General features: G+C 38.2%; 2 protein-coding genes across 3 annotated transcripts in view; one reads left to right on the top strand and one right to left on the bottom strand.

Annotated features, from left to right (window-relative positions):
- The window catches only part of rxfp2l (relaxin family peptide receptor 2, like), a 319,695-nt gene extending 308,575 nt beyond the window's left edge, over positions 1–11,120 (top strand). For both annotated transcript variants that reach the window (XM_022685114.2, XM_022685107.2), the window contains one exon: positions 10,947–11,120. In XM_022685114.2, the coding sequence (XP_022540835.2) occupies positions 10,947–11,086 (140 nt within the window). In that variant the 3' untranslated portion in view covers positions 11,087–11,120. The remainder of the gene's footprint in view (positions 1–10,946) is intronic.
- A 32,773-nt stretch (positions 11,121–43,893) lies between these two features.
- On the bottom strand, positions 43,894–143,172 carry stard8 (StAR-related lipid transfer (START) domain containing 8). Its single transcript, XM_022685101.2, has 14 exons — positions 142,778–143,172; positions 116,752–116,823; positions 98,098–98,179; positions 77,023–77,086; positions 75,351–76,639; positions 71,380–71,553; positions 64,814–64,973; positions 64,495–64,693; positions 63,520–63,730; positions 60,796–60,907; positions 59,420–59,641; positions 53,370–53,587; positions 52,183–52,359; positions 43,894–50,048 (listed from the first exon to the last, which is right to left on the bottom strand). Exons 1-14 carry the CDS (start codon positions 142,875–142,877, stop codon positions 49,931–49,933), a joined length of 3,198 nt encoding a protein of 1,065 aa, XP_022540822.2. The 5' UTR covers positions 142,878–143,172; the 3' UTR covers positions 43,894–49,930.
- Positions 143,173–144,179: the final 1,007 nt, after the last annotated feature.

Raw genomic sequence — 144,179 nt, 5'->3', positions numbered from 1 at the left:
GGAAATGCAATAATAAAAATGTTCATTCTTGGCTCAGAGGGAGGACTCGCAGTGTTAACACATATTGCCTAAGAATGGAGTTGAGCAGAATGTCCTTCACTGAAAAATATAGTTTGATCGGCTGTTGGTTTTCTATACAGCTTTGGAAAAAAATTAAGAGACCACTTCAGTTTCTGAATCAGTTTCTCTGATTTTGCTATTTATAGGTATATATTTCAGTAAAATGAACATTGTAGTTTTATTCTATAAACTACGGACAACATTTCTCCCAAATTCCAAATAAAAATATTGTAATTCTGAGCATTTATTTGCAGAAAATCAGAACTGACTGAAATAACAAAAAAGATGCAGAGCTTTCAGACCTCAAATAATGCAAAGAAAACAAGTTCATATTCGTGAAGTTTTCAGAGTTCAGAAATCAGTATCTGGTGGAATAACCCTGTTTTTAATCACAGTTTTCATGGATCTTGGCATGTTCTCCTCCACCAGTCTTACACACTGCTTTTAGATAACTTTATGCCACACCTGGTGCAAAAACTCAAGCAGTTCAGCTTGGTTTGATGGCTTGTGATCATCCATCTTCCTCTTGATTATATTCAAAAGGTTTTCAATTTGGTAAAATCAAAGAAACTCATCATTTTTTATTTTTTTCTATTATATATATATATATATATATATATATATATATATATATGTATGATATATGATGTATGCAAGGGCGTAGGAGCGGGCTTGATATTGGGGGGGGACACATTTGCCAATATGAACCCAAGCCCACCCAATAGTTTCCTAGAACAACATTTGTGGAAATTACTTTTAATTAAAAGTAAATTATTATTATAAGGTGATTTTACAACCTAAACATGTTACTCCACATTACAGTTACTGTTGTTAGAAAAATTATGCAAGCAATGTCTGAGTTATCACCTAATATTTAAAATAATATAACAGATTATTATTATTGTTATTATTATTATTATTATTATTATTATGTATTGGCATGTCAATTCTGTTGTATATTAACATTTTCTCCTGCACTTTTATTTTTTTCTACTGAGAGCTCTTCTTAAGATGGTGTCCTTTTATGTAAATGAATGTAACTTTACGTTTCATAGAGACTTTTATAAACGTCAGGATATGTGGTCTTACTGTGAAATACAAATGAACAGAAGTCACGTTACAGCAGTGTTTCTCAACCCAGTTCTTATATATTCTACTGCATATTAAAACTGTTCTGCATATTCTAGAGCTTCCTCTGGTGGATATACATGATTCATTTAGGCTCCATAGGGGGCTAAAGGATTTTAACAGGTAAACTCAGTAAATGACTGTTTATTAGCTGATCAGGTGGAAAACACTAGTTTAGGGCAGTGGGTTAAGTAACTGCTTTAAACTACCAACTTAAAGTACTGTACGAAATTCTGGCGATCATCTACATCCAGCTTCTAGATAACTAGTTAGTTAAATCAATTTTCGTTCATTATAGCTCACAGTAAGTCCTGTAATCCTAAATGAATAAACAGTTTGAAAATTAAAGTGATTAGCTGATCAGGTACAGGGAAACATTACATATATATTTTATTTTTTCCTTTAACCCTGACTCCCAATCTAGCTAATTCCAAAGATAAGCTTACACACTAACACAGCTGCAGTTTATTAATCACAGTGGGTTTAAACTGTGTGCTGATTCAGAGACGTGTATTTTTAACCAGCTATCAGAAACATATCATCACAGTTTGCGTGGTTAGCCTATCGTTACCTTTTCTTTTAGAAAAATCTCCGTATATCCAGATCTGTTTTAAAATCAGCTGAAACTGCTGCGTCCCGATCCCGCTGCTAAATCTCACAGCGAGGGGGCGGGGCTTCCCCAACAGCAAACTGCCTCTGCTCCGCGCGCCGCAAAACCAGCAAACTGATTGGCTGTTTCTACTGAGAGGCGTGACTTAATACCTGAACCGGCTCCGTGATTGGTCCGGTCTGTCTCCTCATTAATAGTACAGCTGACCTGAGCGAACTGATATCATTTTTGGGGGGGACAAATCCACCTGTTTCTAATATTGGGTGGGACATGTCCCACCCATCCCCCCCGGTTCCTACGCCTATGGATGTATGATATCTACTGGTCATTTTGGTTGTTATTAAATGAAATGTTGCCAGACTTCAGTGTTGTAGGCTGTAAGAGTAAGTTGCTGTAACACTTTCTCTTCTTTTAAGAGATCCTTAATAACCTTATCATACACCCTGCACAAGGCATGTTGCAATGCTCATTGCTATCTTACACCCCATCGTCAGTCTATTTTTATGCCTTGCGCTCACGTTGTCGAAATATACAGTAATAAAGCTACATTGATGGGCTTGGTGGTCTAGGAATTTCTGGTGTGTTTCTGTTTGACTGAAGTAAACCACCGCTCTTTAAACACACACACACACACACACACACACACAAAGCGTAAATCCAACTTTTTACTCAACAATTAACAGCATAAAGAATAATATAACTTGCTGTTCCCTTAAATGAGCTGCTGGCGTACCTTCACAGCGTGAACACACAGGTCAGTATCCTCTGCTGAGATGCTCAAAACGCTGTGCTGTTAAGATACAAATGTGCCAAAGTCAGAGCTCACCTGCCTCTTAAAGAGAAAGACAACTTGCACAGTGATTGGTTTAATTCTTTTTTGCTTATTACACCCAAAACACACCCATGATACCAAATATCACAATGCCATGATACGCCCTAAATCCAGCTGCACGATCCACAATTGACTAGTGTGCTATAGATCACTGAAAAAGGGCTCTAAGGGATTTTTTTCAGAGAGTGACACAACAGATGCAACAGTTTCCCATTGCATCCTATAGAAAGAGGGCAGGATTAGCATGTGCAAAAAGTGAAGGTGAAAAAACTCAAAAGCTCACAAGTGGACTGTAATGAAGCGAAATCCTGGAACATAAAACTACAAATTGCTCAGAATATGTCGACACACTGTATGTATTCAGTCAACTGACTGTATTTAGAGGCTAAAATGACTGATGCAGATTTCTTAGTTTACAAAATCTCACATATATTATAATGCAGCCTCGTATGTGATGATCTGTGATGTTTTCACTTTTTTTTTTAATCTGTGTACTTCTGAAAACCTTGTTCCTCCAGTCATGTGACACCAATGATATTGAACTAGACTCCCAATGGATGTAGTTTCCTCACGTACAAATGAATAATCCATGTAGGTTATTGTAGTCTCCGCATGATGTTACATCGGACAGTCTTTATAAAAAAAAAATAAAAAAAAATTTTTCATTGATCTGAACCGTTCCATAACCACAGCAGCCCTCCTAGACTGAGCAGTGTAAAAGAAGAACCCACACTGGGGTGAGGAAATGGTGTGGTTTATTAAATAAATGCTCTTTGGACTTGATGTTTCCTTGTGATGGAGAAGCAGAATGAGAAACTGAGAAAACGAAACAAGCAAAACGAGGATATTGCTGTATTACAGATATAAATTAGGAGTAGGAAATGTTGTGTGGAGGAGCTGAGAGGGAAATTGGATTTGTTTAACAACAGATATAATAGAAAAATAGCAGAGGAATACTTTGGAAGTGCAATAATAATAGTAAAATGTATTTCTGACTGAATTGGAGAATCTGCGGTGTGAAGAAAGAATCTGAGCACTATGTCCTCTGAAGAAATGAATCCTGATCCTGAGTCATCTTCTTTATGCTTTATAAGACCAATACTACAGTGTCCCTTTACATCTCGCAAACTGGAGGCAGGATTAGCATGTGCAAAATGAGTAGGGATAAAGGCGGCTCACGAGTACAATCAAATGAACATCTCCCAGAAGAAGATAAGTGGTGATTAATTTCCCAGAATAAGCTTACAGAAGTTCTTTAGAGCTGTGTGATTAAGATCTTTCTCAGCTAAGAATGTGACTAGGGATCAGTCTGCGAGATTAAATGATGAGGCACATCAATTTTCATCTAGTATTAAGAACAAATTTCAGCCAAACAAAAACATGTTTGGCTCTATCTTACACCCTTTACAAGGCACGTTGTGATGCTTATTGCTCTCATACACCTCGTCAAGAGTCTATTTTCTCACCTTTTGCTTGTGCTGTTTAAATAGCAACAGAGTTTAGGAATAAATCTACACTGATGGGTGTGGTGGTGTTTTCAGGTAAATTTCTGGTGTATTGCTATCTTGGCAATGGAAAACACAGGTTTCACCACTGACTGAAATGAACCTAGACAACAGTCAAGTGTCTGATAGAAGTTCATTGCTATCTCGGCACCACAGGCATCAGTCATCCCTCAAATTCACTCACAAGCCGTTCCCTGTGGTAACATATTGTGATCAGTTGGCAGGATGGTATCACATTCATTTTTGCATGTCAGCGTCTTTTATTCTAATTTCCTGGCCTCTAAAACACCTGATGTCTCATTGTTATTAAACCTCAGACAGTTTTGTTTCATTTTGGTCCAAGAAAAAAAATAGCACATGTTTGAGAAATAGAGAGACAGCTCAGAAATGAATTTATATACTTCACTGCCATCTGATCCCACTGTACCAAAGATTATATCTTTTTTTTATGTCTGAGGGATGCAATTATTTTTTAAATGAGAGGGTATATTTTGTGCCAGTCTTATCAAGTTAAACTGTATATATATATATATATATATATATATATATATATATATATATATATAACTTAAAATATATATATTTTGTAGCATCCTCCTCCTCAATTGTCCTGTGGTTTCTAGCATTCAGCCTCTCTTGCAGTTTGTTAATTATCATATAAAGATACTAGTTTATGAATTACTTTCTTTCCTTAATAATAATAAAAAAAAACAATCTGACAAAACTGTATGCTGTGGGGCGGGTCGGCAGAATAATTTACATAATTCACTATGTGTTATAAGGATTGTGTATATACACTGCTCAAAAAAATAAAGGGAACACTCAAATAACACATCCTAGATCTGAATGAATGAAATATTCTCATTGAATACTTTGTTCTGTACAAAGTTGAATGTGCTGACAACAAAATCACACAAAAATCATCAATGGAAATGAAATTTATTAACCAATGGAGGCCTGGATTTGGAGCCACACACAAAATTAAAGTGAAAAAACACACTACAGGCTGATCCAACTTTAATGTAATGTCCTTAAAACAAGTCAAAATGAGGATCAGTATTGTGTGTGGCCTCCACGTGCCTGTATGACCTCCCTACAACGCCTGGGCATGCTCCTGATGAGGTGGCGGATGGTCTCCTGAGGGATCTCCTCCCAGACCTGGACTAAAGCATCCGCCAACTCCTGGACAGTCTGTGGTGCAACGTGACGTTGGTGGATGGAGCGAGACATGATGTCCCAGATGTGCTCAATCGGATTCAGGTCTGGGGAACGGGCGGGCCAGTCCATAGCTTCAATGCCTTCATCTTGCAGGAACTGCTGACACACTCCAGCCACATGAGGTCTAGCATTGTCCTGCATTAGGAGGAACCCAGGGCCAACCGCACCAGCATATGGTCTCACAAGGGGTCTGAGGATCTCATCTCGGTACCTAATGGCAGTCAGGCTACCTCTGGTGAGCACATGGAGGGCTGTGTGGCCCTCCAAAGAAATGCCACCCCACACCATTACTGACCCACTGCCAAACCGGTCATGCTGAAGGATGTTGCAGGCAGCAGACCGCTCTCCACGGCGTCTCCAGACTCTGTCACGTCTGTCATGTGCTCAGTGTGAACCTGCTTTCATCTGTGAAGAGCACAAGGCGCCAGTGGCGAATTTGCCAATCCTGGTGTTCTCTGGCAAATGCCAAGCGTCCTGCACGGTGTTGGGCTGTGAGCACAACCCCCATCTGTGGACGTCGGGCCCTCATACCATCCTCATGGAGTCGGTTTCTAATCGTTTGTGCAGACACATGCACATTTGTGGCCTGCTGGAGGTCATTTTGCAGGGCTCTGGCAGTGCTCCTCCTGTTCCTTCTTGCACAAAGGCGGAGGTAGCGGTCCTGCTGCTGGGTTGTTGCCCTCCTACGGCCTCCTCCACGTCTCCTGGTGTACTGGCCTGTCCCCTGGTAGCGCCTCCAGCCTCTGGACACTACGCTGACAGACACAGCAAACCTTCTTGCCACAGCTCGCATTGATGTGCCATCCTGGATGAGCTGCACTACCTGAGCCACTTGTGTGGGTTGTAGAGTCCGTCTCATGCTACCACGAGTGTGAAAGCACCACCAACATTCAAAACTGACCAAAACATCAGCCAGACAGCATAGGTTCTGAGAAGTGGTAACCTAGCAACAGCGCAGCGCTTACAAGCCAAACAGAGCAGCTACAAACAGAGCAGCAATGGAACTATTTAAACTTGTGGAGTTTTTATAACCAAAAAGATCATATTTTCTCCTCCTCTTTAACTCTAAATCTTTCAATAAACAGCGATAATGGAACTGTGGTATAATCGTAATAATACACTTTAGGTTCTTGCTATAACGTGTAATTTTTCACTGTTACACATTATAGCACAAACCTCGAGTGTATCATTGCTTAATTATCAGCCATGGGTGCAGGTTTGGTGCTTTGTAGTATTTTTTTTTTTTTTGCAACACAGAATAAATTACAGCATTCTAATGAGATTTTGTAATGACACACATGCAATCATTTCAAGAGATTCAAAACAACTTTTATTTACCAATTCAAGGCACAGCTATGGGCTCTCCAGTTGCACCCAATTATGCAAATCTTTTTATGTGGAAATTTGAACAGGATTTACACAGTTGGGTCCATATGTATTTGGGCAATGACACACATTTATAAGACATTTTTACAGCCCCACAGTTTCACCGGCTCAGAAGTAATTGAACAAACCTTTATTATTATAAATATAAGAATTGTTTTCACGTCTTTGAAGCAAATCTAATTGCACTGACTGTCTGAAGTCTGGAGCTCATGAGCATCATCAAACGTTTCTTCTTTAAGATACTTTGCAAGGAATTTAATGCATCTGCTTTCAGTAACTTCCTGTCTTATATCTTGCCTCCAGTAAGTGCAGAGCTGCTCATTTTGGGATTTGGGATTTTTTTGCAATTCTGTAGTTCCTTCCTTCATTTTGTAGTATTTGACATTTGAATCTGATCGCAAGTGTCTTCTTTTGACACACCTTAGAAGTAATTCTGCTTCTTCTCTTGGCAGTTACATCACCTTAAAAAAAATCACAAATCACTCTGTTTCACTGTCCATGCCATGATACAGCCTCCACCATGTTTAACAGATGATGCGATATGTCTTAGTATACTTGGGTCAAACATAATGCCTATGGGCCACATCGGACACGCGGCAAGATCCAGTCTGGCCTGCAACATTATTTTGGTATTCTATTAAAATGTACCTGGTTCACAATCTGCTGCACTGCAACCCCAATGATTCCCTCCCCCAAATACAAATTATAGAACAGTGAACAGAATCATTTTGTTAGTTTTGTGTGTTAGTTGTTGGTTAGTTTTGTGTGGTGTTCATATTTTTGTTACTCGTTTACTTTGTTACTTGTATTTAATTCAGCAAAATTAAGCAATTTTACATTAAAATGCTTTACACATGCTTGCTTCACCTAAATTGTAAGCAATATAAACAGCTTGCATGGTTAATCTTTGCCCTTTACCGTTCTTATGTTACATTAGTTTTTTAATAAAATGTAAAAGAAAATTAAATGAATTCAAGATATGAGTAGAAATTTTGTTTAGTTTCAAATTTACAAATGAAGCAATGTTTATTAGCCCTTGGCCAAACATACTGTATGTAATATAAATGTGTAGGGGGGGGGGGGGGGGGGGGTGTACAGTGTGTGTTTATCGAAAATGTGTTTTGATATATGTTTTTCACAAAAAATGAGCCAATGCCAATGAGTTTGAGTTAGAAAAAATATTCTTTTAGTATTATTGGATGAAAAATGAAAACGGGTCCCACAGACCCGAACACCACACAAGGGTTAAAATGTTTGGTTACTTTAAAACAAGAAAGGAATTGTATTATACTTTATATTAGATTATATATAGTTTTATATGTTCTTCTAAATATTTTAGTGTTACTGAGTTCACCAGCACATTTTAGAGAATGCAACAAACTGTTCATTTGTCCACTCCTAAAGTTTCTGCTATCAGGTGTTCTTTCTCTTCCTCTCGTATCGATATTTTGTGTGTGGTCTGGTCTGGATAGAAGATCTATCTTTCCTGATTACATTAACTCTCGTCCATCCATCAAATTCTCATTAACGTTTAGATCAGACTCTATTGGCAAAGCTATATTGGTTTAGATGGAAGTCCTGGACATTCACACAGAGATCTGAGGATTTCAGAAAGAGACGGATTGGGATGCTTTTTATTACTTTTTCTTTTTGTGAAGCACAGTTACCATACAGTCAGCTGCTCGGAGAGCAAAGTATTTGTAATAATAATAATAATAATAATAATAATAATAATAATAATAGTAATGAGGCATTTAATAGGCATGCAGCAGAATTCTAATGCAGATTTTGTCCTGGGGGCCAAAGTGGCACTTTGTAGGATACCTGGTTGGAGCAGGGTGCAGGATATTAAATATGAGGATTTATTTGCATTCCATTTAAATTTAACCGTGTATTTGTACTATAGAATGTCTGTGAAATTTAGAACCGATTCATACAGGATGAGAAATATCAGTATAAATGACAGAAATGGGAGTGGCTACTTGATTTATGAACTGCTGTCACCTCAAACAATACTTGATGATAACACATATTACAGTGTCTCATATAGGCACATTAATATATGCACATTTCATAGGGTAAAGTAATGATTATTGGAGATCCTTAGTTATTTTAATCCTGTCTGAATGCGCAATTATGGTGATTTTTTTCTGAACTTTGCACTATTGTGTCAGGAAAGATTCTGAAATAGTTTATCTTCAGTCAAATAAGATGTTTAAATTTACTTTAGGTTATTTTAATCTCGTTTGATTGAACATGTGTGTAGTAATTTAATCATTTAATTTTGAAAAAAAAGTGTTTTTGCAGCATTTCTGAAGTACAGATGTCTGAAGGCAAAGTAGTCAGTGTACAATTTGTGTAACAGGATAATTTGATGTGCTCTCATAATTACTCAACACACAGCCATTAATGTCTAAACTGCTGGCAACAAAAGTGAGAACACCATTTATGTGATCACTGCATTAACCCTCTTGGGTATGGAGTTCACTAAAGCTTCACAAGTTGCCACTGGAATCGACTTCCTGAGCTGGTGGATGTTAGAGTTGCTCAATAAGGTTTATTTCAAAAGACATGCTTGGTCACCTTTATCTTCAGCTTTTTCAGCAAGCAATTGCCATCTTAAAGGTGTGTTTGAGGTCGTCATCGTGTTGGACAACTGCCATGCAGCCCAGTTTCCAGAGGTAGTAGATCATGCTCAACTTCAGAATATCATAGTACATGTTGGAATTCAGCTCACTAATGCTGGCAGCTCTAATACAGCCCCAGATCATGATGCTACCACCACCATGCTTGACTGTAGACAGGGGTCAGTTTTCTTGGAACTAACAAGGATGCAGCCACACATGCTGGACAACATCTGAGCCAAACCAGTTTATTTTGGTCTTGTCAGACCACAGGACATGGTACCAGTAATCCTTGCCCTTGGACTGTCTGTCTTCAGCAAACAGTTTGCAGGCTTTTTTGTGCATCAGTTTCAGAAGAGGCTTCCCTCTAGGACAGTGCCATGCAGATTTTTGAGTAGCAGAAGGAGAAACACCAAATTTAATAATTGTATAATTGTGTATTGTGTCTGTAGGTTTGTAATGAGATGATACAAACTACAAATTCCACACAGACTCACAGTGATAAGCTGTTTTGAATGTAGGGCAGGATCTCTAGCTTGTTGATGTTTGTGGTTTAATCTCTTATTAAATCTGAAGCTTGGCCTTTCGTACATTTTCTGTTATGGAGTTGAACAGATGTAGCATTTCTCCGTGGTGCTGCTTGCAGGCATGACATGGTTGAGTTGAAGCTGTCCAGCAGAGTGTGACCCTCTGCTCATAGCTGACAGACGTGCAGTGTGAGTCAAAAATCTCTGATATGTATTCAGAGTTCTTAAAGGAGACAGACTGATTCATTGGCTTAAAAAAAAAATACTTTCCACACCTATTCATGACACAAGACAATAATGTTTTATACATGCACTCTAACATACTAAAGTTAGGGTGCCTCAAATTGTTCTTTTTGTATCCTTTACCCATATGGTCTCTTGGCTTTACACATAAATAGAAATAAATTATACATGTCAAAGTGCTCAAGGTGCAGTACCCACAAAAATAATAGGGTTAGTGCAAATACTCAGCACCAAAATGGGGTAAAGATAAGATACCGAGGGGGTGGTGTTACAAACAAGACACAAGGTGACAACACTAATGGCTAGGGCGGGGCTAGGGTGGAGATAGAACACTAACAAAACAAAGCCATGTGCTCTAGTAGCACATGGGGGAGTAAACACAACACGAGAACAAAGAACAGCAGCAGAAGACAGATACAGGCTAAGGTGTGACAACTTGGGTTGTCTGACTAATATTTAAATTAGTTTGATGTTCTGAAACATTTTTAACAGTGACCAGCAAAAAAAATAAATAATCATGAAAGGGCAAACACTTTTTCACCATGTTTTAAGTTAAAATATTAAAAATGTAAATGTGAAAACTACTAATGTGCCTGATGTATTAATGTCAGTCTAAAAATGTATTTCCTGTGTATACACTGCAGATTACAGTGTCATTGCGCATAATGTTGCAACATTAAAATTCTGATCACTGTCTTTTTGTTTATTTGAGTTTATTCTAATGTTATATAGTGCTTTACAGGTAACACACCCAGATTTATGTTTATTTGTGTGTGTGTGTGTGTGTGTGTATGTATGTGTGTCTATCTGTAGGTACTATAATCCTGTGGGTGGTGATCTTCATTTTGCCTATAAACAGCGCCTTGAACCCCATCCTCTACACCATCACCACCAGCACCTTCCAGGAGAAGATCAAAATGTGCCTGCGCTTCCGATGCACAGAAAACAACTGACACACAAACACCAAATTCACAATGTTACACATACAGTATATATATATATATATATATATATATATATATATATATATATATATATATATATATATATGCACACATATATTCATGCACTGAGGGCTTTTTTTGGGTACACTTACACTGTAGCTACACTGAAAAGTCACTTTATCGGAAACACATACCACACGGGTACAGTTATCAGCCCCAGTGTTCCCTACTCATCAGTCTGAAAGGACTACCGGTGGAGCACCGCTGACGGGATGTTGTCTGGATGGTAGTGTGTGTGCAGGACTGGTAATGAGTGTATGTTTGTGCACTGTGTGTACTTATAACCTAAAACACCACAAGTGGGTGGGCTTCCTAACCTGGACACTCCCTATACCATCACATTTTACACTATGCTACTATATTATAATACCACATCAGTGACCAAAACTACACACACCTACATCAAACAAGCATCACATTATGACCACTTCCTTGTTTCTACACCATTTATAAATTTTTAGTTTTAGTTTCATTAATCATATAGAATTACTGTAGTCCTGCATCTGTTTCTCTGCATACTTTATTATGCTCCTGTCTCCATGATCTTTAATGGTCAAGACTCAGGACACTGTGAGTGAGTGTGTTTATTATGCGAGTACGAGTGGATCAGACACAGCAGTGCTGCTGGAGTTTTTAAACATCTTAGTGTCACTGCTGGACTGAGAATAGTCAACCAACAATGTCCTGTGGGCAGCATCCTGTAGGCAGCGTCCTGTAGGCGGCATCCAGTAGGCAGCCTCCAGTAGGCAGCCTCCTGTAGGCAGCATCCTGAAGGCAGCATCCTGAAGGCAGCATCCAGTTAGCAGCATCCTGTAGGGAACATTTAGTAGTCAGTGCCTATTAGGCGGCATCCAGTAGGCAGCATCAGGTAGACAGCATTCAGTAGGCAGCGTCTTGTAGTCAGTATCCAGTAGGCAGCATCCTGTTGGCAGCATCCTGTAGAAAGTGTCCAGTAGGCAGCATGCTGTTGGCAGTATCCAGTAGGCAACATCTGGTAGGCAGTGTCTTGTAGGCAGCATCCTGTCACCAGCGTCCACTAGGCAACACCCTGTTGGCAGCATCCTGTTGATAGCATTCAGTTGGCAGCATCCTGTAGACAGCGTCTAATAGGCAACATTTTGTAGGCAGCGTCCTGTTGGCAGCAGCTAGTAGATAGCATTCAGTTAGTAGCATCCTGTAGACAGCATCTGGTAGGCAGCATCCATAGGCAGCATCCACTAGGAAGTGTCCACCAGAAGTGTCCACTAGGCAGCATCCAGTAGGTAGGGTCCTGTTGGCAGTGTCCTGTAGGCAGCGTCCTGTAGGCAGCATCCAGTTGGCAGCGTCCAGTTGGCAGCATCCAGTAGACAGCATCCAGTTGAAAGCATCCACTAGACAGCGTCCTGTAGGCAGCATCCAGTAATCAGCATCCGATAGGAAGCTTCCTGTAGGCAGTGTCTAGTAGGCAGCATCCAGTTGGAAGCATCCATCAGGGAAGCATCCAGTAGGCAGCGTCCAGTTGGCAGCATCCAGTAGGCAGCATCCAGTAGGCAGCGTCCAGTTGGCAGCATCCAGTAGGCAGCATCCAGTAGGCAGCGTCCTGTAAGCAGCGTCCTGTAGGTAGCGTCCTGTAGGTAGCGTCCTGTTGGCAGCATCCTATAGGCAGCGTCCACTAGGCACCATCCAGTTAGGCAGCGTTCTGTAGGCCGCATCCAGTTGGAAGCATCCAATAGGCAGCATACTGTATGCAGCCTCTTTTTGGCAGCATCCTGTAGGCAGCATCCTGTAGGCAGTGTCATGTGACCACTGATGAAGGACTAGAGAAATATCCACACAAACTGCTGTACAGAAACCGATTCAGAGCTTCTGTCTCTCACTTAACTTCTATATATTAAAACAGCCAGATAGGAGTGTCTAATAGAGTGGAGAACAATGAGTGTTTAAAAACTCCAGCAGCACTGCTGTGTCCGATCCACCAGTACCAGCACAACACACACTAACACACCATCCAAATAATAAGAGAATGACCCACCACCCAAATAATAGCTGCTCTGTGGTGGTCTCACCTGTAGAGTCATGCCCATTGAAGAAGAGTGTAAAAGGAGAGAAAACAAAGGATTACAGGTGGTTATTGTAGAACTACCAAGTAAAAACAAATAATAGGCAAGAATCAAGAAGGTGGTCATAATGTTATGCCTGATCAGTGTACACCCTAATACACATTGTGACTTATTTATATCTGGAGGTAAACACTCAAGTGCTCCCCACAACCATGTCACCTGCACATACACACAGTGTGATTAACACAAAAAAGCACCATGATGGCCAAACATATACTTAATAACCAAGAACACACACACACACACACACACACACACACACACACGAGCAGCTAAAGTGTATTGTTCGCTTATGCAGTCACATTGTTATTATGCCTTAAGTGAAAAAAAACAAACAAACAAACAAACAAAGCACACACACACACACAGCAAGAACAATGCATCATTATGTTGAAGGGGTTTGCATCAAGCGAATGATGGTGAAGAAAAGCAATGACCAGCTTAAACACACACACACACACACACACACACACACACCAATCTTAGCCATAAACACGATAAACTCAGAAGAATACAGAGAGTGTGTGTTTTTGTGACTGAGAGAATGTTTTATTTAATATTAATATAAACCAAAAAAAAATAAATAATTTTCCTCAGAACAAAAAAAAGAACAGTCCTCACAAATTGACCAAATCCCAAATAAGCAAACATCAGTAAATGTCAAATCTTTAAAAAAAAATTGTGTAAGTGGGTTTTGAGAACAAAAAAAAAAAAAAACATATTAAAACCGACTTGAAACCAATTTAAAACAGAAGTCAATGAGCTGTTCACTTTCAGCTCCTGCTCATTATCCTCTATTATAAGTGACACTGGACTATTCCTTTAATGAATATGTTGTATGACGCTGTATTACTTTGAACATAAAAGAGACACCACAGACAGCTTGGATGTGGAAGTATGATCACTAATTTATGGATTTTGATGTTCTCATGCTGTTCCTTTTTGTCAGTTGTGAATATGCAATATGAATGTAAAAAATGTACATGATCCATGTAATTAAAGTGTAATTATTATTTCATTAAAAGCCGTGCCATGTGTTTGATATGTCTCCTGGCAGCGTGGCCGAGAAAAAACCTAAAGTGGTTTCTCTGCGGCTCGGTTTAAAATTCACTTTGAGGAGGGATGAGCTGCAGGTCAGATCTCATGCTTTTAGAGCATGAGAATTTATGTATGTAGCAGAAAGAAGGTACCAGTGAGGAATTCGCTGAAATCAGCTCCTAAAATAGAATTCCAAAAAGCTGCATCACTGGAAAATCCGCGAAAGGACGGATTCATTCAGTCCAATTCTCCAAAGGTCTGCTTTATTCAAAGGCGTTCCAGAGGACTGCTTCTTTCTACAGTCCTCCACACCAAAAGACTATTTACAGTGGGGAAAATAAATATTTGATAAACTGCTAATTTTGCAACTTTTCCCACCCATACAGAATGGAGAGGTCTGTGATTTATATAGTAGGTACACTTTAAAATCCAGGAAATCATGTTGTATGATTTTTAAAAATAATTATTGTGCATTTTATGCAGTTTATCCAACCAGCAAGAATTATGTCTCTCACAGACCTGTTAGTTTGCTAGTTTATCTTTGCGAAGCCATCCTATTCTCCTACACCTGTCCACACACTTAATCCATCAACCACACTCCAACCTCTTCTCAACCTCCAGGGGAAAAAACTGTAGACCTGCACAAGGCGAGGATGAGCTACAGGACAATAGGCAAGTAGCTTGGTGAGAAGGCAAAACCTGTTGGTGCAGATATTAGAAAATATAAGAAACACATTAAGACTGTAAATCCTCCTCGGTCTGGGGGTCTGTATGCAAGATGTCACCTCTTGGGGTAAGCATGATTATGAGAAAGATCAAACGACTGCACTTTATTGGAGGAAGGATGGATGGGGTAATATATTGTCAGATTTTGGCCAAAAACCTCCTTCCCTCAGTAAGATCATTGAAGATTGGTAGTGGCTGGGTCTTCCAGCATGACAATGACCCAAACACCTACAGCTCTAGCAACTAAGAAGTGGCTTGGTAAGAAGCATTTTAAGGTTCTGGAGTGGCCTAATAGAAAATCGTTGGAGGGAGCAGAAACCCAATGTTACCCAGCACCAGCTCCAAAACCTGAAAGATCTGGAGAAGATCTTTATTGAGGAGTGGGTTAAAATCCTTGCTGCAGTGTGTGCAAACCTGGACAAGAACTACAAGAAATGTCTAACCTGTGTAATTGCAAACAAAACATTTCTTTACCAAATATTAAGTTGTGTTTTTATATTTTAGCAAATATATCATTTTTTATGTAGTAAATTTCAAATTAATTATTTAAAAATGATAGATTTGATTTTCTGTCTCTCACAATTGAAGTGTACCTCTGATAAAATTACACCTACAAAATTGCTTCACTCTAGAGCCCCTCTCTGCAAAGACTGCTTTATTCTAGAGCCCTACTCCACAAATGTCTGCTTTATTTTAGAGCCCTCCTGCACAAACGTCTGCTTTATTCTAGAGCCCTCCTCCACTAAGGACTGTTTCATTCTAGAGTTCTCCACACCAACAGGCTGCTTCATTCTAGAGTCCTCCACACCAACAGGCTGCTTCATTCTAGAGTCCTTCACACCAACAGACTGCTTCATTCTAGAGTCCTCCACACCAACAGGCTGCTTCATTCTAGAGTCCTCCACACCAACAGGCTGCTTTATACTAGAACCCTTCTAGAGCTCTCCTCTGCAAAGGTCTGCTTCATTCTAGAGTCCTCCACTCCAACAGGCTGCTTCATTCTAGATTTCTCCACACCAACAGGCTGCTTAATTCTAGATTCCTCGACAGCAAGAGGCTGCTTAATTCTAGATTCCTCGACAGCAAGAGGCTGCTTAATTCTAGATTTCTCCACAGTAACAGGCTGCTTCATTCTAGAGTCTTGCTCCACAAAGGACTGCTTCATGCTAGATTCCTCCACACCAACAGGCTGCTTTATACTAGAACCCTTCTAGAGCTCTCCTCTGCAAACGTCTGCTTCATTCTAGAGCTCTCTTCCACAAACGTCTGCTTCGTTCTAGATCCCTCCACTCCAGCAGGCTGCTTAGTTCTAGATTCCTCCAAACCAACAGGCTGCTTCATTCTAGATTCCTCCACAGCAAAAGGCTTCTTCATTCTAAATGTCCTCCACACCAACAGGCGGCTTCATACTAGAACCCTCTTTGCAGTGGATAGATTCATTTTAGAGCTCTACTCTGCAAAGGTCTGCTTTATTCTAGAGCCCTCCTCAGCAAAATACTGTTTTTTAGCACCTGCATTATTCTAAAGTCATCCACTGTGCCATTAAAAAAAAAACTCTTTTTATTTTAAAGTCCTCCACAAAGGATTCCTTCAATCTTAAGACCTCCACTACAGTCAACTGCTTAATTCTAGAGCTTTCCACTACAAAATACTGCTTTATTATGCTACCATCATCTGCAAAGCAATGCTTAATTCTAGAGCCTTCCACTACAAAAAAAATGCTTTTTTCAAGAGCCCACCACAAAGATTCTTTATTAACTCTTTTATTAATCCCACAGCAGAGAAATTTGCAAAGCATTCCACACCAAAGGACTTCTTTCTAGAGTCATCCTCTGTAAAAGATTGATTCATTCTATAACTCCCGCACTTCCTCCACACAAAAAGACTGATTCATTCTAGAGTGTTTCTCAACAAACCTCTACTTCATTCTAGAGTCCTTCTCCAAAAATGACTACTTAATTTTAGAGTACTCCACCCAAAAAACCCTTTTAAACCCTCCCCAACAAAAGACAGCCCAATCATTTTAGAGTTTTCCACTATAATAGACTTCATTCTGGAGGCCTTCACCCTAAAATCCTACTTCATTACAGAGCCCTTCACTCCAGGAGACAAAAGGACTGTTTTACTCTATAACCCCCAAAAGGCCTGCTTTCTTATAGAAATCCCCATCCAATAGATTCATTCTAAAACATTATTCCCAAAGAAAATGCTGCTTTATTATTGTGCCTCCACCAAAAATACCTGCTTATTCAAGAGCTCTTCACCACAAAGAACCAGCAAACATTGTAGCGCCATTCACCAAAGACACTGATTAATTCTAGCATCTGTGATATCTGTAAAAAAAAAAAAAAAACATATTTACTGTATTTACTGTAACTTTCCCTACCAAGGGATAGATAAACCACAAATGCATTTGTTTCCTGATGTTGGATTTGATTTTCTTCTACATTCCATCCATTTTTCTCACACAAATCTGCTTTCCAGAAGCCCCATCAAAAGACCTCCAAAGAGTCTTCAGTTTCCTGCAGTGAACTGCCCAAAGGACCACTTTATATTTGAACCCTCACTCCATAGTGTTCTATAACTCTAAAAGCTGACTTAAAAATCCACAGGGTGCCCCAATTAATGAGCCCTCACACAAAAGTCATGTATTCTCAGGAGTTAAAAAAGGCCAACTGTATTTTCAGCATGCAGGAAACATTTTATTTTACTTAAATTAGAGCTACTTTTTTGTGTTCAGCTTTGTACACTTGTGTCAGGGCATTTCCTGCTACAGTACGTAGCTGTGCAATAATTAGCCATATCAGATTTTAAATACATCCCTCATTTCTTTTCTATCAAAGAAATGACATTTTGACACAATGTAAAGTAGTCAGTGTACAGCTTGAATAACATTGTAAATTCTCAATAACTCAACACACAACCATTATTATCTTAACCGCTGGGAATAAAAGTAAGTACACCACTAAGTGAAAATGATGGCCAAATTAAGGCCAAACTGTCAATATTTTTTGTGTCCACCATTATTATCTAGCTTTATAACTCTCTTATATATATACAGAGAAATTCACAAGAGCTGCACAGGTTTCTACTAAATTCCTTTAACACTCCTCCATGATGACATCAAAGAGCTGGGGGATGTGAGACACCTTCCACTTGAGGATGCCCCACAAGTGCTCAGTTGGGTTTAGGTCTGTAGACATACTTGGCCAGTTCATCACCTTTACCACCTTTACAATGAAGCTACCACCACCATGCTTGACTGTAAACAAGGAACAGCTGTCTTGGTACTCTTCAACCGGAATGCTGCTACACATACTGGACACATCTGAGCCAAACACGTTTATCTTGGTCTTTTCAGACCACAGGACATGGTTCCAGTAATCCATGCTCTGGGATTGCTTCTTGTCTTCAGCAAAATGTTTGCAGGCTTTCTTGTTTATTAGATTCAGAAGAGGCTCCCTTCTAGGACAGTGTCATGCAGACACAGTTGATGCAGTGGGTGGTGTATGGTCAGAGCTCTGCAGCAATGCTGGCAGTTCTTACTCATCCATCTATATTTTAAATTCAACCTCTGGATGTTACATTCAAAACGTGAACTCAACGTCTTTGGTCAGCTCTGGCAAGACCAAATGGGTTCACAGTAGAACACATTCTGGAAAACTGCTGTATGGTCTTGGCCATCATACTTTATCTTAGTTGTAGGGTGTTAGTAAACTTCTTATAGCCTAGGCCATCTTTGTAGAGAGGAACAATTCTGTTTTTTCACATCCTTAGAGAGTTTTCTTGACATGCGTTAGCTTAATTTAGTCCTTTTCATACTTTCCGGGACATAAGGTCACTATCAACTGCCTCCACTTGTTTCTGTAATTGGCTACATGTTGTGCTTCACCACAGGTAAGCCTCATCCTTTTCTACATTGTTCTCTGCCTTTCTTTTGCTTGGGTTTCCTTTCACTAGGTGGTCTCTATCACAATGCTGGAGTGCATTGCCAAACCATTTGAGACAACAGGGTTTTATCTCTACCCTCAAACTGTTGCAAAAACTGTTCTTCTGGTGCCATGAAGTGCTATGTTGACTATCCAGTGGCCTATATGAGAGAATTGCACCCAATACACCAAAGTAACAGACCTGTTCTCAATTTACACTTGTGAGCTTGTAACACTAATGAATAACAATAACATCGGGAGGGAAAATGGCTAATTGGGCACACTTTTGGTGTACTCACTTTTGTTGCCAACAGTTTAGACACTAATGCAAAGGGTTGGCAATAGGCACCCCAAGGGGTTAGATGTGGCTCACAAGCATGAAACATCTGGCCCGTGAGGTTGTTTGAACTATAATGAACTATGATTAAATAAATAAATAAAATGCTTCTCTGGTGAGCTTTTGTTTACATCCCTCCCTTGTCTCTCTGTTGCACTTGGCGTGACTTTAGTTTCCGCCCGTTCTCGTTTTTCCGCCCGTTCTTGGGCTCCACGTCTCCTTATAAGGGCGTTTTTTTTCTGGCTGTGTCCCAATTCTCTAGCTGGGGCAGCGACCCTGACGACACGGGTTCGCTCCTGCGTAAGGAGCGGTGTGTTTCTTTATTAATTTTTTCCTTTCTTCTTGGGTTTACCTGCTTTGAATTCAACTGTTCTATGATGGGCAGTGCTGCACCACTGGCCACCAGCAGGGGAGCTGGGCAACGGAGGGGAAAAATAAATGGAGTTGGGTCCTGAAACTCCAATTCCCAGAATCCCCAGTGGTGATCGGTGGCAACCAGCCACGCCTCTTCAGCACTCTATATAAAGCCCAGTCAAACCACTAATTTTTGTTGCATCTTTAAAGAGTGGCGACCGGTAACAGAGATGTAAGACAAGACACAACATAAGAAAATAAAAGATAAGAAAGCCACACAAAAAAAGAAAAGATCTCAAAAGAAGCCAAAGGCTCACAAAATAAAGCAAAGAGATTTAAAAAAAGAAAGCCATAAAAAAAGATATAAAATATCTCAAAAAGAAAGCAAAAAGTAGAGGACTAAGCTTTGATCAGTCCATTTTGAGTTAGATTGTGTTTTGGTTTGGTTTATTTGAAACTAAAATCTGGCTTTCATTTGCACATGACATTTTGTGGCATTTCTTTTGTTCTGTTTCTTGCTTTTTGTGCACCTCTTCAGGGTTTTGTTTTCCACCCAATAAAAAAATTGAATTGAATTGAATTGAATTTTCCAGTCTCCTCTGTGGAAAACCAAACCAAGTTCCACAAGCAGACCCTTTTTGATACAAACACTATTAAAACATATTTATAAATAGCCCAAACAATCGAATAATCAAATGATTATAAATATACCTGAGTAAACATATACAATAAATAAATAAATACATATATAAATACAAAAATAAAGAAACATTTTGCTCTGCACTTGGATTGAACACCGCCCTCTCCTGTAACATGTTCTGCAATTGGGTTCAACAACCCTCTGGGCTGGGGAGCTTTTAGTCTGTAGCACTCCATCTCATTAAACTTTATTTTCCAAAACAGAGGTTTTTTTTGTGGCCCGCCACATAATGGCTTGGAAAATATCTGGTCCGCGCCAAACTTAATTGCAGACCCCTGCCCTAATGACTGTGTGTTGAGTTATTTTGAGGTCACAGCAAACTTGCACTGTTATTCAAGCTGTATACTGATTACTTTACACTGTATCAAAGTGTCACATCTTCAATGTTGTCCCATAAATAGATATTATGAAATATTTACAAAAATGGGAGGGGTGTACTCATTTCTGTGAGATACTGTATATTTATTTTAGCTGTTTCAGTTGAGCCTTGGATCTCTGAGCCTGCAGGTGGTCAGTGTGAGCTGAATTAGGGCAGAATAATATGTTCTCTAATGGAATTAACCCACCTGGGGAAGAAGAAGAAGAACAGAAAGAACAGAAAAACTGCTCCCACTGACCTGTGAGACACCAGGACAAGCACTCAAGTACTAATTACCTGAAGACTTTCTCCTTCCCTCAATTTCTCTCCCAATGTAATTATTATTTCACACATAATTCGCCAATATCGCTATCACACTAAGGGCCCTTGCACTGCTGGAGGGTCTAAGCCAACATTATCTTGCACTGTGGCAGATGGAGGCGGCCTGTAATAGATTTTATCCTCCTGGAACAAAAAGGATGCGTAGTGTCTACAGCATTACCTCTGACAGCTTCGTTCTATAGCCCTATGTTACCATGTCCATGGGTGGCTTTGACTTCTCTGGGCTTAGAGGCATCTGGGATGGACCACTGTACACACTGTAAGCCCGGATAAGTTGAATTTACTTAAAAATAGAGAAAACCGGTTGCCTTAAAAAACTGTAGTAATGAGTAATAAAAACATAAGTTAGCATAAATTAGAACATCAAGTTATTACAACTAAAAGGGGAAGTTGATTTAACTTTTTTTATTTTTGTTATACTGTAAGACCGGATAAACTGAGTTTACTTTTTTCAAGGCAGCCAGTTTACTCAATTTTTTTAAGTAATGGGGAATGAAATCTTTAGTTAGCATAAATTAAAACATGAAGTTATAACCTCTAAAAAGGGACTTTTATTTCTAAGGTAGCCCAGGGTGAATCACTACACACTGATGGTGAGTGTTAGTCAGAAACTGTTGGACACACCCAGTATGCAAATAGATTGTGACAGAAGCCAATTGAAAAGAAGCTGTTAATGGCAACAGACTAAACTCAGTTATTATAAGTTGGATCAACTCAAATATCTCAGTTTAAATGTTTATGTGCCCACAAATGTTCAACTAACTCAAAATAGTTTAGTATTATTTAGAAATATCAAATTTTATGTAAAACAGACTTAAATCATTTAAGATCAAACAACTTATGGGTTTTTAGTCTAAATGCCAAAGTAAATTTCAAAAACGTTTTTGTATTTGTTTGTGTGTTTGTAAGAAGCAACACTAAAAACTGCAAGTAAAAATGTCTTTTAGAGGATCAGGTCAGATTTTATCCAAGTAAATTTTTTTCTCACAGAATGCAGCAGAGATTTTCACCCCATATTCAGCAGTTGAAATGACTCTAAATCTATATTTTTTTCTGCTCTATTTAGCATGATTTTCTAAGTGTTTTTAAGTCCTGTACAAAATTGCAAAGCATTTATAATTTTATTTCCATTATAATATACAAGCAAACTTTGTCAGAGGATCTCCATTTTATAGAATATCATGTGGTGCGACCATCAACAAAACTACTACTTTGGGACTTTTATGTTGAAACCAATTTAAAGACAGGAAGTTGCATCATTTACCAGTTTGCCAAGGACCCATGGAAGCAGCAGGCGGGTTTGTAACTCTCTCTCAAATTTGTGGTCTTTTATTTAAGTTGGGATTTGTAAACATTTATTTATATGTTTACCCTTTGCAAAGAAAACTCTATATTCTTTTCCACACACAATAACACATTGATATTTTAAATAGATATATTTTTTGTTTGTTTGTTTCCAGGAACAGCAAGTAAGTTAGTAACAAGTTTGAATATTTGGTTAAAAGATCGATCTCTCTTGTTTTGTCCTTGATCTCTTATCTTGTTAATTGGACTGTGCTATTTTTTTTTTTACTGATAAACGCAGATGAATTACTTTATTGGGGCAAAACAATAAAACATTAAAAAAAATTTTGAAAAACTTGTAAAGTATGTTACTACAAATCTGTGATTTTTTTTTTTTTTTTGGAAATTATATGACATGTTTTAACACCAACACTCTAAGTCAGAAGAACTAATGTTATCAAGTTGAGTGAATTTATCAGTCAGTACTGACTGATAATGACTGAACTCAATAATCTGTGTTCAGAGATCTTCAACCTGAAAACTTAAAATTTGCTTGTTGAGACAATTAAAAAATGTGATTTCAACCAACTTTTAGTTATACACATTAGTAAAATCTAATTGAGTAAACAAGTTGCAAAGTAACATTTACTGAAAAATGTGTCGTTGAATACACTGAGAATTATGGGCAAATAAAGTTTTTACACTTTTCCTAAGTTGTTTTAGGTAAATCCTAGTCCACATTTTTACAAAGGCATAGCTGGCACACCTTAAGATGTGTTTGCAGGAAACAATACACAAAAAACACCTGAAACACTTCATTGCTTGGTATCCTCTGTGTCAAAGATTGGCAACATTTTACAAAGTGAACAATGCTTTAACTTCCCAACATTGTCTTGAATGTGTTGCTTACTAAAATAGAATAGATATACACTCTAAAAAAGAAAGTCTTGGGTCACCAAAAAAAATAAAATAACGCAACAGTTTGCAGCAGACTTTCTGAGTTGTGTCAACTTCTTGTAGAATTACATTGACCCAAAAAAGTATTTAAAGTATGGTGAATTAATTTTTCATTTATAGTAGAAAACATTTTAAATAGCATGAACTTAATAACTGTCACCATTAAAAGAAATTTTGCAAAAAATCAAGTTGCCTTTATTTATATTATTAAATACAATGTATTATAATAATGTTTAACTGTATTGTATATTGTAAATCTGTACAATGTAAAAATTAAAAAGTTGAGAAAACTCAACATTTTAACTGCACTAGATTTGAGTTTTGAAGCAAAAAAAAAGACAGACATTTATGCTAACTTGAAATCTTTAGTCCAGATAATTAATTTTTCATATGCATAAACTTTAAATATTAAGTCTGACCAACATAAAAAATCACTTTGCGCTGTTAGTTGTACTCATTCAGGTTCTATGAAATGTGTTTTAACAAGTTCTGCTCAATATCCTTTAAGATCAACTAAATCAATTAACTTGTGTCAATTACATGTTTTACATAAATCAAGCTGACATAATGAGCACAACTCTACATTTTTCAATAATTTAAGGTAATAGTATCTAATACAGTATTATTGTTAACAATGTAAGCATTGCAATAATGCATATAGTCACATGGATCAACACAGAACACCGTAACTTGCTCTTATAGCCTTCAACACTGAGGCCAGGCAGTTATTGTATAACATATATTTGAATCCCAAAAGAAGCAGCCTGTGGGGAATGACTACACACTGATGGTGAGTGACAGGTAGGAAGACACGCCCAATATGCAAATAGCGTGACCAACATCAGGTAAAAACCCCTGCAGAATTGCTCAGTAGACCCTGTTTGTCTAAAGAGTAAAACTGAGCATGTGTAGTAGTGCAGTAGTTAAGGAGTTGGCTTGGCCTCAACTAGAGGTCAACTACAGTTTGTAAATTTGGAACACAAATGATGTAGTTAATCCAACTTTTAACAAGAAATTTAATAATGTTAGTTGAGACACATTGTTTGCTGTAGTTTATGGTGCAATTTAATATTTCATGTTCAGCTGATTTAAAAATCACCTTAAGGAGAACAATTTTAAGTTTTTGTTTTTTAATGCAGCCTATCATTAGTAAATATTGATTTATTAATCTTTTTTATTTGTTCATATTATATATTTTCTTAACCTTCTCTATTGCCCCTATAATCTCAGTTTAGCTAAGGTTGTCTTGATAAAAAAGTCAAACAATGTCAATATTTAACAGTATGATCAACTTTATTCAGTACACACAGCTCATCCCTCACATACTTAAAATTGTGTTTGGTGGAGCCTCTCTGCTTCTCCAGAGTGATATCTAACATGTCCAGAGGGTGGAGAATTCAGATGCATGAGAAAATTAAGTTTTTCAATACAGATAATTAAGTTGCCAGGAAATGGCTTTTGTATTTTAGTGCTTATTGGAATATATTTAGTCTGGGTTCGTCAATGCTCTTTCTACAGTGTTGGTTCATGCAGCTTTCCCATAGGCTCCTGGCACCATATATTTGCACATTGGGTGTGGCCTCTTCCTCACTTACCATCTTTGTGATTTCTGCACTGAATGAAATATATATTATTTGACTCAAATTAACTCAGGTCAAGTCGTCATTTTGCTTTGACTCAGTTAAGTTGTAAATATATAGAATGTTACGTTTATTCAACTGAGTTTTGTTCACAGAACAATAGTTTACTGTAACTCAACAGTTTTTTTAAGTAATGTGGGCTTAAATAATTTATATTATTTAAAAATAATAGTACACACACACACACACACACACACACACACACACACACACACACACACACACACACACACACACACTCTCAGCATAAATAAGATATTTAAACAAAAACTGCTAATATTGACGGCCTAATATTTAAGCTCCAAGCCAACATAATGTGATCATGAGAAACAGAGAACAAAGTTAACTTGCTCTTACAACTTACAAGGCAAACAACCTGTATATTTCCCTAATACATGCCTAGGATAAGGTAGCTTTGGGCAACAGACAACACAAAGATGGTAAATAATGGAGAGGCCACACCCAATATGCAAATATATGGTGGCAGGAGCCTATAGGAAAGCTGTATGAACCAACACTGTAAAAAGAGCTTTGACACGTGTAGTATAACTAAAAGTTGTTAAAAAAAAGTGTTAAACTGTATGAGTTTATTCTCCAAGACTACAAGTTGAGTTAAGGGGAACTCTTTGGCGGTGTAGTGTTTCAGAGTTAATTCCAAGGTATTGAGGAGTGTGACTGAGCATCATTTATTTGCATAATGGGCATGTCTCCCAATCCTAGGTTACCATCTGTGTGAAGTCTTGTCCACCAGGGCTACTCTCTATGGGGTATTATTGTATTTTATAGAATGGTTGTTTGCTTAGCTGGTGTGTTTTTGGCTATAAGAGCAAATTACCATTTTCTGCACTGTAAAGTGTGATAAAGTGCAGGCAGTGCATTGAGAACGGCAATAAAAAAAACATACACTGGCAAGAACTTGTCTAGTATGAAATCATTATTGTGATTAGTAATGATGCTTTTGTTGTCATTTTTATTCCTAAATGTTCAAGGATTATAAAATATTAAAAAAAATTTAAATAACATTAGTTTAATGACAATTTTTCGTGCATTATTTGTTAACTCTGTGAATGAGTTCATGGTTAAATGAACTCCAGCTGAGAGCTGTATTTTACTCTAGATGGGATAAATATTTTAACTCCCACAACAGTTCAGATTTAACTCCTTAACAGAGTTAAAAAGCCAACTTCCAGAAAAACATTACTTTACCTCTGTCATAGAGGGTATTCAATGGTCACGCATTTACACTTAAATTAGTTTATATTAACTCTCAGGGAGTTTATTCCAAAAATTTAAATTTGCTGTGTGGCTGGATGGATGGATGGATGGATGGATGGTTAAAATCACCTTTTATTATTTGGCTCCACAAGCAGTTTTCAGGTTGAAGTTCTTGGAACACAAAACACAAAATCACTTTTTCGAGTGGAAGGTTATTCTAGAGTTGGGGCGCTTTATAAGAGAAAGCTCTTCCTCCTGCAGAGCTTCTCTGAATTTTGGGAACTAGTAGGAAACCAGCACCCTGTGATCTAACTTTTTCCTCATTTAGGGTTGTAGAGTTGTCAAAAGTTGATGAAGATCATGGCTGACTGGAGCTTCCTCTCCAAACCATTAGTTTTTAAGGGCAGAAAAGCCTTAAATGATTCAGCAGCCCAGAGCTAGACCCCTGGAAGTCTCTGGAGATTTGAAATAAAGACCCTTAACTTGTCCGCCATGTCTGCTTTCACATGAATCTACAGTAATAAAGTATATGAGATTTGAGCAGATTCAGGACGGGCCTGAGGATATCAGCCTGCAGGTGCTTCACTATAGCCTCTATAGAGGGTGCAGTAAGATGACCTGTGATGCACTTTACACACCTGGGGAAAGAGAGAGCTGGAAAATGAACTGACTTCCCAAAGACCTGCGAGGAACCGAACAAGTGCTTGAGCTTTAATTGCTTGAGTGCTTGAGCTTTAAGTGCTCCACGCGCACACTCCAAGGCCAAGGTCAGGCAGGCTGGGTGAAACCGCACAGATGTAATCCATCAAATCCTCAACTATACACTCTGCTGCTCACCTCTGTGAACTGTGCACCAGCACACACCTAAAACCTTAACACATAGCCTCCTGTACCGGAGTTCAGGGGAAACTATATCTATGCAGGTGAACAGTTATAAACTGCACTTTCTTTTTGACATATTGAATCTATTGCTGTAAATTATTACTATAAACACACAGCAAACAATTGAGCCCTTCCACTGAATAGCCATGTAGCAACTATTTTTCACTTTTGGTAGAAATCAGTTATTCTTTCTATTTTTAAAAGCCAAAACTTCTTTTTGGCTTTTTTCTCTTTATTCAGGGATGATAACTTATAGTAATAAAGAAAGTAACTAAAAGTAAGACAAAGTAGATTTATAGTTGTTCATCGATGTCTGTAACCTAATGTAACCTAATGTAATATATTTCATTTTATATCTCTTCTATGATTTCTATAAAAAACAGTAATTATTAGACTAGTGACTGGAGTACCTGTCAGGTTCCTAGAGTTTTTACTGAACTGGGATAATCTGCTTTTAGCTACAGTGCAGCACCAGTGAGCTGGATTTCTCTACAGGAAACTCTAAAACTTTAAAGCTCACTGGTGTCACTAAATCCTTTTAAACTTTTAGTTTCTAACCACCTTCAGACAGCATATAATTGTTTTAATGGAGTTTTTCTTTTACCTTTTATTTGATTTATTTCGTATTTTTATTCATCAATTTTTCTGTTTTGCCTTTTATTTATTTTACTATTTTTTTATTACCTGTTTTACTTTTGGCATTTTACCTTTTTATTTAATTTATTTTATCCTTTTATTTATTTTATCTTCCATTTTTAGCCTTCTATTTCTTTATTTGTTTTTATATTTTATTATTCTAATTATTCATCTCTTGATTGTATTGCTTCACATTTTAGCCTGTCCACTTATGCTTTTATTCTGAATTGTTTTATTTCTTCTTAATTAAATCTTTTGTATATATTGTTTGTTTGTTTTTCTAACACTCTTATCATAAAAAATGTTTCTACCTGATTAAATACTTGATTTTACTTTTAATTCATTTTTAAAAATAAGGGTTACCCCTCAATGTATTACCGAGTGAAAGTAAAGGTTGATTGATTTATTGATTTAGTGAATCTAATGTAAATCAGAGTGCCACCAAATAAACTCCCATGTCAAAACTCATGGGACAGGAACTAGTGTTGTATCCCAAGATTTTTGACATGTCCCACGGAAGATAAGGAACATGGTACTGATCTGCAGGATAGGCTTGGTGGGTCTCCTGTATTACATGTTGATGTTTGTCAGTTCAAACAGACAATTCTAGACAGACATCATCACACATGCAATGTTAATATAACGAGTTATTGAAAATATTAGTTGACTACCTATTTTTCATGAGGACCTAAATAAAAATGAATATTAAAAGACTAAGTAAAAACTATGATGAAAGGTTTTACACTTTTCCACAACGAATAACGAACGCTAACACTTTATCTCATTGTGGAAGCACCTTTAATCCACGGGCCTGCACCTAACTTCATCATGTTTTCTCACCCGTAGGAGAACACTATGCAGCGCTGCATCCCATTTTCTCTACTGAATAAGACACCATTTAGCACACTTTCTAAAATATTATGGGCAGAAGAGCACTCATTAAGACACTTTATCAAATTTTCCTGATCTAAAGGCACATCATCATAATTTAATGCACTAAGGGGCACTTTAGAGAGCACTCAATCATGATTTTCCACAAAAGAAGTGCAACCACTCTAGAGGGCACTTTATAAACGTTTATATTTTAAACTATATGGCTCTGAAGGAGGGCAGTTGCCCCCCCTGCCTCTATCCTTGAGTCTGCAGGTGCATGTTGTGCCACTTAAAAATCAAGAGTTTCTTTGATTTTACCCAATTGAAAACCTCTGGAACCAAGAGGTGACTTGCTGGAACCAAGCTGAACTGCTTGAATTTTTGCACCAGGAGTAAAGGCATTAAGTTATCCAAAAGCAGGGTGTAAGACTGGTGGAGGAGAACATGCCAAGATGAATTAAAACTGTGATTAAAAAACAGGGTTTTATATATATGTGCAGATATAGATACTTACAAAAAGTTATGCTATGTCACTGATGTTGAACCAAATGCTTGCACTGAATTAGCTGAGTGTCCAACAGGTCAGAACAGTGTTAAGGCAAAATACACTCAAAATAGAAATGCTTTAGTAAACTAAAAAGTTACACTAAATATTTTAGTGCAGTGGAAATTTACATTGGCTTTGTTACTGTTCCACTGCTGCTGATTTGTTGTGCAATGATGAGAATAGCTTTCTCAGCAGCATCATTTATGCATCATCTGGAAAAAATGAAGAGACAACTACAGTTTCTGAATCAGTTTCTCTATATATAGGTATGTGTTTGAGTAAAATGAACATTGTTGTTTTATTCTATAATCTACAGACAACATTTCTCCCAAATTCCAAACAAAAGTATTGTCATTTAGAGCATTTATTTGCAGAAAATGAGAAATGGCTGAAATAACAAAAAACTAAAAAGATGCAAAACTTTCAGACTCAAATAATGCAAAGAAAACAAGTTCATATTTAAAATCAATATTTTGTGGAATTATCCTGTTTTTTAATTACAGTTTTCATGCATCTTGGCATGTTCTTCTCCACTAGTCTTATACACTGCTTTTGGATAACTTTATGTCACTCCTGGTTTTATTGTTTTATTTGGATCCTCATTAGCAGCTATTGCAATAGCAGCTATTTTTCCTGAGGTCCGTCTTACATCTCCTACATACATATAAATCACACGTCATAGTTAAATGTACCTAACAAAATTCAAGCAGTTGATCATCCATCTTCCTCTTGATTCTATTCCAGAGGTTTTCAATTTGGTAAAATCAAAGAAACTCAAGTGGACTAATTTTTTCCAGAGCTGTATGTGATTTTAAAGCAGCAGTCCCTTTTTTAATTAAAACCATTACTATTCCTCAGTTGGGTGGAGATAAAATACTGTAATTAATAATATCAAGTATTGTTACACAATAAAATAAACACAATACACTCAAAAACTGTTTGCACAGCGATCTGATTACCGGTAGTAATTTCCATTTACCTGTATTAAAAGTACTCTTCTCCATGCTCTGTGTAAATACACATTCTCACCAGAGAGGTCTCTAAACCCCCACAATATTACAGACTCTCTTTAAACCAACACAAACTTTAACGTGGTGGTAGGTGTTTCTAATAAAGTGGCCAGAGAGTGAGGGGAAGCCAGTGGTGAGCAGTGAGGCCCTTCTAACCCTTCACAGTAGGGGTGACAATAAATTCATGTAAATAATTACATAATTTTTAATCAGGAAATATATATTATAGTTATTGTAAGTGTATGGACTTATTTTATAAATTAACTAAAATAAAAAGCAGCAACTAATTCAAAGCATTAGTCTGTGTTTTTCAGTTGCTACAGGACTCTTATCTGACTGACAGCGGTAATAACCAATCAAAGCTTTTAAAAATGGCTTCTGCCCCCTTGTGTTTGCTCGTGGACCCTTCTCCTGATTTTGAGAAGGGTGTAGTAATGAGTCTGTTAGCAGAGTTGTAAGACAATCTAACCAATCAGATTCATCAGATTCAAGGTGGAAGGTGTTTCTAATTAAGTGGCCAGAGAGTGGGTGGAAGCACAGTGCAGTTGGTGTTTCTAATAAAGTGGCCAGAGAGTGAGAGGAAGCACAATGCAGTAGGTGTTTCTAATAAAGTGGCCAGAGAGTGAGTGGAAGCACAGGGCTGTAGGTGTTTCTATTAAAGCGGCCAGAGTGGGAGTGGAAGCACATTGCGGTTGGTACAAAATGTTCAAAACTCTTTATTTGCAGAAATGTGAACAATGTGTTCTTGTGTTTAATAATCAAACTCTCTATTGAAGTGAAGGACAGGACATGAACAGGAACGATTATAGTTTCATAATTAAAATGTACAATTTCTTCTGAGAGAATTCAGCGCTGAATAAAATTGAACAGTGATATTTAGAGGATTTAATTTAGGGATGATGTATTCAGTACAGGCTCTCTGAAATTGAGAGTGATCTCGGAACGATAAAAATAGTGCTATTCTCTCGCTCTGGCCTCATTTTCCAGCAGCGACTGTCCTCAAGAGAAAGGAAGAGGTTTTCAAACTGAAATAAATCCTCAAAGCCCAAAGCCATTTTCTCAGCTCTTTCAGGAATTGAAATGCGATCAGGTGGTCAAAGGGCCCGACAATAACTTTGTGAAAAAGCCGGCCTGCAGTCAATTCACCTCTGAACACGGGTCAGCGAGGTCTGTAGAGCCAAGCACTTAGCTACAGGCTGCTCAGTCACTTCAGCTTATTTTTAAATTCACTTCAAAAGTGCGTTTAGATCTTGAACGCAATATTTAACCGGAGCTCAATATTGCAGTAATGCAACACTCCTCCATCGGGCAAAGACATCCAACAGTTTAAACATTATTAATCACGATAACAGTTCAACATAAAAACACCATATGTGCACTGTGTAGTGGATTAACCAGAGGATTTCTTCATTGCTTGGACACAAACACACACTACCCCCACTTTACGGCCTATAAGGAAACTTCGAACCCAGAACACTCTAAAAAAACCTTGGAGTAATCTTTTTTTCAAACAACCTTAAATTTCAAAATGACATTTACTGACTATTTCTTCACTCAGCCTCGCTCAAGAGCCCTAAATGCGAGTTTAGGGTAAAATTCTGTTTACATTCCTCCAAGTCATAAACCTCGGAGTTAATGTAAACATTTGGAACATTTGCAACACATTTGCAACACCATCACTAGGACGGGACTGCGGATTTAAGAGAGTGTCAAAACTTAATTAATGCCTTGGAAATTGTTAATTCACCAAATATTTTACCAATTTAGGGGTTTGTGCCTAGTTATTTCTGCAATCACTTAGAAATAAGATTAATGAAATTAAGAGAAATGTTCTAAGCTTGGAAATTCCATTGACCGTTTGTAAGTGAGACTCTCTGCTCTCTGTTCACCAACCTCCCCCACCGTCGTAAATTCCGATGCCAGCCGCTTATCTACACTCAGCAGAGAAGAGGAATTTCTCACTGAGAAGATTTTGCTTAAAATACATATATATTGACTATATAAAAAAGGTGTTTTATAGAATGTTTACTAGATAATGGTATATGTGTCTGGTATATGGTATATGTGTTTGGATGTGTCCTGATTAAATTCTCCTACACATTCAAGTCTGAATCAACAAGGTTTAACTAGCATTTGATAATTTAGCTTTATTTGGTTATCAGTGGTTTAACCATGTATTATCTTTTAAGTGATTTAATTGGGTTTAAATAATAACATGACTCTTGATCTCTTTCTGACAGAGTACCATCCATCATTGTATTCCTAAGATTATCTTGAGTATTACAAAACTGTTTGTGGGCAAAATATATATATATTACATTTATTGTGATTCAATTGTAAGATTGTTTCCTGAATTTATCCTCACAAACTGGTATGCTGAAGAATGTATTTTGATCCACTGTTTAGTTGAGTTTTCTTTTGGTTTGGTCTATTAGAAAAATAGACCTCTAGCTGAAGCATGTTGACCATGTGAGGAGGGGGGGTTTATGGCCCTTTGTGAATCCCCACCAAAGTTTGAAATTGCTCCTAGACCAATCAAAACACAGACATTTGGGCCACAGGGCCAATCATAGCTCAGGGGCCAAACAGGCCACAGAGACTAATAGTTAAACTGGGCAGACACAGTTCAGTTGCCAGTTTAGAGTTTCCAGTTCAGTTCGGAGGAGTTGGAGGAGAAGCAGTTTGGAGTTGAGGAGAGGAGAAGAAGATGTAGTTGAGATGGAAAAAGGATAGACTGTTAGTGTAGTCATCTTAAGTTAGTTTTCTTAGACTAGTGCATTTAATCTTCAAGTATATTAATATTAGCTATCCTAGGTTAAATAACTAGGCTATTTTCTGATCTACGGAGTTCTCCTGCTTGCCAAGATAGTTAATATAGTTCAGTAAACCAACTAGACCAACCGACGGATCACCGAGAGGGTACGCCAGCCGAGCCAGCTCCAGGGAAGGCCTTCCCTGTGCAGAGACTAGAAGCGGGTGTCGTCCAGGTGCGCCGCTGGCCCACAGAGCACCATCTTTACCCTGCGGATGGGTCCACACCGGACCTTCTAGGGGTGCAGGATGTCAGCCGAACAAGAGGTTTAAACAGCGGACCGAACCGATGGGGACCCCCCTTTGTAGACGTCTCAGAGTAAGGCAGTTTGGGTATTTCTCTCAGTAATTGGTGTTTTGGTTGGTCAAGTCTAGTTTGGTTATTGTTCTTAACTCTCTTCTTAGTATAGATTAATTTTTAGTTATTTGGCGAAAGGGATGATCTTTGTAGGCCGTAAAATATCTTACTTATCTACTTATTTTAGTGTTCTCATTTGATTAGTTTGACCTCATTACATTTAGACCCTTATTTAGAAATATTCACTTAATAGTTCTATTAATCTTTATTCCTTTCATACCAGTATTATAACATGTTTGTTCTTTTATTTCTCATTTATTATTCTACACTATGATTTGATATCTAATGGCTACATTTTTGACTTTTTAATGAATTATTTACTCATATCTGTGTGATTTAATAAATACTTTTATTTTACAAAACCTGTCATTTCAGTGTGTTTTTCTGGATAACTTGGTTATGAAAATTTCTGTCACCTGTAGAAACCACACCCTGAGATGTCTTGTGTTATTAATTAATTTGATTAATTAATTAATTAATTAATTAATCTAATTAAATTAATTTAATAACTGGCGCCCAATAAAAAAATATTTCAACATCTCAATTAGCACCAGGTATTAAACCACTGAGCCGCTACATAATTGGCTCGCCAACGTGGGGCAGGATTATATTCTTATTGGTTCTCCGCCGCGGGACCAGAGTATACACATTTCATAACCAGTTCCAGAAAATAGCGCTGTAAGTTGCAGAATAAAGTGTATTTTGTTGTTATTATTAAATGCGTTAGCTGCTGGCTAGCTGGCCTAGCTGGAGTTAACTGCATAAACCCAGCGTGTTAGAAACACACGCACATGTGCTACACGTGTTTTTGTTTACAATTCAGGACTGGCCAGTCCCCCGCTGTGTGTGCGCGTCGCGCGCACAGTCCCCTGTGTGTCTGTATAACGTGTACAGTTGTGTGTGTGGTATGCGAGCGCTCTTGAAAACATTACGCTTATTTGTAAAATAAGCTTGGTTGACACACCGCCGTGTGTGGGTAACCTTAAACCCGGGTGTATATACGTGTATATACGTGTGTACTTACATAAAGTTCGAACTGTTTCCGGTAAAATAGACATATTTTGCCAGTGTTGATCTGATAAGGCCTTCGCGCAGGTCTGAGTCGCGGATCTCCGGCTCATCGACTCCGCGCTCCAGTTAAAACTGCCGGTTTTTGCGCGAAATCCGTAAAATCCTGCAGTACTGGACACTTCCACGTGCGTAAAAGAGTAGCTAACTTTTACGTAACACCACCCTGAGTGGCAGGAAGTTTATTGTGTGCGTGATTAAACTAACCACGCCAGGATGTAAATCCTCTTTGCTCATCTTGTGAAGTCAGTGTGTTGCTGCTGTGTTAAACTTTCGGACAGCCGTGTCCTTCTCCTCTGCTATTCACAGTCGACTGAGTCAGTCAAATCTGCTGACCAGGTCCCAGACCCAAGGGGCGGTCCTTAACGTGGCATCATCAGTGGGCGTGACCACTCCCACCAGTCGGCCTCTGCCACCATCTGGTGGACAGCCAGACTATTTACACTCAAACTCAAAGGGTGTTTTACTACCCCTCACCACTAGGGGGGGTACACTGCCACATCGCCATCTGGTGTTTGATTTGGGTAACTGCATACAGTGCAGAAAGGTGCATCTCATTTGTTTGACCACCAGAGGGAGCCACTTAGCCACATAGCTGTGTCGCCACCTGGTGTTGTACTTGTGTAATTGCTATCATCCTGTAGAGTGCATTTAGAGTTTCTGTCGCCAGAGGGTGCCAATTTCAAACAAACTTTTCGTTAAGTTAATAAAGGGAATTTGCATTGTGGTTGGGTTAAATGGTTTGTAAATAAGTAAACAAATAACTGCATTCATTTAATCGGTTAATATTAAATAGTTAAATTTAAGTTTCAGGTCTGCTCTCTCAAACATTACTCTTTATGTTACATTGAACCAAGCTAAATAGCTATCTCCATTGAGTAACTAATCACAACATAAAATAATTAACTGGTCATTTTAATCAATTTGATTAAGTAAAGTTAATTACATTTTTGTTAATTAATTATTTTCAATTTAATTAAACCATCTTCAAATAAATTAAGATTAATTATTGATCGATTAAGATCAATTATTAATAACTAATTGAAATTAATTAATTAATTAACCATTAAAAAAAAAAAAAAAAAAAACCTATCCAGTTATCAGTTACTCAACCATATACCCAGCACACCTGTGCTTAATACATAGTTAAATTCTCCCATCCTGTACATAGTTAATAACTATACCCATATTTAGATTTAGACATTGTGTATAGTGCCCTACAGTTATTAAACTGTTCACTAGCATCACTGACAACAAATCTAACTATTCTTTTAAAATTAATCTACTAATTGTAACCTTAGGTCGCCCACTTTTAACAGATTTTCTTCTTAGAAAAGGCACAATGCTAATTGACTCGAACATAAAATAAACTTGTTTGTCATCAAAATTGTTTGATTCCACGTGCTTTACGTAAATCACAATGTGTGCCACCGAAAAAGCTCTTTTAGAGCTTACAGCTGGTCTACCCCCAGGACTTACCATCCCAGTCCAACAAATGGACAGTGGGGGTCTCCATGCACTAATTGCCAAAAGCCTCAATGAGTGTGTATCTAAAATCCTTGAGGGCAAGCAACAAGTGGATCCGATTTCCCTAATACTGTGGAAACAACTGCTGTTGTCACAGGATCAACTTGCTGCTTCCTCCAAAACCATTCAAAATCTCCAAGCAGAGATTGTGACTTTAAATGATAGAGTTGCAGACCTAGAGAACAAAACTGTACAGTCTGAAATGAACCAAAGAGACCTCAAAACCGAAGTGCAGCTGCTTCAAAAGGAAGCCAACATAGCTACCCAACTTGCAGCTCAGTCACAGGAAAAACTAAAACATGCTATTGCAAAACAGGTTGAGCTACAAACTGAATTAGCACATGCTAACAATGCAGTCAAATTAACTCGAGACCAAACAGAGTTAACATTTGAGCTGATGATGGAGGGAGACTCCCCCATCAATCCAGCTGGTAAATCAGGAACCCCTGGGGTTCCGGATCCTAAGCAACAACCATCCACAAATACATTCCCTCTAGTCTCCCTTAAAGGTGCTGAAGCGCCAGTAGAACCAAGGTTCACTCAGCGTTCCCAGCCACATGGGACCTCTGTGCAACCTCAAGCACCCTCTGATAGAGATTTGGACAAAATTGCGCGTAACATCCCACGCTTTGAACCAGAACCGGACGGTTCTAATGATGTCCACCAGTATCTTCGCGACATTGACTTCTTCTTACGCCGTTTCCCCAAGGCCACGGTAGATGATAAAATCTACCTCATTAAGGTGTCCTCTAGTCGGGAAGTTGGACGTTTCATTGAGCGCCAACCACCCCAGGTTAAGAGAGATTATCCTGCTCTTTGCAAGGCTTTGGAGAATGAGTTCTCCAACCACCTTGTTCAAACCGGCCTTGCTGCAGCTCTTGCAATTAAGCAGAGCCGCCAGGAAACACCCCTACAGTACTATCACCGCCTCAGGCTAGCTTATTTCGGCTATAGAAATGAGCCTGGAATGGAGGAAGAGGAAGTTTTCAAAACATTGTTCGTGAGAAACCTCCATCCCTCCACCAGTCACTCTTTTGGAGTCGCAGCCTGCCCTCGTACGCTAACAAGCCGGCAGCTGCGTGATTTGGCTCTCAGAGGATTTGCTAAGTTCCAACAAAACATTAATAAAAAATCAGAGTCAAATGACGTCCTGATAATTAATGAGCAGTCCTCCCACGTCAAGCAAAAAGGGGCACACAAGGCTCCAATGCCACCTAAGACCCAGTTAAACCACAAAAACCAGAGAGTGTTCCACTCTTGGCGTCGCTCGTCCCTACATTGGGCCAAGCAAAGTGACCAAAAGCCCTCCTATCGAAGGAAAGGTAGGATAAAACGCAGTTGGAATGGCAAACATTCACAGCACCATGCTCGAGCACAGAGCTCCAGCAAACTTCAATCTCCGCTCAGGAGAAAGAGCCCAAAGCACCACAAACGTTGGTGTCCACCTAAAGGGCACAAGCATGAGACATATTCAACTAACCTGAGCACTAAAGACGGCAGTCTGCTCAGACAATTTCGTGACGAAATACGCAAGCAGGACAATGCTGAATCTGAATTCTTGCCAATTGTCCAAGCTCCAGATCAACCTGCTTGGGGGGGTGCGAAATCCATCCACCCCAATGCAGCCTTGGTTGTACAGCCAGACGCTGAAAACAACCACACTGAGGAAGCTTCTTCCCTCAGCCTGGAGGATCCACCACCTAAACAATTCTTGGGTTTCTTAACCAAGAAAGGTTCAACACCAAAATTCTACCTAGCCACCTGGCTGGAAGATGTGTTCGGGTATGAAGCTCTTTTGGACACGGGGTCAGACATTTCTTTAATGTCAAATTCACTTTTTGACCAGGTGAGGGCGACAGCCCGCCGAAACAACAAAGAGATACCTCTGAAAAAGTGTGCTCTTCACCTTCAACCATATTCGCACACTGGTATCACTCTGCATTCTGCAGTCCTGGTGCACGTTGACATCGGTCCAATGAGCCTCACCCATCCAATTCACATTTCTCCATTGGAGAACGTCCCATTGCTCTTTGGCAAAGACCTCCTTGACCGGTTCAAACCATTGATTGACTTTCAGCATCGTAGAATCTGGGCACAGGTTTGCGAACCCCTGCCCTGTCCTAAGGCACAGGATAGAGTTCAATGCTATCATGTTGCTAGCAACATTGAGCCACACAAGCTCATTGAGCCTTCAAATTCCACGGAAATCAATGAGAAGCTCACAGTCAGGATTCTGAAACCACCATCTTCAGAGTCCCCTAGCATGACTCTAAAACAAAACACCTGTTCATGGGCATTGACTCCCTCTACGGCTGTAGATGAGTACAACCCAAAAGCTGGAAAGTCATTCACTCTTAACACAACGGTCAACGGTGAAATCTTTGTTCCATGGGCTGACAAGTCAGCTGTTCACAGACCACCTGCAGGTTCCTTGCCACGGACTAACTGTGATCCTCTGTTCGTGCACCAAAAGGATTGTTCTCTTCGTGTTCCTGCACCAGTGGTTCCAGACAAACACAGTCCCTTGGATTCTTATGAATGTAAAAACATTCCCACCATCTACACAGATGGATGTGCTTTTCGGAATGCTCAAATCAAATGGAAAGTTAACATGACAATTGGTGCATGTGACAACACTTCTTTCAGAACACTGGCATTTCACCTTGATCCACTTGCCACTTACTGTGCGTCTTTCAGGATGCTCAAGGGCCTGATTGTTTATGCCCCAGATACACACGCTTCATCTTCATTCGTGGTGCCTCAGCGCCATGGGGGGGAGAGCCTAGCCCAGGCCCTCGATCACCCATGGGTGGACCACAAAATGATGGGGAAGACACACCGAGCATTCCCACAATTGACATATCTGCCACTTGTTGGAAAAAGGCTAGTGTGTTTTCAGCCCCAATCTTCAGAAGATCTGTGTGGTGTATGGCCAATTCCACAAATGGATTGGGTCGAAAGACTCATGAAATTTGTTCGAAGGAACAAACATCTCATCACTGTGGCAGGTGCATTTGCCAGATGGGGGGGACGTCCCCCAGACCCTATTGAAATGGCTCAGGCCACAACTTTTTCGCTGAACCACACTTTCTCAGGTGTTGGTATATCTCACCGTTCTGGTGGTGAACTGCGGAAACACCCAAAACTGGGAAAAAGCACGCTTGGCTACCAACCATTTTGCTACACTGCTGACAAGCTACTGGTGAGGTCCCAGCACAGCACTGGCAAAACAATTTGCGAGCTCAGGTCTTATTGGTTTGGTCCTTATGCAGAGGCAGACAAACTGCCTCGCATCTGGAACCAGATCCCGCATCGTCAGTGTTTTATTAAACCGATTCACAAACAAGTTCACTGTAACCCAATTAAACTATGCAAAAGCCCCATGGGACAAGTCGGGACCAATAATGCCCTAGGTTAAATCATAATACTGGGCTAAATACCTAGACACACTGAGTGTTCATTGTCCACCATAATCTGACCTGACGCAATTGTTAAATTGAGAACGTACCACACATTCATTGTCTGGAACTCACCTATCCGAGTAGCATAACCCACAACAAATTGGATATTTTGTTAAACCTAGTGTTTGAATCACCATTTCAAACCATTAGCATAGCAGTATAATAAATACATGGAGAAGGGGGGGTGCCAAATTTTTTTTCTCTTCTCTTCAGGTGCCCAAAACATATTTTGTTTCCCTTCTGACTACGTTTGCTCCGCTATATTGTTCTCAATTGTTGACTAAGTAGTGGCTAATTATTGAAGCATACCTTATGGGTAGGTTGTCTTGATAAAGTTATAAAGGAACAAATAGCTAGCAAACTATTTGTGACCCTTTCATATGCTTGTTGCCACACTATCACATTAAATTAACTATTTTATTTAGAACCAAAAGCCAATAGCTACAACAAAAAACTGATCATCAGAGAAATTGTATATCCCTTAGACCAAAAACTCTGTCAGCGACCTTGTAGTAGATTGTCTTAAGAAAGCATGACCAACAGGACACCAATTGCATGAAAGATGTACCCTAACGTGCTCTGTCTACAGAAATCCACGTTGACATCGACCGATGACCCAACGTCCAGTGGCCCATCGATCGATGGGGGGGGGAATGTAGTGGATTAACCAGAGGATTTCTTCATTGCTTGGACACAAACACACACTACCCCCACTTTACGGCCTATAAGGAAACTTCGAACCCAGAACACTCTAAAAAAACCTTGGAGTAATCTTTTTTTCAAACAACCTTAAATTTCAAAATGACATTTACTGACTATTTCTTCACTCAGCCTCGCTCAAGAGCCCTAAATGCGAGTTTAGGGTAAAATTCTGTTTACATTCCTCCAAGTCATAAACCTCGGAGTTAATGTAAACATTTGGAACATTTGCAACACATTTGCAACACCATCACTAGGACGGGACTGCGGATTTAAGAGAGTGTCAAAACTTAATTAATGCCTTGGAAATTGTTAATTCACCAAATATTATACCAATTTAGGGGTTTGTGCCTAGTTATTTCTGCAATCACTTAGAAATAAGATTAATGAAATTAAGAGAAATGTTCTAAGCTTGGAAATTCCATTGACCGTTTGTAAGTGAGACTCTCTGCTCTCTGTTCACCAACCTCCCCCACCGTCGTAAATTCCGATGCCAGCCGCTTATCTACACTCAGCAGAGAAGAGGAATTTCTCACTGAGAAGATTTTGCTTAAAATACATATATATTGACTATATAAAAAAGGTGTTTTATAGAATGTTTACTAGATAATGGTATATGTGTCTGGTATATGGTATATGTGTTTGGATGTGTCCTGATTAAATTCTCCTACACATTCAAGTCTGAATCAACAAGGTTTAACTAGCATTTGATAATTTAGCTTTATTTGGTTATCAGTGGTTTAACCATGTATTATCTTTTAAGTGATTTAATTGGGTTTAAATAATAACATGACTCTTGATCTCTTTCTGACAGAGTACCATCCATCATTGTATTCCTAAGATTATCTTGAGTATTACAAAACTGTTTGTGGGCAAAATATATATATATTACATTTATTGTGATTCAATTGTAAGATTGTTTCCTGAATTTATCCTCACAAACTGGTATGCTGAAGAATGTATTTTGATCCACTGTTTAGTTGAGTTTTCTTTTGGTTTGGTCTATTAGAAAAATAGACCTCTAGCTGAAGCATGTTGACCATGTGAGGAGGGGGGGTTTATGGCCCTTTGTGAATCCCCACCAAAGTTTGAAATTGCTCCTAGACCAATCAAAACACAGACATTTGGGCCACAGGGCCAATCATAGCTCAGGGGCCAAACAGGCCACAGAGACTAATAGTTAAACTGGGCAGACACAGTTCAGTTGCCAGTTTAGAGTTTCCAGTTCAGTTCGGAGGAGTTGGAGGAGAAGCAGTTTGGAGTTGAGGAGAGGAGAAGAAGATGTAGTTGAGATGGAAAAAGGATAGACTGTTAGTGTAGTCATCTTAAGTTAGTTTTCTTAGACTAGTGCATTTAATCTTCAAGTATATTAATATTAGCTATCCTAGGTTAAATAACTAGGCTATTTTCTGATCTACGGAGTTCTCCTGCTTGCCAAGATAGTTAATATAGTTCAGTAAACCAACTAGACCAACCGACGGATCACCGAGAGGGTACGCCAGCCGAGCCAGCTCCAGGGAAGGCCTTCCCTGTGCAGAGACTAGAAGCGGGTGTCGTCCAGGTGCGCCGCTGGCCCACAGAGCACCATCTTTACCCTGCGGATGGGTCCACACCGGACCTTCTAGGGGTGCAGGATGTCAGCCGAACAAGAGGTTTAAACAGCGGACCGAACCGATGGGGACCCCCCTTTGTAGACGTCTCAGAGTAAGGCAGTTTGGGTATTTCTCTCAGTAATTGGTGTTTTGGTTGGTCAAGTCTAGTTTGGTTATTGTTCTTAACTCTCTTCTTAGTATAGATTAATTTTTAGTTATTTGGCGAAAGGGATGATCTTTGTAGGCCGTAAAATATCTTACTTATCTACTTATTTTAGTGTTCTCATTTGATTAGTTTGACCTCATTACATTTAGACCCTTATTTAGAAATATTCACTTAATAGTTCTATTAATCTTTATTCCTTTCATACCAGTATTATAACATGTTTGTTCTTTTATTTCTCATTTATTATTCTACACTATGATTTGATATCTAATGGCTACATTTTTGACTTTTTAATGAATTATTTACTCATATCTGTGTGATTTAATAAATACTTTTATTTTACAAAACCTGTCATTTCAGTGTGTTTTTCTGGATAACTTGGTTATGAAAATTTCTGTCACCTGTAGAAACCACACCCTGAGATGTCTTGTGTTATTAATTAATTTGATTAATTAATTAATTAATTAATTAATCTAATTAAATTAATTTAATAACTGGCGCCCAATAAAAAAATATTTCAACATCTCAATTAGCACCAGGTATTAAACCACTGAGCCGCTACAACTGCATTATGGGTTTAACGTAAAGAAAGTTAGGGGTTTCTAATAAAGTGCCAGTAAGTGAAAGCACAAAGGGGGTAGCTGTTTTTACAACCCAAAACTCCCTAAAAAGTTGGGACACAATTAAAAAAAAAAAAACTTTCCACAATTTGGATATCCCAGCATCTATAGAAAATTTGACCATTAAAAGATTCAGATAGGCTGGAGAAACACGTGTACACAAGGGACAAGGCAACCAACCAATATTACTGGTGACACTGGTGATCACTGGGCCCTCAGGTGGTACCGCATTTAAGCATTTAAACAGGTTTGATGGATTCTGTACTGGAAGACACTTTATTTACACTTTCAGAAAGCACTCTAAGAACACACTGAGAGATTGTGGAATTAAACCAATGAAAGTTGTAAAGCTGTATGATACAACAAACACGACATATCATGATCAACACCATTCAAAAATGCTCCCACTTTCTCTGGAGCAAGGATCAGTCTGTTTTAAATGAGCTTTGGCCCAGAGAGGATGGTGGTGTTTCAAAACATACTAGTGCATCTCCAAAAATCTGATTTTAATATAATTTTTAGTAATTCAGTTCAAAATGAGATTCATATATTATATAGATGTATTACACACAGAGTGGTCTATTTTATGCGTTTATTTCTTTTATTGTTGATGATCATGGTTTACAGCCAGTGAAAACCCAAAAATCAGTGTCTCAGAATGGCAGTGTGCCAAGTCCTGCTGGAAAATGAAATCTGCACCCCAGCAGAGGGAAGCATGAAGTGCTCTGCACTGACTTTAGACTTGATAAAACACAGATCAACACCAGCAGATGACATGTCTCTCAAAACCATCACTCATCATCAGTAAATTTGACATTTTATCCAGAAATCAAGGGAGCAGAGTCTGGAGGAAGAGTGGAGAGACACACGGTTCAAGCTGCTCGAGGTTTAGTGTGAAGTTTCTACAATCAGGGATGGTTTGGGAGACATGTGATCTGCTGGTGTTGATTCACTGTGTTCTATTAAGTCTAAAGTCAGTGCAGTTTTGTTTTCCCACAAAATCTTACAGCACTTCATGCTTCCCTCTGCTGACAACTTTTATGGAGATGCGGATTTCATTTTCCAGCAGGACTTGGCACACTGCCCACACTGCCAAAAGTACCAATTGGTCTATTCTAACTCTATGAGACACTGATTTTTGAGTTTTCATTAGCTGTAAGCCATAATCATCAACTGAATTACTAAAATAAAGTAACTGAAATAAATTCATATTCAATCATATTCTATTTTTTGAGATGCACTAGTATGTATGTATATATATATATATATATATATATGGATCATACGTGTACACTGAATGGAGGCACAAGATAGTAGGCCTTTCTAATTTAGAGACCAGTGTGTGGAGGCACAAGTTTGGAAGCTTAATATTATTTAACCATAGCCAATTTGTTTGGAAACCTGGACGCAGAGCAACACTGAATTTGGTTTAAAAAAAAAAAAAAAAAAAGGTTTCTCGGTGGAGGAGGCAGTAAACAACAAACATTCTGTAAACATATAAAAAAAACACAAGAAAAAACAACAGTGTTACATTTGCTGAAAAAAAAGGATTTATTCATTTCCTCAGTGCTCTCATCACTGAGATCATACATTACAAAACATAAAAACTGAATAGGATACAAAAACAGACATACGTTTAATTCTGCAACACAAACAAAACTTCACAACAGTTAAACTGTTCAGCAGGGATTAAACACACACATTAGGCAGTTTTACCAACTCAAAATTCCTTGCTAGTTCACAAGCAACATTGTATAGATTTATAGCATTAAGTATTTATTACTTTATTGCATTTGGATAATGATATCTGGAAGATGTAATGAAAGAAATAAATTAAAGTAAGACATGAGGGCTGGAGGACAGAGGGGGGAGGAGCGGTGTTTCTGAGCTGAGATCAGTTTAGAGTTTTAGTGAGTTTGGTTTGGACATAAGATCTGATCTCAGATCAGCACAGAAACACAAACTGCATATAGATTCAGTTTATCAGTTCAAGGCTTGTAAAGAGAACAAGATAATAAAAAAGCTACATGTGTGCGCATACATACACACACGACACAAATATATATATATAAGCATACATACATACATACATACACACATATTTAATGATGAAGGCACACAAGTGAAAGATTGTATCACACTTAAAACAACTTCAGTTAAAGCTTTTCCGTATTTTACACATAATATATAATACAAAACACTGATCAGACATAATGCCCAGATACAATACTGCTCACACACACACACACACACACACACACACACACACACACACACTTTAATTTCTGAAGAGAACACAGAGAGTCAATGATGTCACTTGAGTAGAGCTGAGTGAGACATTAAACAAAGAGTACAAATGAATCAAGAAGAATAAAGAAGAACAGACTACAGAGAAACAGGACAAAGAATAGAAAAAAAAGACATGAGACAAGAAAAAGGAGAGTGAAAAACAAAAGAAGCCATGAAAAAGAAATCAGAAAGAAAAGAAACAAAGAGAGAGGCAAAGCGAGAGAGAGATGAAAGGAGAGAAAATGGAAAAAGGAGAACAGAAAAATTGAAAAAAAAAAAAAGAGAAAGAGGAGAAAGAAGACGGGGGAAAGAAAAAAAAAGAAGTGAAAAGAGAATTGAAAAAAAAATTATATATATATATATATGATACAAGAGAAATAATTAAAAAGAAGATAAGCAAGAAAAATAAAAGTAAGAGAACGGTAATCAGTCTGTCAATAAGGCTGTAAATTCAGACCTGCAGGTACAGGTGAACAAATCCGATTTTTGGGCTAAACTACATTGTATCCAGATTGATTTTTGGTAGTGCCGGGGTCCAAGAAGAGCGCCAAACCTCGTTACCACAGCAACCCATGCAGATACGCGAATCAGATCTGATCCCAGTGATTTTAACAGATCTGATTTAAGAAACAAATTCAAATTCAATTTGTCTGCAGTCTGAACACAGCCTTAATGAGAAGAATGAGCTGTACTGATATTGATGTTGATATTGTGCTTCTCTTTACAAAAAACGTTTAAAACTGTACACATCACAAAACAGATAAATACAAAACAAAAAAAAACAGATGAGGATTCATAAAACAATAATTACTGTGATTAAACAACGTTTAACAAGCTTTAAAAAGAGTTTGCATAGTTCACAATTGAGCATGTTTTCATTTGTATAAAACACTAAAAAACTGAAACACTAGATCTTCCTTTGATGCTGTTACTACAAGCTTTACAGAACACTGATAAAATATACCCATTCAGTTCTAATGAGAGACTAAAATCTATAAATCATTGGTTGTTCAAATCAGCAATTTCAGTTAAATATATCATATAGCAGATGAACAGATTGATATTTGAGAAGTGAAATGAAGTTTATAGGATTTACAAAAAAGTGAGCAATAATTCTTTAAACAAAATGAAATGGGGTCACTGTGCATCGTTCATCTATTCAGTGCACTTTACACAAGGAGAGGCTGTATGAGAGTAATTAATGCAGAAGAAGTCTTTTCTGAGCACACGCCACAAACAGAGCCGCTTAAGGTATGCTAAAGCTAAAGCACATTTAGATGAGTCAGCTTCATTTTGGAATAAGCTTCTGAGGACTGATGAAACTAAAATTGAGTTATTTGGAAGGCGGTCTGTATCACATCACAGCATTCCAAGACAAACACTTTAATGCTCCCCACAGTAAAATCTGGTGGTGGTCCATCATGCTGTGGGGCTGTGTGTTTAATGCAGGGACTGGGAATCTTGTTAAAGTTGAGGATTATTGCATGGATTTTTGTTTTATAAAGAAGAATGATCCAAAATACCTTCAACCAGAAGCCAGACTCTCATTAGAAGCTATAGAAGAGTTTAGAGGCTGTTATTTCTGCAAAATGAGGATCTACTTAATATTGATGTCATTTTTCTGTTGGAGTGCACAAATTTATGCACCTGCCTAATTTAGTTTAAAGAATGATTGCACACTTTCTGTAAATTCTATAAACTTAATTTCACTTCTCAAATATCACTGTGTTCATCTGCTATATGATATATTTAACTGAAATTGCTGATCTGAACAACCAATGACTTATAAACGAAAATCATGAAATTTACCAGGGGTGCCAAAACTTTTTAATACCACTGTAAATCACAATACCTACATTTAGAGTGTGTTATAGTCTCTTATTAGGACTGAACTGGATTTTTTTTTTTACCATGGCTCTGTAAAGCTTGGAACAGCAGCTCTGGAAGAACACATTCATCGGCAGGGCCTCGATAGATTTGAGTTTAGATAGATGAACTATTAACATAGCACCTAGCGCCTGAGTTTAAAGATCAAATGGCAACACACACACATACGCAGACCTACACAGAGGAGAGTGCATAGAGAGTAGGGCTGCACGATATATCGTTTAAGCATCGGCATCGCGATGTGTGCATGCGCAATAGTCACATTAAGGTGAATAAATTAAACGTCATGTTGCAATGTTTTGATTCTTGACACAAGAAGTAGATGCACAGCGCTGTCTCTGTGTCTGTGTGAGTGACAGGCTGCTGCTGCCTGAGAAGCATCAAGGGGTGGGGGAGCGTGATTGCAGGAGTAAATACGAGGTAACCACATGGCCTCCATCCACATGGTTGGGTGCATGTGCTTGTGAATGCAGGTGTTGAAAGCTGAGCACCTCAGATCAGCACAGTTTTGCTCAGATATTTCCAGTTACAGCTGAATTCACGCTTTTTATTCCAGAAAATGTTTTAAAAAGCCATTTAAATGCCTGATTAAAGGGCCGATTACTGTTGCTTTGCTGTTTTCCTCGGGTTTTGAGTGCTTGGCGCTGATTCTAAAACAGCGTGCAGGTGGGAAAGGGGCTGGTGAAGTCATGGGCCCGTTTAATATTTTGCTATATATATCGTCGAAAAAAAGAACATTTGCAATGTCAATGTGTTTTTTGCAATATTGTGCAGCCCTAATGGAGAGGGATCCTATGGGATTTACCAAAATTATCTGGAACTTTCTTGACTTAAGCCTGCCAAAGTTGCTGATAATGAATGGAAGTTAATTGGTGGATAATACCATATATATTCCCTGTCAGCAAAATCAGCATGTGTTTGAGCTATCCTGTAATCTAAACACTCTGTTTAAACAAATACACACACACACACACACCTCCTCAGAGAGCATCTGCTGCAGGTACAATGCTGAAGCAGGTAAGTGTGTTGTGTGTGTGTGTGTGTATGAATGAACCTGCTGCAATCTCAGCACATTTCCTCTCTGCAGATAAAGCCTGGATCACTGCATCCATCCGTCCTCAAACACACAGACAGCCGTCTGAGGCTTTTACCAGCTCTTTTAATGCCGATGTTATTCTGGATGATTCACCATCACCGCTGGACTCCAGACAAAACACACACACACACAGCCAGTGTCCTTATGCAAGAGAGTGTGTGCCATTTGAATTCTTATTTACAACGATAAAGCATAATTAATCAAGCATCACAACCTCCTTCTTGTTTCTACACCCATTATCCACTTTTTCAGCTCCACTGATCATATTAGAGCACTTTGTAGTTCTAAAATTACAGACTGTAGTCCTGTATCTGTTTCTCGGCATAATTCTTTTATTTTATTATACTCCTTTTTACTCTGTTCTACAGCACCACCACAGAGCAGCTATTGTTTGGGAGGTGGTGGATCATGCTCAGCACTGCAGTAACACTGACATAATAGTGATGTAATAATCCAGTCCAATCCAATCCAATCCCATTTCCTCTACCCTTTGAGGTTTTTTGACTGTAGCCCTTCTCTTAGGAACAGTCACATAGAAAAGGGGTAAAATCATCCCCTAAAGAATTGGGACAACCCTTAAAGAACCTGATATAGTTATACAGCTCTGGAAAAAAATAAATAATAAGAGACCACTTCAGTTTCTGAATCAGTTTCTCTCATTTTGCTATTTATAGATATATGCTTGAATGAAATGAACTTTGTTGTTTTATTCTATAAACTACAGACAACCTTTCTCCAAAATTCCAAATAAAAATATTGTCATTTAGAGCATTTATTTGCAGAAAATGAGAAATGGCTTAAATAACAAAAAAGATGGAGAGCTTTCAGTTTTTAGTTTTTAGTTTTAAGAGTTCAGAAATCATTATTTGGTGTAATAACTCTGTTTTTTTAAATCACAATTTTCATGCATCTTGGCATGTTCTCCTCCACCAGTCTTACACACTGCTTTTGAATAACGTTATGCCACTCCTGGTTCAAAAATTCAAGCAGTTCAGTTTGGTTTGATGGCTTGTGATCATCCATCTTCCTCTTGATTATATTCCACAGGTTTTCAATTTGGTAAAATCAAAGAAACTCATCATTTTTAAGTGCGCTCTCTTTTTTATTTCCAGAGCTATTGGTAGCAATAGCAGTGGAGCGCTAAAGTTCAGCAACCTAGCTGCAGCTGGTAGTTAACTTTAAGGCATTGTATGTCTTCAGAAAGGGGGCAGGTGGGGTGCAGCAATTAATTATTACAACTGACAATTCCTCAATTCCTCTGTGATAGGGAGCTGAAATTAGCTTTTAATTTGTAAAATTTTCTTAAATGCTGCAGCCTCTACTACCTCTTGCACCATTTAAGGTGGAACGGGAAAGCTGAGACCAACTAAGACAAACTTCTAGTGATTTTTTTTATGCTTGTTATGAAGAAAATGGCTATAAAGCATTGAAACTACACATTAAACAATGGTAATATATTGGTTCTTGTAATTTTTAACAAGGAAAATACTAAAATGTGTGGGTTTATTTGGCTGCTTGTGCACAACCTGCCAGTGATTCTCATAACCCTCTGTTTGGAGTGTGCCTGTTTTGAAGGGTCATGTAGCCCTAACACTCCCCCTCCCCCTCCAGCCTAATAAAAACCGTCCTACACCCTAAAGTTTTTAAATACCTCTGCTGCGACACTGCTGAAAAAAAAAAAGATAATGGGTTTCAGAAACAAAGAGATGGTCATAATGTTATGCTTGATCGGATTATGTTTTTGAGGTTTTAAGCATTTATTGGACGTATTCACGCATACATTAATTAAAGGAGCATGCTGAGTGGCTGGCTGTAACAGGAATCTTTGTCCCAACTGAATAAACTGCGTCAACAACTGCAAGTGCAACAGAATTTCCTCAATTGTGAAACCCTAGACTTGATGAGCATTAAATGCACAATAGTGCAGATCATAAAAGATATAAAAGATGTGTGTGCAGCCAGGCAGTGAGGTAATGATAAACTGTCACTGAGTTTGCGGATTGTGTTGATTTTGTAAATCAGTGACAGTAAGAATAATGAACGAGGTCACCACAGAGTCCACATTAACGCTTCATTAAAAGAAGAGTTCAGCAAATAAAAAAAAAAATAATAAAAAATATTAAAAATAATAATAAAGCATTTTGCCTCTTAGGCAAAATGAAACGGATCATTAAGTACAATTTGTCAACTATGGCTTTAAAAGTGGTGCACATTGATTTCAGATGGGTAATACTGCTGTATAACATTTACTCCAGTTGTAGACTGACTGCAGTTTCTCTCATTTTCCTCGTCTCAGATCTTTGTCTCTGGTCCTCGGGCTGACAGTACAGGAAATGATCCACGTATCCGAGCGACCTCCGCAGCACACAGATGACCAAACACTTTATTATACCAATCAGGAGAGCGCCCCCTGTAGGACACAAACACAACAAACAGAGGAAAAGCTTAGTAAATAACAGCATAAGTTTTTAATTGCGACACGATAATGTCCCATGACTTTTGCCATGGTCAATGAAAGATATAGAACCCTGCCATAAACTTGCAAGATATGCATGTGAGGTCTCCTGTGAGGTTCCTGCACAAGTGTACATACAGATGTAATTTCTTCCAGAGCCTTTTGTCTGTTTGCACGGACAATCTTAGACAGATGCTGCCAGCCACAATCATTGCCACACAATGCACTGCTGACCACTGTGGTTAGTAATGCCTACTGTGGTGTATTCCTGGTACAAGGAAATGGATTGTTTCATCTCTCCGACACTCATTAGCTTGTTGGCCAGTGCTCGAACTTACTCACAAGAAAACAACTCAAAACTTATACACGTGTGAGAATTTTCAAGCAGTCCCCTGTAAAACTGTATGATCAATTTACACACTGCCATTCCCACGACTTTTTAAGACTGAATTTAAACCAATAATATAATATACTGTATATACATAGCTTTGGAAAAAAATAAGAGACCACTTAAAAATAATGAGTTTCTTTGATTTTACCAAATTGAAAACCTCTGGAATATAATCAAGAGTAAGATGGATGATCTAAAAGCAGTGTGTAAGACTGGTGGAGAAGAACATGCCAAGATGCATGAAAACTGTGCTTAAAAACAGGGTTGTTCCACTCAATATTGATTTTTGATCTCTTAAAACTTTATGAAAATGAACTTGCTTTTTGATTTGAGGTCTGAGATTTTTTTTTTTCTTCTTCTACCGGCATTGTGATCAACCTGCTTTGAGTTCTGCAACTGGGTTCAACAACCCTCTGGGCTGGAGAGCTACTAGTCTGTAACATTTCATCCCACTACACTTTATTTTCTAAAACATATATATTTTTTAATGGCTTGGAAAATATCTGCTACAAACGTAATTGCCGACCACTGCTTTAGATAAACCCCTAGATAACAGTTTTACTCTGTCATTAGATCCCACTGTTCTGAGTGCATTAAAAAGCAGCTTTTCTTTTGCTCAGATTTTATAAGTAGGTGGTGTTTAGTGCAGTGCAGCAAGACTGTCTAAGAAATGGTGGCAAAAATCCCCTTTTGCTACAAAAAGTGGTTATAAGCTGTGATGCTTTCCAAAGGGTGTTATTAAGCACCGAACAGGAAGAGAGAACACAGTGTAGCTTTTGGACATTTTCCTTTCATGTTATTCTGAAGCTTGAAAAAGGTTTAAATAAATCTTATCTTAAAATATTAAAGAAATCTTTGTGTTCAGTTCTAGAGGGGCAGAAACCTTTGCATGCAGTTGTAGATATACAGACAGATAGACAGACTGAAAGATGGACAGATTTTCCTTGAACTTCTATGTCCTCTATTGAGAATGTACATCATTACTGTAAGTCGGTTTGGATAAAAAAAGTGTCTGCTAAACGCTATGTAAAGTAAAGTAATGTAATATAATGTAAGGTAAGGTAATGAGGGATATATAGATAAAAAAAAACACAGACAGATCAACAGACAGAAAGACTGGAAGATAGACAGAGAGACATATAGACTTAAAAAGCAGACAGAGAGACTGAAAGATAGACAGAGAGACACAGACTTAAAAGCATACAAATCAACAGAGAGAGACTGAAAGATAGACAGAGAGACATGTGGATTTAAAAAGACGGACAGAGAAACTGGAAGATGGACAGACAGACATATAGACTTAAAAAAACAGAGAGAGACTGGAAGATAGACAGAGAGACATATAAACTTAAAAAGCACAGGCAGATCAACAGACAGAGAGACTGGAAGATAGACAGACAGACATATAGACTTAAAAAACAGAGAGAGACTGGAAGATAGACAGAGAGACATATAAACTTAAAAAGCACAGGCAGATCAACAGACAGAGAGACTGGAAGATAGACATATATACTTAAAAAACAGAGAGACTAAAAGATAGACATATATATTTAAAAAACAGACAGAGAGACTGAAAGATAGACAGAGACATATATATTTAAAAAACAGACTGAGAGACAGGAAGATTGAAACAGCTGGACACACAGACAGAAAGACAGAGAGACATCTGTAGATCTGTCTTTCATTAGTCTGTTTTACCGTAGGTCTGCTCGGCAGTAGTGTATTAGCCGGCTCCGCCCCATTCCACAAGGTTCAATCAGAATGCGCGATGTGAGAAGCACTGCCCTTAGACCCGCCTCCAGCTGCACGTTGTCATGTTCAACCGAAGAGGACACGAGAATACACGCACCTCGCTGCAGATCACTGCTCCAGCGCCTGAAACACACACACACACACACACACACACACACACACACACACACACACACACACACACGCACAACATTTGATATACGTCAATTAACTGTAAAGAATTTTCGGTAAATTGTGTTTCATTTAAAAAAAAAAAAAGACAAAAACTGTAATGCTACATTTATTTCTCTCCAACACCACAGACAAGCATCATATACAGTATACGAGATTTCTTTTTGGGGTGTGTGTGTGTGTGTGTGTGTGTGTTCACTCACAAAAAAGACAAACTACAGACATTGTGCTGTCCACGCTGAGTGTTTTTCATCATCTCAGAGATCAGACGTTTTCTCCAATAAACCCAATACACCTGCATCCGCTTCTTTATATGAGAATCAAAGGAAAGCTTTGATATAGAACTGGATGAGTTTTTGATTTGTACGTGGATCAAACACACACTTCAGAAACTCGGGAACAGATGCTGCTGTTATTAATTTATATGTAAATATGCATTGAAATACTATGTTTATCAGGGCTACATAAATCCATTATTAATCATTGTTTTACAATAAATACAAAATCATTTCTGAAGGAACACCAGTATTCTTACTTTCCAAACATCTTTAGGAAATCCATTCTGTATATCCTTTAAAAAAATCTGATGAACTGCTTAGGAACTGAACAAATGCACACTTAAAGGAGAACTCCGGTGTGAAATGTCTTTATTGTGACAAATTTAAGATAGCGATAAGATTTACCTACGCTATGGGAGGTAAACAGTGACTTTTAATAAACTTCTTGTACAGTTTTAAGGTTCTAGATGCCTCGTTTTAAATATCAGGGCTCTCCGGATTCTACCAATGAGTTGTGAGGCTAATTTGAGCCTGAATAACAGTAAAAAATAAAAAAATAAAAAAATAAATAAAAAAAGCGATTTATCTGCAGGGGAAAACTTATAACTTATGAGCAACACTCACTGATCACTGACTTTACGTTTATTTGGGTTTAAAAGTGAAGTAAAGTACATATATTTATACCGCAGCACTACGAAGTCTCTGCGTGGATGAGGCGCCATGCTGTCGGTAATGTAGTGAAAAACTTCAGTGTTGTTCTCCAGGGTCTCGATCACACGACTGTGAAGTAAATCCTCATCCCACAGGTGGCGCTCCCGCAGCACACGCTGCAGGACCACCGGGGGCGGAGCCTCCATCTCGGCAGAAATGCGCCACAGGCGAATCGGGTGTCCATCCCCAACCTGCAAAACAATGGGTGCATATTTATTTCGATGTTTGAATTGATTCCCTTTTAGACAGAAAATATCAAGCTTAAGTTTATTTACCAACATAACTTTCCTACACAGTCCAAACAAGTTCACAAGACAGCAGCAGGCAGTGTGTGGATTAGCATTGTCCTGTTGGAATAGAACCCCATAGGGTGTGTTCAGGAAAGCTAAGATCACTGGTTGCAGGACTTCATTAAAGTAACATTGGGCTTACAAAAGCATTTAATGAGGATTAAAAAAAATTATCTGGCATCGTATGAAACTCAAACTTACACTGTGACACCAGGCCTTCTGAATGTGTGATGCATGGCAACAAACCAAAATTTATCTTGGCACTGACTACAGTGCCTCAAAACACTCTCACTCTCACACACACAATCCCAGACCTAAAAAACACTAGACTATTACTGTTCCCCTCTAAAAATACACAGAGTAATACCAGCATAAAACAATATGGCGGTGATCAATACAATTCATTTTTAATGATTGACACCACTAATATAAATATAATCAAAATACTGCTGCTGCAGTTCAGCCAATCAGCTCTCTAAACCCATACATCACCCAGTGCCCTGACTAAACTACCCATCACATTTTTGGGTGGGTGGAATCAGCAAAAAAAACAGGGGATTTAGTGGCCCTTTAAGAAAATCTGATAGATCACATGGTTTACATGTACATGGGGTGATTTGTAATCTTGTGTATTTTAAAGTCAATTAGAAATTGCTTTACCTTCTAAAACCTAGAACTATTGTTTCTCTTTGCTATTTGGGCTAATAATTTGGCACCTGATTAGTGTAAAAACAAATAATTATCTGTTGTATCTTTTTTCTGAAAAAATTATGACCACATATGAGGACTTTAGCTTTAGCTAAAGCTTTAGCTTTATATTTAGCTTTAGCTTTATGTCGATAGAACACAATGATGTTTAAAACATTATTTTGCGCCTCAAGACAGCAGCATTTTTTGTATTAGTGCAAAACAAAATTAGACAAAACATTAATAATTGTGCACCTTTGAGCAATTAGGCTCATTTGAAGTGCTGCTTCAACACAAAGCCATAAAAAAGTAAACAACAAACATTTCTGTATTTAATGTTGATTTGAATTCCAGAACCAAATCGAAACTGTAATGTGTTAAACTCTTCCGCCAACTGTATAATGGCCACATAAGAGGACACCAGGCCTTTGTAGAGCAAAATTTAGTGTTGTGCTCTAGAGAACCCTAAATGTGATGTCCACACATGTGGACGCCAGGACCTAGGAGGTTAAATATAAATATATTGTTTTGATTACTATATTTAGCAATCCATTATTAACCTTTAAAACAGGCAGGCTAGTACAATAAAGACTTTTACAAACACATTTTGTGATTAAATGGTACGTTTTGATCTTTCCAAGAATAATTAAAAAATAATTAAACCTTCCCTGAGGGACAGCTTGTGTGTTATTTATTCATTTATTTATTTTATTAAATTTTTTACTGCATTACCACCGTATTGGATTTGAGACTCGGTTTTGGCATTTAAGTCAGCATGTTGTGGATTCATGAACCGAATCTTTAGAAAGCACACTGACAGCATGCTGTCACTCACCACACTCACAATAACACCACTGACTGTGCTTAACACCACTGACTGTCTGTTTTTTTTTTTTTTCTTTTTTTTTTTTAACACACTCAGCATCAGGAGTTCTGCAAGAAGATGTACACAGAACATCTGATATTTATTTTATACTTAATTCTTTTAATACTTGAACATAATTATCAGGACTGTGGCATGCCGTTAAAACAAAAACTGCTGTTGGTGTGTTTATTCACTTATGTGGAATGGATTTGATTGGCAGCACTCTGTAACTCTAACTCTGTAACTGTTAAAAGTATAAGTCAGGGCTCCAAGTGCTCTAGTGGGCTAAGCGCTGCCACTAAGATCAGGAGATCGCCAGTTCGAATCCTGTTTATGCAGCTTGCCATCGGCTACCGGAGCCCTGAAAGAGCACAACTGTCCTTGCTCTCTCTCTGGGTGGGTAGATGGTGTACTCTCCCCACATCACTACAAAGGGTGATGTCGATTAGCACAAGGCGTCTGTGAGCTGATGTATCAGAACAGAGTCGCTGTGCTTTCCTCCGAGTGCGCTGTGATGTTACACTGCAATGCTGCATCAGCAGCAGATGGAAGAGAGAAAAACAAAGTCTCAGTTTCAGCAGTAAAGAGAAGAATTAGAGGTCTGACAGGAGAAATGCAGTAATATAGTCAAGGACATTCAGCACTGCTACTGAACAATGTAAAAATATGGGTGTTCTAAAACCTTTTCAGTAGTGTATATAAACCTATTAACCTGTTATTACATTACATTACTTTTACATTACATTACATTTGGCAGACACTTTTGTCCAAAGCGACTTACAATAAAGAAGTACAAAAGTAATAGAAGGTAAAAACATCTTTAGATAGGGCCTAAAGGAGGGCAAAGGGAAATATGTGAGAAATGAGGTTAGTAAGTAGTTAGTTTGTTAGAGGTGTTAAGAGAGTAAGTGCTCTTTGAAGAGCTCTGTCTTCAGGAGTTTCTTGAAGATAGCGAGAGATTCTCCTGATCTGGTAGTGGAGGGTAGTTTGTTCCACCATTGGGGAACTCTGTATGAGAACAGTCTGGATTGCTTTGTGTGAATGTTTGGCAAAGCGAGGCGACGTTCATTGGAGGAGAGCAGCGGCCGGGAGGTAGCGTAAGCCTTCAGGAGCGAGTGCAGGCAGGAAGGAGCTGTTCTGTCATCACCTTGTAGGCGATTGTAAGAGCTTTGAATTGGATGCGTGCATCAACTGGTAGCCAATGGAGCTCAATGAGCAGCGGGGTGACATGTGCCCGTTTTGGCTGGCTGAAGACCAGACGTGCTGCTGCATTCTGGATCATTTGGAGTGGTTTTACTACGCAGGCCGGGAGGCCAGTTAGTAGGTAATTGCAGTAGTCGAGGCGTGAGATGACGACTGCTTGTACCAGGAGTTGAGTGGCCTGTTGCGTCAAAAACTCTAAAATTTTTCTGATGTTATATAGCGCAAAGCGGCAGGATCAAGTAACTGAGGCCACATGGTATTATGGTAGGTTAATAGAGGCTTATTTATATGGAATGTCCTGTGCTTTTACTTTTAATAGGAATAAAATGTGACAATTTTCTATAATTCATATTGCCTACAAGAGAAAAGCAAAAAAAAAAGAAAAGAAAATCAGAAGTAAAAAGCTTTACAGATAAGCTTGTCATGTAGCACTGTCTGTACGTCTTGTATTAACGCAGCACACACTTCACTACCTGCTACTTTTGTCTAATGGCTTCAGTGCAAAACTAAAGACCCAGACCTTTCTCTGTTAAATCAGACCTTGATATTTCAAGACTTGCTGAATGAGACACCGACTACAGCTTCCATTAACCGTAAGGTCATTTACCTTGAAGCCTTTCTAAAAGCAAGCCAGTGTCTCACAGTTTAGTCTTACAATTCAGTCTATAACTGAAGAACGATGGGTGATGCACCCCAGGGCTCAGTGCAAGGGCCTTTGATATTTACTGCAAATCCAATAACAGGGTGAATATGTACTAATGTATCTTAAAAAAAGTTTCTTTATTTTAGCAATTCAGTTCAAAATGTACTTATATATTGACTTATACTTAATACTTAAACTTATATATTATAATAGATGTATTACACACAGAGTGATCTATTTTTTAAGCGTTTATTTATTTTAGTGTTGATGATTATGGCTTACAGCCAATAAAAACTCAAAAATCAGTGTCTCACAAAATTAGAATATTATATAAGACCAATTGGTACTTTTTCCAGCCAAGTCCTGCTGGAAAATGAAATCCGCATCTCTATAAAAGTTGTCAGCAGAGGGAAGCATGAAGTGCTGTAGGATTTTCTGGAGAGCACTACACTGACTATTGACTTTTTTTTTTACAAAGTACAAATTGGTTAGTACACTGATTTTTGTTTTTTTTTTTATTGTCTGTAAGCCATAATTATCTACAATAAAAGAAATAAATGCTTAAAAAAAGATCTCGCTGTGTGTAATACATCTATATAACATATGAGTTTCACATTTTTAACCAAATTACTATAAATAAAGGAACTTTTCAATGATATTCAATTTTTTTGAGATGCAATAGTACGTCTGTCTCTGTGTTTTACAGCATTACACTAAAGCATACAAGACGGTTTTATTTAAATCCCAAACGTTAAAATCCTGCATACAGAATTCCCCCAAAACCATTCCAGTAAAGCTTCAGTAAAGAGCCAGTACATTTCACTTAATGGAATGTAGGACTCCATTGGTTTTCAGATACCAAAGATGTCCTGCCTAATCGACTACAGTTCGACAGTTCGGTTGTGTAAATTGGATTTCTGGCTGAACTTTTGCTTTAATTTACATGCTAAGCTTCAGGAGCGCAGGCACTTCTGCTGCAGGCTGTTTTCGCAGTGCCTCATGGTGACTCGCTGAAGCTTCACAAAATCAGACCCAATCTGTGCCATGACCCAGCTAGCACTGGAAAATTGGCACCCCACCGGTCCCGCCCTCCTTTTCCCCAACAGGTTTTGGCGGTTTGCCAACAGCACGCAGTCACCTGTTAGTGGTCAGAAACGCCACCTGCTGCAGATACTGGCAGGTGGATGCAGGGCTGAGCCGTTCGGGCTGGGTCAATTCGGGAGAAAGATACAGCAGGATTTTAAAGTAGGGTAATAACTCAACATAAAACAGAATTATTACTAAACACGAGTTACTTTAGGTAAGAGATGTCTTTAGAGATATTTAGGGATCTGTAATTAGTGTAAAATGCCAGAAAAAAAAAAAAAAAACATTTTCTGGTCCGTGATGAGGTCTTACATAAGAAGAGAAAAAAAAACATTAGTTTTGTAAGTGAAAACACAGCACTACTTATAAATTAACTCTATTTTCTGTATGTGATGATCAGAAATCACCTGCTATGAATATCTGGATTAATTTAAGATGCTGTAATTGCATTGTATATACACACACACTGTTTTATATATACTTATATATACTATAAAAAGAGAGCACTTAAAAATGATGAGTTTCTTTGATTTTACCAAATTAAAAACCTCTGGAATATAATCAAGATGAAGATGGATGATCACAAGTCGTCAAAACAAGCTGAACTGCATGAATTTTTGCACCAGAAGTGCAGGCATAAAGTTATCCAAAAGCAGTGTGTAAGACTGGTGGGGGAAAACATGCCAAGATGCATGAAAACTGTGATTACAAGCCAGGATTATTCCACCAAATATTGATTTCTGAACTCTTAAAACTTTATGAATATGAACTTATTTTTTTTGCATTATTTGAGGTCTGAAAGCTCTGCCGCTACTTTTTTTTTATTTCAGTCATCTCTTTTTCTGCAAATAAATGCTCTAAATGACAATATTTTTAATATTATTTCAATTTTATTTGGAATTTGGGAGAAATGTTGTCTGTAGTTTTTAGAATAAATCAACAATGTTCATTTTATTCAAACATTAACCTAAAAATAGGAAAATCAGAGAATCTGATTCAGAAACTGAAGTGCTCTATTCAGAGCTGTATATTAAGTGGCCTCTGTCAGTGCTTTTCTATGGATAATATAGCAGCTGTGTGTAACAAAAATTAGCTACATTTAATCATTAGCTGGGTCACCAGAAGGAATTTCTGGACAGGAAGTGCATAGTTAAAACAAGGCCAGGTTAATACATTCAGGGCACACAGGTGTGCGTGTGTGTATTTGTGTGTATCTGTGAGCTTGCAGGGTTCAATAGCGTGTGTTTACCTTTTTATAAGAAAGCTCAGTGTTATCTGGGCCGTTCACACTGTGCCAGCCTTTGCTCTTCTCTGCAGCCTCTCTGAGTAAACACTGAACGTTATCCTGCAGATACGCCCGATAATCCACTCGCTCGCCCCGAGCGTTCACCCCAAACCCGTGCAGGGGGAGGGGCTGCGCGTCCGCCGCAACGTACGAGTTACGCGACTGCAGCATCATCTCATGAGGAATCTGGAGACAGTAGGAGAGAGACAGAGAGTTTGCCATTATACAGCTTTTTAGCCCTACCTATCTTACAAACAGAGATAAAAATAGACTGTATTTCATTATATACACACACAACACATCCAACAATATACATATCTTTACTATAAATTCATTTTAGAATATTACATGCACAAAATATAACCAACATACACATTTTCACTATATGGGCCATTCCACTGAATGGGTGCCATTTCTGTCCCCAGAAAAATTCCATAAATATAAATGTGCACACAAAATAACTCTAAAATACATTTTATATTATTAAGCCTATTGTCTTGCACATTGACCTGATTGCAAAAGTAAGATTAATAAATAAAAACATTAATAAAAACTTACACTAACACTAAAAAAATAGCATTTGTTACCTGTTCCCACTCTCTTATTATAAACTTTACCATAAAAAATAATTATTTAAAAAATTATGTTTTTTTTTTTTTGCTTTGTTGTGACTCTCCAAATCTCATCTATACTTTAATATATATATTTTCCATAATAAATCCATAATATTTAAGTTAAAATACACATTTTATAGTTGTGTCCCTGGGTTTCACTCAGTCCTGTTACTGTAAAACTAGAACATCTAGAACATTCTACAAGTTACACCTACAACAGAAAGTGACATCATCAGCTGGTTCTTCTGAAGATTATAGGAAGACCAAAATTAAGTTCCCCTTTATTGTAACTATGACTGAGGATGTCAATCTCAACACTCTGTCCTGTTACCTAAATTTTTAGATCTTATTTTTAAAACACACTTATTTTCAAAAATCTAGAAAAAAACTAGAACGTGCATAGTGTCCTTATGCTATTAGCATAGCCATTTAGCTATTTTTCATGTGTTTGCTAATTCTACGCTAAAAACGTATTCCTGTTTAAGTCCTGTTACTCAAAACATAAAAAAGTAACAGGAATGAGTGCCAGTAACAGGAGTGAGTGCCAGTAACAGGAATGAGTGCCAGTAACAGGAGTGAGTGCCAGTAACAGGAGTGAGTGCCAGAAACAGGAGTGAGTGCCAGAAACAGGAGTGAGTGCCAGAAACAAAAAGTTACCTAAACATTTTCATTATGAATTTACTATGAATGGGTTTAATTACTAAGTTTGAGGTTTTATGTGTCTACCTGAAAGAGTTTCTTGCACTCTGTGATCATGTGACAGAGGCACTGTGTGGCAGCCATGTTCTCACTCAGGTCCTTGTGGTCAGGCTTGGCTCCTCCCTTCCGGCTGATTAACCTAAGAGCATAAACAATATAAGCTTTCAAGCAAATAAACAACAAAAACAGCTTGAGGGAGGAAAAAAAAAAGATTATTTGAATGGGAGAAATACAAGATGAAGGAACAACCACTCTGCATGTTCAATTTTTCAATGTCAATTAAGGAATAATACACCAGAGGTTTGTGCTATAACGTGTAATATTGGCACTGCTAGGCTAAGTGCCGTAGATCAGCACAGCAGTGCCAATATTACACGTTATAGCACGAACCTTGAATGTATTACTGAGATTATACCACAGTTTCCCAATTTACATGGCCAATTACCCAACCCGCTCATTAGGACTATCACTAGTGATGCCCCAACACACCAGGAGGGTGAAGACTAACACATGCTTCCTCCGATACATGTGAAGTCAGCCACCGCTTCTTTTCGAGCTGCTGCTGATGCAGCATTACCGAGCAGCCAAAGTGCTCGGAGGAAAGCGCAGAGGCTCGGCTCCGGTACATCAGCTCACAGACGCCCTGTACTGCAGACAGGAGTGATGTGTGGGAGAGAGCGCCATCTACCCACCTGGAGGGAGCAGGGCCAATTGTGCTCCATCTGAGCGTCGGCAGCTTGATGGCAAAGCTGCATGAGTGGGGGTTTGAACCTGCAACCTCCCGCTCACAGTGGCAACGCTTTAGATCGCTGGACCACTCGGCGCCCCCTACTTTAAGTAATTTCTTGATTTTAGAGGTCTGACAACTCCAAGCTTTCCAAAAAGTGTGATTAATTACCATTAACTTATTTTAAAACATCTTTTCACTAAGTGGTTAGGATTGAATTTTTTCCCTTAATAAATGAGATCATCATTTATCATCATTTAATAAGAGCTTTTTGTATTCGTCTTAATAATAAAGTTTGTGTGCAAATCGGAAAAATGTAAGTAAGACAAAAATGCGAAAAAAAGAAAAGAAATCTGTAAGGGGGCAAACACTTTTTCACTCCACTGTTTCAATAAGTATACAAATACACACGTATAGCAAACTTATAAACTCATTTTCGACTAAAAAAATGCACAATCATTGTTCCAGAGTCTGCCAACAAGTATTATTCAAATTCGACTTGGATTAGGTGGAGTTACTCATCAAACAAATGTCTCTCTCCATGCCCCTGAACAAAACAGTCAACAAGTAAACAACTGTTTACATGCATAAGTATGTGTGTGTGTGTGTGTGTGTGTGTGTGTGTGTGTGTGTGTGTGTGTGTGTGTGTGTGTCTGCAAATACAGATGGATGGCCTCGTGGGTAAACTGTAAGCTAATGAATACAGACGACCTCTGAGCCAGAGAGACATCGCCTCACACTGCATCGCACTCACTTCTTCACTCTCTCTCTCTCTCTCTCTCTCTCTCTTTTTCTCTCAATCTCCCCTCTCTGCCATTCCCTTAATACTGCGCAACTTTTTTTTCTTTATACATTCATGCATACAGAAGACCCCCTACTCCCTCTGCAATAGCCCCCCATACTTAAAGCATTGCTGTTTTATTTAATTGCATTAAGTCGCATTAAGAGCTTCAGTAATGTCAGACTGAATCATCATCCCAACTAACAGAATAACTCCCAAAGTTATTCTATAAGTATAGGATGATGAACACAGTTCTACTGCTCCACTGCTCAGTACTGGATGGCTTTTACATGCCTCTAGACCAAGTGTGGCATCATGCAAACATGACGCCAACAGCATCACATGTATACCTGCTCCAGATAGGTCCATTATATTAGCAATAATTTTGTACAGGAACTAGACATGCTGTTTGTTTTTGTGTCAGCAATGGGTTTACCTTAAAGGTGTCATTCTATCATTGTTTTTAACAACAGAAATGTTTTATTATTGTTAATGTTATTATTTCATGTTACTTTACAACATGTGTGATGCCCTGCTGACTGCAGTTCAGCCACTGACCTAGTCATAGAGTCCCTGTAAAACGCAAAATCCACCGGAGATCCTATGTAAACCTAGTTACTTAAACACAGAGGTAGGTAATCCAGGTCCAGAAAGAAAAATCCACGGGTGGATTCTTACTTTTAACTAGTGTAAACAGAACTGTTCTAAAAATACAACTACTTATCTAAATTGCACTTCGCTGGTGGTGTTCCATAGACAAATTCAAATCATTTGTTCCTTAGCTTTGAATTACTGGGCAAAGCATATAACACTGATGTGTTATTTGCACAAATAACACAGGAACAAACTGCCATGCTGTTCCTAGCGCTGTGGGCGGTCGCGAGCCAAGGTGGGCGAGGCCATGAATACTAATTCACAGGTTGACATAGACACAAGTGCTTTTCCTGATCGACTCCTTTTTCTGAATACTACTGCAGACAATAGAAGATTGAGGAACAGTTTCATAGGCAGCATAAATATACACCTCAGAGAGACCTATTTCCACTTATAAGAAAAAGTGGAAAATTGCATAGAATTCCACTTAAACCCCAGATATTTTGTAAAAGTGCTGAGATGAGTTTAGACCACATAGTTTAATAAAGAAACAAAACAAAAAAATTTGCAACATTCCCAAGAGGAGAAAATAATAAATATGCAAAATGAAGAAACTATTACTAGCACACACACACACACACACACACACCTGGGTGAGGTTCCGTCTCGTTTGGATGTGTTTAGGTGCAGTATTGATGGGGCGAGACACACGGCCAGATTTTCTGCAGTCATCTGGTTCTCCTGCGCAGACGCAATGTCACTGAGGAAATACAGCAGAGTCTGCAGAACCTCTCGGTTCTCATCAGGAAGGAGAACCACCGCCGCCTGTACTGCCTGTAGCCTCTGACACTCAGGGACAACTGGAGAGAGAGAGAGAGAGAGAGAGAGAGAATTTGAAAGAATGAGAGAGCGAGACATTTCATTAAGCAATGCAACATACTTGCAATTGCGTACAGCTCTTGAAAAAATATGAGACCATCTAAAAATGATGAAAACCTCTGGAATATAATCAAGCGGAAGGAGGATGATCACAAGTCATCAAGCCAAGCAGAACTGCTTGAATTTTTGCACCAGGAGTGGCGTAAAGTTATCCAAAAGCAGCGTGTAAGACTGGTGGAGGAGAACATGCCAAGTTGCATGAAAATATTGATGAAAAAAGGATTATACCACCAAATATTGATCTCTGAACTCTTAAAACTTTCTGAATATGAACTTCTTTTCTTTGCATCTTTTCTTTGCATCTGTTAATTCAATCATTTTACATTTTCTGCAAATAAATGCTATAAATGACAATTGTGTTTGGAATTTGGGAGAAATGTTGTCTGTAGTTTATAGAATTAAAAATCAATGTTCATTTAACTTAAACACTTATCTATAAATAGCAAAATCAGAGAAACTGAAGTGGTCCCAGACTAACACCGTCCCACCGTCCCAGGGACAACAAAAATAGCACATGGGACAGGATTAAATATCTTTTGGGAGCATTCCTTAAATATAACAAAAAACGTTTTTCAGTTTGGGTTTTGCTGACGGTTGTGAAACAATTGCGTAGAATGTACATGACCATTATTGTCAGCCATGTATGTGTGTGTGTGTGTGTGTGTGTGTGTGTGTGTGTACTCACACTGGTAAATATGCAGAAAGGTCTCGGTGAGTTTGGAGGTCAGAACAGGTTCAGGTAAGTCTCTGAAATACTGCTTTAACAGATCTGCAACGTCATAGGCTGACTGGCCCTGGTAGGTCACGTGATCAGGAGAATTCTCATTGAGCTGCCTGAGAGCCTGGATACGGGATTTAACTCCAGATTTCCGGAATATTCCCACCTAAAGATAGAGACGGAGAAAAAGAGTAAAGAGTAACCTGTGTTATCCAGAGCTCACTGTGACAGAGTGTGTGCATGTGCATGTGTGTGTGTGTGTGTGTATATGCGTATGTATACATACCTTCTCCAAACACTGGCTGCGCAGGTACCTCATGGCCTGCTGGATGCTCTGTGGGAGGGGCTGGCCAGTGCACTGGACGTTTATAAACGGTGGGACCCCAAACACATGCTTGTCTTTATAGTCTGGACTTTTGGAACGCTTCATGAACTTTGGCACAGCCCTGTCCAATCACAAAGCAGGAGTACAGTAATTGATATTGACAGTTTTGTCCAAACTCCTAGCATATAGCATAGCAATTACTGACTTGTCTTTTTATTCAAAGACCTAAAGACGAATCTTCTACTTCCAATAAGTAGCCTTTTGAAATGTTCCTGACTTAACAATCTGAAATAAGCTTGAAATTCTGTTGGTTTTGTACATTTCTATTACCTGTCTGGCTCAATATACCATTCAATATCACTTTTCATCCCAGCATCCTGTTGTCTGTGATTAAAACTTTGACTTTAAGGACTCATTTATATCTGTGCAATGAAATGTTTTTTTAGGTGTTCAACACTTTACCCTTATCAGCCATCAACCATCCAACAATCGCACCCACCAACAAAACCACCCACAAACCACAACAATCAACCCCCAACAAAAACACCTACCCAAAAAACACATAGCCTTAATTTTTGCTGATGTAATGAACAAAAGCTCAAAATTGCTTTGGAATATAATTAGTTGGTAGAAGCCACACGGAATCCAACTTAGAAACTACCACACACCAGACCAGTATAAAGTACTAGAGATCCAGACTTGAGTAAAAGTACAAGTATTCTTTAAAAAAAGTGACTTTGAAGTGTTTCTTTAAGTGGAGAGCCTCCGGATTCTAGCAAGGAGATGTAGAGCTACTTTGAGCTGGATAACTGGGTGTCACCCAGTCTAAACAGTGTTTGGACAAACCGGTAAAATTTCTGGATCTTTGAACGCTGTGGGAGAACGGAGGTGTGCTATTCATCAAAGATAAGTACTATTTATCATGTTTTATTACACCAAAAGTCCATTCTCCTTTAAGTAGAAGTACTAAAGTATTCATTTTTTTGTACTTAAGCACTGCAAGTAGTTTATTTTAAAATGTTCTACTCAAGTACTGAAAGTAAAATTACAAGTATTGCATTGTGTAGTTTTTACAGAAAGAAGTCAGAAGTTTGAATGTCATATTGTTTATATTATTTCAGATGTTTAGGCTAAAGGGTGCTCACATTTTTTGCACAACAAAAATTCAGCATAAAAGGTCACTAGTTGCTTTGTCTATCACTACTGTAAAATCAACTAAAGATATCAAAGTCCAAGAGATTAGAGCAGCTTCATCAAACCCAGTAACAGTGCAGATCACCTACCGCTCTGGCTTTAGTGATAATGTGGGTTTGGAATGATTTCGAACATTTTTATAATTTTAATCAACAGGAGGGGTTCTAGGATCAGAGTTTTAGGGGTGTTGAGCACATGTCCAATCAAATCACACACACAAACTATGATGCACAGGGGGCAGGTTTGGTGTGTTACTTTTTAAACAGATTAGGAGATAAAACATTTTATAATATTTCTATCAGAAAATACCTCCTGAAGTGTCGTTATCTGGTCTAATTTAAATGGCTAAAGATCAATATTGAAAAACTCAGTATGGGTTTTCAGGGCATCTGCTCACACTGAGCAATAAAATATATATATATTTTTCACTTAAATCTAATCATGGGCCTTTATTTAAAAAAAAAAAAACATACACGCACACGCACGACGTATCAGGAGTGGGAAAGAGCAGAATAAAGAGCACTGTTGTTTAATATTGTGTGTGCACGCAAGTGTGCGTGCTCAGTGGAGAGAACGTAGATCATCATTCCCGTTTCCTGAGCTCCTAAAAAGAACTGGCGACGCCCCTGGTAACAAGTAACGAAGCAGCACGTACAAAACTGTATCAGAGTAAAAGTATTACACTATATGTAGTGAAATAATACTTCAGTAAAGTACAGATACAATATTTTACTACTTTAATACAGTAGTGAAATAGTTCTAGTCGTTACTATACATCTCTGCTACACACACACGCATGCACACACACTCTCTGATGTTGTTAGGAACAGGAAGTGAGCAAACCTGACCTGGTCACTAAGAAACAAAAGCTATCAGTGCAGAAATAATGGAGATCTGGCAGCAGAGGAATATCTGATGTTTGTTGTGGGTAAAACAGGACAGCTACTTCCTGCTGTCAGTTCTGGGTCAATCTGGGTGAAATCAACAAAAGTCAACTTTCTGACCCTCTGAGTTTCACTGCACTTTTCCAATAAATAACAACACTGTGCTAAAAACAAAGTGTGAAGAGCTTTAGAGCTGAATCTTCTCTAGCTTATGATACAGTCTTTAGTAACTGGATGTAGGAAGTGGATTACCAATCATTCTTTCTTAGGATCTTACAGAATTTCTCATTTTTGGTTTTCATCAATAGTTGATTTTCATGATCTTGGGGAGTTTCTCGTTCTTGCATTTTCTAAATGGTTCTTTCTTATGATCTCTGAAAGTTTTTTTTACACTGTGGTCTGCTGGAGACTCAAAGCCTTAGCCTTAGAAAATGTAATTAATCACAGTTCATTTATGGGGGCAAACACTTCTTGGTTCCCATCAATGGTTCTTTCTCATGATCTTGGAGAGTTTTTTTTTGTTCTAGCATTTTCTCAATGGTTTTCTCTCATGTGCTTAGAGAGTTTCTCATTCTTGGTTTTTGTCTGTCTTTTACAAATTTTCCTAGAAAGCTTTTGAATCTTTTTTTCTTTTCAGTGGTTTTTCCTCATGTTCTTTGAGAGATTCTCATATTTGGTTATTCTCAGTGGTTCTTCCTAATGCTCTAGATACAATTCCGATAGTTAGTCCCTTTAAGTTGTTGTATCTTCAGTTCTTTTGGACTTTCTTGATGGGTTTCAGAGCCCAAGTTTTTCCTCTTTTTGATAACCTCGCATTATCACATGCAGTCTTTGAGTCTTGGCTTTTTTCCATTATTTGCCCCACTTTTGATCTCTGTTTTTCTTCATAAATCAGTGAAATGCCCAGGTTTAGATACTAGTAAATCACTGTCTATGTCAGTAGTGTTGTAGCTTTTTCACTACGCAACTTGTCTTGTAATCTTGAATATTTTAGTGGTTGTGGATTGCAGCTTATACAACTGATCAACAACACTGGGTCACAAATGTGAAGATTTCTCACCAAGAGGAACGCGTACTAAGTTTAAGTTAAGTGTCTACTGTCCAAAATCTTGTTTTGTCATGAAAATACATACAAGAACTGATGGCATGCCATGTGTAAGACATGTTTTAACTTCATCCAAAATGGATGTTTGTGCACTGATTTGCAATGGTAGCTCAAAAAAGAGCATGTATATGAGAGACAACCATACCCTCACCCAACTTTCAGTCACAACACTTTTCACACTACCAGATTAAGAGTCTCTGACAGGTCCAGTTATTAAACCTGGCAGAAATTTGTCGGGGGCTTGAGACACATCAGCAATCACTCTCTGAGCTCTCAAATAGCATCTTTCAGCAGTTCACACACAGCAACCCATCCAGCTCAGAGTGAAAGATAATTTGCCTCAAAAAAATCAAAGCTAAAACTGATTAGTGCAAAACAAGTACTGTCCAAATGTCCTGATGTGTTCCTGCTCTAACTGTGTTGTTGAAGGATGAAAATGCATTTTGTACAAAACAAATATTACCTCAAAAAAGCTTTTAAAAAACTAGCAAGATTGTTTACAATGGTGGGGAATGGAATTCGACTAAGAAAGATTAATGATTACAAGACATATTTTTTAAAAAATGGAAGGGTCAAAGAAAAAAGTATTATTTTTTTTTCATGCTTATAAATGTATGCTGATCATATTAGACAAAGGCTGCTTGAAAATATGTTATAAAATTGGTGCTTCTTCCAAATTTTTGTCTATATAGTAGCATAAAAAAGCTCTTTGGTTTTTGCTTTTTGTCATACTAATATTTTTCCAATTATCAAACAAACTTTAATATCAGACAAAAATAACCTGCTTAAATATAAAAGGCACTTTTTGATTAATAATTTTATTTATTAAAAGAAAAAACCTATCCAAACAAATATTGCCCTGTGTGAAAAAGTGTTTGCCCCTAACCCATATAACCCAGACCATCATACTACCACCACCATGTTTTACACTCAGTATGATGTTCTTTTTCTGAAATGATGTGTTCATTTAATGACATATTTAACATGACCTACACTTTCCAAAAAGTTCCACTTTTATCTTGTCAGTCCAAAGAATATGTACTCAAAAAGATGTTTTTTGGTAAATGTGAGATGGGCTGTTGTGTTTTTTTGTTTAGCAGTTGTTCTTTGCTTTGGAACTCTCCCAAAGATTCCATTTTGACCTTTTCTTTTTATTGAATCATTAACACTGACCTTAACTGAGGCAAGTGAGACCTGCAGTTCTTTAAATGTTGTTTTAGGTTCTTTTGTGACCTCCTGGATGAGTTGTTCATGCCCTTTTGCAATAATTTCGGTCAGTCAACAGCGCCTGGGAAGATTCGCCAATGTTTGTGTTTTCTTCATTGGTGAATAATAATAGCTCTCACTGTGGTTCACAGTGGTTAGAAATGACTTGATTGATGATTTTATTTCTGTTTTTGAATTTCTTCAGATCGTAACAATGTTTTGGATTTTTAAGATCTTTTAGCTGCCTTATGTTGTCAAACAAGTTCTATTTAAGTGATTTCTTGATTCTACAGGTCTAGCAGTAATCAGGCCTAGTTGTGGTTAGTAGTGTAATTGAACTCAGCTTTCCAAAAAGTGTGATTAATCACAGTTCATTTATGGAGGGGGGCAAACACTTTCTCAATAGGCTAGATTAGTTTGACTAGTTTTTTCCCTTAATAAATTAAATCATCATTTAAAAAGTGATTTTTTATATTTACTCAGGTAATATATGTCTGATATTAAAGTTTATTTGATAATCTAAAAAATATAAGTATGATAAAAAGCAAAAACCAAAGAATCTGTAAGGGAACAAATACTTTTTCATGCCACTGTATTTCAAGAACAGGTAAGAGAAGAGGAGAAAAACAAACTCAAACAAACAAACTACTACAAATTGTGTTTTATATCAGAGAGTTGGGAAAAACAGCTCTTTTCATTTGTAATTGAACAAAAGCCTTAAAATTGGCGTCAAGTGAAGTGAAACAAAATGTGCAGTTTACAGCAGCAGGAGCGAATCAGGTACGAGAGAAGGAGAACACAGCGGGCAGAGAGAGATAAGAGGAGGAGGCGGAAGAGGAGGAAAAAAGAGAAGAAAGGAAAGCAGGCGGTTAAAAATGGAAATTGAATCTATTTTCTGTCAAGACACATTTGATGTGATCCTTTTGAGTGCGAGTATGTGTGTGTGTGTGTGTGTGTGCATACGGGTGTGGGAACATGAGGATGTGTGTGTGTGTACATGCGTGTGTGTGTGCGTATAGGGACTGACAGAAAAGATAATGGATTCTTTGTGAGTGATACTGAATGAAATGAAACTATTACATTACTGGCAACCACACACGAACACACACGCACAGACACGCACGAACACGCACGGACACGCACGGACACACACACACGGACACGCACGGACACACACACACGGACACACACACACACGGACACACACGGACATTAACATGATAGCGTATTTCAAACATGATTTTGCAATAAAGTTTCGGGACAAAAGTATTGGGACACCTGCTTGTACACTGGCGTTTTACTAGAAAGTCCTAGTGAAAAATGAAATCCGCATCTTCATAAAAGTTGTCAGCAGAGGAAAGCATGAAGTGCTGTAAGATTTTAGACTTGATAAAACACAGTGGATCAACACCAGCAGATGACATGTCTCTCCAAACCATCACTGATTGTGGAAACTGCACACTAGACCTCAAACAGCTTAAAATGTGTGTCTCTCCACTCTTCCTCCAGACTCTGCTCCCTTAATTTACAAATGAAATGTGAAATTTACTGCTAGTCAGTGATGGTTCGGAGAGACATGTCATCTCCTGGTGTTGATCCACTGTGTTGTATCAAGTCTAAAATCAGTGCTGTTTTGTTTTCCCACAAAATATTACAGCACTTCATGCTTCCCTCTGCTGACAACTTTTATGGGGATGTGGATTTCATTTTTCAGCAGGACTTGGCACACTGCCCACACTGCCAAAAGTACCAACTGGTCTTATATAATGTTCTAACTTTCTGAGACACTGATTTTTGGATTTTCATTGGCTGTAAGTCATAATCAACAACAATAAAATAAATAAATAAACTTAAAATAGATCACTCTATGTGTAATACATCTATATAATATACGAGTTTCATATTTTAAACTAAATTACTGATATAATGTAACTTTTCAATGATATTCTAACTTTTTTTTAAATGCACCAGTATATCAGTGTCAGCAATGGGAGCAACCAAGCAGGTAAATAAATAAAATAGCTGAATGCATTTATTAGAATTGGTGTAAATAAACATCTGGACATCAAGAGTACATATTTTCTGCACACCCTGCTGTGGTTCCCGGGGTGTGTGTGTGTGTGTGTGTTTGTGCTCACCAGCTCCAGCCGTGTTTGCCCATGTCGCAGTGTTTCTCTAGTATGGCTGTCAGTCTCAGCAGGCTGTACTTCTGCAGCAGATTCAGCTGAGCTGCAGACTGACGGTTAATCTCCTGAGATGCTGAGGAAACACTCGGACGGTGGGAGTTCTGAAAACTGTGCCATCGCAACTTCCTGACAGTGTGAGAGAGAGAGAGAGAGAGAGAGAGAGAGAAAGAGAGAGCTTCAATTTAGTATAAATGGATAAATAGACAGCAGCACTACTAATAAACACTACTAATATCCTATCTATAGAGTATTTATATATTATATATCTTATATATATAGCATGTTTATGATGCTATATATCTTATTTGTTTAGCATGCTTTAGATGAATTACCTGTATATCAAAAAAAGAGATTCACCTAGAATTAGATGTTTGATTTCGATGATATTTGTAAAATATTTGATTAAAAATATTAATATTAATATTTATTAAGCTGCATATGCATAAGTGGTGTGTAACACAAGTGTAACACACGTGTAACACAAGTGTAACACAAGTGTAACACAACAAGCCAGATGTCTCAGCATGGAGTTGTAGAGGTTCCTAATGCTGTCCTGTGATAGGGGAAAGACTACACACTGACATTGACCTATACCTAGACTCCTTCAGCTCAGCCATTCAAGACCTTCCTAAACAAGAAACACCCTGAGGTTTTCAGGAGGAGCAAGCACCACTTCTTTTTCAAGCCCTTTTCAAAGCTCGGTAGCACCATAGAGTTGCTTTTAATTGAAAAACAAATGGGTGGTGGATCCCAGGGCTCACTATTAGGTCTATTAGGCAAACTGGGGCTATTGGAGCTCAGCTTTCCAATAAGTGCTACAACGTTAACATTTGCAAAGTAGGGGTGGGGCGATATGCCCTAAAATTGTATCACAATATTTCATGGTCTTTTCTCGATAATGATACTCTTGACAATTTGACAAAATATTGAATAAGAAAAAAGATTAAAAAAATACACTACTGTATCAAAATGAAAACTACATTTTATTACTGCATACAATATAATATTGCACACCTGTAACTGAGATATAAAAAAAAATACGAGAATTTTATCAGATTATAACTGAAGTCAATGATCCAGAATGTCATGATACTGATAACGCACTCAATATATTCAGGATTAAAGTAAAATAAATGATTACTGGACAGATATATGATTTGTGATTTGTCTTTGATGGATATATAACAGGAAAAGAGAACAGGGTGAATTTTATTGCGTACGATAAGAAATGGCACACCCCTAGTGTAAAGTACTTTAATAAATTATAATTACATTTACCAAAAGCACCGTTTTATCATTTGATTACTCTGAAATTATGATATTGCTAAATACACAACATTAAGGGAATGTATGTTTAATGAAAAAAAGTGGATGTTAAAAGTAAAACATTCTTACTGATATGTGATAAGAATTAATTTTTCAGAATTGAATGAATTCAATTCCAAATTCTGTCATTCCAATTCCATTTCATTCATTTAAATGCATTCTGAAATTCTGAATTTTGCACAGCCCTGGTTGCCACTAAACACAACAATAAATTAGGAGTAGTGCTGTAATACTGCAGAGTTAAAATAATATTTTTTTTTCTACTGGAATATCAATTTAAATAAAAAAAAAATCAATTTTGAATTAGACATTTTTTACATTTACAGAAATAATTAGATATTTTTTAAATACCTAGACAATACCTGAATGGTGCACACTGACCAAACTTGACCACAGAACTCCCTTAAGCATCGGTACAGTAAGAGCGGAGTTAATTTGATTCAGTGTAGTTTATTCACTCGTGCATTAAACTCCATACAGTTTGCTAATTGAGGCTAAATGGTCTCTCAGCGATAAGCTGACTTCTGCTCTTTCACAAATGGAAAAACACGCTTTTAGACTGAATTTTGCCTGCTGCAATATTGCTGTTTGTCCTGGATTAATGCTAAACCTAATGCTAATCGCCATTCCTGAAAACAAAGATACACAAAAGAAAACAATTAATTAAAAAATTCAATTATCATTTCTAGCCATTTGGTGGTGTTCAAGTGGAGGCTGAATCACAGCAGGATAAGCGGCTATTAAAAAAAAAAAAGCTACAGGAGCATTCTTCTGTCCTTTTCTTCTAGCACGAAGAAAAAACTCTCAAATATCTGCTTCAGCCTTGGGTCTCACAATGACAAATGTTTTATATAAAAAACAAAAAATTAAATAAATAAAAAAGTATTATTTTCACACAAAGCTTTAACAGAATTAAAGCATTAACCCTCAAAAGCAGAGCATAAATGTATACAAATTAAATATATACCTTAAACAAGAGTAATGATAATTTATTAGTATAATAAGGAATATTAGTATAAATATATAGAATTAATAAATCAATAAATAGTACATACATATTTAAGTAAGGACATCTTTTCTGTTAAAGAAGTGATTTGTGGAGGATTGTAAATGCTTTAAAGCGCTCATGCTTAAAGTGTTCACGTAACAAGGTTGAGTTAAAAGGCATTAATCATACCTTACAATAAATGATTCACTTAAAATAATATTTCAAGCACGGAGTAAAAAATTAAAGTAGGCTGACACAGTAAAGGGCCATATCTGATATCTGATTTTTGCTTTTGTGTGGTTTTGTGTGGATTTATCATGTCTGTAGAACTGTTTTTCATCTTCTCTCTTTATCCATTACGCTTAAACATGCAGTTATTGATCCACTGCCTTGAAGACTGATGTATGTAAATAAGTGATTCTGGGGTATTCTAAAAAGTTAAAGGTATGAACGAGTTGCTTTTGAAAACAGTAGATGATGTAGGATATTCATGACCCCATTGGTAAAATATGTCCACTGCGAAAACTAATTCTTAGTGAGAAAAATATTGTAATTTCAAGGCAATAATATATTTTTTTCTCTGATAAGTATTTTTGTCTCACTAAGCATTACTTAGTGTAAAATTATTTAGCTTATTAAAGGAATAATAATTTTAATTTAATATGAATTTTCATCTTATTTTAAGTAATTTAAATTGAAACTGAATAAAACAAACAAAAAAAGGCACCAAGTGTCACAGGAACAGCAATATCCAAATTTAAGCCCCCCCAAAAATCTGCGATATTTGCCTAATTTAAGTCTTAGTTCACTCATTTGAAGACTTTGCGACAGCTTCTTATTATAAATTATTATATTAAAATCTTACTAAGAAACACTTAAAAATTATGAGTTTCTTTGATTTTACCAAATTGAAAACCTCTGGAATATAATCAAGAGGAAGATGAATGATCACAAGCCATCAAACCAAACTGAACTGCTTGAATTTTTTAACCAGGAGTGGCATAAAGTTATTCAAAAGCAGTGCGTAAGACTGGTGGAGGAGAACATGCAAAGATACATGAAAACTGTGATTAAAAAACAGGTTTATTCCACCAAATATTGATTTCTGAACTCTTAAAACTTTATGAATATGAACTTGTTTTCTTTGCATTATTTGAGGTCTGAAAGCTCTGCATCTTTTTGGTTATTTCAGCCATTTTGTTTTATTTTCTGCAAACACATGCTCTAAATGATGTGATTTTTTTTGGAGAAATGTTGTCCGTAGTTTATAGAAAGTAGAATCAGAGAAACTGATTCAGAGACTGAAATGGTCTCTTAATTTTTTCCAGAGCTGTATATTTTGTGTAGTTTTTGCAGTAAAAGGTAAGGTAAATTGTATTGCATGCAGTCTTTTTTCAATTGTTGTAATTGTATTAATAGTATTTGTCTTTATTTGTCTTTATTATTTGTGAGTGACAGTTTGCCACTGTATAAATGTATTTTTATTTTTTGTGAACTATTACCAAATGCAATTTGTAACCCAGTCGAAAAAAGTAATATTAATCCTAATAAAACATATAAAATACACATTCAAGAGGTCTTGCCATAACATTGACCAAATATTACACACCTGCTCGGCCGTGTAAGAGATGCTCCAACCCCAGAATCTCTCCTCTCTCTCATTTCTCCTTCTCCGTCTCCATCGTTCAGGGAATTTCCTGCACTCTCGTAATCGCTGACTGTTGTCCCCATGTCTGACACTGATTGATCTTCATACTGGAGGCTGCTGGGTAAAGTAGTCTCGGCCGTGGACTCGCTCTCGGAGTTGGACAGGTCTTGTACCTGCTGGTCGAGCGAGTGCGACCACTGGTCTATATTGAGCTGCAGTCCATGAACTTGCTGCAGGATGGCATCCAGATCATGGAAAGCGTTTTCTTCCCCAAATGCAGAAGAGTCCTCTGCAGAAACGTCCGGAACGTTGTCATAAACGCTCCCGATCGATCCCACAGAATTCCGCCTTTTCGCGAAACTTGTGGAGAGAAAGTCTTGCGATTCGCTATGGCTGCTGCTGCCGCCGCCCAATGAGAACTCTCCGTCTTCTACCGGCCAGTCTATTCGGTCACTGCACTCCGAAAGCGGGGCGGGGCAAAGACTCTCGATTGAGAGAGACTTGGGGAAGGTTCCAGGTTTGTGGTCTGAAGGAAGGTGGACAACCCGCCTTTCCTTCCCATGAAGACTGCTGTGATTGGTCAGTTTCGGTTTTTCCCATGCGAGCTGGTAGTCCTCTAGGTAAAGACACGCCCTCTGAGGTTTGACAGTTGCTTCTGATTGGCTAATGTTGGTCCGGCATATCGTATGTGCCTTCCAGGCGGAATCCTTACCGATGCCGCGCTTGTTTTTGGTCAGTCCTGGCAAACTAGCATCCAGAGTGCAGTGCAGACCTAACCCAGGCCTGTCTCGAAAATCTAATTCAGTGGAAACGCCTGTGGTGACCTTCTCTTTCTCACGATTCCGCCGCCGCAGAGATTCCATCCTCCGCAGGAACAGCCTGGAGGTACGTCTGGGCTTTTCCCGGACAGACGGAGGCGAGGACGAATTGCTAAAGTCGACGTCATCGTTTTCATCGCGGCTGGACGATACCTGCACCAAATCTGAGCTTTCCCCAGAGGCCACCCCCGGAGAGGTGGTCTCCCGGGCACTGTCCAAGCTTAAGCTACTGAGGCTGAGATCAGAGGTCAGCGAGGTCACATCTAAGTGGCTAAAATCGCTCAGGACGCTATCGCTGCTCGCCGAAGGCCGCAAGGTCACCACCCCGTCACCAGGGGCGACGGTGCAGAGGCGGGACCAGGTTTTACTCTCTCGCTGGAAAGCCCAACGGGAACTTAGGGCACATGCATCGTCCTCTTCAGAGTCCTCGCTCTGCCAGATAAACAAACACACACACACACACACACACACAAACCAAGTTATTGCAAAGCCCCATCTAATTACAGCATCATTACTTTTTGGAATAGATTACCCAGTTTCCTTTGAAGTACATAAAGCAGGTCAGTGAGCGGAGAAATGTGATCTGAAATCCCTCCACACAATCATTCACGAACACAATTCATCATCACAAAACTTCTAATAAATGAACTAAAGTTAGAGAAAAGTTATTTATTTATTATCCTTAATCACAGAGTTTCAAAGGGACTATCAAGCAGTAAATCAAAGCAGAATGAAAGCAAGAGATGAAAGAGTTCAGTGACGGCGAAGCCACGAGAGTGACTGACGCCGGCCTCATCCAATCAGTATTGACCAACCTGTTTGCACCGAAAGTGAACCTCCAGGCTCATAGCAGCACATTTGTTCAAGGTGGTCAACCTCCTGAAACACAAACAAACACACAAACAAATGATTTAGACATTTATATGCACACATGCTGCTGCTGCGGTGGGGACAAAACCTCACATCTGTTGTTTTTATCCTTTTTAATGGGTTATATTATTTGCAAACTCCAGCTGCTCTTTCCTTGTGTGAAAAATCAGTGATTAAGCGACCAACAGAAAGACTCTCTAAATAGAAAATAATACAAATAGAAGTATTGTAATATGTTTTGCAATACTGCATCATTTTTATATTTAAGTTTTAAAACTATATACATAAATAAAAGTTTACATGTAAAGGCTGGTGGCTGAAAGTGGTTTATTTTGTGTTGTGGTTAAACCTCAATCCTGGCCTGACAGAACTGTAGAAACTCCATCTTCAGATTCTACAGTTAAGTTGTGTGAAATTGAACCCAGACCGTAGAGTTTGGAGGTTAAACAAATACAGTGAGTCCAAGAAGTATTTGATCCCTTGCTGATTTTCTTTGTTTGCCCACTAATAAAGACACTATCCTTCTGCACTTTTAATGGTAGATATATTCTAACATGGAGAGACAGAATATCAAGACAAAAATCCAGAATATAATTTTAAAGAATATATTTTAATTAATTTGTATTTCAATGAGGAAAATAAGTATTTGATCCCTCTTGCCAAACACACTCAATACTTAGTGGCAAAGCCTTTGTTTGCAAGCACAGCGGTGAGACGTTTGTTGTAGTTAACCACAAGTTTAGCACACACACCAGGGGGAATTTTGGCCCACTCTTCTTTGCAGATCCTCTCTAAATCATGAAGGTTGGTGGGCTGTCGCTTGGCAACTCTGACCTTCAGCTCCCTCCATAGATTTTCGATCGGATTGAGGTCTGGCGACTGGCTGGGCCACTCCATAACCTTAATGTGATTTTTCTTGAGCCAATCCTTTGTTGCCTTTGCTGTATGTTTAGGGTCGTTATCATGTTGGAAGACCCAACCACGGCCCATTTTCAGATCCCTGGCAGAGGGGAGGAGGTTGTCCCTCAGGATTGTGCGGTACATGGCTCCATCCATCTTCCCAGTGATGCGGTGAAGTAGCCCTGTACCCTTGGCAGAGAAACACCCCCAAAACATTATGCTTCCACCTCCATGCTTGACGGTGGGCACAGTGTTCTTGGGGTCATAGGCAGCATTTTTCTTCCTCCACACATGGCGGGTGGAGTTCAATTTTGGTCTCGTCTGACCACAAAACCTTCTCCCAATAACTTGGTTCATCTTTCAAATGATCATTGGCATACTCGAGGCGCGCCTCCACATGTGCTCTCTTCAGCAGGGGTACCTTTCGGGCACTGCAGGATGTGAATCCATTGTTGCGCAAAGTGTTGCCAATTGTTTCCTTGCAAACTGTGGTCCCAGCTGCCTTCAGGTCATTTGCTAACTCCTGCCGAGTGGTTGCAGGACGATTTCTGACCGTTCTCAGCATCATTGCCACCCCACGAGGCGAAATCTTCTTTGGAGCACCGGGCCGAGGTCTGTTGATTGTCATGTTATACTCTTTAAACTTTCTGATAATTGCACCAATAGTTGTTACTTTCACATCCAACACCTTACTAATCTTTTTGTAGCCCATTCCAGCTTTGTGAAGGTCAACAATTCTGACTCTGAGGTCCTGTGACAGCTCTTTGGTTTTACCCATGTTGGAGACTTGAAATCTGTGTGATCTGTCTGATTCTGTGGACAGGTGTTTTTCACACAAGTGATTAGTGAGAACAGGTGGCTTCAGGTCAGGTAACAAGTTGATTGGGAGTGTCTAACTGGTCTGTAAAAGCCAGAACTGCTAATGAATACTAAGGGATCAAATACTTATTTCACTCCATGAAATACAAATCAATTAATATATATTCCTTAGATTTATTTTCTGGATTTTCTTTTTAATATTCTGTCTCTCCATGTAAGAATACATCTACCATTAAAAGTATAGAATGATCATGTCTTTATTAGTGGGCCAACGAAGAAAATCAGCAAGGGATCAAATACTTCTTAGACTCACTGTATATCTTATTAATTGAATTCCTGTTTTAATAGGATTTTCAAAACAGAATAATGGAAATTGTACATCTTTCCATATAGAAGCTGCCAGAGGGAATCTCAGTAGATAAACTTTTCTTAACCTCTTAACATGCCCTGGCCCGCCGGCGGGCCAGAAAAATATGATATTTAATATCTGGCTGTGTTTATGAATAGTTATAGGTTCAATATAGACACCCAATATACCATTTTAAAGCTTAGAATCCTTGCTTTTCAGTTATATAGCCTATTTAGCTGTATCTCCTTTCAGAAAATAAACATTTAGGGCGAAATATGCCTTGGTTATGAAAATATTAAATCATAATTTTCATATTTCCGTTTATCGGACGTCCATATTTGATCGAATGCGGACATGTTATACACCATTCGAACCGTCGGCCCCTGAATTAGAGCTGAAAGAGCGCGTTGTAGCGCGTGTTCAGAGTTGAAAAATGCACAGGTTTGGTCCTGTAGTTACCTACAGTCACTCCCCCCACCCCCCCCAACACCCACCAGCGCGTCCCCCACTCTCTTACCTTCAAAAGGAGCCCAGACTCAAGAAAATCCATCAATCCAGTCTCCTATAATCCACAATTATATCCACCCCGCGCGAGGAATAATGTGAGACGGAATCTTAACTTTAATTACGAATTAAAAGCATTTTATTCGACGCTGCTCCGATTCTGGCCCACAGCCAGACAGGGCGGAGCCTACTGGACATGACGGTATGAGAATGAGGTCTCTCAGCCAATCAGGTGGCGAGCTCGGCCAGCTGAAAGGCTAAGGAAGTGAGATGCTTGGCCATAGAAACTTTCTCTAACAGATTTTCCACTCAGCAGAACAACCGCTCTTAAAGAGACACTGCGGATTTCTGTTTGTATATGAGTAGACCACACAAAAACCCAGAGTTTACTGCAAAATGAGTTATAAAAGTGGTAGTTTTTATTCTTATAAAGTTTCCAGTCCTTTGGAGAAAGAAAAGACCATTACTGGTTCAAATCACTATAACTTCTAACCAGTAATAGGTAGCAGTTTAAAATTTTATATGATGATTGTAAACTAGGGATGCAAATTATCGATTAATTCGTTAATCATTAGTTGATTGATCTTATCGATCGACTTTCGATTAATTGATAAGCGGCGTTTTTACCTGAATTTTAGTGTTTCAATAGGGCCTTTAAAAATACCAGCTAAATAGTTAAAACACTGAGCTCAAAAAGTATATATTATATTATGATAATTATATTATATTATATTATATTATATATTCCTCAAGTAATTATGCATTAGGAAAAGAAAGCAGACTTTTTATGGTATAAGAAAATACATTCTTTCATTTAAAAAAAGAAATAAATTAAGGATCAGTTTTTGCGTTTTTGTAACATTAGACATATTAAAAAAAAAAAAAAAAGAATAGAAGAAATTAAATAGAGAGCCAAACAGATTATTATTGAGCCTATAGATTATGAAGAAACTGCATCTAGGCTATTAATTAGGAAATCCTCAACAATCCTCAATGCAAAGAGATCCTGAAACCCTGTACCGTCAACTGTCTTGATTGGCATCAAATCTCTCTTGATCATGCTGCATATCCTCTCTGTAATGTCCTCCGCCCTTCTCTCATCACACGCTCGCGCTCTCAGTGAAACTGTGACGGCGTTCAAATGATAACTGAGTGAGCTAGTGGAACTGTTGTATTTCAATACCGCATTACACAGAGAACATTTGACTTCTTTGCCTAAATTAACACTGTTGAAATGGTCCCACACCGCACTTATTTTCGCCCGCTTCATTTTGTTTTCAACCCTGGTCTCTCGCGAGTCGTGTTCACCTCTCGTTCTCACGCTCTGTTCAAGTTACTACAGTAGCGCCCTCTAGCGATTAATCGCGAGTAATACATTTTGTTCGAGCAACCTCTTGATCGACAATTAATCTAAAGTCGATTAATCATTTGCATCCCTATTGTAAACACATTATAGTAAAATATAGAGTTGTCAAAACCCTTCATCCATATAAATAGTTCATTTTATGTGTCTGAAAATAAAAAAAAATAATAGAAAATCTGAAAAGCGCCTAAAAATTTTCCTGGTTTTTACCATATATTGGCCATTACATGTTCAATTGAATAATTAAAATGCCTTAAATGAATTGTGTAAAGGCTTCTAAGTAATATTAATTCATAGAATTGACTCTAAATAATTTAATATTGGAGTGATAAGCCTTCAAATGTGAGTATGTAATTTCAGGCGGAAAATGGTAAAAATAGGCTTGGAGCTTCTTAAAAAGTTAGTCATTGTTTTATACTTCTATCCGAATTCTGGTATTTTTATAAGGGGCTTTAAAAAGTGTTTTTTCTCCATTTTGGCCTTCTGTTCACACAAATTCGGATATTTTTGAGGGGGGTTTAAAACGAGGTTTTTTTCTCCGTTTTGTCCTTCTATCCACACGAATGCGGATATTTTTAAAAGGGGTTTTAAAAAAGAGGTTTTTGTCTCCGTTTTGCCCTTACGTCCAAACAAATCCAGATATTTTTATAAAAGGGTGGTTAAAAAAAGAGGTTTTTGTCTCCCTTTTTTCTTCCATTCACACAAACCTGGATATTTTTAAAAGGGGGTTTGAAAAGAGTTTTTTTTTGTCTCCATTTTGCCCTTCTATCCACATGATTCCAGATATTTTTAAAAGGGGGTTTAAAAAGAGTTTTTTGTCACCGTTTTGTCCATCCCTCCACACAAAAGCGATGTTTTCTGCATGCGGGTAATGCAGCTTGAGTTTGCTGTTGTTCACTGTGTTATCGCAGCTCTTTTCATCAGCTTATTGTGAAAATTCATATAAGGATAAGAATAAAAACATGATTTATCTTACTTACATAAGATTCTTAAGATCTCACTCTAACCTCATTCTGGAAATCCTTTCCTCCTTGTTTAAAAGATGTATGTTCTGCATGTGTCTCACGTATTATGTACAGGTCTACTCTTCCCTGACTGGCTAGATGGTGGACGGTGGCAGTTTCCATAAAGATGAACTAAAACTTTTTTGCTGTACATCAAAGATGCGTTCAGCGCAACGCAAGTGGTCACGCACTGTGACATGCAGAAACTCTCTCCATTATAATGAATACAAAAGCATCAATGCAAAATGTACCATTAAAGCGCACCTTTTCATTACTGTGTGTGGATGTGTGCAGGTGTATAGGTATAGAAATCAATTCCATATTATACATAAATAAATGGAAAATTTGCTTCTTATTATCTTCTGGACTTTCTGATATAAAAGCTTTTTGACCATCAGTGGGAGGAGAGACACGGAGAGACCGAAGATCAGAGACGGAAAGAAAAGTGACCGAGACGGACGCACGCACACTCACACACACGCACACACACACACACACACACACACACACACAGAGATCAGCCTATAGAACATATGAGAGATATGCCACCATGAAGGGCCGTAGCCATGGTGACTTTCTTTGATGCTGCTTGTGAGTAATTAACAGTAAACGATCAGGAACACAAACATATTACTCACATTCAACATCAAACACGAGCTTACACCTCAAACAGCAGGAGCACCACCAGTGATAGAGCTCAATACACTGCACAGTCAATGAGAGAGAGAGAGAGAGAGAGAGAGAGGGGTTCAAAAATAGACCATTTATAATTTATCTGGTTTACTTGAAGATTGTTATGCTGTGACTCAACCCCTGACTGACTGTATGTGTAAGTTAGAGTGTGTGTGTGTCTTGTGCATAAAAAGCGTTCAGCGTCTGGCATTTATATTGGATTATTTTCATGGTTTTTATCTTCAATAGTAAATTATACACATACACATTGCAAACAGCTTCTATAAAGAGAGAAGCTGAGTGTGTATGTGTGTGTGTGCGTGCGTGTGTGTATTAAGGAACGGGACTAAAAATGGCCAAATAAATGAACAAACAGAGAGAAACTCTTCAAGTGACAAGGATATCCTCTTCCAGGGGTGATTCTAGAATCAGAAACCCAACAAACCCAGCCCCATTGTTTCTCCCCCTTAAAAAAAAAAATGCCTGTGTGAAACTAAACCAAACAACTTGTAAAGCCCAGCTTTATCAGTCTACAATTAGATTACACTGCAAATAAGATCATTAAATCATATGCTGCCTCTCTTCTATTGATTTCTAAATGCTCCTGTGACTCCTACTGACTTTCTTAATATGGTGGAAATCAGCACGAACTCAAGCATGTAATTTCCTTAATGTTGGATAATTACACAAGAGGAAAAACATGAACAGGATATGAGTTGAGTACCCCCACCCCCCTTAGGTAACTGATATACTGTATTTGTTGTTTGGCCACGTATTCACACAGACAACTAGCTTTATTTAAACAAATAAATGGTTATGTACTTGCACCTGTGTGCTATGCATGTTACTGCAGGTTAGAGCTGGGCGATATGACTTAAAAAGTATAGCTCGATTTGCTTTATCTGGTCTACCTGTTCGACATCTGTTATTCAGTACACCAGTGACGACTTTCTTCTTTAGGACATTCCATGCAGTTGTAATGACAATGGCCAATATTTCTACAATTGTTCTAAATCATTTTCCATCTTCTCTCAGCTTCCCAGTTGCTTGATTTTTACTTAAATTGGGTAATAGGCTCTCTGGTTTTTATGTTGGTTACTTCTGTAACTATAAATGCACAGTCTGCACAGATAAAACCTAAATCTGAAACTGAGTGAAGACATTTAGTGCTGTTTATTGTTTGAATAATCAATGTTATCTTCTGAACTGTGTATCAGATCCAGATGTAAATAAAAGCTGAAATGCTGATCTTTTGTTTAAGCTTTTAATAAGTCTAACTGTTCCAATACTTTTAGAGGGACTGTACAAAGAACATACATAGAACTTAAGATTCTTCATAGCTTATTTTGGACACTTGCCTTGTAGCTGAAAATAAAGAAGGAAACTTAAGATACAAGCATCTACAGCCTGCCGTCAATAACCTCAGAGACCTCTGGGAAATAAAACACCTCCCACACACACAGCCATTCCTCAGGGATGTCCCAGCTCTGACAACCACCGCCCCCCCAACACACACCTACTCAGCATACCTTAACTGTCCATACTGATCCAATCAAAACTTTCTATAGATAATACAGACAAACAGTTTAGGTAAGACAAGTCTGCTGAATTCTCAAGTAAAGTCACTTTGAATTTTGAAAAAAAAAAAAAAAAAAGTACATAAATGCAAAATTTGGTATTTACTTTTAGAGCTTATATTTGTTTTTTTCTTATATAATCATGTAGCAATCTGAAAATCCTTGTTCTGGAGTTTTAGTGATGATTTCCACCATATTAAAAAAGTCAGCACTGCCAGAATCTTTTTTTTTGGAGAATTTAAATAAAGTAAAAAAGAAACGTAATATTATTAGTGATCTAATTTGGAGCCTAATAAAATTATCGACATAAAATGTCTAGCCATCCTAAATATTTGTGGAATAATGAGACGACAAACAATATACATGTTTTTCCATTTAAAAATAAGCTCTTATTACCCAATTTATTTTACTTATACATAAAACATGGCATATTATAAGGTGCACTTAAATTTTAATTATTATTTTTTTATTTTCCCAAAAATCGTCAGTGCGCCTTTTAATCCGGTATGAATTTTACCAGTCAGGTTTTATGGAGCAGTTAAGCCACTCTGCTGAAGTACAGCAACATAAAGGAGTATCAGTAAAGTTTGTCCAGCACCGAGACTGGAGCAATATTAGCATTAACAATCTTATAATCCGGTTTGATTGACCTCCCTGACCATTCAGACCCTCTTTCCTTTAAACACAGTTTTACAGTAATTTATTTTGTGTGTGAGACTGTGTGAATATCTTATATAGTGAGACGAATGTTCTGTAATCTAAAAATAAAGGAGTGGTTCAGCAGTTCAAGAACTTCACACCACAGCCGAGGTTTGAATTCCAAGTTCAAATGCAGGGTCAAGCTGCTTCGCCATCAGCAGCCGGAGTCTGAGAGAGCATGACTGGCCTTGCTCTCTCTGGATGGATAGATGGAAATCTCTCCCCACTCACATCACTCCTAGTGTGATCCTGAACAGCACAGGCCTCTGATGTACAGGAACCTGTTCAGAGATGTATCAGAGCTGCGGATCTGGTGCTTTCCTTAGGAGTACGTTGGCTAAAATATGCTTAACTGGCAACATGTCGAAAAAAGGTGGTGACTGCTAGGGGTGGGCAATATTATATCGTATACAATATACCGTGATATTAAAAATCCATATCGTGATAACAGGGCTGTTCTGTCTTAAAAGTAGTCTATTATTTACTGTGAAGCTTTAGGTTTATTTATTGTATAATTGTTTTAGTTTACAGTTTATATGCATGCACTAAATATTCTGCAACATTATTTGCTGCATTATATTATTTTATGCTATATTATTTATTTTGCCACATTATGATTATACTGTTATACTATTATACTATATACTATATTATACTAATGAAATTAATGAATTATTTTAGTTTTCCTATATCGCCAAGTATATAATTATCGCAAAAATACCCTGAAATATCGTGATATTATTTTAGAGCCATATCGCCCACCCCTAGTGACTGCCTTTTTTAACAGTTGTAATTGAAACCACTCAAAACAAACAAACGAAAGAAACATTTGGGAGCAGTATTTTCACTGTTGTTTAGCTGGATTGTGATTTATAAAAGCCAATGCCTGATCCATTAAAAAAATATGAGCCGTCCCTTATATGTCCTCCAGACTGGTCAGAGTAAAAACGTCATACAGCATCTCCTGAACAGAACCACACTGCTTACAAATATTTGATGCACATCTAGTCACCTGTCAGAGGCTGTTGGAGAGGATGGATGTTAAACTGCTACAACAGTGTGCATGTGTGAATAAAAGAGAGAGAGAGAGGTAAGCAGTGTTATGTGTTCTTATAAATAGTACAGAAGTGCACGCTATCTGTGGTAGTGTGTGTTAAGCCATTTACACACACTTCTTATCTTAATTAGTTTTCATTGCAGCACAATAAGTGGAATGTGTGTATGCATGCGTCTCATGCACGCTATGCTCTATTATGAAGCGAGAGCTATTACTACATATCTACAGAGGGATTGGTTTTCTGTGTGCTTGTGTGTGTGTGTGTGTTAACCACATTATGCTTTATTCAGAAAAGGCTCAGAAAAAAAAAGGTACATGATTTTCTATGTATCTATATGTTTGTGTGCGTGTGCGTTAGCCATGTTGTGCTATATTATGAAGAAAGAGCTATTATTATGATTATATGTTTGTGTGTGTGTTTGCCACATTATACTTTATTATGAAGATAGAGCTACAAATAAACAGTTACAGAGGAACATGATTTAGTGTGTACTGTATTTTTCATAATAGAGGGTGGACCAGATTATAGAGCGCACTATTAATAAAGGTCTATTTTCTATGCGCTACTGGTTAGCGGCTAATGTTAAAAGACAGAGCTACATTAAGGAACCCTGAGTGCTCCAGTAAGGCAGGACGATATTATCTAGCGATTAGCTAGGCTACAGTTTCATATACTCGCCTCTAAACTGCAAAAGAGTTAGAACTGTAGTTAAAGGCTAATGACAATGCTGCTCCAGCAGTGCTAGCCGGGGTTAGCAGCAGGCTACAGGTCAAATATACTCACTTCTGAACTGCCAAGGAGCTACCACTTAGCGTGGTTAGCGGCTAATGCTATTGCTGCTCCAGCAGTGTTAGTCGGTGTAAGCAGCAGGCTACAGGCAGAATATACTCACTTCTGAATGGCCAAAGAGCTAGCACTTAGAGTGGTTAGCGGCTAATGCTATTGCTGCTCAAGCAATGCTAGCTGGGGTTAGCAGCAGGCTACAGGCAGTATATACTCACTTCTGAACAGCATAGTTAGCACTATGGTTAGCGGCTAATGCTAATGCTGCTGGAGAACTAAACTGAAACCCCTTTATAATGCTGTACTACAGAGGAGTAGCTTTACTGCTCCTTATAACCTGACTGCTAGAATTCATACACAAGGTGCACTGAAAATGTTTGGGAAATTTAAAGGATTTTAAGTGCGCCTTATAGTGCGAAAAATACAGTATATATGCGTGCTTGTGTTTGTATTTGTGTGTGTGTGTCTGTTAGCCACCTAATGGTTTATTACGAAAAGAGAGCTATTACTATATGGCTATAGAGAGATGTTTATATGTGTGTGTGTGTGTATTTGTACAGTGTGTGTGTGTGTATTTGTACAGAAAATGAGCAGTATTAATAAGATTTTTTTAAATAAACAGCAAGCTTTAATCAGCTATACTGTGTGTCTATAGTGAAAAGGTGTGTGTTAATTACTTCCTGAATAAGCAGCCAGCGATAATCAGATATGGTTAAATGGATGGTGCGTGGGCGTCAATGTACATCTATAAATATATGAAATTAAGTGGATTATAAACCACATTACACATTTGATTGGAAATACTCCAATAAAAAAATATCTCCAGAAGCAGAATTATTCACAGTGGTGGTGAATAGATTCAGAAAGCTAAAAGAGACGCTTCTTAAAGCTCCCTCACAGAACGTAAATGGGAATACATAACGGTTATTCATGCACTAATGAGACTCACATTTACCAACGTGTAAATACTGCACTTCATTAAAGTGAAGGGCACTGAGCTAGCGCTGTGGTTAGCGGCTAATGCTAATGCTGCTCCAGCAGTGCTATCCAGGGTTGGCAGCAGGCTACAGGCGGAATATAGTCACCTCTAAATGTCCATAATTGTGTGGTATTTTTCAGATCCAGCTGTTTAACAAGGAACGCATTGAAATAAATGTTTTGAGCTGAATCCAAAACTGAAAAGTGAAACAATTGGCTGCAAATGTTTTTTCACAGGGTTGTTTTTCTTTCACCATTGCATGGATTAAATAGGCTAAATGTATTTTTGTCTTGCTTTTTAAATAACTTTGCTATAAATGAATAAATGGTTGCTTCTACAAGCCCTAGCAGTAAATATGTGTGTGTGTGTGTGTGTGTGTGTGCTTGAAGTAGGATACTTAATGGAACTTAACAGTTAGCATGACTCAGCTGTACTAAGAAAAGTGTGTGTGTGCCTAATTAAAAAAACAAACAGTTAACTGGCTGCTACAGTGTGTGTGTGGGGGGGGTGTCAGTAATCAGTAAATGATTGTGTTGCTGAAAAGCTGACTGAGGTAAATATGCGCACACACACACACACACACACACTTATCTCATTTATCATAATTGGGTTTCATTATAGACCTGACACATTAGCACAATGCAACACACAATCAAACACACACATAAACACACACTCTTTCTCTCTGTTAAAAGTGATGTGTATATTGATTGCAATTCACTGTGTGTGTGTGTGTGTGTGTGTGTGTGTGTGTGTGTGTGTGTGTGTGTGACTGGGTCTTTATCATTATCATCACTAAAATGATCACACCGCCTCTTTTCCTTTGTAATCTCTTCCTATTCTAGCTCCCCCTCTCTCTGTCCCCCTCTCTCTCTCTGTCCCCCTTCTCTCTCTCTGTCCACCTTCTCTCTCTCTGTCTCCCTCTCTCTCTGTCTCCCTCTCTCTCTGTCCCCCTCTCTCTCTGTCCCCCTCTCTCTCTGTCTCCCTCTCTCTCTGTCTCCCTCTCTCTCTGTCTCCCTCTCTCTGTGCCCCTCTCTCTGTGCAACATCTCATTTTTATTTTTTACTTTCGTTCTCTCCCATTACGCTCCTTCGTTTACTATGTGAATACGTTGCCTAGCAACCACCTGGCAACACCTAGACAACCACATTGACAACCACCTAGCAACCACTTAGCAACACCATAGCAACCACCACAGATACCATAGCAATACCTTAGCGACTACCTAGAAACACCTTCGCAACCACCTTACAACTGTTTAGCAACACCTTAGCAACCCCATAGCAACACTGTAGCAACTAATTTGCAACACTGCAACATCTTAGCACCAAACACAGAAACCTAGGCAACACCTTAGCAACCACCTAGCAACTGCTAAGTAACACCTTAGCAACTACTTAGCAACACCATAGGAACCAGCCACAAAACAGCACTGCAATCACACTCTCAGTTTCTGCAGTAACTGCAACCTATTCTTACATTTGCTTATCTTCCTCTCTATGCATTCCTCTTTCACCCTTTCAAATCTGTTCTCTGCCTGTTCTTTCCATACCTCTCTTCTCTTCTCTCCCTCCTTTTTCTCTCTCTCCTCCCCTGAGGCTTTCCAGGTGTACTCTGTGGGGGATAATCTTCTTCACCTTTTTTATTCTCCATCCTTCCGTCTATCTGCCTCCTTCAAACAGGTGCATTTATTCCTCCACCACAGCAGGTGTGTGTGTGTGTGTGCTTGTTCTTTTTTTTTGTTTCACTCGATTGAAAAAATACACAGGAAGAAGCTCGCTGCATCCTTAGGGCAATTAGAACATCTCCATGGTGATTATTGATGGAAGATGGGAGGGATTGATGGACACACTCACAGCTGAATGTCACACACTGGGTCTAGAAAAGCATGCACACAGTGCACACTGAGCATCGTACATAAATGCTGAAGTCACCACTGCTCTAGCGCCTCTGCTGGCTGGCTGCAATATGGTGTGCAACTCCAAAACTGAACTCTCCAGTGTCAAATTTCTAAATTCTAAAACATTATTCTGATATGACGCAAAAACACCTTCCTTATCATAAATAGGCAGAGTTACACTGAGGGAATAGAGACCCACAGCCTTAACAGACACAAACTCTGTCCTTCACAGCTCTTCACAGTTTTATTTTGTAACATGGATACAGTGATCTAATTAGCTGTTAGCCGGTCAGTTAATGCTAGTGTAATGAGACATGCTGTACTCTGTAGAATTTGGATTTGTTCTCATCAGCACTCTCAGAATTTTATATTTTATATTTTGGTCTGGGCAGAAAAAAAAACAAAAACAAACATTGCTTCTGGTCATTAATTCAATGCTGTAAACTCAGTGAAGACAGTCTGAGACACTTCATGATTTAAATTACATTTACGTTAATTCATTGACTATTTTCCCTTTCTGTTGTAAAGATAATTTATTTTATTGTTTCATTATACTCTATTGTTCGTACTATATAGCGCATCGGATTATGGTCTATGTTTATACATAAGGCGTAGTGCTGGACGATATGGCCAAAATTTATATCACGATATATTCCTTAATTTCGGTCGATACGATATAATTTCGATATCGATATAAATACTTTAAAGGCCTCAGAAAAACTGCTAAGAATCCCTGCAATGGAAATCTGTACACTAATGTCACTAATGTTAATTTTTACATTTAAGTCTTTAAAGCCTCCTCTCACAAAGTATAATACTTTATAAATAAAAAATGATCAGAATAAATCAATGCTCACTTTTATTTGCATGTAGCAAAATAAAAACATGACATCCCTGTCAAACATAAACCTATAACCTATATACAAATTACCAATATAAATAACTTTACATTACAACAGAGGCAGAGCTTCTTATTCTTTTGTAAACATATTTAACAGATCAAAACAAAAGTGCTTTAACCAGAATAGGGAATACAAAAAGCCTTTATATACATAAAGGGAACACGATACCCCTGTCAAATAAACAAACCTATATAAACTATAAATAACTTAGATACACCATAAACTACAAAAGTGTTTTAGCCAGAATAAGGAAGATATTGTGTGTAGTGAATCTGCTTGAGGTGGAGGAACGGATGTATTACTGTTGCTGGTCGGCTCCACTCTCCAGAACAATTTGGAGCAAGCTGAAGTCTGAAGTTTATCAAACCTTTGAACGCCGAACCACTGAATTAGACCTGCCTCCCTCAACTATGCGCTCATTCTTCATCTAAAATGTCCTGCTCTGAAATCGAGCAGGTTAGGGTCGGTTTCGCTTTATCGCGGGCGGGTTTTAGGAGCGGAGCGGAGCTGAGATCCGCTCGGTTAGGGTCGGTTTCGTTTCATCGCGGGAGATTTTAGGTGTGGAGCGGAGAGGAGGCGACCCAGGTCTAGTCTAGCCTAGCCTAGCCTATCTGGCTATGTGCCTGTATGATTGCGTCATCACGCACTGACGTAGCCCGGCTATGTTCAGGGCTGCAGTGAACTGACACCGCTAAGAAACGCCTGTCTGTAAATAATGCATATCGATATGTCACAAAAATGATATCACCGTTATTGAAACATTTCTTTTCGCGATAAATACCGATATCGAAATATTGTCCAGGCCTAATAAGGCGAACTGGAATATAAGGCGCATTATAAGACAACAGTAAGGAACAGGGATGTTGCCATGTTTTCCTTCTAATTCAAGTCAATTTAACCTAAAATTTAAGCTAAGCTAATCAATTATATAAAACTGTAAGTCTTAAAAAACATTTTCTTTTAAATCTACGCAGATTTCTCTCCTAAAAACGTTTTTTTTTTTTTTTCGGTGAGTAAAGTGCTTTCATTTATTTACAGAAAGCTTAGATTTCCAGATTTCAACTAAGGCTGGGTGCAGCAACATTAGCATTAGCAGCTAACCGTTAGCACTAGCCGTGATGAGCAGCTAATGCTGCTTGATAGTGCTACACTGAGGAACCCTAGGTGTTCGGGTAAGCCAGAAGATATTAGCTAGCGGTTTGTTCCACGTAGCTTGTTTTAACACGGTAAATGCCAGGATAAAGTCTAATATTCTCACCTATGAACTGTAAAAGAGCTAGTGTTTTGTGGGGTTAGCGGCTAATGCTAATGCTGCTCCAGCAGTAATAGCTGGGGTTAGTAGCAGGCTACAGAATGATAATACTCACCTCTGAACGGCAAAAGAGCTAGCGCTTCTAACTTCTGTATAATGCTACACTTCAGCAGAGGGGCTTTACTGCTCCTTAATACCTGACTGGCAGAATTCACACATAAGGTGCTCTGGATTATAGATGCATTGACGATTTCTGGAAAATTTAAGGATTTTAAGTGTGTCTTATAGAGAGAAAAAAATATGACGCACATTTTGCCTTTGCTGAAACACCTTGAGCTAATGCTGGAGTGAAGCTGTGCTATATAAATAATAAACTGTATTTTTACACTTCTTAATTCTTATCTAATTTCTGAAGACAAACTATTAGTTACAGCCAATTTTCCAGAAGAGAAAAGAGGTTGAGGAAACAAATGCTGAAAGCAAAGCCAGTAGTCAATGAGCCCTTCAGGTGTAACATCACAGAGACCGCCCTCGTACTTTTCTTTCAGCTCCAGTGAACAGTAACAGTGATACATTCTGTCAGCATTCAGACACAGTTCACACAGGCGCACGCAGGCACACGCGCACACACACACAGACACCTGATGACTCATAGGAGACATGCACGTCACACAAACACGCACATATGTAAAGGTTGTTTACCTCCTGGCTTTCCAGCGCCAGAAACCAGTCAGAATGTACCTTATTAACCTTTATCTACATTTCATCTACAGGGGTTGAACAATGAGACTGAAATACCTGTGATTTTAGTGTGGGAGGTTTCATGGCTAATTGCACATTGCACCAGTAAGAGCAGAGTGTGAAGGTTCAATTAGCAGGGTAAGAGCACAGTTTTGCTCAAAATATTGCAATGCACACAACATTATGGGTGACATACCAGAGTTCAAAAGAGGACAAATTGTTGGTGCACGTCTTGCTGGCGCATCTGTGACCAAGACAGCAAGTCTTTGTGATGTACAGTATCAAGAGCCACGGTATCCAGGGTAATGTCAGCATACCACCAAGAAGAACGAACCACATCCAACAGGATTAACTGTGGATGCTGTAAGAGGAAGCTGTCTGAAAGGGATGTTCGGGTGCTAACCCGGATTGTATCCATAAAACATAAAACCACGGCTGCTCAAATCACGGCAGAATTCAATGTACACCTGAACTCTCCTGTTTCCACCAGAACTGTCCGTCAGGACAACAAATTACTGTGGTCTAAAATCAGGTGCTTCAGTTTCATTGTCCAACCCCTGTACATAACCATTACAAAGCCAATACAGTGTTACTTTACCAATTACTGACTCCACAATCATTATGTCTCTCAGCTGATGCTGCCTGCTGATGTTACCATGTGCTCAGACTCCGATTTAACATCTGTTAGGAGCCAATTACAATTTAACACCAACAGAAGCTATAATTATTAGGCATACTGTTCATTAACATATGTACTGACTACGTTCACATTATAAAATCTAAGCAATATGGTTTTCCTTTACCTTTCCTTTTACCTTTTGTTGTATTCATGTTCCTACCATGAAGCATTAATACACTTTACTTTATTTTTCGCACTATAAGGCACACTGTGAACGAGCAACTATATTCTGGTATATTTTCATAAGTAAGGTGCACTGGATTATATATAGCATTTTAAGAGTCACTATAAGGAACTTCTAATTCAGCAGGTCTCGCCATTGGGTGGTGGTGGTGAGGTAGCTAACCAAGTTAAGTAAAGCTAAGCTAAGTAAACAAAACTGTAATAAAAAAATAATACTTTTTGCACTGGATGTTAAACTACACAGATTTATTTTTCTGAAAACCGTTTACTTGGGTGAGTAAAGTGCTTCTGTTTATTTACAGTAAGCTTAGATTACAGAATTTCTCCAGGCTGGAGCATTAGCATTACCAGCTAACCGCTCCAGCAGGGCTAACCGGGGTTAGGAGCAGGCTACAGGTGAATAATACTACCCTCTGAACGACAAAAGAGCTAAGGCGGTTAGCGGGTAATGCTAATGCTACTCCGGCAGTGCTAGCCAGGGTTAGGAGCAGACTACAGGCCAATAATACTCCCCTCTGAACGACAAAAGAGCTAAGGCATTTAGCGGGTAATGCTAATGCTAATCCGGCAGTGCTAGCCAGGGTTAGGAGCAGGCTACAGGCCGATAATACTCCCCTCTCATTGAAGAAATAGCGGGCGCGGTTAGCGGGTAATGCTAATGCTACTTCAGCAGTTTAAGCCGGGGTTAGGAGAAGGCTACAGGCTGATAATACTCCCCTCTGAACAGCAAAAGAGCTAATGCTATTAGCAGGTAATGCTAGTGCTACTATAGCAGGGCTTACCAGGGTTAGGAGCAGGAATAGCGAGTGAGGTTAGTGGGTAATGCTAATGCTACTCTAGCAGTGCTAACCAAGGCTGATAATACTCACCTCTGAATGGGGAAATAGCGGTTAGCGGCTAATGCTAATGCTAAACGCACTGGATTGAAAGGCACACTGCCTTACGCTTGGTGAAGCGATGCTTGCAAGCAGCTTTCATGAAGCTCTCTACACACGGTACTTGAGGCCACTCGAAGTTTGGAGGTATGCAGCGATTATCTCGGTCAATACATCCTGTATTCCACTTCAGAATACATCAGCTATTCTCGTTTTCTAAAGAAACAGAGCTGCTGCAGAGTTGAACGCAGTAATGGAAAGTAAATGTACCAGGTTTGCAAATATCAGCAATATCAGCAACATCAGGAGTGCATTCTTCTATAAATATTGTATACATAAACTCTCAGGAGTGGCTCTTAACACTGCTAAATAAATGTGGCACTAATGCACTTATGAACCTAAAGTAAGCGCACTGTCAGTCATGTAATGTTGATTTGTAGTGAAAGAACATCGCAGAATACAACAATGTTAAAAACTCAACTCAAAATGTAAAACAAATGAAGGCCACACAAACCGAAAGCATGGACGCAGACAGCCACACCAGTGTCACATGCTTATGAAAGAGAGGAATCTACACTATTTCTTCATCACAGTGTGTGGAAGCTGTGCACTGAAGGTAAAGTGTCGACCTGCGTACAGACCTTGTGTAACAATCCATTTTTAAAGGTCTCCTCCTAAAATCCACTTTTTTTGTTCTTTGTGAAATACTGTAGGTCTCTCTGAGTTGTATATGATGTTGCATATGAAACTCTTCCTAAGCCTCTAGCTAACAAAAAAAAAAAAAGAAAAAAGAAAAGCACTGTATCTATGTCAACCTGTAAATTAGTATTCATGTCCTCACCCACCTTGGCTCACGACCGCTCACAGGCAGAGCTTAAGCCAGCCAGACACATCTGATCAGTAAGGAGCTAAAAGTGCTAGGAACAACATGGCCGTTCGTTCCTGTATTATTTGTGCAAATAACACATCAGTGTTACAAGCTTTGCACAGTAATTCAGATCTAAATGTACCATGAGCAAGAGCAGAAATCTTATATTTATTTGCAAGAGACTAAAATCACTCACAGCATATTCAGCAAATAATAATAATAATATTTTTTCGTAATATTTCTCATACTGTGTCCATACTTAGCTGAGGTACAGATAAGCTGTCCACCTTTTCATGGTAAAATATCAAGGTAATTAAAATATTTTCCAGAAATCAAAATGTATCCGTGAAATCCGGTCACCATATACAGTTCAAAATGTCTGCAGCTCTAGGTCAACCACTTTTTAATAAAGTACCAGTTTTCGCAAAAAAACTTCACCCAGTCATTGTCCACCCTGTTATTCAGCTTGCCCTAACAGGGTGGACACAAGAAAGCAATTAAACTGGAATTTATGATTTTGTGTGGTTTAAAGTTTTACTAATATTGTCTAAGGAATAAAAATAAAAGTATACATTTTTCTAATGAACAAAAAGCACAGTATTCTGAACACCACCTGCTTGGGGCACGTTTACTACTGCAATGCCGTACTAACTGGCCTCCCGGCCTGTGTAGTAAAACCACTACAGATGATTCAGAATGCAGCAGCACGTCTGGTCTTCAACCAGCCAAAACGGGCACATGTCACTCCGCTGCTCATTGAGCTCCATTGGCTACCAGTTGATGCTCGCATCAAATTCAAAGCGCTTACAATCGCCTACAAGGTGATGACAGAACAGGCTCCTTCCTACCTGCACTCGCTCCTGAAGGCTTACGCTACCTCCCGGCCGCTGCGCTCCTCCAATGAACGTCGCCTCGCTTTGCCAAACACTCACACAAAGCAATCCAGACTGTTCTCATACAGAGTTCCCCAATGGTGGAACAAACTACCTTCCACTACCAGATCAGGAGAATCTCTCGCTATCTTTAATAAACTCCTGAAGACAGAGCTCTTCAAAGAGCACCTACTCTCTTAACACCTCTAACAAACTAACTAATTCTAACCTCATCTCCTTCTTCCTCTTCTCTACTCCTCTATCCCATTATTTCCCTCTGACCTCCTTAAGGCCCTATCTATGATGCTTTATTTTTAACTTCTATTATTTTTGTACTTAACCTCTTCTATTATTTGCACTTCAATATTGTAAGTCGCTTTGGACAAAAGCGTCTGCCAAATGTAATGTAATTTAATGTAATGTAATGTAATATTTAAAAAAAAATCCACTGTAAACTAGTAGCAGAACCTGGCCACACCTGGAACACTGTCCTCAAAACAGATACCATTCACTCCCAAAATCACCATAACTAAACCACCTTCCTTTCCAGGAAACATTCCCACCTGCAGCATTACATCAGCACCTGTCAATCACAAGGAGAAGGACAGACAGACTGCTGAGAGAACATGCATTTAGTTGCAGGTTCAACAAGGAACTGTGAGGACAGTGCACATTAATTGGACAGTGCAGATTAATCACTATTTGTAATTTTTATTTTTTATTACAAATGTATTAAAAATAACATGTGCATCATTCATTCAATTGATATTCAATTGAGAGTAAAAAACAATTCAGTATTTTTTTTTGTTTGTTTTTGAATATAATACCAAAAAACAAATAATGGCTTATATTTTCTGTTTATTATTTGATTATTCAATTAAAAATGGGAAGAAAAAAAAAACGGACTAGGAGCCAAACTCAATTTAGATTTTGCTTCAGAGTCTTGTTTGGATTTCCGTTCCACTTCAAATGCTTACTGCAGTAACATATAGACAGTCATCCTGCATCAGTAAAAAGGTTATTTCCTTTACTCGTGACAGAAATTGGCTGATTTATGTCCCTGCGGTCACAAAACCCAAACTAAAATGCAGCGGAAAACCTGGAAAAATCTGGACACTGTTTTATCTAACTATTATCTAACACTAGAGAATTAATAATCAGCAGGTTGTAAAAGTAGATAACTGATGGTAATCACAGCAGCCCTGTAACAGACGATGAGCAGAAAATGCTTCTCCTCCTCCCTCAATACTCCGCTCTAAACCTGCAGCCCAAGCAGTTAGAACTACATTTCCCTCAAACTACTGTGACTTTATTCTCTTGTAATATTATGACTTTAATCTTGTAATGTCCAAATTTTCCCAGGGTGCCATGCAAGTAGCCTAGCCAGCCTTAGGCTCCCCCGCTGCAAGAAGCCTCCCGTGTGGGGAGTGCGTGTATTACTTTGCAGAGATCTTTGCTGCTGCCTTAAGTTCGTTTTTTTGTGACCTAAGTACAGTAAATTCCAGTCATGAATAAAGGGAATGCTTATTATTATTAGTGTAGCCATTTTATATAAAAAAATAAATAAAAATAAAACGCTGAATCTTTTATGGTCGGTTAGGCAGGCTTGCAAGCTCTAGAAGGTTTGAGGGCTGGGGTGTGCCATAGAATACATTTCAAAAGGGTATATTTTTATAACTGTTTATGTTTGCAGTTTATATGCATACACTAAGTAGTCTAAATAAACTTTATTATTGTGGTATATTTCTTTGTTATATTACTTTATTCTATCGACCTACCTAATTTATTTGTGACTATTATTTTATATACATTTGTGTAAAAAATAGACAAAAGTTAATAGATTAATTTTGTTTCTACGCAATGTTTGGAGCTGCAACATTTATACAAATTATACTATATTCTTATTTACTTAAATATTTTTCAGTGTTTTGCCATACTTGCAGAAATATCACTATCACAGTAATACCCTGAAATATTGTGATATTATTTTTAGACCATATCACCAACCCCTGTATGAGAGTAAAGGAGCAGCAGCGCTTACCTGCATAGCGCTCGGACGGAGTCGTGGTCCAGAAACTCGTGATCTCTTCTGACTGAGGCGATCTCGATCGGAAACAAACCAGCTGAAAGTGTGTAAGAGAGAGAGAGAGAGAGAGAGAGTTAATTGAGAACCAGATCAATGAATAAATGAATTAATAAATGTACGTTTATAAATTACCATATGGTTTTGCTCACAGAGGGTGAAGCAGCTATTTTTACACAAATAAAAAAAAAAAAAAAGAGGACGACCAGTAGCACAGTATCCAGAGCAGAGTGAAGAGTGAAACTCTACCCTGTGACAGCTGTTCAAAACACACACATGCACACACAAACACACACACACACAGCTGTGACCAGAAGTGTGATAATATTCACAAGGAACAGGTCATGTGACACGTTCATATGCACTGACCGAGCACTAACCATACTCATAATGAAACCAAGCAAGACATAAGCTATTTAAATTATTAATCAATTAATATTTAGAAGATCCTCCTTTTGCAGAATTAACAGCCTCTAAACGCTTCCTATAGCTTCCAATGAGAGTCTGGCTTCTGACTTTGAAGGTATTTTGGATCATTCTTCTTCAGTCAGTTCAGGTTTGATGGTTTCTGAGCAGGAACAGCCTGCTTTAAATCACACCACAGAGATCTTTAATAATATTCAGGTCTGAGGACTGAGATGGTCATTCCAGAACGTTGTACTTGTTCCTCTACATCAGGGGTGTCCAAACTTTTTTTGTTGGGGGCCAGAAGAAGAAATATATTTGAAGTCACGGGCCACAGACTCCGTGATAAAACAAATAATGAAATATACCATACTTTTTTCCCCTGATTATTTCATTTACACACAATTTTACTTGACTTACTATCTTCATCTTTGACAGTGTTGTGTAAACTAAGATTTTTCAAATTGATGTTTAATTTCATGATGTCTCTTAATATCAAACTCATTAATTACGGCAACTTTTAGACTCTTTTGCCCCGTTTTTCTGCGCTAGAAATGCACATCCTCTCCGCTTTTAGACTCTTTTGCCCGTTTTTTTGCGCTAAAAATGCGCACTCTCCACTCTTAGACTCTTTTGCCCCGTTTTCCTACGCTAGAAATGCGCATTCTCTCCGCTTTTAGTCTCTTTGCCCCGTTTTTCTGCACTAGAAATGCACACCCTCTCCGCTTTTAGACTCTTTAGACTCCCGTTTCTGACATCTAGCGTTCAAACTTTGAATCTCACATTATAAAAACCTGCTTAACAGCGGGACAACTTTCATTCTATTTCTAAAATACCTCGCGGGCCGTAGTTTGGACACCCCTGCTCTACATTAATTAATTTCAATAACACTGTACTGTAGATAATGTGACAAACCTAACCTCAGTAACCTAAAAGCAGATTTTCTGCACTTTTAAGCCCTTCGCTTATTTGTTTTTCCAGCAGGGAAATGCAGTAAAGTAAATTTACCACAGAACTTCTGTAGTATTGACAGCTGATTTGCAGCTGAAGCCAAGAATTTTTGGAGTCTGTGACCGAGACAGAAGAACTTCCTCAATTTTTGTACCAGCATCACGCTGAAAAAAGACCATGTGAGAGTTTAGAACTTTGGTTTCTTAAAGTGTAAAGACTCAACTCACTCCCAGAAGTAACTGCTATTAAAAAACACTGAATTTGTGCCCAATATTGCACCTGATTTAGAACCTGCATACAGGAATATTTCAACCTTGTTTGTTTTAAAGCTAGATTAGGAAAGGTAGGGCAAGTAAAAGGCTTTTAGAATTATTACTTATATTGAAGTAAACAGTTCGAAAGTATGAAGACAATGGATTCAGAGGTGAAAATTACTGAAATAATTAACTGTGGTTAATTATTACATGAGCCCATCTTCCACTTAAACAAATCACAAACTATTACAAAGATTTTTCCTTAAAAAGTTTTCCAAGTTTTCCTTAAAAAGTCAGTGTTGCAAAAAGAGGACCATAAAAACTTGAGCTTATTCTATAAGAGGACATTTGGTTCCCACAATGATAATAGAACAAGAACACACACACACACACACTCTCATTACCATAAACGGTGATTAGATTTTGCTTTCGACAGCTGATTTGAAGGAGAAGACGACAGGGACCTCATGTAATGCCATCAATCATTTCCAGTATGCAAGCCAGCAGCGGTGTCAAACTGCTATTTCAGATACTTACATCACTCTGTATGTGTGTGTGTGTGTGTGTGTGTGTGTGTGTGTGTGTGTGTAGGTGGAGGTCGACTGCCTCTAGACATTCCTGAGGTGTTCTATTTCCCGCCTTTGTTTCTACCTCCTTCCCCTCCAAGCACAAAGGTCCAACCACTGACCCCTTCCGATCAAAAAGGTCCAACAAATGAACCCCCAGAACGGGAAGCACCTCCACCCCATGCAGGTTGAAGACGGCTTTCATCAAGCTCTGAGGTCCAGTTGTTGAACCTCAAACTGTGAAGCAAAGACTGTGAAGCAGAGAACACCGCCTTCACGGAGCCTTTAAGTCCAACTGTGTTCTCTCAAAATCTGAACGTCATGCAGAAACCACAAACTTCACTTGATTAGGTTTTACTTCACAACTTTGAGCTGAACTGAAATCAGCTGTGGACACAGGCCATGAACAAGGAGTAAAACATGTTTGCAGGGTGTGAACCGTTTAAATCGACACAAATTCAGTGCTTTTAAAAATATGCATTTACTAATCCAAGCTAAGTTAATGGAGAAGAAAACATAGTGCATCCAACAAGAACCAACCCCACTTCCATTTTTATTAATGTAACAGACAGTTTGTTACAGTACTTGGGGCTTTATCTTACACCGTGCATAAGACTCGCTTCACAATGCTCATTGCTATCTTACACCCAACCAATAGTCTATTTCCTCACCTTGCTCTTGTGACAATAACATAGCGTCCGAGTTTAGAAATAGATCTACACCGAGGGGCAAGGTGGTCTAGAACTGAAGTGTGTTTAGGTGAATTTCCTGACTATTGCAATGTTTGCGGCGGAAAACACAAGTGTGCCACTGATTGATTTAAACCCTGACAACAGTCAACAGTCAAGACATTAATTTCTTGAGTGTTAAAAAGGCGCCATCAAATAAAATGTATTATTATTATTATTATTATTATTATTATTATTTCTGTCTTAGCAATGCAGGCATGCAATGCAGGCGTACACTCCCACTCATTTCACACACACGCACGCACGCGCGCGCTGCAGTTCGCATACCCAACTTTTATATGGACAATAAACAGAATACTAAATAAAATACATAGTACACTGTACACAGTGTGAAGGAGCAGGACAGTTTCCTCTGCTGGAGAGAAGCGCAGAAGCACTGCACCATTAAAATACCAATCCGCCAAACTGAAAGGCACCTGGTTCTTGAAGCGAATGTCAAGTGACATGCTGATTTATTTCATGTTACTCCTCCCCCAAAAAATGATGATTAATTAAGAGAATTAGTACATGCCTTTTGTAAGTTTTGAGTTGTGCAAGGTGTACTTTTCTCGTCATTATCATAGCAAAGACACAATGACACGCCCTAAACCATGCTGCTAGGTGCATGGTAGACTTCTTGCCTATACCTAAAACCTTTAGGGCATTAAGTGTTGTATAGATGTCTCTAATATAGCTGCCACACTGTGGAAAAAGTAAGCATGTAGGATTTGTACTATCAGATCTTTAAGACGGTTTTAAGGTTTTTTTTTAACATTTCTCAGAAAACTATTAATAATAAACAATTTATAAGCCTCTTATAAAAAAGCATAGTCTTACTATGATGTGGTCCTTTCTCTTTTTTTTTTTAAACACTACCCTCCAAGTATCAGCCAAAAGGACTCATCTGCTGTAAAAACACACTGCACACTGAACGACAGAGAAAGAGCCGCAAGCTGCAGCTGCTCCGCCGAGACGCTCTCGTTTTTCATGTTTATGGAGAAAGAGCTGCTGATGTTGTTTTTTGAGGTGAGAAGTGTCCTTTTACTAAAACTCTCCCACATGAAGAGCTCCAAGACTCACTCTCTCTTATTCCATCCCAGCAGGTCTCTCGCTCATTCATCTCTCTCTCTCCCCTCTGTCTGCTCTGTTCACTTTCTACTGCGAGAAAATAAATCAGAACAGAGGAGCTTTACACTCACTACAACTTCAAGATCAAACTATTTTCTTCAGCACACACAGACACACACGCACAGACAGACACAAATACACACACAGGCACACACAGGCACACACACACACACACACAAAAACCAATAGTCCTTGGCACCTAAGCACTTAAGTTTAAACCAAACCACATTACAAACACTGTACGGTTTTATACAGAACTACGAGAACTTTAAGAGCCTTTCGGGTGCTTACCCTTTATAAGATCTTCAGGTCTGTGGGACTCATTTTCAGGTTTTGCTTGATAAAAATAATGCAAATATATATTTGTATGAGTTGGAGAGAGACAGAGTGAGTGAGAGAGAGTGACAGACAGCTTGAGTTAGCGAGAGACAGTTTTAGAAATCTGACTAGAAGTAAGTATCGAATTAGATTTTTTTCAGAAATTGTACTAAAAGCATCCAACCAGAGTTTTAGAAGAATTAAAGTTACCTTTTTTTATACCAGTTTTCTTCCCAATTTTTGCTATGCTAATTTACCCCACCCACTCACTAGGTCTCTTTCTATAGTAATGCTTTAACACCAGGAGGGGGAAGACTACGTTAATGTCAGCCACTGCCCCGAGCTGCTTCTGATGCGCCACTCTGAGGAAAGGGCTGAAAGAAACCCCACGGCGCAATGACTGTGAAGGTGGGACCCCCCCCTACGGGTCGCGGGGGCGCACCACCGGCCCGTCTCTCCCGCTCCGTCGGGGAGGTGGAGCTAGAGCGTACGCGATGGTACCCGAAAGATGGTGAACTATGCCTGGGCAGGGCGAAGCCAGGGGAAACTCTGGTGGAGGCCCGCAGCGGTCCTGACGTGCAAATCAGTCGTCCGACCTGGGTATAGGGGCGAAAGACTAATCGAACCATCTAGTAGCTGGTTCCCTCCGAAGTTTCCCTCAGGATAGCTGGCGCTCGCCTCAAATTTGCCTGAAACCACCAGTCGCGGTCCCCGGGAGGTAGAGGGGAAAAAAAAAAAGTCCGATAGATTGGAATAGCGACCCTCAGACAGGCGTCAATATGCGTTTAAAATGTTGATGATCAAAGTGTCCTGCAATCCACATTAGTTCTCATACCAGCTCTACTTCAATACATCACCAATGGGAATGATGCACCATCTACCTACTCAAAGAGAGCAAGGCCAATTGTGCTCTCTCAGACTCCGTGCACCTGTTGATGGCAAGCTGCATAAACGGGATGCAAACCCACAATCCTCAGATCATAGTATAAGAGTATAAAAGTATATTTTCTTGCCCTTTATCAGCAAACACTCTGTAAGAGAATCCAAGAGGTTGTTTTCTAAAAAAATATCGCTTTCGTTCCATGATTGAAGCCTCCATTGCTTCTGTTAATCACTAAGTAACAAAACCAACAAAGTCTACATGGCAAAAAGACAGAGAAAAGATGCTACAAAGCTGATAAGATACTGTTCATCATAATAAGCTGGCAGACAATTGTTGTTTGAATTTTGAACGTCTGAATGTATGTTATCACCCAAGCCGGCTCTTCAGTTTATGAGTCTTGGTTGCTCTAAATGTCTCCTCCTCTGTTCCTTATATGGTGTATATTGAGAATTCTGTTGTCAAGCAAAACTAACAATAGAAGATTATGCATTAGTAGATTCTGTGTTGTGTTGCATTCTGTGTTCTGCTCAAGAAAACTGCAACTGAACTTAATCTGAACAGTTTAACTGAATTTAAACTGAGTTTCGCCGAGTTCTTCCCATCTGCTTAATAAACTAATGCACACCTAACTAAGTGCTGAAAAATAATCAAAGCATGCCTTTGGCCACACTGTCATTTCACATTCTAATTTATGCAATCTAATCAAGACTGGTTCATCTAGGATGCCTAAACGAGCCCTTAACATCAATAACACTGATTGAGGCTATTCATGATGGCAGAACTGAAGAACTGAAGCCAATTATTTTAAGTGACAATCTAAAAAAAAAGAAGAAAAAAAGGAAAAAAAAAAAAAAAAAAGTTCACACACCCAAAATGTAGTCTGTGATTGAAAATGCTTCCCAAAGTTTAGCACTGCAGCTACAATAATAAACTGCTAAAGCTTATTTCTCATCCATTAGCATTATGCTAACTATTAGCTTCTTTTCTATACTAGAGTCTATGAGCTCTCGTCTTAATAAAACCTAAGACTTCGCCATGTTTCCCTTCTAATTTAGCAAGCCTTGTCACTGTAAAGCTAAGCTAAGTAAACAATACAAATTTAACAAATAACATTTTCTTTTAAAATGAAACGAGCGTGGGATGTTATTCTCTCCTGAAAACTGTTTATTTGTATGAGTAAAGCGTTTTGGCTGTGCGCGTTTAGCGGCTAATGCTGGCCGACAGCACTACACTGAGGAACCCTGAGTGTTCCGGCGGGCCAGGTCGATATTAGCTTGTGGTTCGTCTAACACAGCTTATTTTAACACGGTAAACACGCAGACTACAGTCCGATAATACTCACCTCTGAATGGCGAAAGAGCTAGTGCTTATTGTGCTTAGCGGCTAATACTAATACTGCTCCACCAGTGTTAACCGGGGTTAGCAGCACGCAACAGGCCGATAATACTCACCTCTGAACAGCGAAAGTGCTAGTGCTTATTGTGCTTAGCGGCTAATACTAATACTGCTCCACCAGTGTTAACCGGGGTTAGCAGCACGCAACAGGCCGATAATACTCACCTCTGAACAGCGAAAGTGCTAGCGCTTAGCATGGTTAGTGGCTAATGCTTATGCTGTTCCAGTCTCGAGTCTCAGTGCTGGAGAACTAAACTGAAACTCCTGTATAACTCTGTACTTCAGCAGAGTGACTTTACTACTCCTTAAAACCTGACTGGTAAAATTCATACATAAGGCGCACTGACGATGTTTTTGAAAAATAAAGGATTTTAAGTGCGTCAAGTATAAAGTATAAGGTATCAAGTATAAAGAGACGCAGCCCATTTCGGTGATGAGGACAGGCTGTAGAATAAAGTGAAAGCAAAACTAAGCACATATATATATATATATATATATATATATATACACACACACACACACACACACACACACACAATGCAATGTAACAAACACAAACCTTGGTCTTTACTCTATTCTGGACTTTCTAACCTTGCCTCTAACCACGAGCTGTAGTTCTGCTATCTTCAGCAGACATGATTAGGTGATTTTGTACACTGTATGACACTCTTTTAATGGTAGAAAACTGATTTCCATTTGGTTTCCTCCAAATTATTGCACTGATGTTATATCTAGAGAGCTCTCTTTTAAAAAAAAGCAGGGAACTGGCAGATAAGGAGGCTGCAGGAGGCTGGCAGTGAGTCAGCAAAGCTTATAAAAGTTCTCTAAGGAGCTGTTCAGGAACAGCAGCACACATTACTGAGCCAAGCTCACGGCTGGAGCTCAAACTGACCAGAGCGCCAACAAACGTCCAGAAAGTCCCCTAAGGGAAGCTGCTGCGAGAAAGAAAAGATATAGAAGTTATATAAACTGTGAAAGCACCTAAAAGAACTAAAAATAGGTAAGAGAAGCTCAGTTTGATGCCTACTTTGTCCGGTTCTGAGATCTTTCAAAAAGATATACAGTAGTACATTTTACTTTAACAAAGACTTTCAGGAACTCAAAAACACAGTAAAGATTAGGGCTGTGTGATATGACCAAAAATTCGTATCCCGATATAGTCCACTTTATATTCTGATAATGATACAGCTCTGGGAAAAATTAAGTTTCTGAATCAGTTTCTGTGATTTTGCTATTTATAGGTTTATGTTGAGTAAAATGTAAACTGTTGTTTTATTCTATAAACTACAAATAACCTTTCTCCCAAATTCCAAACATAAGTATTGTCATTTAGAGCATTTATTTGCAGAAAATGAGAAATTGCTAAAATAATTTAAAAAAAGCTGCATTTTCAGATCTTATTCATAAATATTCATAAAGTTTTAAGAGTTCAGAAATTAATATTTGTTGGAATAACCCTGGATTTTAATCACAGTTTTCATGCATCGTGGCATGTTCTCCTCCACCAGTCTTACACACTGCTTTTGGATAACTTTATGCCACTCCTGGTGCTAAAAATCAAGCAGTTCAGCTTGGTTTGATGGTTTGTGATCATTCATCTTCCTCTTGATAATATTCCAAAGGTTTTCAACTTGGTAAAATCAAAGACACTCATCAGCTTTAGGCGCTTTCTTTCCCCCCCCCCCCCCCCCAGAGCTGTGTATATCATGATCGTTACGTTCTATAAACTCTGAAATCGTCCCAAGAAAATCGTCCATAATTCTTTGCCTTTTACTGTCATGTTCAAACTTTAATATGATTTAATATTTTTACTCCTTTTAACTATTAATCATATGCATAAGACTTCAAATTATATTTTTTAGCTTAATCACAGGAAGGACAAACTGGTATTTGACGGAAACATTTTGATTTTCCATTAAAATAATTTATTATATATAATATTTTATTTTAATTTAATGGCTGTGATATTTAGCCCTGTTCAAACACATCTGATTTAACTCTGATTAGTTCATAAGTAGGTTTAGAAGGAATTGTTTGAGCAGAAATCACTGAACTGTACTGAACTGTAGGCATGCAGAGTTCCAGACTTACGGAACGGAAGCGTTTATTTCTTTTATTGTTGATGATTATTGCTTACAGCCAATGAAAACCCCAAAAATCAGTGTCTCAAAATATTTTATTACTTTTATAGACCAGTTGGTACTTTTGGCAGTGTGGGCAGTGTGCCAAGTCTTGCTGAAAAATGAAATCTGCATCTGTATAAAAGGTGTCAGCAGAGGGAAGCATGAAGTGCTGTAAGACTATCCGGGAAAACACTGCGCTGACTATAATCATGAAAAACAACATAACTGTCATTTTAACACTATTTCAAGTTACTAATAGAATGATAATACAATTATTTAATGATACATTTACATCTTACTGTCTTAAAAACAAATTTTAAAGAATAACTTTAAATTCATAAAAATATTTATATGTTAGTTTTGGAACATAAAAATGTTGAAATAGCCTAAGTAAACAATACTCAAATAAAATATAACCACTGGTTTTACACTAAATCACTCTTTTACATTAATGGGCTCTTTTTGCTAAGTAACACAATGGGCAATATTGAAGTCAACAAATCTTATTGATGTAACATTCGTGTATTATACACAATAAGTCAATAAGATCATTATTAAGACAGGCATAGGCAATGGGTGTGTAATAAAACATCAATATGTTATTGTATCGCCATATTTGTGTTTTGTAATACTGTATCAATTTTAGAAAACACAATAATAATCTGATAATCTGAAGATAGAACTGTAGTTAAGTTTGTGTTGTGTTTAAAACTTTACCACTAGAGTGAAGTGTTATACTCAGGTTTTAGATCCCACATTGTTCTTATTGGATAGAAAAAGTAAAAAATAAATAAAAAATATGTTTTTTATACTACTAAATAGGACAGTTTTTACCAAAGCTTGATTTAAAAAGGAATTAAAGGTGACAGCATGATTCGAACCTCCGCTCATGCAGCTTTGCCATCAAGCTGCCGGCGCTCAGAGAGAGCTAAATTGGTCCTGCTCCCTCCGGGTGGGTAGATGGCGTTCTCTCCCAACATCACAAAACGGGTGATGTCTGCAGGACAGGGCGTCTGTGAGCTGATGTATCAGAACAGAGTCGCTGCGCTTTCCTCCAAGCGCGCTGTGATGCTACTCGGCAATGCTGCATCAGCAGCAGCTCGAAAAGAAGCGGTGGCTGGCTTCACATGTATCAGAGGAAGCATGTGCTACTCTTCACCCTCCTGGTGTGTTGGGACATTAGTAGTGATAGGGGGAGACCTAGTGAGTGGGTTGGGTAATTGGCCGTGTAAATTGGGGAGAAAATGGGAAAAAATTAGAAATAAAATTATAAAAAAAGGTAACAGCATGAATATTGTTTTTACAGTTTCAAACCCTCTATTCATCATATTGTATTGTATTGTATATCTCCATTCCTCTGAAGCACATGGGACATATATACGATTTTAGTCATTTCTCACAGCTCTATTACCAGCTTTGCTCTACAGAGAAGAATGGGATTGATGAGACCACTGGAGACTTAGTTGTTAAAGCCTTAAGAGATGTATGGGATATCACTGTACACTGAACAAAACAGGATAAATAAGGAAGAGTTGAAGTCATTCTTGAAGCCAGAAGCTTCAGGTAATATTTATTCACATCAACCGTCAGAATGTGGGGGACAACAAAAAAGGACAACTGAAGACAACTGAAAGAAAAAAAAAACATGGTGATTCTAAACCAATGCATCTCCGTTTTTGCTGATGAACAAAAATACAGTAGAGCTGGCATGAATCTATGAATTCATGAATTTAATCAGCCTTGAGAATCAACAGTCCAGGCTGGTGGAGGTGGTGGAATGGTCTAGGAAAGGTATTAGAACATAAAAAGGGATAAAAAGTCGAGAACCAAGTTTCATGTTTTTGTTACACTGTTTATACAGGTGCATCTCAAAACATGAGAATATCTTAAAAAAGTTATAAAAGTTACTTTATTTCAGTAATTCAGTTCAAAATATGAAGCTCAGATATTATATAGATGTATTGCACACAGAGTGACCCAAAAATCATCTCAGAAAATTTGAAAGTTATATAAGACCAATTGATACTTTTGGCAGTGTGGGCAGTGTGCCAATTCCTGCTGGAAAATGAAATCTGCATCTCCATAAAAGTTGTCAGCAGAGGGAAGCATGCAGTGCTGTAAGATTTTGTGGGAAAACACTGCACTGACTTTATACTTGATAATAAAACACAGTGGATCAACACCAGGAGATGACATGTCTCTCCAAACCATCACTGATCATCAGTAAATTTTACATTTCATTTGGAAATAAAGGGAGCAGAGTCTGGAGAAAGAGTGGAGAAAAACTGCTTGAGGTCTAGAGTTTCCACAATCAGGGATGGTTTGGAGAGACATGTCATCTGCTGGTGTTGATCCACTGTGTTTTATCCAAAGTCTAAAGTCAGTGCAGTTTTGTTTTCCCACACAATCTTACAGCACTTCATGCTTCCCTCTGCTGACAACTTTCATGGAGATGCGGATTTCATTTTTCAGCAGGACTTGGTCTTACATAATATACCAATTTTTTTGAGACTCTGATTTTGGGATTTTCATTGGCTTTAAGCCATAATCATCAACAATAAAATAAATAAATGCTTAAATTGGATCACTCTGGGTTCAATACATCTTTATAATATATGAGTTTCACATTTTGAACTGAATCACTAAAATAAAGTAATTTTTCAATTATATATATACGTATATATATACAGATATATATACGTATATATATATATATATATATATATATATATATATATATATATATATATATATATATATATATATATACACACACACATATATATATACATATATATGTTTTTTTTTTTTTTTAATGTACTAGTATATTTAGTCCAGTTCATTCTGGTTTCACTCTGTAGTTTAGAAAGTGGCTTAAAGGACATCACTACCATCACTGTCATCACCACCTATGTAGGCTATACTGCACTATACTTTACACAGATTGGTTTGTAGAATGTTGTCAATTCGGTAAATTGACTTCTTATGGGTTGCCTCCGTGTCAGAATCTGACTCTCTTTAAGAGAACATGCGTCACACGGCAGAATAAGTACCAGAATACCCACAGATTCCTTTATTTCTGTTTATAAATGAATGCTAATCTACAGTCACAGTAGATATAAGAATCACAAAATCTCTTAAACCTCCTGTACTTATACTGATGTGTGATGAGCATACACAAAAAGGGAAGTCAAATAACAATCAGGGACGAAAAAAAGAAAAAAAGAAAATATCAGAGATCGACGTATAGATATATAACTATTTTAGCCAGCCATGCAACATTAGACCAATGCTTCAATAACTGCGACTCCATACACACAGTGCATCACACTGCAGTAGGTGAAGATATAAAATAGAGCACAAATTTTCCAAACTATGATTAATTAAAATGTAGTTGTCCCTAAAAGGGTATAACTGCTTTGTTATGCTATTATATTAGTATATTATTGATATATCAGTGGCATTTAATTGTCTTAAAATAACAATAATACCATTTATTGCAATAATTTCTGGGACGATATATTGACAGGCCACTAGGGGTGTGTAATTTCGTATCGTACACAATAATTTCGGCAACATTTTTTAATATCACGAACAATATTATACCCTGAAATATTGTGCCATATCACCAACCCCTAATAATGACATCAGGGTACTACTTTTTTTTTTTTTTACTGTTTTTAGCAAAAGAAAACTGTTCTTATTTCCCATTATATATCTACTAGAGACAGATTATATCTGTCTTATATATGGAGATATTTAGAGTGAATTATTAGTATCATGACATTGTGTTACAAATTTGATACAATTCTTTTTTATATATCTCAGTTAAGAGTGTGCCATATTATATTATATGCAATAATGAAATGTAATTACTTTTTTTTTTTTTTTGCAGTAGTGGATTCTTGATTTTTTTATTTTTTATTTTTTTGCCAAGAGTATCGTAATCGCGAAAGTACCATGAAATACCATGATATTATTTTAGGGCTATATCGCCCACCCCTACAGGCCACTGTTACTCAGTGAGGACTGTGCAGCAACTGAATGTTACAGTTTATTTACCCACTACAATGCTTAAACATGTAAAAACAAATACTTCTAAAATACATGCTGTGTCTACTCAATTAAATAAAGCACATTAAGACTGTTAGAGTTGAGTTGTTTAAATGCTCTGCAGTTAAATGCTTTGCAGCAGGCAGATATGACACACACTGAAAGTTGTCAGTATACATTTTCACACACTCTGCACACTGCCGGAATCTGGGTTAACCACCAACACCACACTTATATATACAGTTTCCTTATATACTGTATATAAGAGAACTGGCTCTGAGAAACAGGCTTCTTACATTGCATAGCTTGCAATCTGTTAACACTAACAATTCTGCATCAAATATAAACAGTAAACTACAAAAATATACAGCTTACTGTATATAAACTGAAGCACCCTTCTCACTCAAATCTTTTTTATTTCTATTTTTTTCAGGAGAGAAATCTGTGTACATTATTACCCAGTGCTTGTTTGACCTTAATTTTTTTTTTTTTTTTAATATTTTAGTTTTATTTACTTGGTGATGCCTTTGTTCCTTACTACTGTTGCTTAAAATGCGCCTTATAATAATCCGGTGCGCCTTATGTATTAAAATAGACCAGAAAATAGACGTTCATTGGTAGTGAGCCTTATAATACGGTAAACTGTAAAATACATTAAGTGTAAATGATTTGTAAAATATATCTAAAAATTTGTTTTTTAAAAGTCAATTTTTAGATATTTTTTAAATGAAAGATTTGTTAGTTGCAAAACAATCAAGACAAAAACCCTGCAGCTGTGAGAGAGCAGGCAGTTATTGGGGGGGGTTGGGGGGGCACACTCACTGACACGTACACACACACACCAACACACTTCCACACAAACACGCAAAAAACACACATGCTTAACAAACGCAACAATGCACACATACACACGCACACATACCGGCACAAACACAAACATGCATGCAAGCCCACACACACAAACGCGCATACAAAAAAAACACACGCAAACATCCAAAGACACGCAGACACAAAAACACATGTACACAATAAAGCAGTGGGTTTATCTACTTCCCAACCCACTTAGCCTATAACACTGCAACAGCAGATTAACTCTACAGCAGAGAGAGAGAGAGAGAGAGAGAGAGAGAGTAATATTAATGACAGAATGCCCCAAATACACAGAGATTCTCAAAGAATTCCACAGAAAATTCTGTAATTCTGTAATAATTCAGTTTACCCGCCTCACTGACCCAGAAAAACTCCCCCACCTGTTACCCTGCGTTCACACTAGAACGCTATGATATGACGTTTATCACTTGTAGGTGTGCCAAAGCTCAAAGCGCAGGTGTATCATGGTCCAGCTTCCGATAAGAAAAAAGGCACAAAAATTATATTGCTTTAACGGCCCTAAAAAAATATTTATTAAATGTGTGTTTGTATTAAATATGTATTTCTTAGAAAAGAAATACAAGTATTCATCGTTGCTCAGTGAACTCCAGGTATAGACTCATACAGTTTAAAGTACTGCACAGATTTTACTGAACAAAATGTACAACTCTGTTTCTCCTTTGTGTGATCGTTGTCAGACATCTAAAGGTTCCTTGGCACATCTAGTTTGGTCCTGCCCCGTGTTACATGACTAATGGGTTGATATCTTCCAGTGGTTTTCAGAAGCCTTCAATGTGGACATTGTCCCAGATCACAAAATTGCTATCTTCGGCTATTGTGACAGCTCTGTTTCTTTTTCATTTGCGCAACAGCAAGCTCTACTGGCGGGTATGGTTGAAACTTCTATCATAGAAGTCCCCAGTGGCACCGTGTTTTAAGAGGTGGTTAAATGAGATGTTATTTATCATACAAATGGACAGGTTACATTGCAGCGACTCTAAATCATACAAACGGTTCCAGAGTGTTGGGGAGCAGTCCTGAATAATCTGGAAGGGTCCTAGTTTGATACCAGTCCCACTTTGATATTTATTACTACACGTGACATGTCACCACGATCTATTGTCTTTACTTCTTTGTAATGCCGATATTGACAGCCAGTTTTATTTTTTATTTACCTTTTCCTTTTTTTTCCTCTTTTCTATATTTTTTGTTTTAAATGCTTTGGTGCCAATTTATATCTCTTCGCATATTGGTATTGTAAGCATTAGGGGTGTCACGATTTTGATATTTTATCGAAATCGATCGAAATTATGTCAAAGAGCAGCCTTTTCTTCAGAGAATGTGGACATTCTCATCTTCTTAAAGAAAAAATTGAAAATATAAAAAAATAGCTGTTTTGTCTCAGATATGTTAGTAGTTTTGGTACCTTAAGGAGCATCTTTCTCTCAGATAAAGTTAATAATACATCTTTGTTAAAGAAAAAAAAATGTAATTCTAATGGACCGAAAAAGTCTTAAAGTCTTATTTTTCATGTTTAACTGTTATAGTAGGATAGAGTTCAGTTTGTTAAAGCTCTAATTGTTCTAATATTTTTTCAATTTGATGAATCAAACCAATGACTGACCATAGACTAATCTAAAACTGGCATAGGCCTCTCTGCTCTAAAAAAAAGAAAAAGAAAATCGAGAATCCAATCGAATGGTGATCCTAAAATCGGAAATAAAATTGACTCGAGGATTTAGAGAATCGTGACACCCCTAGTAAGCATGTGTGTTGTGTTCTTCTGTGGTACTTTATAAATAAAGTATACAAAAAAAAGAAAGAAAAGAAATGCGAAAGGAACCAAAAGTTCGGAGAGCAGAAGCTTAAGGACCTCGGGCTGCCTTGTATGTGACAGGTACAAAGAAATGCTAGAAGCCAATCGGGTTAGAATGGCGCTTCACCGCGTCAATCCATTTGCAAAAAGTTAAGAAAATCTTTACTTCGTGTCGCCTGTCGCTCTGCAGCTTTGTCGCGACGACAAATCGCGCCCTGCCATAGGAAATAAATGGTCGCCTGTCGCATTGTCGCTTTCCAGTGTGAATGCAGTGTTAGGAGAGTACAAAAAGCTGTACACTCACAGCTCAATACATCACAGCCTGTCGCAGGGAAAGGCACAGAGAGTGACCAAATCACACTTTTTTATGAACACTTCTGGTTAATTAATATTAATTATACATCTCTGTAATGTGAACATATGTAGGTATGAATGTAGTTATGTTGTCTCATTACTAACTGATTATTATTTATTTTTTTATTTTTTGCATTGTTTTAAAATGTGGAATATGTTCTATTCTATAATATACAATTTGATTATCTATGAAACAGTTAAAACTGTATAACTCAGGCTTTAGCAAAACAAATGTAGCACTATTGGTCATGTCAATAAAGCACCTTGAATTGAATGTAATTGAGAGAGAGAGAACGAGAGAGAGAGAGAGACAAACGGATGAAAGGTTAGAGAGAGCGAGAGAGAGGGTGGGCAGGTACAAACATAGGGCCTCATTCATTTTGTTAAAATTGAAGTAAAATCTCAAAAAAAAAAAAAAAAAAAATTTAATTAAAATCTAATGTGTACTAGGGCTGCAACGATTAGTCAATATAATCGACAATGTTGATTATTTAAATTTGTCGACTACAAATTTCACTGTCGACTAATCGTTAATTTGTAACAGTACTGCATTACACAAAGTGCTGGGGACAGAAGAAACTTGGTCTGTCTCCAAAAGTGCCCAAACACAACAGAATACATATTTATTCACTCAATATCAGTACTCTCCACGTTTAAACATGTTTATATTTAAATGCCTTTTCAATCTTATGTTTAGCTGTTTTTCTGTTGTTTTTAGAGATAGGGAACATGGCAGAAATAATTGCTGACTAATCGACTAATCAGAAATATTATCATCAGATTAGTCGACTACCAAAATAATCATTAGTTGCAGCCCTAATGTGTACACCCAACACATTTTCCTCTTACAGTCTGTTATTTAAAGCAACGCTAAGTAGCCTGTGCAGCACATTTTTATTACGTGGCAAATTAATTACTGAATTAAAGTAAGAAGAGTTCAGGTCTAAAATTGTGGAAAATCAGTGGAAACAGCTGATCTTGCATTGCTGCAGAGCTCTGCACAGAGAACTTTAACCTGGTTGGATAGCTGTTTCTGAGATCCGTTCTTTTGTTTTTACACAACATTTCAGAGGCAGCTTTGAGAGGAGAGGCCATCAGATCCCATGCTCTTCCTGTTCCTGAGCAGGTGCTGTTTGTACTCGGCTCCTTGAAACCTTACAGCGGGAGACTGCTGACAGATCAGGAATTTCTCAGCCCTTAATCTTCCCAGCACCTTCCCAGGAGCTTTAAGGTAGATTTATAGCCTACTTCATGCATTGCTACTGGTGCAAGAGTGCATGCGACAAAATGCCTGCACCCCCATGCACAGGAGCCACTCGCTGCCTGCGTCACACTTCATTCAAATATGGACAAATACGCAGCAGCTTAAGTGCAGAGAAGTTTCAGCTCCACAGGCTTTTATATAACAACTCTATAACGGACCACAGAGAGATTGTGGCTCACAATTCATGGAAGGAACAGCTACTTAGTTCACACAAGTTCACTACAGATGCACGACCATGCCATTATAACAACAGCTGATACACTGTATAAGCCCTCTAACGCATCACTACATCACAAGTGAACCACAAATCTATACAATCAAAAGATGTTGATGAAATTATTTTGTTATTTTTTATATGATAAAGAAAGATAGAGAAAGAGGTAGATAGAGAGCATGACAGTGGTAACAAAACGACAAAAAACAAGAGACAAAGAGGTAGACAGAGAAAGAGATATAAAAAGAAACAAGAGAGAGAGAAAGAAAGAGGTAAAAAAAAACAGATACAGACATACATTTAAAAAAACAGGCAGAGAAACAGAGAGAAAGAAAGGTAGAAACAGAGAGACAGAGGGATATGCAGATACAGAGAGAGACTACATGTGGTAGACATAGAGAGAGAGAAAGAGAACCTGAGAAAAGGACAGACAGATAGACAGGTAGAAACAGAGAGAGAGAGAGAAAGACAACAAGGTAGAAACAGGGAGAGCGCGAGAAAGAGATAGATGAGGCAGAACCAGAGAAATAAACAGACAGACAGGTAGAAACAGAGAGAGAGAGAGAGAGAGAGAGAGAGAGAAAGAGAGAGATACAGTTAGAAACAGAGAAACAGACAGATAGAAACGGAGAGAGAGACAAAGAGGTAGAAACAGTGAAAGAGAGAGAGAGAGAGAGAGAGAGAGAGAGAAAGACAAAACCAAAGGAACAGACAGAGACAGACAGACAGAAACAGAGAGAGACAACAAGGTAGAAACAGTGAAATAGTGAGAGAGAGTGAGAGTTAGACATAAAGAGAAAGAGAGAGAGAGAGAGAGAGAGAGAGAGAGAAAGAGGTAGAACCAGAGAAACAGACAGGTAGAGAGAGAGAGAAAGAGCAAGAGAGAGAGAGCATAAGAAAGAGGTAGAACTAGAGTAATAGACAGACAGACAGACAGAAACAGAGAATTACAAGGTGGAAGCAGTGAAAGAGTGAGCGAGTGAGAGAGAGAGAGTATAAGAATGAGGTAGATCCAGAGAAACAGACAGACAGACAGGTAACAGAGAGAGACAAAAAGGAGAGGGAGAGGGACAGAGAGAAACAGAGATCAAGGAAAATGGAGGTAGACCCAGAGTGAATGAGAAGGAAAGTGAAAGAAAAACAGAGCAAAAAAATGGAGTGAAAAAGAGCAGAGTACAGGAGAAGAAAGGGAAGGGGGGGGTAACTGCTGAGGGTCAGTGAGTGATCTGTTAATTACGGTGTGCTCATTAGTGAGGAATCATCGTGAGATCGATTAAATTTATTGAGTACCTTCATAAAGCTGCACATACTGGGGAAACCCTGCTGCTCTCAGCCAATCACACGCCTCCTTCGCCTCCACCTCTGGAAGACACAGAGAAAAACAGATGAAGATGGAGACACACACAAACACACACAGTTGTGGCGTTTTTACAGAAACAGATGCAATAAAAACTAGGGCTGGCCCGAATAGCGTTTTTTGAGCTCCGGATATTCGGCACTGATTCGAAGCGAATATTCGAATATTCGTTTTTTAAAAAAAGAGGTAAAAAAAAAAAGCAAATCACGGCCCCTTTAATCCACTGAAAAATGTTCAATTTGCTCTGACCGACGAGACATATTCACCCCGGATTTTTGGTGTTTTTGTCCCGGATTTTTGTGTTTTCACCCCATATTTTTTCTGTGTTTTTAGCCCAGATTTCTTTGTGTTTTCATCCCGGAATTTCTGCTGCGCTGCTGCACGGTTTCTCCGCTGCGCAAGCCAGCCCAGTAAATTGCTGTTTGTGTTTTCACACTTAGGCTATTTGCTTAAAAAAACAAACAAAAAAAAAACGTTTGTTCAGGAAGTATTTTATATTCTTAAACATTGTTGATTATATTAGAGGACAGTCATTGTAAACTGTACTTGGTCTATTTCGGTTAAAGGATTGTGCAGGGCATATTACTGATTTTGTATTTTTGCACTTGGGCTATAAGCTCAATATTAAATATTTCGTTTGTTTAGAAATTATTTTATATTTTTAAACCATGTTAAATTATATTAGAGCAGAGGAAAGTCATTGTTAATGACGTTATTGTACTTGCTCTATTTCGGTTTAAGGATTGTGCAGGGCATAGCCGTATTACTGATTTTGTATTTTTGCACTTGGGCTATAAGCTCAATATTAAATATTTCGTTTGTTTAGAAATTATTTTATATTTTTAAACCATTTTAAATTATATTAGATAAGAGGAAATTTGTTCAGACATCATTTTTGTAGGCCAGGCTTTTGTAACCGATTTAGCCCCTACTGTTGCCACATTACCCCTTACGTTTTATTATATAAATCAGTTTCGAAGAGCCTGCATTTTTTTTATCATGTATAATAGAGGTCTGCGCGAGACTGATTTTTAAACCCACTCTTCCACGCTCCCGCGTTTCTGTCTCGTTACCAGTGTTGGGAGTAACGGCGTTAAAACTAACGGCGTTACTAACGCCGTTACTTTTTTTCAGTAACGAGTAATCTAACTAATTACTCTGACTGTAACTATAACGCCGTTACCATTTCCGACACCCCGTTACTGCACGTTACTTTAGCCGCACTTTTTTTTACTTCGCTTTGCCCTGGTTAACCCCTCCTCTGTCCGGTGAACTTGAGCTTCTGGCCGCTGTGCCTGTGGTTTGGCGTGGTGAAGTGAGGCACAATTGTGACGATTTGCTGCTCTAATCAATTCAGTGATTGCCGTGGACAGCCCAAGTTCCGAATTAAGGACGTTAAACTCTTTTTAGCTGCTCCGGTTTTTGTGGTGCTGCTGCTTAGATTCTCTGCCAGAACCTGACCTGACCCGAGGACCGACCCGAAATCGGGCTCCTATTTTTATTTTATATAAAGCTCTGGTGTGATAATCACAATGTTGCTAAGTAACCAATTATTATTGTTCACTACAGCGAACGAAATAGCGAAAACTGAAAGTGAAAAAAACATTGGTGTTAACTGAATCTAATAAAAACGGTAATTAAAAGGAAAAAACATAACTATCTCGAACTGTATTTTGTGTTTATAAAACTAACTAAAACGAACTGAAATTACTGATAGAATACCCTCATTTTCGTGTTTAATTTATTTATAAGCGCTGTTGTACAGCGGAGTTGTACAGCGGGAGGTGTTGTGCCGAGCGCGCGGCACCTCGTGGTCCTTTAGTTCTTGTGTAAAGCGCTCGCGCTAGCAAGCCCACCCTAAAAACTTACTGAACAGAAAAAATAAAAACAAAATAAAATTAAACTATAATAAAAATGAAAAATGTAATCATGTAGCTCTGGGCGCACGTGAACGCCTCCGCGTTTGACTTGCAGCATTGTGTGTAGCTGTTCTTAAAAATCATTTAAATTAAATAATAGTTCTATGCTTCTATGTTAGAGTGTTAATTAACATAATTCTGATTATATTTCGCTCATTCAATCAGCCCGAAAACAGACAGTTTATGGGGCGGATCGGGTCCGGCTCATAATGACAGTTCATGGTTCAGGCTTGGGCAGAACGTGCACGGGCTCCGGCTGGGTTGGGTCGGATTTTTTGCGCCCGATCTAAGCTCTATTCCCTTTTGGTGAAGCTGTTATATTAATACAATTTTAACGGGCATTAAATTGTTGTTTTTGTCCATTATTTTGTTTAGTTTATATATACATATTTCCTTTGAGTGTGGCTTGGTTTGTTTAATTTCATCCCCAGACGCGTTTTTCATTTTTTTCCGTTTTTTTCAGTATTACAAGTTTTAGTAATTTTCTTTGGTTCTGTGGAGAATTTCGTTTTGTTTTTTTGAAATTCGTTAGATTATATTTTTGTCAACATTTTGGGTTTATTTTTGTTTGTTATTTTTCTAATAATAATAGTAAATGCATAATTGATTTCCTTTTTTTGACGGGCGAATAATAAAAAGTAACGCAATAGTTACTTTTACTGGTAACTAATTACTTTTATAGTGGAGTAACTCCGTTAGTAACGAGTAACTATAACTAATTACTTTTTCAAAGTAACGTGCCCAACACTGCTCGTTACCGCGCCGCAAAAAAAATAGCTTCTTTTAATCCCGCGCCCGCCCGCCACATACACATTTCTGCCGCTCCCGCCCCACGTTCCTAATATAAATTAAATAAACTACATTTAATGCTTCAAATTTACTTATATATTTATTAAAACAGCAGTGCTGAATAGTGCGGTCCCGTTCCTTACCCTAGTCCAAACACCATCGGTGTGTGCGTGTGTGTGTCGGTCCATCCTGCGCGTTGAGAGTTTTCTTTAGGTTTTTTTTTTTACAATTATTACAGTTTTCTTAACTATTTATTAATTTGCTCCCGCATCGTCTGGATTAAACTCCCGCTCCAGCCAATAACAGTTCAGTTCTGTCCCGCGCGCAAGATATTCTGACGGGACCCGCGAGAACAGAAGTGGTTAGAGTGAGGTGGAACTCTGGAAAGGAGAAAAAAAACGAATATCCGAATACCAAAATTAAAAACCGAATACCTACTCAACGAACGAATATCCGAATACCCGAATATTCGGGTCCAGCCCTAATAAAAACCAATAAAAATGTGAATAAAAGCAGTGAATTATCAGACCAAATCACACAGACCATAAATAACAATGACATCATTATTACTATCACTGTTATCACAAATCAGACAAATTTATTGGTTAAACATTATCAGCATCTGATCTATTATTCCTCTAATGAGTTTTTTTTATATTCCTAATATGTTTTAATAACCAGGACAATTAATTACAGGACGCTGAACATCATCAGGAGGATATTAAGAGCTCCTGCTTCAGGTTAAAGGGCATGTTACCTCCTCTCCTTACGTGGAATGTTAATTAGCATGATTAATGAAGGAAAATAAGTGGTATAACTGAGGTGAGCTGATAGCGGTGTGCAGTGTGTGCAGATGTGTGAGATTCTGCACTTCAGTGAACAGTAATAAGAACAGTAATAAGATAATTGAGTCATCAGTAGGATCAGTCACTGGTCTGATTTACCATTTACTATGCATGCTAATTGCTACAGCGCGTCACATGTAACAGGATAAAGTGATGCTTCATTCATATATAAAAAAAAAAGAAAGCATGCTGAGAATATGTTTCAATTAAACACATCAGAGAGACTAGATTCCACCCATAATCCCACTGGAGAACTGTCAGGGCTGGGAACTATCTGAATGAGTGCGCTTTGATGCTGAAATTAAGTGTTCTGGTATAAGATTTATATCAAAGACGTCCAATTTTTTTTTTAATCTCAACAACCTGCAGCTCAACCTGATTCCACTTGTTTAATCATTCAGTTGGTCAGTCTTCAAACAGCAGCTAATCACTAAAGGTGGGCAGTATCAACCCCTAAAATAACAGCACAATATTCCTGGGCATTTATGTAATTGCTTACTGCAAAAAAAAAAAAAATCTCTAAAATTGTCAATTTTGTATGCTCTCCATCAAACTAAATTAAAGCCAGTGTGCCGGACTAGTTACTTAGCTAGTTACTTAGCTAGCTAGCTATCTTGTGTAAGCAGTGGTGGTAGTCCAGGTCCAGGTCCAGAAAGTAAAAATCCAGCCACAAATATTTACTCTCTGGACCTGGACTACCCCACCTCTGTGTAAGTAACAAGGTTTACATAGGACCTCCGGTGGATTTCATGTTTTACAGAGACTTTGAGACTTGGTCGATGGCTGAACTGCACATAGCAAGGCATCACACATGTTGTAAAGTAACATATGATATTGCAAAGTCTGTTATTAGTGTAAAAAAATGTCTTTATCAAAAACTTTTCAACTTTTCTGTCTTACTGCCTAGCAGTGCTCTTAGCTAATCAGAGGCGATATGTTTGCAGGTATAAATATTCATGAGCAAGAGCCGAAATCCTATCATTTCTCCCCCCTGCCACTCCTTCACAGGACTTAAACACAGTTATAGCAGATTACCGGTGCACTGTTCTTCACAAACAGCAGCTCACATGACATTCATTCATACTAGAGACCAAAACTAAACATTTTAAAATTAATTCAAAAGAAGACGTAATGAGACCTTTAAAGTACAGTTAAAGCTCCACTAGGTAGGATTGAGATTTTGTGCTCGTGGGCTCCCCCTACAGTTGCATAGTGTAATAAACGTTTCAGGCGGATTAGTTTCTCTTTCTCGTTTTCTGGCTTTCACAGACGTGTTCGGTCTCTTTCCAGCTTCTACCAGAGTGTCTGTATGTTAGTTTGTAGAAATGAACCAGTAGTCCTTGTAGAACTGTTAGAACTAAAGGTCGGAAAGCAGGTTGCAGTTCTCGCAAGTGTTGGTCGCGGAGTCTGGTTTGAGCTCAGAGGAGCTCCGGCACAGACACGAGAGCACCGCTATTCCTCCTATTACACCTCAATGCAGCGCTGCACTGAGTTTCAAGCTATAATTTCACTTCTTTAACCTCTTGAGACCCTGTGTCCTCATATGGGGACATTATATTTCTGCTTCTTTGCACCATGATGCGTTTTTTTTTTCTTTTCAAACGTTGACCCATTGGCCTTATACGTATAACCTCAACGTATAACCTTAGTGTATAACCTCAACTGACTTAAAACACAATGGCGGGAATCCCAGTCAAAAGTTTTTACAGCCAGTCTAAACAGAAACAAGGGCCAGGTTAAAATTCTCATCACATTGTCTGTTTGAAACTAGTTTACTTACTTATTTTGTTTTTGGACTAAGGATCATTTTAAATATTAAAAAAAAAACAAATGTCCCCATATGTGGACATTGTTCTTTGCGAAAATGACTTCCTGTACAAAAAGACAAAGTTTAGTTTTTATACTTGCACACCAAGTAAAAAAGTCTGGGTCTCAGGAGGTTAAAAAGATCAAAAATCAAGGAAATCCTACCTAGTGCTGCTTTAAGAGTGCTCGCTTCTGACTGGTTTCTCAGTCACGCCCCGATTTCAGTAGTGGCTTCTGATTGGACCGTGATTACATTTCCTTTTCTGCATTGCTCCTAGATGAAATGCAATTCTGTGCATTGTAATTTTTGCTTTTAAGCATTCGCAGCGCCATACAGCGGAATAGAATGCAGCTGAGCTGATTGTATTTAAAGTGCAGTTCTGACACAAATTCAGAGTTTGGTTTTGAAAATGTAAATTCTTGTGTACTGTTTTTCAACAAAGTGATCAAGTGCAGTGAAATGTAATGTAATAGTGGTTTTGCATTTCATTTTGGCACATGTTCCGCATGTTAGTGAAGAAAAGCAATGCATTTTGTGGACTGCATTTAAATTTTTTATACAGAAGCAATTCAGTGCACTAATTCCTCTCCATAGTCTCCTGTACTTAATAGTTGATTAGTGTCTAATTTGAATCTAAATGATTCTATATCTTCTGATACGACACACTCATATCCCCTCCTGGGAACTCGGTGGGAGTTTGTTGGGTGCTCAGCAGCACCCCTAAACTTTAGATCCCAGAATCCCACCTGTTCACATTCAGGTGAGCATCTCCACACTTTCAGGTTCTTCTTCTCCCCATTTACAGTTTTAGATACAAGAGTCGGACGTGTTGTTTATGGATGTAGAGTGTAAGCAGTCAAGTTGCATCAGAGCATCGGGCAGTATGGTGTGAGAACATGAATCGAAAGCTGTGAACATTTAATGCCTGCTATTTAGTCATACAGATTGAACTTGAGCTGAATAAAATGATTGAAAAAATATTACACAGTGTATATCCAACTATAAAGTATATTTATTCCTGCCACATTCCACAAGCAGGTAGTGATCAATCTGTTCGAGCTCTGCTGCTCCCAGTGAGAGATATTACCTGCCCACATTAACCCACAGCCTGCTGGATGTTTGCCTGCTAAAAACCTACCTGATGCAAAAAAAAAAAAAAAAAAACCTGATGCTAAAAAAACAACCTGATGCTAAAAAACCCAAACCCACACACATCTTACACTACACAGCGTAACAAAACTACTCACTGTTGAATCACATTCAGTAGTGTAATAACCTCAGTAAAATAAAGACGTGTGCAAATTGGGACAAAGCCGCATTAACAGCTCACATCGTTCTGTATATTACGCAATAACCAAATTAACAATATACATTATTAAAATGTGCTTTTAAGGAAGCGTTCCTGAAACATGTCAGTTTTTAATGCAGTGCCACCTGAGGGCCCGAAGATCACCAGCATCTAATACTGACAGTCTGCCTTATCTCTGACACACAGGGTTTTCTCCAGATTCTCTGAATCTTCTGTACATATACGGTGGGCTATCGGAAATCTTCGCCATTTTACACTTTTACACATGTTTCTAAAAGACTTCTGAGAGACTATGCATCTCTAAAATGCTCCTTTTATATCCAGTCAGTCATGTTGCATGAGTCAGCTGCAAATTGTTCTTTGATAGTACCATATAATTTTCAGCGTTTTGTTGCTCCTGTTCATTTTTTTTTAGATGTGTTGCTGCCATCATCTTATAAATGAGTTAATGCCTCACTTTCAATATCTGATGTGTGTTTAAAAAATAAATAAATAAATAAACTTAACAGGCACAGAGTGGTCCATCAAAGCAACCTATATGCTGCCACTATGATTGGGAGATTGCTGGTTCAAATCCTGGTTATGCAGCTTGCAATCAACTGTCAGAGCCCTGAGAGAGCACTGGAGAGAATTGGTTTTGCTCTTTCCGGGTGGGTAGATGGCGCTCTTTCCCCTCATCACTCTTAGGGTGATGTCGATCGGCAAGAGGCGTCTGTGAGCTGATGTATCAGAACAGAGTCCAGTTTCCTCCGAGTGCGCTTTGTGATGCTACTTGGTAATGCTGCATCAGCAGCAGTTTGAAAAGAGACGGTGGCTGGTTTCACATGTATCAGAGGAGGCATGTGCTAGTCTTTACTCTCCTGGTGTTAGGGCATCACTAGGCATGGTGGAACAATTGGACTAGCTAAATTGGGGAAAAAATAAATAAATAAATGTATAAAATATGATTCTATGAGATTTGGAAGTCTAGTGTTTTTTTTTTTTTTTTTTACCAGATTTAGACCATCATCTCCCAATTAACACTAAAGAACTACTGAATATATGAGCTCAATGCTGGATTATACTCTGTCATACTTTCACCAAGCTGCTTCTTTAACACTAAAGAAGAAATTTATGAAGCTGTTTGACTTTTATTTCACTTTCGTGTGGTAGATGTAGACTAGTCTGGCTCTTTGTTTTGTTTTGTTTGTTTATTAAATGGATTAAGAAGGTTAAAATGACAAACAAACCAAAAACAAATCAGTGAAATAAAATTGCTGTCTCACCTCTCTATGCTGTTAAGGTTTGACCCTAGACCCGCTGTAAGAACACATTACTCCTGTTCTTCATCAGCTACACCGACTGCCCATCTCGTCCCGCATCAATTACAGATCTTCTCCCTCACATTCATTTCATTCTTCCTTTTTAGAGTGACCTTCAGTGTGAGGTGCATACTAAATATGACCAGCCATAACATTAAAACCACTGAGAGGTGAAGTCAAAGTGAAAAGAGTGAGTTCTTGAAGGTGATGTAATGGATACAGATAAAAGGGGGAATACAGTATGGGGAGGTGGAGTAATAGATTTATTACTGCATTATTGGAGTTGTCTGTGATTTTAGTTCTGTCTGAATTAACTACATCACATTTTTATAGATTAAATTTTTTTATCGTGGTAAAAAGTTAGGTAGGTTGCTGATAATCACAAACGCTGATAAAAGTTGATATTGTACACTTGTTAATAAAGCGGGAAACTGATGAGATATTTTTATTAAAAACTATTTTGAAACATTGAGTTTTAAATCAATTTTGGATGCACAAGGTTTTATTCAAAATGTAACAGGTCCCACCAGCTGATGCAATCATACATTAGACTTCTCTAACTTACAGAGACTTATCTGACACTAACAAAATTTCAACTTCCTCTCAGTCTGTTTTCTCCTGTTTCCTCTCTCTTTTCTAAGTTTTTCTTGCCACTGTTTTTTGCTCATTTAAAATAGCCTTGACAAATCTAATATTTTTTTCTATAGGTTATATATGATGTAGATGAGATCTGTGTACCAGTACCAGTATCAGATTTGGGCCACTTCAGTAACGGATCATTGAGACCATATATTATATATCCAATTTGTGGCAATGTGACTCAATTAAGCAGACGGGGAAATGGATGAAAGACTGGGCGAGGGTTTCTTGTTTTTTGTTTTTTTTTAAGGAAGGGTTAATAGTGTATCATATGCAATAATATTCACAACATGTTTGACACAATAAAAAAAAAGCACACTCCATATTAAGATATCACAATATTATTAAAAGCAGTCTATTTTGTATTTGTTTACTGTACTTTTCTTTCAATTGTTTGTTTGCTGTTTATTTAGTGTTTCGTAGATTCTAGTTGTTACACTACATTATTTTCTAAGCTGTTACACTGATTTTGGTAAGTTACTTTTTATGAAAGTCAAAAGTTTATATATATTTTTTTGTTTCAACTTAATGTTCATAACTAACTAACTTATATTTATATGGTTGCAGTAGTATATTCTTATAAGGAATTAAAACACTTATTTTTTCATATTGCAACACTAATGTTGCGATGTTACTTTAGAGCCATATCGCCCATCCCTAGTAACTGCTGCTTGTTTCTAATGAAGCTGTCAGATACTTGGACTTACAAAGAGCTACTGTGATTTAAACAAAGATGAAACTAAAACTTCACGTGAAACATTGCTGTTTTGCACGTGTGCATCAGCGCAAACCGCAAACTGTTCAGACAATTGTTTAATTTAGGATTTTCACAAATTTTTTACGTGACTCATTTTTAACATCAGATCTGCACTACTTTCACCTGTTGTGTGAACACCAATGTCTTTGTGTCAGATACCACAGAACACTTTCAAAAGGGTCTGAGATGTTTTTTACTGAACCATATGGCACATGTTGATTTAATATTACGGCTGATCTGTATACAAATGGATTACTACATTTATTAGTTTTTTTATGAAAGAAGTTGATTTATTGAATGATTTTATTTTCACTTGTATTTCTTCTTCAGGCTGATTATCTGTATATTTGCACATTTTACTATATAGAACGGATTCCGCACAAATAACGTCAGGTGTCAAACCTCCAGCATGCGTTCTCCCACAATCCTCGGCAAAACGACGCCTCCCACCATCACCTCACAGAGGCCTCGTTAACGCACAGCACCCGTCATTAGCATACATAACGATACAGAATTATTCACCAACCAGAAAGCTCGTTAAAGCGCGCAGTAACAAAGGCCTGAGCGGAGAATATTAATGCTGACGGCTAGCGGCTCTGATGGACGGGCACATACGGAGCGCACGTCAGGCGTGTGAATTAGCATACACACACACACGGTTTTAAACACCATGTACTCTAGCAGGTTGTTCTGCATCAGGAAACCATCAGAACCGTTCACACTTGGTTCTGATTAAGAACGACATTACGTGCTTGAATACTGCAATGGAGAAAAGGAACAAATCATTTGAAAACCTTATTCATTTCACGAGCATTTGCCTAAAAGCATTGATTAATTGGCCTCTCATTTTTGTCATCACTCGTATCTCATTAATCTGTAAACCCTTGTCTTTTCTCCAGCCTTGGTGATGCTTTCTGTTAAAACACTGAATCCACTGAAATGCTACAGGCTCCTGACCCGCTATGTTTAACCCTGAGAAACCAGAGCTTTCATCAGCGCTGATAAAAAGAAAAGCACGCTGCGATTTCATATAAATTATTTCTGCTGCGTATCTCATTTAAATGAGTGAGGTGACTGTGTGGACAGTGCAGATAGCAGACCTTCTGAAACTGATTAGAAAAAAAGCTGTAAAACATTCAGGCATGTTTTTTTTAGCCAAGCTTTACGTTTTTTTTTTTTTTTTTTGCATTTTTAAACAACATTAACAGACAACACAGAATAGAGATCAATTATTCAATTGCAAAAACATATCACCTTTCTAAAGTCATTTTTTGGGAAAAAATTACAAAGTTTTTATGTAATTTCTTATGCAACTTTTTTCTACTATAAATACACTAATGGTATAGCCATGTTCAATAATGTTTAATAACCAGAAACCAGTGTTCTCTGAAGAAATCACCGGATCCCCAGCTCCGATACATCAGCTAACAGAAGCCTGCGCTGACCGACATCACATTAGGGGTGATGTGGGAAGAGAGAAAGAGAGCGCCATCTATTACCAGCAGTGCTCTTGCTCAGGCTCCGGCTGCTAATGGCCAGAAGCATGATCTGGGATACAAACTTGTGATTCTCGGGACAGTGACTACGTCTGTTCACTGAGTCCACTGTATCAAGATAATGAAAAAATTTTTTACCCACTGTAAATAAATAAATAAATAAATATTAATAATAATAATAATAAATACATAAATAAGTCCATGTAGATTTCTAGATTTCTAGATTTCGGCCTATTGTTATTAATATTAGTTTATCACTAATTCTTGATGTATGGTGGTGCTTTTGTTCTGTGCATGTTATGAACATATCTATGTTGTAAATGCCAAGTACTTTAAAAAACGTAGTAAACAAAGCTTTAAAAAAAGTTAAGGACGATGTGTTTTTAAGAAAATGGATTTTCTCTCAGTTTAAATTTCCGCTACTTACACAACCCTCTGGGCTCCCGTAGTTCAGAGAGTGACCCTTCTTCCGGTTTCGTGGCAACAGACGCAGACCAAACAAGTCCTTACTGTAAGATGTTTGAAAATGGTTGCTTCTAAAGGAAGTAGCACAACGCATTATATGAAATGCTGCTCCCAGCAGAATTAACACAGCCGCAGAACTAGCACACAATCCAGAGTAAAGCAAGAAACCATACCAGACATATTTTACAATGGAGTGCCATATGATGCAAAAGGTGCCGCATGAGACATGAAAATTACATCTTGTCTTATTTACAGCTTAATAACCCCAGAATGCCTCAACACATAAAGCAAATATTTGCCTAGAAAGAAATCTTACTGTTTCTAGAAAGTCAGAGTCATTGCTCTCTAGTGTGGATCTGTAACTAATTGTGGAAAAAACAATAATAAGTGCTCCTTCAAATTTTCTTTCACAGTAACTTTCTGTGACTGGTTTACTGCTCTATTTCTCAGTTCTCAGCACAAACACCTATTATGAAATATAATCCAGTGTCTGTGAGTTTCTGCCTGGCTGTGTATACACAAGGTATCTCCTGTGATATCAAGGCATGGGCTTGCACCCAATGTTTTGAATCATTGATTCTGATTTGTGAATAGATTCCCTCACTGAGTGAGTTTAAATGTGTCCCAGCTTTTAAATGACTCTCTAGTCTGTATCTGTCTGTCTGTCTCTCTAATTATCAGTCTGAGCTAGAGAGGAGTTTGTCTGTCTGTCTGACCATTTATCCCCTTACTCTGTCTGTTTTCTGTCTTATCTGTCTTATCTAGACATAAGTTTGTGTCTATCTGTCAGTTTAACACCTTAATCTGTCTGTCAATCTCTTAATTAATTATCTGTCTTAGCTAGACATTATTTTTTTCTGTATCGATCTGCACATTTAAATCCTCAATCTGTTTGTCTGTCTGTCGGTCTCTAATTATCTTTTTTTTTTTTAGCAAGACATTAATTGGTGTCTGTTCGTTTACTCCTCAGTCAGTCTGTCTGTCTGTTTCTAATTATCTGTCTTATCTAGACGTTAGTTTGTTTCAGACCGTTTAACTCCTCTGTCTGTCTGTCTGTCTCTAATGATCTTTTTTTAGCTAGACATTAATGTGTGTCTGTCTTACTCTGGCTGTATGTCTCTTATGTTTTAGCTAGACATTGGATTTTTGTCTGTCTATCTGTCTGTCCATTTAAATCTCCAATCTGTATGTCTCTAATTATCTGTCTTAGTTAGACAGTTTGTTTCAGACCGTTTAACTCCTAGACATTCATTTGTGTTATACATTCATTTTCTGACTCTTGCACTTGAACCCCAAATGAGAAATTTCAGTAAAACCAAAATAAAGGGAAACCTAGTTAGATTATTAGTATGGTAAAAAAAAAAAAAAATCAAATATTTTTTTAGGCAATATCGCCCAGTAGCAGCCATAAAGTTACACAAATTTTGATTTTTTGAGTGGAATAGCCCTTTCCTCCGTGGGTTTCTTCTATGTTATGACACTAACCAGTTGTGACTGACAGTCAAACCCGTCTGATTTACATTTCAGAGCGAGGGATGATTTCTGAATTACATCACTCTCCATCCGGCAAACGCTCAGGAACAGATTTATATCACATTAGCTCCAAAGCGCCAGATATTACACACTTCAAAGAGCTTAATGAACACTCACTTAAATCACTTAACTCTCACCCACCTGCCATCTCCCACCTGACTGAAACACACACACACACACACAGAAAAGCTCCATTACCCTGTGTAAAATAGCTTATTAGACAGACAGACAGACTATAAGATAGATGTTAAAATAAATCCAGAGAAAGATAGACATTGATGGATGCACATACAGACAGACTGAGACAGACAGACAGACAGACAGACAGACAGACAGACAGACAGACAGACAGACTGACAGAAAGACAGAAAGACAGGCCAATAGATGGTTGAATGGATATGGATAGACAGATTGCAGAGAAAGATGAATAGATCAAGACAGGAAGATAGACAGCTAGTGACAGATGCACAGACAGACTGAATAATAGACAGAGGGATAAATATACACAGACTCACAAAAAGATCAATAGATAAATAAAAGTATAGACAGGCAGCTAGGTAGGTACAGCAACACATGGGCAATCAGACTGCAGAGAAAGATAAGTAGACACATAGACAGATGACTATTAATAGATGCATAGATGGAAGCCTTAACAGCTCGTCAGACAGACAGTAAGGCAGGCAGACAGACATATATAATATTTGCATGGACAGACTGCAGAGGGAAATAAGGCAGACTGATGGATGGATGGATATAGACAGGTGCACAGACAGACAGACATTCACAGAGAGGCAAATCAAAGAGAGAGACACACAGACAGACAGACAATAACTTAATGAACAGATTAGCAAAGGTCTACGTAATTGATGGATGTACAGACAGATGGATAGACATAGTGAGGAGTTAAATGGACAGACAGATAGACAGACAAAAATCCAATGTTTAGCTAATACATAAGAGACAGACAGACAGAGCAAGACAGACACAAATTCATGTCTAGGAGTTAAATGACCTGAAACAAACTAACGTCTAACTAAAACAGATAACTAGAGACAGACAGATTGAGGATTTAAATGAACAGAGACAGACAGCCAGAGTAAGACAGACACAAATTAATGACAGACAAAAATTCAATGTCTAGCTAAAACATAAGAGAAAGACAGACAGATTAGGGAGTTAAACGGACAGAGACAGACGGCCAAAGTAAGACAGACACAAATTAATGTCTAGCTAAAACAGATAATTAAAGACATACAAACAGACAGAGGAGTTAAACGGTCTGAAACAAACTAATGTCTAACTAGGACAGATAATTAGAGACAGACATATTGAAGATTTAAATGGACAGACAGATAGACAGACAAAAATCCAATGTCTAGCTAGAACATAAGAGACAGACAGCCAGAGTAAGACAGACACAAATTTATGTCTAGCTAAAAAAAAAAGATAATTAGAGACAGACAAACAGACTGAGGCCAGAGGAGTTAAACGATCTCAAACAAACTAACGTCTAGCTAAGACAGATAATTAGAGACAGACAGACAGACTGAGGAGTTAAACAAACAGACAGACACAAATTAAGGTCTAGCTAAAACAGATAATTAATTAGAGATAGACAGACAGACTGATGCTTTAAACTGATAGACAAAAACAAAACTTAAGTCTATCTTCATTAGACAGACAGACAGACAGACAAACAAATTAAATATATAAATGGACAGACAGACGCAAACTAATCTCGAGCTAAGACAGATAAGACAGAAAACTGAGAGAGTAAGGGGTTAAATGGTCAGACAGACAGACAAACTCATCTCTAGCTCAGACTGATAATTACAGAGACAGACAGACAGACAGATACAGACTAAAGAGAAATATAAAAAGACCAATAGACAGAAAGAGAGATGGACCAAGAGACAGAAAGAGGGGTGGAAGTAAGGACAGACAGGCCGAGAAAGATACACATACATACATGATTATAGAAAGACTTGGATGATGGACAGACAAATAGATAGAGACAGAGAGACGGATAAAGAGGTTAAGGGGTGAAGGGGAAAGATTTTGAGAGAGATCTAGAGAAGATGAATGGAAATATGGACAGAGTAACACATATACTAGATGTAGTTAGCACAATGCTAATTAGTGGGTTTTTAAACTTCTATTTCCTATTGGTTACATTATTGCATAAATAAATAAATGAATAAATAAAGAAATCTATAAATGCTCCTTTGCATATAAAGCACACGGAAGGTTTAGCTGAACGAGAAGGAGTACAGAGAATGCACTGTAGCATTAAAAACAGAGAGCTGAGGAGAACATTCTGTCTGAATATTATTTAAAGTGTCAACAGTTGCAGTTTAAATACAGCAAAGGCTTTTTCTGAAACGGCAACATTCAAGCAAATGCTAAGAGTGCAAAAGTAACAGCAGGGTCACCAATCAGTACAGCAAGCCAACGACATGCATCCTTTATAATGAGGAAAACTCCTATCAATTTGCATTTACATTTACATTTACATTTACGGCATTTTGTAGATCTTACCCAGAGTGACTGACTAAAAATACGCTTGAGGGTTCTTCAAAAAAAAAAAAAAAAAAAACATCCTTAGTGTGAAGAGATGTTCAGAGTTACTTAATGCTGGAGTGAATATGAATTCCAAGATATAAGATGCATAATATTTAACTACTATGTACATCTCATCACCGTCATGCTAAAAAAACTTCATATTACAGTTTTGCACAATATAAGGTGCACCTAATAAGGCACATTATGCAAAACTAGTAAGGAATAGAGGTGTCGATATGTTTTCTTTACAGTTCAGAAGGTCTCACCTCTGGGTGATGATGTGGGTTAACTACGTTTTTTAAAGCTAAGTTAAGTAAACAAAACTGTAATTATTAAAAAAGAATAAATTAAATAAATTAAAGTCAACCAAGCGCTGGATGATAATCCACACCGATTTCTCTCCTGAGTAAAGCGCTTCTGTTTATTAACAGTAAGCTTAGATTTCCTAATTTCCAATAAGGCTAGGTGCAGCAGCATTAGCATTAGTGGCTAACCTCATGCGCTTGCTGCGGTTAGCATTAGTAATTGCCACACGACAGCGCTACACTGAGGAACACGATCAGCTCGTGGCTCATCCCACGTAGCTTGGTTGAATCATAGACTGTATATAAGTATGGACAGGGCGTCATCATTTACTCTCATTACAGCGTTTTGAAGCAAAAATATGGCCGAAATTGAAGCTGCCATCTTGCGTGCGAGGTAGAGACAAATTGGAGCCAGAACTGGCGCGGCAGAGGTGGGAGGCGGGGCCGTGTGACTGCCCAAACCCCGCCCTCCCCCTCAATTACTCTTTGCGTTTTACCGTCATTTTCACCAAATAATTTACTAACCTAGTTAACTAGATAGGTACCCAACGCTAGGTTAAAAACCTAACCTAGATACTAAAATTAGGGAGAAGAACAAAGTATGAATACTAATGAGTTGAAGGAGGGAAATTATCCACTTACCGAACGTTTCCATGATGGTCTGTTACAACAGTTAGCTGCTGAACAAGCCATTGCTTCGCTTCAGAAATGTCATTTTTAAAAGTAAAATCCGAATGTCAGAAAGATTTGACTGTGAGCTCTGCGCCTGAGCCACAGTGACGGTGCGTGTTCATGCTCTCAGGCGACCTGTCAATCACCACATCGCCACACCCCTTTAAATAATCACAGAATAACTGCTATAAAACGTATTGACTGTGAAGAAAAACACTGGGGGTTATTAACACAGGATGGGGGTTTGCAGAATGTACAGAACTTGCAAACTTTCAAAAAATTCTGGATGTGTAATTTTAGATTCTCTCATTCTTTCATCTCTCATTCAGTCGAATGGAAATAGGCGGGGTTTAAAGTTGTACTGGAGCCAGCCACCAGAGGGCGTAAGAAACGTAGTGGCTTCACTTTTCAACCCCCATCATGCTGTCCATACTTATATACAGTCTATGGCTTTAACCAGTAAACACGCAGTCTACAGACTGATATACTCTCTTCTGAACGGCGAAAGAGCTAATGCTAATGCTAATACTGGTTCAGCCTCGGTGCTGGAGAACTAAACTGAAACTCCTGTATAACACTGCACCTCAGTAAAGTGGCTTTACTGCTCCTTACAACCTGACTGGTAGAAATCATACATAATTCATACACTAAAGATTTTTGGAACAAAATTAAGGGATTTTAAGTGAGCCTTATAGTGTGAAAAACATGGTAATTGGATCCAAAATGACCTGGAATAAAATCAACATCAACTTCCACTGACACTTAAGGGTTTTCCTCTAATGTAAAGTTGTTATTCTGCGCGAATGAACATCAAAAATGCAAGTAAGACATGAGTGCAGTCTCAGGCCTTTAATAAGGACAAGATCAGTGCTCTTGAAAGAGAGAAGTCTTCAGTCTAAATTAAAGGGGAAAGCTTCTGTACGACAAGATATTCCAGCTATAAGCCACACCCAAAGAGAGTTCAGCAAGAGAGGCCAGAAAAGAGGTCTGAGTTTTTTTTTTTTCCCATTTGTTTAGTTGGTCATTAAAGGAGTGGAAGAAGACTTTATACCACAATAGAGAAAAAAAGAAAGAATGTGATGCTTAAGTTTTCCCCTTATTTTAAAGGAATTCGGAAATTGATACAGGCTCAGAAATATACACACACTGACGAAGAGTACTTAATTAAGTATTGCTGTATTTGCCTTTTAACTACCTGTTAGGGTATTTTTTACACCTGCCTAGTTTGGTCTAAAAAATAAAAGATAGGATCACAGCCCAGACCATCAGAACCATGAAACTCTTTTTTTTTTTTTAGTATGGTCTGGACTTTTCAGGTCTGGACCAATAACAGGATACAGGCTATAGTCAACCATAAGACTAGGCCTGTCGCACATGACCTTAATCATTTCTGATAATTGTGATATCGTCTATTGTGTTTATTTGTATGTTTGTTCACATATGTAACAATGAACAGTGTATTTTAGCCAATCATGCTTCGATAACTGTGACTCCATACACACAGTGTAAACTAAAGTACGTGAAGAAATAAGTTTTTAATAAAAGATTATTTACATTTTTGCTGTTTTTTTAGTTTGGGTCTGAACCAAAGTAGCAGACATAAAAGGGGCCGTAAACCACGACCCGAACCAAGGGACCAGAGTTTGATCCGACCAAAAGGGATGTTCTTGGTCCGGATTTACTGTACTACGGTCTGGTTCACCTGCAGGAAAAAAAAAAAAAAATTGGTCTTTTGAACCAAATATAGAAAGTTGAGTCAGTCTTTAAAACAAACCATAGGGGGGAAAAAAAGTGGTGTGTGCCGAAATCAGACATTCCTTGGCGTGCCGGCAAGTCACGCTGCGGTATACACACGATTAGAGTGGGAATTTATTTATTTGACTAACATTCACCTAGAATAGTTTTCTCAGTGTCTTGAAGGAGTTTCTGGAGGAGCTCCTTGAACAACAGCTCAGCAACAACAGAAGTTCTAGCTCATCTTAAATCACCATCTCAGTTAATCAGGTTTAGATCAGGGGATTGTGAAGGAAAAACACTTTTTTTTGTATACACATAATTCCAGATGTGTTATTTAACTGTTTTTATGTCTTTAATATGAATCTACAATGTAGAAAATACATTAAATTACACTGAATGAGAAGGTGTGTCCAAACTTTTGACTGGTACATGATGCATATTTTATTGCGACACACACACACACACACACACACACACACACACACACACACACAGGCTCAAGCTTACAGCTATCAATAGAAAAAACAGACACTGGTACAATGAAAAAGATGGCACAGTTTAAGAGATCGGTTAAAGGATTAAAGGAAAACAGGATCCAAACACACACACACGCACACACACACACACACACACGCACGCACATGCAGACACACACTCACACACGCACACACGCACACAAGCTTACAGCTATCAATAGAAAGCACAGACACTTTTCACTGATACTATGAAAAAAGATGGCACAGTCTAGGGGACCTGTTAAAGGATTAGAGGTAAAGAGGATACACACACACACACACTCTCTTCCAGCTGTGGTCTGACTTCAAATGATCTAATCTGGTTCCTTTACTTCCCGTTTCCAGGCTCCGCCCCTTCACTGCATTCTAAAACTCCCAGCGGCACTGTGGGATTTCCCACCCAGATGGCAGGACACACACACACACACACACACACACACACACACTTAAATAGAGCTGAACTATATGGATGAAATGCAAGCACTGTGATTACACTACCACACAGTAACTGTATAAAAAAAAAAAACACACATATATAAAAAAAAAAAGTCCTGTCCAAAAGTAACTGGAAGCCTGTTCCTCCAGCATTTATAGGAATGTTATTAAAGAACCCCCCTCTCCCCCTCTTGCTCCAGTAACAGACTCTACTCTTCTGTGGAGGCTTTACACTAGATATTATAACATTACTGTGAAGATGATTAAATTGTATTAAGCTTTGAGATCCTAAGAGAATTAATTTGAAGTTCAATACTAAGCCCACATTCAGCACTAGGAATGGTGAACTTGGCCTCATGCACTTCAGCGTGGTTGCTGGTCAGTGGCTTTTATTGGAGATTGTGAGCTGTGTGCACAATAGGATAGTGTAAACACAACTTGCAGTGGATAGTAGCACATACGGAGAAGGAGGGCTCAGCTGGGAAATTACAATACTAAATTGTACCTTCATTAGCAAATATTTAAATAAACACACGAGTAAGTGTGCATAGTGAGTTGTGCCTGAAGTGGAGTTTAAAATGCTGCCATTTGTAAAATGGGACTGATGCAATTCCCTTCCAAAATGAACACCAACTCCCTCTCCCATAATCTCTCTTCTATTCGTTCTGTCTTTTTCCTCTCTCTCTCTTTCTCTCATGATCTCATTTCCAGCCCCAGCATGACCCTGACGCACACTGCATGGGCTCTGCCCTAAGCCCCGCCTCTCGCACGTGCACCGCCAATCAGATTCAGAGACCTGAAAGAGACATACAATGCAACAGCAACAGAGAGAAAGTTATAAAGTTATATATAGACAAAGAGAGAGAGAGAGAGAGAGAGAGAGAGAGAAGGGCAGAAAAGGCACATAAGAGAGGGAAAGGTTTGTGAGAGAAGGAGAGAGAAAAGAAAAAGTGTGAGAAACTGAGAGAAAGAGAGAGAAGGAAAAGGAAAGGTGTGTGACAGACTGAGAGAAAGAGTGAAAAAAGGAAAGGTGTGAGAGACAGAGAAAGAGAGCGAAAAGGAAATGTGTGTGACAGACAAAGAGAGAGAAAAAGGAAAGGTGTCTGATGGATAAACAGAAAAAGAAAAAGAAAGGGAAATGTGTATGACGACAGAGAAAGAGAGAGAGAAAGAAAAGGAAAAGTGTATGACGACAGAGAGAGAAAAAGGAAAGGTGTGTGACAGACTGAGAGAAAGAGAGAAAAGAAAAACTGTGACAGACTGCGAGAAAGAGGGAGAGATGGAAAGGTGTCTGATGGATAGACAGAAAGAAAAAAAGAAAGGGAAATGTGTATGACGAGAAAGTGAGAGAAAAAAGGAAAGGATTGTGACAGACTGAGAGAAAGAGTAAGAGAGAAAATAAAAAGTGAGAGACTGACTGAGAGAAAGAGGGAGAGAAGGAAAAATGTGTGACAAAGAGAGAGATAAAAGAAAAAGTGTGATGGAGAAAGAGAAAAAGAGAGAAAGAAAATGAGTGACATTTGAAAGGTGTGTGACAGAGAAAGAGGGAGAGAGAAAACGAAAAGATGTGTGACAGACTGACAGAAAAAGAGAAAAGAAAAGGAAAGGTGTGTGACAAACACAAAGACAGAGGGGTAAAAGCAAAGGTGTATAACAGAAAAACAAACAGAGAAAGAGGAGAAATAAATACATAAATTATAATTAATTATTTAATTAAGTTATCAATGAAAAACTAAAAGACAAAGGCAATTTGGAGAATTTGTCAAATTGTCACTATGGTATGACAGTTTAACATAGAAGAACGGATTTTCAGAAAATCAGCTTTGAAGCTTCTGCTTTACTGTAGTAGTGTACAGACAGTCTGCTGCTACAGATACAGCCCCCAATTCAACATCCACTTTTACAGACATGCCTCTACATGACAAACACATTAACACATGTACTGTACTGCATTACAGCTGCTCAACCTCTCTGACACACACTCGCAATGTATGTACACACACACAAAACACACAAAACACTGTCAACTGGGCTGCAGTTTAAAGATATATGCACTTTGCACACAAACACACACACAAAGGACATACAGTAGGCTTGTGCGTAGGTTTGTACTGCTCCATTACGTGTGGTGACATATCGGCCAATGTCACTAAACTGAAAGAACAATACAGAAAAGTGAGAGAAAAAGGAAAAAGGAAGAGAGAAAGGGACGGTAACGGCCATGACCTTCTCTCACCCTCACTGATCCCACTCGATACAAATGAAGTAAACAAGCAGCTTGTCCTCAAGCTGTTAACATATTCATCTGGTGTTTCACAGCAAACACCCCCATTTAGTTACTATAGCAAACATATTTAAATAAAGTTCACAACATTTCCTAAATATACACTAAATACAGCACTCCAACCACCATCATTTCCAGTGCTAGAGCAAAACCAGTACTTCAACCAATAAATAAAGCACCATAACCACTAATCTAAAAACAGCAAGCTAACTGTTCAACTACTTTCTACTCCTAGTCCACATACATTTCTCAACCAGCACACATTCCAGTCATATTCTGAATACAGCACCACAACCATTACTTTCATGTCCTAGTCCACCAAAAGTACCAGTCATATTTAAAAAACAGTACCCTTACTACCACATTTCCCAGACCTACTCCAAAAAGGACACCCCAACTACTACCATTCCCACCTACAGTAGTATCCTAACAACCATATACTCCAAATACAGTTTCCCAACCACCACCATCACCACCACCAGTTCCCTAAATACAATCACCACCAGTTTCCCCAAATACAATCACCACCAGTTCCCTAAAAACAATCACCACCAGTTCCCCAAATACAATCACCACCAGTTCCCCAAATACAATCACCACCAGTTTCCCCAAATACAATCACCACCAGTTCCCTAAATACAATCACCACCAGTTCCCCAAAAACAATCACCACCAGTTCCCCAAATACAATCACCACCTGCTCCCCAAATACAATCACCACCAGTTCCCTAAATACAATCACCACCAGTTCCCCAAATACAATCACCACCAGTTTCCCCAAATACAATCACCACCAGTTCCCTAAAAACAATCACCACCAGTTCCCCAAATACAATCACCACCAGTTTCCCCAAAAACAATCACCACCAGTTTCCCCAAAAACAATCACCACCAGTTCCCCAAATACAATCACCACCTGCTCCCCAAATACAATCACCACCAGCTCCCCAAATACAATCACCACCAGCTCCCCAAATACAATGCCCACCACTTTCAGCCTGGTATTGGTTAGGTAAAGGGGGTAAAAAAAATAAAAATAATAATAAAAAAAACCTTGGGAAAATCCATATTGAAAACATTTCTAATCAAGCCTTAATCTGGTTCTTAGAAATTGTTGTTGTGTGTGATATTGTTTCTTCATGTTCTACTGAAATATGCACCGTCATAAAGTAGTAAACCCAAGACTAAGGAGCTGCACCACAGATTTCACCATTCCTCTAAATTTTGTCAGATTTTATGTGTGAGAGGGAGGAAATAGCTTCTCTGACTGGTAAAACGATCTCCCCATATGTGTGTGCGTGTGTGTGTGTGTGCGTGTGTGCTGAATACAGCTCATTGTTCATTCTGGATCTTAAGCTGCTATTGTTTCTGCTCTTGCTGCATTGCACCACCACTGACATCCCATTCACCACCATTTCCAGTCTCAACATAAATACAGTACTCCAACCACCATCTCCTGCACTACCATGCCAAATAGCATCATGTTCAATCCCATTCCAAATATAAAACCCCAACTACAATACCCAAACTTTCACTGCAAATACAGTACTCAACACCACCACCATTTCAGCCTTATACCAAATACAATACCCCAAATACAATATTCAAACTTCCACTCCTAATACAATACCCAAAGCACCACCATTTCAGTCCTATACCAAATATAATACCCCAACTACAATGCCCAAACTTTCACTTCAAATACAGTACTTTAACCACCACCATTTCAGCCCCATACCAAATACAATACCCCAACTACAATACCCAAACTTCCACTCCAAATACAGTACTCAACACCACCACCATTTCAGCCTCATTCCAAATACAATTCCCCAACTACAATACCCAAACTTCCACTCCAAATACAGTACTCAACACCACCACCATTTCAGCCTCATTCCAAATACAATACCCCAACTACAATGCCCAAACTTCCACTCCAAATACAGTACTCAACACCACCACCATTTCAGCCCCATTCCAAATACAATACCTCAACTACAATTCCCAAACTTCCACTCCAAATACAATTCTCAACACCACCACCATTTCAGCCCCATACCAAATACAGCACCCCAAATACAATGTAATACCCAAACTACCACTCCAAATACAGTACCCAAACCACCGCCATTTCAGCCCCATTCCAAATACAATACCCCAAATACCCAAACCACCACCAATTCAGCCACATACCAAATACAATACCCCAAATACAATACAATACCCAAACCACAACTCCAAATACAATATTCAAACCACCACCATTTCAGCCCTATACAAAATACAATACCCCAAATACCATAAAATACCAAAACCACCACTCCAAAAATACAGTACTTACACCACCACCATTTCAGTCCTAGACCAAATACAGTACAAATTCCATTAAAACTTCTAAAATGTCTTTTCCAATTCCAGTTATGAAGTCTGTTTTAATATTTTATAAATTCAATTTCTACATTTTTGCTTTTTTGGGTTTCTCTTGTTACCCAACCCAGATTTTTATATCTGAAATTTAAGTCTCAGTTCTGTGATTATGTCCAGGTTTTCCTATTGATTAAATCATAGAGCCCTACAAATACTTTCATTTCAATTTCCATTCCAAAAATACTACCCCAAAATTTAAACCTCAATTCTGCAATTCCATCCAAGTGTTTCCCCATCACTGAACTTATAGGGCCTTTCTAATACCCTGATTTCCAGCCTCATTCTAAATCCAGCATTTAAAACACCAACATTTTCATCCCCATTCCAAATACAGTATCCCAAACACACTCTGATGTAAGACAGCTTAAAGCCTACACAAATGAAAACAGTATGTGTGTGTGTGTGTGTGTGTGAATTTCCAGCCCCTAATAACCAGCAAATCTACTCTGCCATGGGAATTTAGGAAAAGCTGGTTATGTTCCCATTCTATAAACAAACTAATCACCCACAAACCTCTGCTTGTATTATAGTTTCACAAAACAGGAGACACAGCTAGAGACTACAGAAGCACAGCTTCAGCTTCACTGTTATTTATACTACTGGTACAGCTGCTCAAATAAACACCAGCTGTGTATCAACACCATACTTTACTGGATTTACTGTACACTCTTAACATGATATTCGCTTATGCTGCTGTATAAAATGTAGGTTCTCCAAAGAAACATTTAATTAATGTTTTCTATTTTTTTTTTTTGGAAATAAGATGTGAAGAACCTTCTAGTTCCATAAGGAACGTTTCAATGGTCCTTTTTTGAAAGTGAGATTTCGATGAGCCATATTTGTACATGAAACTTGAAGAACCATATTTGGCTCCCTAAAATAAACAATTCAATTAGCCATTTCTGTAAGGAACCCCTTTTGGTTCCTTAAATAATTTTTAAAGAAATATGAGTTCTTTAAAGAATGTTCACTGAGCCACTCTTGTAATTGAGACATGAGAAACCACTTTTGGTTCACTAAAGAAAAATTCAATGTGTGATTTATTAAGCAATTTTTATTTGGTTCTCTAAAGAACATGTTCAATGTGATATTTTTAAGCAAGATGTAAGGAACCCCTTTCGGTTCTATAAAGAACATTTAATTGAGCCATTTTTGTAGGTAGGTTCTCTAAAGAACATTTCAATAAGCAAGTTTTTTAATTGAGATGGAAGGAACCAGGTTTGATTCCCTAAAGAATATTTCAATTAGTATTTTTTGTTGGCAAGATGTAAAGAACAACTTTTGGACCTCTAAAGAATATTTCAATGAGCCATTTTTGTTGGTAGGGTGTGAAGAACAACTTTTGGTTCTCTAAAGAACCTTTCAAAGGGTGATTTTTTAAAGCAAGACCCCTTTTGGTTCCCTAAAAAACATTTCAATTAGCCATTTTTGTAGGTGAGATGTTAGAAAACATCTTTGGTTCTATAAAGAATATTTCAATAAGCTAATTGAGATGTAATTGAGATGGAAGGAACCAGATTTGGTTCCCTAAAGAACATTTCAATGAGTAATTTCTTAAGCAAGATGTAAGGAACCCCTTTTGGTTCCATAAAGAACATTTCAGAAAGTAATTTCATAGGTAAAATGTGAGGAACAACTTTTGGTTCCCTAAAGAACATTTCAAAGTGCGATTTATTAAGCAAGACGTGAGGAAACACTTTTGGTTCTCTAAAGACCATTTCCATTAGCCATTTCCATAAGTGAGATGTGAGGAACCACTTTTGGTTTCCTAAAATAAACATTTCAATTAGCCATTGTTGTATGCAAGACATAAGGAACCAGGTTTGGTACCCTAAAGAACATGTTCCAAGAGCTATTTTTGTAATTGAGATGGAAGTAAGCACTTTTGGCTCACTATAAACCCCATCAATGAGCCAGTTTTGTGATTAACATGTAAGGAACCACACTGGTTTTGTAAAGGGCCTTTCAATGTTTCAATGGGATATTTGTTGTAAATAAAAAGTCAGAAGAACCACTTTTACAACCTCATAATGAGTCATTTTTGTAAGTGAGATCTAAAGAACCTTTCAATGAGCCAATAAATGAGATGTGAAGAAAAGAACTGCCGACAATCAATTGGCATTCAGTGTTAGAAAACTTGACAGACCCTTCAAACTCACCGAAAGCTCGATCGCCCTTGCAGATACCACGCTGTGGTACAGAAGTGCCACGGCAACCACGCCGCCGCCGCCTTGGAGATGAGGTTTCCATCTCACTCATTCAAAATCCAAAAGTGTTCCAAAATTCCCACATGAGAGAAGCAAATTCCAACGTTCACAAACGTCCCAAACTGCATCAAACTCCACCATTATCTTCTTCAATACCACCACAGTCCTTCACTAGACATTGCTGTACACTTATACACACATACACACAGTCCAGGAGGTCCAGGAGAAACAGTCATAGATCCCAGTAGAAACTGCAGGGCCAAAGCTGTGCTAAAGAAGCTTTTTGGCTAATAACTGGGTGTGGGAGCAGAACAGCAGAAGCAGCCTTATCCTGAAGGAACGGGGGGCAAATCTCACCCTTCCTGCCCCCACCCGTCCCATTCGGCCCCTCAGAGTAAATGACCCACTTCACACTGACCCCACCCCCAGGAAGCACATACCACTCCGGCCACAAGTGTGTCTGTATGTATGTGAGTGTGTGTGTGTTAGTATGTGTGAGAGACAGAGAAAAAAAAGAAAGAAAAAAGACAATTTTTTTTTATATAGTTACTATTTATCGTGAGTAAATAGTTTCATACATTCAATAGAAACAAAAAATCTAAAACCGTTTGTCTATTTCGTAAACAGTAAAATGACCCGGATTTTGTATGAAATAATAGTTTCTCAAAAAAATGCTACAAAAATAATGTAACAACAAAACTCTACCACAAAACAAAACTGCTATATATTCAGTGTAAACTGCAAATAAACAAGTAAAATACATCCAGAAAATAAGATGAAACAATATCAAGATATGGAGGGTTTTTTTTTATTGTGTCAACTTTTTGGCATATATTATTTTTTTTATTGTGTCAACTTTTTGGAGATATTATTGATTATGATCAAATTTGGCACATCCCTACCTGATAATGGAATAAAATGATCTTAAATAACTGATATATTGATAACAAAACAGCAAAATAATGCTTTACTTAACTACCTAAAACGAAATTTACTTTTGTTTGCTAAAAATTGGAAAATATTAGAATAAAAAAATATAACAATGATTTAATTACTTACTAGGGGTGTCACGATCTCGATATTTTATCGAAATCGAATCGAAATGAGGTCATGGTCTCGAGTATCGAAGTCAAAAAGAGGATCGACGATCCCTCCCGCGCGCGCTACGCAAATAGCGCAGCGCGCTACGCAAATGGCGCGGCACCAACACAGCGCATCATGAGCGCAGCCCCGCCCTCAGTTCTGCTGTGTGAGAGACAGCTGCCTTTCAACCACGGAGGAGAAACTGAAAACGGATTTATAGAAATATAGACAGGGCTCTCAAGTTTTGAGTGTCGGCGGGAGTGTGATCACT

This window comes from Astyanax mexicanus, chromosome 1 (assembly GCF_023375975.1).
Source record: "Astyanax mexicanus isolate ESR-SI-001 chromosome 1, AstMex3_surface, whole genome shotgun sequence".
NCBI lineage: Eukaryota > Metazoa > Chordata > Actinopteri > Characiformes > Acestrorhamphidae > Astyanax > Astyanax mexicanus.
This window is presented reverse-complemented; position numbering and strand designations above follow the sequence as displayed.

Excerpts from the sequence above, each read along its gene's own strand:
- stard8 (XM_022685101.2), bottom strand. The coding sequence starts at position 142,877 with ATGAGTGAGATGGAAACCTCATCTCCAAGGCGGCGGCGGCGTGGTTGC. Across the intron at positions 76,640-77,022 it reads TTCACTTTCGGTGCAAACAG|AGCGAGGACTCTGAAGAGGA; the intron begins GTTGGTCAATAC and ends TTTATCTGGCAG. Across the intron at positions 71,554-75,350 it reads TCTCTTACACGGCCGAGCAG|GAAGTTGCGATGGCACAGTT; the intron begins GTGTGTAATATT and ends TCACACTGTCAG.